At 39.7% G+C, this 102,946-nt stretch overlaps 6 protein-coding genes across 8 annotated transcripts; 2 read left to right on the top strand and 4 right to left on the bottom strand.

Annotated features, from left to right (window-relative positions):
- Positions 1 to 7,279: 7,279 nt before the first annotated feature.
- Positions 7,280 to 13,748, bottom strand: fnta (farnesyltransferase, CAAX box, alpha). Its single transcript, XM_044041046.1, has 9 exons — positions 13,565 to 13,748; positions 12,248 to 12,333; positions 10,931 to 11,045; positions 10,549 to 10,653; positions 10,333 to 10,459; positions 9,949 to 10,097; positions 9,664 to 9,726; positions 7,833 to 8,013; positions 7,280 to 7,733 (listed from the first exon to the last, which is right to left on the bottom strand). The coding sequence occupies exons 1-9, from the start codon at positions 13,690 to 13,692 to the stop codon at positions 7,566 to 7,568; spliced, it is 1,122 nt and encodes a 373-aa protein (XP_043896981.1). The 5' UTR covers positions 13,693 to 13,748; the 3' UTR covers positions 7,280 to 7,565.
- A 545-nt stretch (positions 13,749 to 14,293) lies between these two features.
- Positions 14,294 to 22,890, bottom strand: aup1 (AUP1 lipid droplet regulating VLDL assembly factor). The gene is made up of 12 exons (XM_044041057.1): positions 22,601 to 22,890; positions 21,420 to 21,557; positions 20,741 to 20,891; positions 20,199 to 20,386; positions 19,872 to 19,944; positions 19,260 to 19,333; positions 19,083 to 19,149; positions 17,907 to 18,009; positions 17,664 to 17,798; positions 17,280 to 17,422; positions 17,093 to 17,181; positions 14,294 to 14,663 (listed from the first exon to the last, which is right to left on the bottom strand). Exons 1-12 carry the CDS (start codon positions 22,639 to 22,641, stop codon positions 14,612 to 14,614), a joined length of 1,254 nt encoding a protein of 417 aa, XP_043896992.1. The 5' UTR covers positions 22,642 to 22,890; the 3' UTR covers positions 14,294 to 14,611.
- A 4,487-nt stretch (positions 22,891 to 27,377) lies between these two features.
- Positions 27,378 to 34,610, top strand: ctsf (cathepsin F). Its single transcript, XM_044040449.1, has 14 exons — positions 27,378 to 27,794; positions 28,324 to 28,434; positions 28,908 to 28,989; positions 29,453 to 29,514; positions 29,671 to 29,743; positions 30,389 to 30,502; positions 30,652 to 30,800; positions 30,904 to 31,000; positions 31,517 to 31,597; positions 31,793 to 31,912; positions 32,559 to 32,623; positions 32,891 to 32,981; positions 33,124 to 33,182; positions 33,658 to 34,610. The coding sequence occupies exons 1-14, from the start codon at positions 27,552 to 27,554 to the stop codon at positions 33,730 to 33,732; spliced, it is 1,422 nt and encodes a 473-aa protein (XP_043896384.1). The 5' UTR covers positions 27,378 to 27,551; the 3' UTR covers positions 33,733 to 34,610.
- Positions 34,611 to 35,228: 618 nt separating this feature from the next.
- Positions 35,229 to 38,670, top strand: eif1ad (eukaryotic translation initiation factor 1A domain containing). Its single transcript, XM_044040451.1, has 5 exons — positions 35,229 to 35,408; positions 35,763 to 35,881; positions 35,973 to 36,081; positions 36,914 to 37,022; positions 37,571 to 38,670. The coding sequence occupies exons 2-5, from the start codon at positions 35,795 to 35,797 to the stop codon at positions 37,767 to 37,769; spliced, it is 504 nt and encodes a 167-aa protein (XP_043896386.1). The 5' UTR covers positions 35,229 to 35,408; positions 35,763 to 35,794; the 3' UTR covers positions 37,770 to 38,670.
- Positions 38,671 to 42,087: 3,417 nt separating this feature from the next.
- Positions 42,088 to 52,019, bottom strand: si:dkey-160o24.3 (N-acetyllactosaminide beta-1,3-N-acetylglucosaminyltransferase 2). Of its 2 annotated transcripts, XM_044039751.1 has the most exons (4): positions 51,362 to 52,019; positions 51,152 to 51,263; positions 50,086 to 50,482; positions 42,088 to 43,600 (listed from the first exon to the last, which is right to left on the bottom strand). In XM_044039751.1, the coding sequence occupies exons 3-4, from the start codon at positions 50,476 to 50,478 to the stop codon at positions 42,659 to 42,661; spliced, it is 1,335 nt and encodes a 444-aa protein (XP_043895686.1). In that variant the 5' UTR covers positions 50,479 to 50,482; positions 51,152 to 51,263; positions 51,362 to 52,019; the 3' UTR covers positions 42,088 to 42,658. The 2 variants fall into 2 exon arrangements, with proteins under 2 accessions (XP_043895686.1, XP_043895688.1); XM_044039753.1 differs by lacking the exons at positions 42,088 to 43,600; positions 51,362 to 52,019 and having other exon boundaries at positions 48,886 to 50,482; positions 51,152 to 51,355.
- A 1,670-nt stretch (positions 52,020 to 53,689) lies between these two features.
- Positions 53,690 to 100,823, bottom strand: nrg2b (neuregulin 2b). 2 transcript variants are annotated; one of them, XM_044040456.1, is made up of 12 exons: positions 100,020 to 100,823; positions 79,000 to 79,162; positions 77,518 to 77,636; positions 76,634 to 76,757; positions 69,528 to 69,586; positions 66,720 to 66,743; positions 64,134 to 64,236; positions 63,222 to 63,351; positions 61,385 to 61,512; positions 59,711 to 59,926; positions 57,681 to 57,864; positions 53,690 to 55,744 (listed from the first exon to the last, which is right to left on the bottom strand). In XM_044040456.1, exons 1-12 carry the CDS (start codon positions 100,429 to 100,431, stop codon positions 55,271 to 55,273), a joined length of 2,136 nt encoding a protein of 711 aa, XP_043896391.1. In that variant the 5' UTR covers positions 100,432 to 100,823; the 3' UTR covers positions 53,690 to 55,270. The 2 variants fall into 2 exon arrangements, with proteins under 2 accessions (XP_043896391.1, XP_043896392.1); XM_044040457.1 differs by lacking the exon at positions 66,720 to 66,743.
- Positions 100,824 to 102,946: the final 2,123 nt, after the last annotated feature.

Below are 102,946 nucleotides of genomic sequence, written 5' to 3' on the forward strand. Positions count from 1 at the left end.
TTTTGTCACATTTTGGACTACATACTAAACTATGACATTTTTGTCACATTTTGGACTAAATACTGACCTATGGAGGGTCACACAGTGGTGTAGTGGTTAGCACTCTAGCCTTGCAGTGAAATGACCCGGGTTCGAGCCCCGGTTGGAACAAGGGCCTTTCTGCATGGACTGACTAAACTATGACTTTTTTGTCACATTTTGGACGACATACTAAACTTTGACATTTTTGTCACATTTTGGATGGCATAATAAAGTATTACATGTTTGTCACATTTTGTACAACATACTAAACTATGAATTTTTTGTCAAATTTTCGACGACATACTAAGCTATAAATTTTTTGTCACATTTTCGACGACATACTAATCTATGACATTTTTGTCCAATTTTGGATGACATACTAAACTATGACATTTCTGTCAAGTTTTGGACGAAATACTAAACTATGATATTTTTGTCAAATTATAGACGACATACTAAACTGTGGTGAAATGTTATTATATAATTAACAATATACATATATCCTGTCTACTGTAACTGTAACGCTAAGTGTAGGCTCATTAAAATCTTTAAAACACAATCTTTCTATCATCTCATGCCTGGATGTTTTATGTACAAGCTGAATACACAATAGACATATCATCCTCCCATAATCTTGTCATGAGGGTTACAGTTTAGTTGGATCTTTGTGGAAATGCTGAACTAAGTCATTAATAATAGAGCAGCGCTTCGGCACTGCTCAGGCTGGACACAGGCTGTGAGCTGTCCGTGGTGCTGAAATGGCCAGTCCAGGCTCAGTTTGAAGCTGACTGGTTTGCTCAACATCTTAAAAACTCCACTGTTGTTCATACTCACTTTAATTTAGCACATATTTAATACCTGTTGTGTTGATGCCTCCACACAATAACTACTGATTTGTTTTACAATAATGCCCAAACTAAATTGCTTTGAGATTTGAGTGGTGAAAACAGAATCAGCAGAGTATTACAAGATTATATTCTTAATGAGGAATTCTATGTAAGTTAATGGAGCTTCATTTACTTCTGGGTTCCGATCTAATAAGGTCCCTATAAAAGCAGAGGTGGGTTTGAAATGTGCCTGAGAGACATTGCAGAGATTTTATCTCGACAGAAAAAGTGAATTGATCACCAAAGTTGTTAAAATTCTGCCTGAGGGGAAGCATGAAGGGGCATCCAAAATACATGACGAGTTGTCAAGTAAGTCAGAACCTCCAAAGGGTGATTAGGGTTACTCCTCTGGGAACCTTTATTATTAAAGTGGAACCAAATCCTCTGCTCATGTGTCTGATAGATGTTGTCATTATGGAGTAGGTGTATGTTTTTACCTGATGACAATGAAGAGGAAGAAAATCAAATCAGAGCATCATCAAAGTTAATCCTCTGGGAGTCCTGTACAAAAAGTTGTACCAGTCCATTAACATGGTGCTGCTGTGGAGACACTGTACTTGAAGGTCCATTTTGTAACATTTAGGAGCAGAAATTGAAATTGATATATAATACTGCTTTCAGCTTTAACATAAAAAGCATTTGGCTTTTGTAGCCTTTTGTAAGGCCTTTTATATATACTTTAGGCAAAGGCCTTGCTTTATGGAAGCCACCATTATGCTTCCATTAGATGTCACCAATTCTCTCACACAGGACCATTAAATACAGATCACAGAACTAGATATTTCTAATGAAAATATTAGAGAAAAGGATTAAATTGTTTCCCAACTTCAGAGACGATCATCTGAAAGAAATTATTCCATGCTGTGACCTGCTGGCAAATTGTTGTAGGTTCTTTGATGTGATTTGTTTCCATTTCATTAACTCGGGATGTAAAAACTTTCAGAGGACAAGCACAAGTTTTTGACTTAATGAACCAATTGTCTGATGGGAGCAGGTGAGAGAAATACACCAGAGAAAATCCCTGGTTCATTCATTTATCACACTGAGCCACCTCATTGACTGTACCACTGCAGCTGCCAGTAAGTTTTTGTGTGTGTGTACACTTGATTTGTTACCTCCTTAGGATATTTTCTGGCAGAAACACCGACTTTGCCAGGACCAGTAGTCCTCATGGAGACCAAAACCTGGTCCTAATTAGCATCTTTTCTGGCAGAAACACAGACCTTGCTGGTCCTGGTCCTAATGAGGCAGAACCTAATTTCTGAGGAACTGTTTAGGTTTTGGGTGTAGATCTGAATTGTGGCTAAGTTGATCAAAGTGCTGCACAGTCATAAATCAAAAATGAAACAAAAACACAAACAGAGCAAAACACACATAACAGGTGAGAGGCAAAGCAAATAGATGAGTCCCTTAAAGACACTTAAAAACAGTGATGAGGCTGAACTTCAGCGTTGTTTTGGGGACGATCAAGAGCAACTGATCAACTGATCTTAGGCACTGTGAAGGAGTGTAAAGCTGAAGTAGATCAGCGAGGTAACGTGGAGCAAGTCCATTAAGACACTTGAACACAAACAATAGCAACTTAAAATCGACCCTGTGCGGCTAAAAGGATAGCTGCACCAAGCTGTTTGTGTGTGTGTGTGTGTGTGTGTGTGTGTGTGCGAGAGAGAGAGTCTAATTTGGTCTTTATTACTTTGCATTGGTTTACAGATAAGAGCAAAGTGCTTTGAATGATGGCTTGATGATATGCTGATTGGTTGATTGATTAGCAATTCTGCTGGCAGTGGGTTTCCCTGTGGATCCACTAACAGTGCTGAGGATGACAACAACAGCAGCAGCAGCAACAGTGAGCGAGACTAAATCCATCAGTCCCTATACTCTGAGCCGCACAGACCAGGCTCCAGCAGGAAATAGCACCACTGACTCAGTTAGAGTACAGTATAATGTCCGTGACTGATTGATCAGCTCAGTGAAAAAGGATTTTTGAGACTGTAACTATAACTTTGATAAAAAAAAAAAAGAGGTCAGCTCAGGCTTCAGTTAATGCAGTTGAAGCAGTCACAGGTTCACAGAAACTCATGTCAGTTTTGTTCAAGCTATTGAACTCAGTTAAAATTAGATGGAGCAGAGGTTAACCGCATACATCTTTCATCAGGGCACATCACTGCTCACTTCCATAACACCGACAGTTTCACTGTCATGTTCACATGCTAATGAAAAGGAAAGTAATTCCCAAAAGAATACACCATGGATATAAAATACAAGGCAGGACAAAGTGAAAGGCTGTAGACTCCTGCAAATGCATTTAATTTCATCATGGAGGACATTCCCTGCAGTATGTAGGAAAAAAATTATATACCCATGCAATAAACCCAAGTCACTGTGTGTCTGTGTGTGTGTGTGTGTGTGTGTGTTGCCTCAGCTGTACCAGAGTCAGGAACTGCTTCAGCATCTCAGTTGCAGTTTTACAGCATCAGTTACAGCAGCAGTTGGCAGGTCAGCCTGTAAAAAATCCTGTGTTGGCCTATAAATATTAATGGATCTAAAGCAGTTTGCACTGTCGTTGCCTGGAACTTTTATTCCAAAGAGGAATTGACTCAGAACTGTATGGAATCAATACAGAGGCGGGAGACCTGTCTGGTCAGTGCAAGAGCAGAGAGGAGAGAGAGCAGAGCCAGTCAAATGAGGAGGACAGGAAAATGAGGAAAGAAGCGATGTGGTCAAGGGGGTGCACTGGGAGGAGTATATAGGGCTATTTAAAGCTGCACTTGTCAATATTTTTACATCAACAATGGATCAAATGGCTGTGTAATGTGAAAAGTGTTGCTTGCACTGAGCAACAATCAGGTAATCTAGCACCACCCAATCCACTCAGCAGCGCTTCAAAGCAGAGCTAAAAGGGGAGGGCATTGGACAGATATTCATGTGTTAGTCAGAAATGCAACTTCAAATGACTATGTTTCTTTGTGTCTGCAGATATTAAAATGATTTTAAGAAAATGCAGCAAAGTAACATTAAATGAATATTTTCGAGCAGTTACCTACTTTATGAACATGACACAATAACAAAAGAGTCACGTGAACAAAACAGCAACAAAAGCATTCAAATGATAGTCCTTCATTTTTTTAATTTAAACAAATGACATTACACACACTGATTACACTTGTCGGCTTCATACGACTCTCTCTGTATTTCACAGCATAGCAGTGTTTGGATCTCATGTGGCCCTGTGACATGGTCACGCTGCACACAGGAAGTGATTTGTTTTACATCAAGACAGATGGAGGCAGCAGCAACATTGCGCTAGTAAAGTGAGATAACTGATGACAGGTAAACAGAAAGAATTCTAATGCTTACATTTTTGCTTCCACTCGCCCGTGTCCTAGTGCTGTATACACATAAACGCTCCCTCATTTAACTCTTTAAAGCTCTTATGACCATCATGATAATCAGGCTGTCTGGATTTATTTTGATTTTATGGCTGTAGAATTGTCAAAAAATACCTTTTTCCAAGATAACTTTGACTTTCGATATCTGGCAGTTGTTTAGGAATTACGGTATTGAGAAGCTGATGTCACAAATGTGTGACACGCTGGTGAATCTTGTCTGTGATTGGACAGTTGTTCAGTGGAAGTCCTGAGGGCTACCGTAATGACACGTATATGGTGCAAAGCAATATTTCTCTACTTCCCCGGTATCCATCCATCTTCTACCACTTTATCCTCCACATGAGGGTCACACAGGGTGCTGTGCCAATCTCAGCTGACATAGGGCGAAAGGCGGGGAGCTTCATCTTAGAGAACAATAGAAACACTGGCTTTTCATTGAGCATTCATTTCAAGCAAACTTCCACTGTCTCCACTCTCTCATACAAAGCAGATTAATTACATTTCCTGTTGTCAGTTTTACTTTAAATTCTCTCCCTGTTTCATTTGCACTTCTTAATACTGATATTGTTGACTTCATTGTTCAGCTATAAATACTTACAATTGTCTTAATAGTTTTAATCAAATAACTTCTGGAGTTAAAATAAAACCACATAAGGGTGAAAACTGACATGAAATAGAGGAGGTTATCATAGACTGAGAACAGTTTGCACTGGAGAAGTCATTTAATAATAGATTTGACATTGTTATGTTATAAAAAGTCAGTTTGAGGTCATCCTTGAGGCACTGGCTGGTTGATCCAGAAACAGATGATGCAGAAACTTGATTAACACCATAGGTAAATTCCCTGCACCTTCAGAACCATCACTGTGAATCCTCTTCAACAGTAGCACACAGTACAGCCTTCAAAATGTCAGTTGACTCAGCACCTCTTTGGAACAGTTTCAATAAAACTGAACTTTATAACATTCATGGAACGGGTATTCACACCATCACTGCTACATTACACTGCAGTCGTTTTAACTTGGTATTCCTGATAAACAGTCTGCACAGTTTCCTGACACAGCTATAGATTAGAATAATTCTAACTCAAACATTAATATAAGTGCATTTGACATGCTGTCAGATAACATCACTGTTACGTTTTTTTCTGTTTCTTTTGGTATTCAAACGTGATTCTGACCAAACCACTGTCTCCAAAATATTCAGTATTCAACTAATATGCCTTCAGTTTAATTGCATAGCAGGAGATGTAACCTTGATCCAGGAGGCAGACACTCTCCCTACAAGTTCATCTTAAAACTTTCCTCTTTAAAAAAGCTTATAGTAAGGGCGGGTTCAAGTGACCTCTGAACCAACAGGCAACCTTAGTTCTTATTTTTAGGTAACCCTGATTCCAGAGCTTCAACACCACAGCTCAAATACTACAACTATTATTATATATTAAATAACTACTCATTACTGTTAACATTAATATTATCCTCATCAGCCTTTCATCAACAGCTTGACCTTTCCTGACGGGCAGTCCATGTCCAAAAGGAAAGGAACTGGAATCACACCCTAGACAAGATGAAGAAGATAATAGTGACGATGATAATTGTCATTAATGTTAATCATTTTTTTTAAATACTCCTGGTCTTGTTTCTGTACATGTGACACCTACTGCACGTGTGTCCGTTCCGGGAAAGCTGATCCCATCTCTGGGGCTCTTCCTGAGGATTCTCCCATTTTTCCCCTGTACAAAGAGTCATTAACTGTTTAAACTGTATTCTGGGTTTTGTTTTTCTGTATATATTCACAGGTCAAAGTAAGAACCCTTCTGATGTGTGCTGTGTGATTCTGGTATCAATTTATTTTATATGATAATCCTGTGCATGATTTTCTGCCTTTTCCAATTTACAAGAAAGCGATCCCTCAGAACCTATTTGGATGTCGTCCAGGACTCTGCACTGACACACTGGTCTCCTGTTGTCTCCATACTGTGTGTACATGCATCCTAAAAAGTAGCCCACAGCTTCAAATGCATTCATGAAAACATTTCTGGCCTCCATCTTGGTTTTGTCACCTGTATTTAATAACTTCCATAGCCTGCAGACTCCTGAGTGGTTTACTTGGACTTTACTTGGACATAGAAATTAGTAATTTAATTACACACTTTCTAGAAATCTTTCTGTTCAACCACTAGAGAGCAGTGTCCTCCAAAACAACACCTGAGGTGATGGTGCAGGCTGTCTGTTAGTTGAATCAGTGTAGTAGCCAGAGTAATCACTTAGCAGTGTGGGAGGTGTCATGTGGGCCTGACTTTTTTTATAAAAGTGATACATATTTTGTCGCTGAATAGTGAATTAGACTACGTTTGCATGATTTGTCATTTGGCCCTCATGCTCAGTGATATAATTTCTGCTCATGACGTGGAAGATGCTGATCACTGTGTCCTCCACACTAACGAGGAAAAGCAGAGAAAAGCAAGCATTGCTACACTAATACCAAGCACCCAGACAAGCAGTAATTATAAACTGCTGGCAGTTCAAAACTGGAGGGGCCAGATTGCGCTCTACTTGTATGTCTGCAGAAGTAGAAACAGCTGCATCTAGTGGAGTAAATCCTTTTCCTAGCTCCAAGGGAGTCCAGGACATGAGTCTGAGAGCATCAGTACATATGCTGTGTGAACGGGGGCTGGTAAGATCAGTTTTCCCCTGGCAGCACAGCTCAAAGGACTAAATTAACTGACAGAAAGAAAGCAGATCGTCTAGATCAAATTATACTGATTTGGAAAGAAAAAAGCCAAGATGTTTTTGAGTCATCAATCAAAATGTATAAGCAAACCACTACATTTTATCAGTCATCTGCTTTATTAGCAATGGTTTGTTAGTTTTCACAAACCACTCTCAGTCTCTGGTTCATTAAGTTTTTTTTCCTCCAATTAAAAACACATGCATGAATTCTCTCACTAAAATCTCGACACAACCCAAAAACTTCCAGGTGTTATGAAGCTGCCTGATGAGTCATAATTTATTCAGTTCTTACTGAGGTTCAGACAAAATAATAATAAAAAAACAAACAAACACAAATGTTTAGTTCAAGCCATCTATGTATTTAAATTTCAATAAGCAGGAGCTTAAAGGCTTCAGACCTCTAAGTGTTAATGTCAGTCTCAATGCCCCCTAAAATTCTAACACAGCGATATCAAACTGTATGGACTGGTTCAGATCTCCTAACAGCACTGACAAAGCGGGATATAATGCGGAAAAGGTGCAAGTCCTCTGGAGATCTAACTCGTCTCCTGCTGCGCAGATGCCGGCGCTGAAGATTCAGGGTCATCTGCTCTGGTCTCTTCTGAGTCATCACTGCTTCCATATTTGTTGTTTAACGAACGTCCCAAAAACATCCAGTACTCTTTACGGATGGTGTCCTTCTCCTGCGCAAGAAGTTGACAAATCTTCCAGGGAAGTCAAAACATAGGGAGGGTTACAAAAACAATATTAAATATTGTTAATATTATAATTTTGAGACTCCTTTTATTTGCCTTGGCACCTACTTCTAGGGCTTTTCTTAAAGTTTCTTTTCGTTCTTCTTCCTCCACATTACTGCTCTCCAAGACATCCTCATAGCAATCAAAGAGAAAGGCTAGAAGGTAAGGTGAACAGTGTGTCTCTTTCAGCTCCTGGACTCTCGCCAGCAGGCCTGGCTGAGATGACAGACCTCTGTCTTGCAGCATCCTTGAAGAAAAAAAATGGAGATATTGTCAGTGAGCTTCTCCATTTTTAATGAGCAAGTCTCAACTCAGTTTTCCCCCTGTCGTCTCAATAAGAAATCAACATTATAATGTCAGTGGTTGGGTCAGTGGTGTCAGTACTGGGGAAAAAAAAAGACAGAATTTTGCCTGAACATATATACACGTATGTGTACACACACGCAGGCACGCACGCACACACACACACACGTCCGCAATAAGATTGTGGAGAAGTATAAAGCTGGTTTGGGCTATAAGAAGATTTCCAAAGCTTTGAACATCTCATTGAACAGTACTCTTAAATACACTATCCAGAAATGGAACGAGTATGTCATCACTGCAAACCTACCAAGACAGGGCCGTCCTCCTAAACTTACTGGCCGAACAAGGAGACGATTGATCAGAGCTGTAACCAAGAAGCCCATGAAGAACTTGGATGAACTGCAGAGAGCCACAGCTCAGGTGGGGGAACCTGTCCACAGGTCAACTATTAGTCGTACACTGCACAAATCTGGCATTTATGGAAGAGTGGCTAGAAGAAAGCCATTCTTAAAAGAAACGCATAAGAAGTTCCGTTTGAAGTTTGCCAGAAGCCACATGGGTGATACAGCAAACATGTGGTCAGATGAGACCAAAATTTTACTTTTTGGCCAAAATGCAAAACGCTATGTTTGGCGTAAAAGTAACACTGCACATCACCCTGAAAACACTATCTCCACTGTCAAACATGGTGGTGGTAGCATCATGCTTCTCTTCAGCAGGGACAGGGAAGCTGGTTAGAGTTGATGGGAAGATGGATGGAACCAAATACAGGGCAATCTTGGATGAAGACTTGTTGGAGTCTGCAAAAGACTTGAGACTGGGGCAGAGGTTCACCTTCCAGCAAGACAATGACCCTAAACATAAAGCCAGGGCAACAATGGAATGGTTGAAAACAAAAAATATCCATGTGTAAAAATGGCCAAGTCAAAGCCCAGACCTAAATCCAATTGAGAATCTGTGGAAAGATCTGAAAACTGCAGTTCACAAGCACTCACCATCTAATCTAACTGAGCTTGAGCTGTTTTGCAAAGAAGAAAACTATGGGCAAAACTATCAGTCTCAATATGTGCAAGGCTGGTAGAGACATACCCCAACCGACTTGCGCTGTAATTGCAGCAAAAGGCGGTTCCACAAAGTATTGACTCAGGGGGTAGATACTTTTGCACACCCCACTTTTCGGTTTTGTATTTATGAAAAAAGTTCAAAAGCATGAATAAATTTCATTTCACTTCACGATTGTGTGTCCCTTAGTGGGTGTCTTTCACATAAAATTTCAATTGAATACATTTATGTTTCTGGTCCTAGAATGGCAAAATTTTGAAAAGTTAAAGGGGTGCGGATATTTATGCAACCCACTGTACATATATACACACACACACACACATATATATATATATATATATACACACACACACATACATGCATACATACATACATATATACACACACATACATATATATATATATACACACACACACACACTATATGTGTATATATACAGTATATGTAATAACTCTATTTTTATGGTATTATTATGGATTTTCTAGGATTAATATATATATATAAAAATGTATTGTGCATTTTCCACCTTACCCTTTTAAATAATTCCATGCACTTTCATTGTGGGGAGCCTTCTTGATCTGATTCAGACAATACCTTACATCAATAAAAGAAAAACACAGCATTAGTCATATGTAAGAAGAGATGATTGTCACTCAAAAAAAGTAGTATTGTCCTCCGAGCATTTGAAAAAAAGTTTTGTAAAGAGTCAGATCCTATAATTAAACTCACCAAACTATCTTTTTTCAAAAATCTTAAATCTCAACTTCCAAATCCTGCAAATTATTGTGTCTAAATTTATATTTTTAAAATACTCACTGAATTTCTCTCTCCACGATGATGGGGTCAGAGAAACCTGTGGTGTGAGAAATTACAAAATGCCTCTGGTTCCAGGCAGAGTTATTCCTCACATCTTCCTCCAAAAGATTCTCCACAAATTCCAGCTCATTATCCCACAGTTTGTACTCCTGAAAATGTATTAAAACAAGGGTTGGCAACAAACTTGTTTATGAAATCATGTTGTGATTTTAATGGTGGCCCTGGAATTATTAAGAAAAACACTTTCTACAAAAGGCCTTGAACAAAACTACAAAATGAATAAGTAAGAGGGCTCAGTCTGGCAGAGTGGCTCACTGTGGGCAGAAACCTAGATCACTATCCTCAATTCCTGGAGCCAAAATGTACAGAGGGCCTCAACACTACCTGGATGACCCACTGTCGGTGCTGCCAGGCATGGTAGTTCTTTGCATCTTGGCTGAGAATATCTGCAATGAACTCCAGCTCTTCTGTGGGGTCATTCAACCACTCCACCACCATACGTCTGTGATGCCTGGAAGATGAGTAGGGAAAATAGGTTTCGTAAAGTACAGTTCATAGATAAACAGCAGATTGATAAGCATGTGACCTGCCAGCACTCACCAGACTTGATAGTTTTTGGGTTGCTCTTCAATGATGGCAGTGATGTACCTCATCTCCTCCCTCAGGTCCTTTGATAAGGCTTGCAGTAGAACTCGGCGGTAGTGCCTGCACAAACACTTCAGTTTCACATTACTCATTTTTAAAAATATACAAATTTACTGTTATTCAGAAGGTACATAATATGTAAATGTGGTGCGTAAATTGCAAATTGTGAAATTGACAATACATTTATTACATGCAAGCTCAATTATTAAATTAAGACCCAAGGATAAAAATGGCTACTTCCTAACTAAAATTATGTTCAAGCATCATTTGGAAAGTAATATTCTAAACTATGTACATTTGTTTTTCATATGTTATTAAACACATGCACCATGCTCACCATACTGTGTAATTTGCAGCATTTAGGTCGATGGCATCTGCCGTCAAGGCGAACGCCCGATCACTTTTTTCATCATTCTTCAGGAGGGCACGGAAATAGTCGTAAACATCTGAGACTGTTAGAAGAAATGTATGTGAATCAATTACAAAAGTCTGAAATTCACCATAAAAGTTGTGACTGCTGCTGTGCATGTGTGAACTAAACTTGCTCACTGTAATTATTTCTGTATGAAGTTAAAAAAAAAGAAAGAAACTATGCTAGCAAAGTATAATCGATGTGCAGGCGTTTGTTGTTCAACTGCACCATCATTGATAAGTACCATGTGATGTGAAAGTGATGCCTCCACACTTAGAAATTGCGATCACCACCACTAATATTTCATACAATTATTAATATGGAGGAGCTACTAATGATTTTCAATAACAAATGGGAGCACAAGACCCAGACTATCTTGATTGTTTTGAGTAATAGATTATTGCAGCAAATCATCAAAAACCCTTTCCTTGTTCTACATAAAAGTTAATAATGTAGTTGTACATCTGCAGTGCAGAAAAGTGACCATGGTGAGGAGAGCAGAGAAATAGGTTTGCACTAACTTGTCACTATGGCAGTAAATGTACAGTACAGCTTCATGAGATCAAGAAAAGTCATATGTTGTTTCTTGTGCTGGTAAACATTGCTCCATGAAAGGCTCAAGTTCACAGTATGTTTTCTGCTACATTTATATTAGCTACACTAATAGGAAGTCGCACGAATAAGCTGCTTGTTCAGAGTACATAACAATATATGATGACATCAAGTGTAGTGGCAAATGTTAATCTCAAAGTCATTTAAAGTTATTATCTGAAGGCAGGTTTCAACGGGCTTGACTCATATGTAATGTTTCTATTGGTCAATCTTTTGGTTGCTAGCCAGGACTGCGTGATCGCTAAATATTTTCAAGCATATATCACCTATCCATCCATCATAGCTATCAAAGGTATCAAAGATCCATGGTGCCCTTTATCTAATAATCAAAAGGTCCACGATACCACATACCTTTTCCTTTAAATCAATTAAACTCCTACATCAAGGTAATACAGTATGGTGTCACACAACATTGTGATGCCACAGTATAGAAAGCTCTGACACTGTAGTACATAATGCTAATGATTCTAAGACCATTTTAGTAGTAGTTTGATGCTACTGTGGCTTGAATGAATATGGACCAGTGTCACATACTTGTGGGTACAACGGCCCTTATGGAAAACATTCCAAGGTAAACACTGAGGACTCTACATGACTCCTGTCTCTTACTAACAAGCCCAACAGTCTTACACTTTTCAGAGTAGGCAATCTTCACGACAGGATTTGGTCCATCATCCTGGGGAACAGGCTCCAGGTCAGCCCACTCCTTTCTGTCTCTGAAACACAAAAAGACAAGAGATGATTTCTTGGCCACTATCATATGTTGACAACTCCAGTATGAAGCTACAAATGCACAAAAGACCAAGGTTCATTGCCCCATGTCAGCTGGGACCCTCTGCAACTGAGAGTGTTGATCTGTCAAATAAAGCCAAGCCAATGTTATATACACTTACTGGTCACTTTAATGGATACACCTAGCTAGTACTCGGTTGGACACTCTTTTTCCTTGAAAACTGCCTTAATTCTTTGAGGTTTAGATTCAACAATGTATCTGAATTAAACATAATTCTGATTTGTGATCATATTCAGACATGAGAGTATTACACAGTTGCAAATTTATCAGCCAGTCTGAACCATCAAAACAGGGTATTGTTTATGAATTAACTACCCAGATGTTGTAGTAGAACTTGAGGCTCATCAGACAAAACCAAAATGTTCAACCTTGTTTTGTCAAAATGATGTGAGTTTGCATGAACTGTAACCTCAGTTTCCTGTTCTTGGCTGACAGAGTGAAACCTGATCTCTTCCTCTGCTGCTGTAGCCCATCTACGTCAAAGAATGACTGGTTGTGTATTCAGAGATGGTCTTCTGCAGACCTTGCTTGTAACAAGTGCTTATCATGTTGTACCAGTCTAGTGATTCTCCTCTGACCTCTGGCATTAAGAGGTCAGATAAGGTTCTAACCCTAACCCAGTGAACTACTGCTCACTGGATATGGCCTCTTTTATAGACAGTTCTCTGTAAACTATACAAATGTTTGAGCATGAAAATTGATAGTTGATCAGTAGTTACTGTATTATTCAGACCAGCCCATTTGTCATTAACAAACATGCTACGTTCAAAGTTACTTAAAACACCTTTCTTCACCAATCTAATGCTCAGTTGGAAATTCAGCAGGTCATCTTGATCATGTCTACATTCATATTAGCACTGAATTGCTGCCATGTGATTGGCTGATCAAATATTTGACTTAAAGGTAACTGAATAGGTGCGCCCAGTAAAGCAGCCGGTGCCACAACGGAGTTAATGCACTTGTGGCAGGAGCGCAGACAAAATTGCAGAAGCAAACCATATCAGTTAGCAGGATATTATTTACATTACACGTTTGTTTATCCGTCACTGTTTAGTCCAGTAATGTACGTACTTCATTTGCTGACTTAGTTACCGCGAAAGTAGCCACAATGCTAACCACCCAAACATTCAATGGAAATGACAGACAGGCACTACCTGTAAAACTTATATCGAGTCGGGTCAAGGATATAATCATCCTCAAGTTGGTCTTCAGCCTCAGCATCAAACTCATTTTCTTCTTTCACCTCCACAGATTCATTTGAACTTACTTCGACACCGGACATGGCTAACCTGCTAGCTTAATCGTGCCCGTATTTCAAGAGAAGCAGAACAATGACGTCATATCCGGTGAGACGAAACATACACAGTTGTGATGTTCCTGTAGCAGGTTCTCTTGACTCGTGGACTCATTTACAAACATGGTTTCTCCCTACAGATTATTTTTGGAACAACTCGTAATAAATACAAAAGTGATTATTTCACAAAAACAATGGCATTAAATGTACAAAACCACTAGTACAAACGTTCTTAATGTTTCAGTTATTTTCAGCTGTCAAATGACACTCGACATTTCTGAGCTATTTTAATATCACATCGAATTCCTAAGAGATGAAATAAATAATAATTGTGTTAGCTTCATATTAACTAAAACTAACTAAACATAACTAAAGATGCTCAAAAGTGCATACATGACTTTTACGTGTGTCAATGGTGACACTGGGGTTAGACTGTTAATGATCTGTATTTTCTGGCTCCATCATGTAATGAAATTATTTGTTAAACTGTCTTAAAGATGATGTTAACCTCATGACAACTGAATCAAATTCCAGTCTAAATTAAGCAACAGTGACTTCAAAATTCTATTACAAAAAAAATGTTTGAAGGCAAGGTCAAGCTGAGCTTTATTTTCATCAATGACTCTGGACATTATAAAAATAAATACATGATTCAGTCAGTGAATCATAATACAAATTGTTATCAAAATTATGTATCAGCCAGAATGAAGAATTAAAGACATGCATAATAACCATTGCATCAACTCATACATGATCTGAATACTTTCCATTACTTGTACTTAACAAAATCTGTTTTGTAACAGAACCTGTTAATCAAATATAAAACCACCATTTAAATTAGACAGCTATTTATGTTGTATACGCTTCTTCTGACAGGTTGTCAATGATGGCTTGACCCAAAGAGTGTTCAGTGATCTGTGGTGTGTTCTTGATCCAATCCATGTTTTTCAATGTAGCGTCTAAGGAGAAAAAAATAAAAAACATTGACCACTGTTTATTTCACTTCATAAAAGATAGAAGCTATGAACAATGTTACACTGGTAAACTGTTGAATGTGAACTGTGGCATTATCTATGAGCTAAAGTCTTTTTAATTGCTTCTGGACTCATTGAGCTTTCAAAAATGATAGGGGCCTTCTGGACCAAATTAAAATTAAGTACCATATGGTCAATCCAATTTCAACTGTAAAACGAATATGTGCAACATTTAAAAGGGGGTTCTCAGTACAGTTTAATCTCCGCAAAGGGAAAAATATTATTTTTCAAAAACCCAGAACACAGGTGAAATATGTAAGCCAACAGTTTTCTGTCAAAAAACATGTAGCAGATGTGTTAAACAGCCTATTAAGACAAAGCGACAAAAAAGCTCCTGCATTCTCTACAGTTGTACATTTAATGGGCCATTAATTTCTTTTTAAATTGACTACTTCATAAATCTTCTACATAATTATGCCTGCCCTGCCCTAATAAACAAATGTATTGTTAACTTTGAGGGATCACTGTGTTTGCACAATATGAAGAGCCATAGAATAAACTCAGTAACATAGAATGGCTTAACTAGCCAAATGTCTTACTTTAACAAATTTGGTTTACATAATGATTTGTAAAACTTTCAGAAGGGTATGCTTCTCAGAAGACTATCACTGACAATAAACTTAGCATTTCGTAATTAGAAGTGTAGCAGAGCAGAAGTTCATGCAGTACCACAAGCTTAATGCAAAGATTGTTTACTGCTAGATAAACAGCTGTTTATCGAGCAGTTCTGGTTATACATAATAAAAGTTAAAGTTAGTTTTTATTAATCCCCTTAGGGAAAGTATTCCTCTGCATTTTGACCCATCCTAGAATTAGGAGCAGTGGGCTGCCACACTGAGTGGCGCCCGGGGAGCATTGGGGGTTGGGTACCTTGCTCAGGGGTAACCCAGCCCTTTTTGGCCGGGTGGGGATTTGAACTGGCGACCCTCTGGTTACAAGTCAAGTTCCCTTTCCAATGTTTTTTACATTTTCTAATATAGTGTGAATTATAAAATAATGATCTAGAGAAACTATAATTCTGACCTACATTATGTTCAGCAGTTAATTGCAAACATCGTCTCTCAGCTGTTTAGTGATTGGCAGATAATGTAATGTACAGTGACTCAACCTCCTTTTAGCTAAGTAACTCCAGAGATTTTCCAAAGATCGTCCGGAGGGCCAACATGTACAAACGTTCGAAAACAAATGTCTACAGTAGTGGGCTCCTGTGAACACAGTAAATGAAAGCCCAGAGAATCCACAGTAAGTGGATTTTGTCCTGCCTACTGCATGCCCATGACCACACCACCTGGTTCCCATGAAGAGTCTTCTGCTTCGGTGAATGTGTCCGACCCAAACAGTTGTTCAAATATGTGAACAACTTTGAAGAATGACTCATAGCTCCAGGTATTAACTAGATCTTATATCTGAAAATGGATTTACTTTTTTATTTTATAATAAACAGTTTCTTGCTGTGTCTAAAAATATCACTTAGGAGTGAACCAAACTGGCAAAGTTGAGGGCTGGATAAACAAGCTAAAAGATTGCTCCATAAAGCTAAGGGAAACCACAAAGTTTGATGTCTGACCCATCGAGAGTGGAAATAAAATAAACAGCTCCTAACGCCTTACTAAGTATTTTCAACCTCTAGACTAAAAGAGAAGTTAAGGCTATAGTGCATAACATTTAAATATAATGTCTATTTAAGCGAATCAGCCACACAAGATCTTACTATACTATAGCAATTGTTTTGTTTTCTATGACAACATTCCTGCACTGCACACAGAGTGACGCATTCTACATAACAACTGAGTAAGCGAGGCAGAAGAAGCACACGGCGAGATAGCTTCATATAGCAGCACCATAGCTGAAAACACCAAGAAGTACCCACATTCATTTTCAGAAGTAGATTCTACTGCTAGATATTACACTTGCATGTTCAATAACACCTCACAATCATAGGCAGGGAGGAGAAAACTAGAGATGCAGATTTTACTCAGATATATACAGTGGGGCAATAGAAGTCCCACAAAGCGCCAATCACCTACAAGGTTTGAATTAGGAACTTTTTTTAAAGCTTTAACACCATGTAGTATTAGTTCTAATTGACAGACACAACCATAGCAGTAAATCCAAAGTAAATCTCAAACCATATGAATATTGCATAACTGTTCATTCCTGCACAACTGCAAGATGTTGTGCATAATGAATCACCTTTTGCTGTTCTCTGAGGTGTCTCATTAACATGAGCTTGACAGAAATGGTGCATTTTCAATGAGTCCAGAATTATTTGATTAACGCAAATGCAAAGAGACTAATCAAAAATGTAATTATACTATGGACGGCAGCTCCATATATATTTTTTTAAAACTCACCTTCTTGCAAAATTATACAGTGCTTCTTTCCTCTCTTGGAGAGACAAATGTCTATCACCTGGTGATCTCCCAAAGGATTTGGCAGCGGTCTGCAGAAGAAACAAACCCCCACATGCCTTTATATAATAATTATTTTATTTACCGTAATTATTTTCATTATTAAAGATAACAGCATATAGAATCAAACCTTTATGGTGGGTGCAGAACCAGAGGAGTAAGAGCTACTATTAGACGGTCCAAATGTAGACGATGTTGCAGTTGCTTCCACTGGAGTTTCCTCCTTATTCTCCAGCAAATTTGTGATGGTTGTGTCAACACAATTGGTTTTCACTGTACATAAAACAAGAGACAATTATAAGAAACTGTAAAATTGTAAATGAAAAATTTGAGAATGGGCAGCAGGAATGCAGGTACAATAGCTGAATGGCAGTAGTGTAAAAGTACATGTAATTGTTCTGTTAAGTTGAAGGTGAACATGAATAGCACATAACTTGCTGTATCAAAGGAAATTGCACAGATATGTTTACCTTTATACCAATTAAATGAGCACATGAGTGAATCTGTATCTTACCCAAGTCCTTTGTGATGACATTCAGAGGGACATGAGGAAGCACATCCTTTACTTGTTGGGCCATCTTAGTAATCCTATCATCTGTGCCCAAACTCTGGGCCATGAAACCAAGCCCAACAGAGCCAGGTCTGACACCTTAAATAAGAGAAAAGAATAGCTGACTTATCTCAAAGATAAACACAAATAGGCTGAATGCTTAAATGTACAATATATAGTGTATAAGTATAGTGTTTTTACACTTACCTGTAGATGTTTGCGGTACAGTATGTCTTTTTCTTTTGACGTGCTCCACTTTATCAGCCTTTGTGATTTTGGTGGATACCAAACCAAGCTCACCTGCTAGTAGCTGAAAACGAAGAGAAGGGAACCAGTGCATAGCTTAGGTACAGGTGCTATGGTCAGGGAAAAACATTAACTGAATCTATCCCTCCGTCCATTTTCTCCCACTATATCCTCCACATGAGGGTCCTGGAGGGTGCTGTGCCAATCTCAGCTGACATAAGGCAATAGGCGGGATACACCCTGGACAGGTCGCCAGTCCATCACAGGGCCACACAGGGACAAACAACCATTCATTCTCTACAGTCAATTTAGAGTGTCCAATTTACCTAATCCCCATATTGCATGTTTTTGGACTGTGGGAGGAAGCCGGAGAACCCGGAGAAAACCCACGCACACACAAGGAGAACATGCAAACTCCATGCAGAAAGGCAGAAAGGCCCTTGTTCCGACCGGGTTACGAACCCGGGTCTTCTTGCTGCAAAGGTAAGAGTGCTAACCACTTTACCAATTACGCCCTGAATTACTGCATGACATGTTTTATTTTTCTACACATTTGTTTCACCTTTTTAAACCTAAGTCTCTACTCAAATAAACAGTTAAGTGCACTTTGGTGTGGTTTGGAACAGTTCACCCTGAACAGACTTGTGTCTCCACTGCAGGGTTTGAGGATCAGATACATATATTGCATAGCTATTTATGCATCTGTGTCAGCTACATAAATAGCATATTATACCAGTGAGACACAGTGTAGTTCACAAATAAATTCCACAAAAAAAAGAACACAACACTGTAAACAAACTATTATAGAGGCATTCAATGTTTTTTTTTTTATTCTTGGCAGGTCTTTTTATCACTAGAAGGCACACTTGAGGTAAGGCTGCAGGCCACCACTGTTTTTCTCTTCTGTAGCATGTAAGCGGTGATTCTTAGTTGACTAGTCATCAGACTGCAGTGTTCATGGCTCCACCCAGTAGGAGCCTGACCTCCGTGCTTCGTATCCCAACAGAAGTGTGCCAAAAACTGACTAAATTAATTGACTGTTTGGATTCCCTCCTCAAAGGAAATAAAAATAACAGTGTGACATACTGAACTGAACCAAACTGAACTGGTAAAAATGGGACTTAACATTGGTTTTACCTCCTGGACTTTGTTGGCAAACTCCTGTGCGGACTCTCCATCTTGTCTGGAAACTGGTGGGAGCCAACTGGAACAAAAATGACAAACAAAAAAAATGCAATGTATGAAGTCATTTTGATATAAATGATAGAGTGGAAATTCATGCAGTATATTAATTAGATACAAATTATTTAGTACCTTACATGATACACTGTACATGGAGCAAAAAACGTCCACAAGAGCTCCATCAGCCAACTGGACTCTGGTGTACTCTGTGGACAGACAAAAGACAATAATGTCAATTTGTGTTTTATTACAGTGTAACATAGCTGACATACTCTGAAACCAACTAAGGCAAACTGAAAAAGTGAAAAATAATGAAGACAATAACAGCTGTGGTACAGTGTCAGGGTGACCCAAACTATCCTGCACCTATTTAAAAATGTTAATTCATATTCAGCCTCTGCTGCACCAAGCAACATGAGACAGATTTACTCATGGTGCTGAGATGGCTGGGTTAGGGCCACACTAATAAACTTTGCAAACAATTTCAGTTGTTTTGTAATGACCTTCTACAACTTAGGAATGAAGCATAAATGCATTATTCTCCCCAATTGATTTCCTCATCTCCTTTGTAAATTGCCATTTTGCATCTCAAAATGGTTACACTATGTTAATTCTATGAGTCCGTACCAAACACACTAACAGAGCTTCAGAGAGTTCTTGCTATTAACACAATATATTATTGATAATATGGTAATATGTTCCATCTATCACCAGGTTCTATCAGAGTCAATAAAATTACATTACCAAAGCAATCAATGGGCGAGATACTCGTAAGGCCACAGGCTGAATGGAATCAGTCAGCGAGAAAGGCCAAGAACTGAGAGGAAAAAAAAGTATGTTAGTTACATAAAACATTCAGAGATGGACAGATAAATGAAGCAAACAACCAGTGACCTGGCGGTGTGTTTTCTACAGAAAGGTAGTGTACAGATACTATTAAAGTGCAGTAAAAAAGGGTACTCAAAGGGTACCGTTCTGCTTCACTAATAGGCAATGGGAAACCTGACACAGGAGCTGAATCAAATATGAGTTGTTTCAGTGAGTAATTCACCCTGCTACATAAATGCTAACCTGAACTTGAGGAGGCCAGCACGGCCATTTGTGGTGTCCTCTTCAGGAAACAGAAGCAAAGGTGTGGTGCCTTCAGTGGAACAGTATCTCTGAAGAGACTCTCCTATTGCTCCTTGGCCAGATGTTGAATGGATTTCCATGAAGCCTCTAGCCCAACACACAAAGCCTATGGAGCCCTCTAGTTGTGGCTAGTTATAAGACAGAGACAGAGACAGAGCAAGCTGACCAAACACTGCATTTACCATATATAACAATGTGCAGGAACGTGCTGCACACAACAAAATATCATGGCATGATGCCCCAGACAGTGAGCAGGTAAGAGTTCAACAGGTATGTGATATGATGGTTGGACTAGGTCTACCAGTAAGTAACATACAAAGCTTTGAATTGAACATTTTGCACATTTCAACATATAGGTTGAACAAGACATGCGAGTTGGTGTGTGTGAAGCTTGCTGGTGCAGAAAGTATTAGTTGTCTTGATGGATAAAAGATTAAAATCATACTGTACAACAATTAAGCAAATAAAAATTAAACACTCACAGTATTGCAGGGAATCAGGAGGTTGATTATGTTGTGGTCAAAGTCTGTCACGTGATTGCAAATGTACAGTTTGGTGTTTTTGTCTCTGGAGCGAGGGTTTCTCTGTCTTACATGCATTCCCAGGACTGAGCACATAACTCTCACAATAAATCTAAAAGCACACAAAGAAAATTGAATGTAAACAGGATATACTTGTTGACTACATGAAAGTCACTTCAAGCCCCATAGAACCCAACATAATTAGATGCATAATTTATCCAAATATGTAATACCCACTCTTCGTCTACAGGGATAAATTTAAACGGTTTAACATGTATGTGGTCTATAATTATGCATTAATGGTCTTCCACTGTTAAGTTGTCATGTTTATTTTAACAAAAAATTACTGAAAGCAAGCTCTTATGCACAGGAACACATTGTGTAAAGGATACATGGTAAATCAAAAGCATTTAGCAGCCATGAGCCTGAATCGTATGTTATGGTCTCTCTGTATTACATGCAGTCATATCTGGGACATTACCTAGACATTTCCTTTCAACTAGCACATAAACGTCTATTACTAACACAGAGCGCACACTTTATTACCATAGATGACACATGAATGACATAAATTGATATTTTTTACTGCTGTTAAGTGTAAAGTTTGCAGAAAAAACACACAATATTTTTAACTACTTGCCTTCTAACAAAACTTTCTGGAAGTGCACAGCTGACCAAGAAAACGTGTATGCCGATAAAAGTCCGTATTAACATCAAACATATGCCAACTGGAAAGTAAATCAGCAACAGCAGGAGAACAACTGCATCTTTGGGGAGTCTGTACAAAAAAATATAGAAACATTTAATTTAGTAGGTAAGACATAGACACTGTGGGGAACAAAAACACTTTAGCTAGACCTTAACAGGTTACACTAATCTAACCAACACATTGAGAATGAGTTCAAACAAACAAAAATCTCAGCACATGCAATGCATGGACTATGTTCCGTTCATTACTTTAGGTACCTGAATTTAATTACCGAACAAATGCAACATTATCTTCAAAATAGGACTAGTTACGTAGCCACGAAAAAAATTATATTCATTAAAACAATCTGTGTCATATATAAGAGACACAAATGCTTGCTGATTAACTAGATTAAATTTAGACACTTAAATTTGAGTGTAAACATTTCACACAAGTTTTGGGTGAGATGTTTCATTTCCTGTAGAGTCAGGTGTGAGTTTCAGTGTACAACTTTGCTTTTCTCTATTATGTTTTAATGTGGTTGGTTTAGCAATACGGTTGTGGTTGGTTCGCCATGGCCATTTCTACTGCAAACTTAACAGGCGTTACGTAATACCTATTTGTGAAAATGGGCTAAATATATTTTTGATTGAATGGGTATTATACTTTATTTTCCAAATGTAAGGAAATAAATCAATTCAACAATCCACATACAGATAGGTACAAACAAGTAATCCCAGTTGTTTAAAAGTTGAGTCTTTTTTGAGCTGTTTGGAAACAATGTTGTACGCATGGTTTTAACTAAAATAGCTAAGGCTAAGCTAAGGTGGGCTAACTGAAGTACGTTTCAGTTAATGACAGTACGATCTGAAAAATCTAACAGGCATTGCACAACGTTGCAAACGCTTTCATATACATGTACGTGAACGTCTCCAGTACATTGTTAGATAAGATGGCTAGCTGTGTAATTTCATATCTACCTTAGCAATTCGCCTGGAAGCCTTCAATAGTTAGCTACCAGACGATAAATGTCATTGACAATATCATATGCTTATTATACCTTGTATATCGTTCGCATTGGCCCGAGGCTATCGATGAAGCTTAAATAAGATAACTTCTGTTCGCTGACTTACCGACGAAAGTCAAACATGTCTTCAATCCCCCGAGTCTCCATGTCTGCCAGTCAGACCTTTGCTCAAAGGCTAATGCTAAGAATACAACCTGATACCTAAAGACAAGTTAGGCATAACGCTCACGACGACACCGTTGTCAATCGGTGGGTAAACTGAAAGCTAACGTTAATGTTCCTCCGACCCAAATGTGTTATTTGACAGCTTTACCAACAGGTTTATGTTGTTAGCTTAGCAAATGTTAGGACGCAGTGCTAACAGCGCTAGCACCTCTGATTCATCAGTAACAACAATAACACTTCCGGCCAAATCCTTTAGAATAAAAGCACCACAGAAATAAGTCCACGAAAGCAACCATAAATGTAACACATGTGTACTTTCAAAATAAAAGCCCCTAGAAGGCAATTTGACGAAAAAGAGCGGTATTTGTTGCCACCTAGTGGTTTTATCCGTTTCTTCATCCATAAATAGTTTATAAATAAGAAATATGTGAGAAAAAATTTTGTGTTAGTGGTTTTGTGCTTGATAACATATATGTCATCATAATTTATGGGTATACACAAAAATAACTTAAATTTAATGTAATCTAGTATGTGTTAACAAGAAAACATGCTCATGAGACATCAAAAGGTTTTTTAAACTCACTGTGAACCTTGGCCTATGATCTATTCAGTTCCTCCTTGAGTTCAAATAAAAAATTGAAGCAGCTCATCTGAATGTTTGAGCTAAAGTGCAAAGGATTCCTTGGAGTTCAATCAGCAAATTCAAACCACTTAGTGTTCAGGTGATTGTTTATGACAACGTATGTTTTACATTCAGTCAGGACATTCCTCATACTGGCAGTATACCAACAAAACATCTTTCATGATAAATGTTATTGATACTAACCTGGGTTTGAATTACATGGGAGCCAATGGGAGCTGAGCTCCCATAAAAAGGGGTTGGGCTTCCATGAAGGTAGTCAAATTTTACATCTATGGTGGTCATTAAAATATAACCAAAAACATTATTTTAATTATAATTATTTTAATTAGAAACAATGTAGTTTTCAATGTTAAGGGTATAATTGACATAAATAAGACAAACAGGGTGATAGAAACATGTTTTACAACAAAACTACAACATTGCCCATGAGTGACTGCAAGGAGAGCACACGGCATTGTGAGGAGAAAAATCACTTTTACCTTTGCACTTAATGATGTGACTTATGTGATTTATTTTCCTGTAGTCATGTTTGAGGTGTGGTGGCAGTTTGTTTTTGCTATGTACCTGATACAATGGGCTACTTATTAGAGACCCCAACAAAGATCAGATTATAATTTGACCCCTGATACTAATCAATATGGAACAATACAGGCATTGGCCACTTTACTGGGTACTTCTGTTGAGCTGCCTGTTAATGCAGCTCATGTGTAGCAGCAAGGCAATGCATTCAGACATGTAGACATGGTCAAGATGATCTGCTGAATTACAAAATGAGCATCATAATGGTGATTTAAGTGACTTTGAACATGGCATGGTTGTTGATGCCAGACAGGTCTGAGTATTTCAGAACATACTTGTTTCATGCATAATCATTTCTAGGGTTTACAGAGAATTGTTTGGAAAAAGAGAACATTTATTGTTTTGTTCTCTGGGCAAAAATACCTTGTTAATGCCAAAGTTGAGAGGTGAATAAACAGACTGGTTCAAGACGATAGAAGGGCAGCAGTTCCTCAAATGTCGACTCCTTACACCCAAAAAATATGCAGAAGACACCTCTGAATGCACAACATGTCAAACTTTGAATGAAGACTTCAACCCACATGTTTGGCAGCTGTGACCAGACCAAGGTACACATAATACTTAAAGAGGAGGCCACTGACTCCAGCCTTGGTGTTACCATTAATAATAAGTTTATATGTCACTTCATTCATACACTCATCTTAATTGCGTGTCCTTTACCTTTTTTTAAGTTGATGTAAACAGTTATTGCCGCTAGAGTGCGCTGTGGTGCTACCAAGAGGAGAGATGAGCGAGAGTGACTTTGGGACCTTATGAAAACAAGTGCCACGCTGCTTCATCTTACCCTAACCCTTACCCTCATCAGGGCCAAGTGAGTTTTCGGTTTTACAATTTCCTCCACTTACAACTTAATGTAAGCCAAAGTAACCACAGGTACACAGTATAAAGTTGGTTAGCATGAGTGGGTAGGTTGGTAACGGCCGCCTGTGTTCGATGATGACGTGAAATTAATCAGCCAACGAGAGACGTCCGTGCATCAAAGGCACTCAATGCGTAATAAAGGCACTCCATTGGAACGTTGGGAGACTATATCAATTACAGTTTAGCTGGCTCGTCCTCGGTCTTCGCTCATACAATAAAGAGAGCAGAGCCAACAGTAGAAAGTGAAGGCAGTATCATATAGACAAGAGATAAAGAGTCAATTATGGACTTCATTGCCGAACTACAGCAGCTGGAGAAAGCCATGCATAAAGGAGCAGACCCCCTCCAGCTGATGATGGATATGCTGCTGTTTGAGACAGAAGACCCTGTCGCTGGCCCTGTTGTGGAGCGCAACACCACCACCCCACACCCTCTCAAGTTGACGGAGGAGGCACAGCATAAAGAGACAGTCCACTGGATACATGACAGCGACGAGGAGTGTGATCTTCATGGCCCAGACTCGCTCCAGATGATGTTGGAGGAGCTTCTGGTGGAGACAGGCATCCAGTTACCTGTCAGTGAGAATCAACGTGTTCTCAACAGGCCTTTGCAGCAGATTGTTAAGCCTCTGCTACAAGAGGGATCTGACCCCCTTCTTGTCTGTAAAGAGTCACAATGTGACCCCCAGACTCTACAGTATCCTCCACATCCTCCAACTGTCCTTGCAGACCCATCAGGTCGCCAGTGCAGCCAGACTCATCAGAGACATGCCCCAATGATGTTCCATATGATGGAAAAGAACTTGGTTCCGATTGGAGTCGTTAATAATGAGGTAATTTACGCTCTTCCACCGGAGGCCTTCAATCCTGGATTCTTTCCTGCTACTCCTCTTCTGAACCCCACCACATTGGGGAAAAGAAAATTATTGAGGCAGCAGGATGACACCAGGCAACCGTACATAAAGAAGCCGCCCAATGCATTTATGCTGTTCAGACAGGAGCAACGGTCAAAAGTTGGAGCTGAGCTTAACATCAGGGACAGTGCAGTAATTAATACTGAGCTTGGGAAGAGATGGACGTGTCTATCTGAGCAGGAAAAACTTCATTACTTCAATGAAGCTGACAAACTAAGTCGTCACCATGAGCATTTGTATCCTGGCTGGTCCACCAGGGACAACTATGGAAAAAGAAGAAAAAGGACGAGGAGAAAGTGTCCCAATTTGACAATCTGAGTGCCCCCCTAATGCCTAGCATTGCCGCCTTAACCTACTGTACATGTCTGTTTTTGTTTCATATTTCTATGAAATAAATCTAATTCTATTTTTGAAAAAAAAAAATTGAGATTTGTCTGAATAATGTTGCTACACAACACTTTTATATTCAGCTTCAAAGTAAAATCGGTTGTGGCTCAATTAAATATACACTTGGATTCAGAGATCATATTTGGGTGGTCAAAGGTCATAGTGACCTTGCACCAGCCTCTTGAACATTAAATACCTTCGAGTGAACAAGTGAATATTATGATATGAGTCTGGAAAAAAAAGTATCAGACTGAATTGGTCTTCAGAAACATAGGCTACCAACACTGAGTGCATCTGTAACACTATGACAATCTATCGTAATATCCTTATTTATTGGACCTTATTGATTAATATAAGAGTTAATAATTAAGTGGTTCAATTTTGATTGAGGGCATCAACTAGTATTAAATTAGGAAAAAATATTGTAAAAAGCTGATATAATCTAAACACATTTTTGTACAGTTAATTAGATAATGTTGGATGTGTTCACCTTTAAGACTCAGATATGTAAGCATGGGAAGAGTTGAAAATTGTAATAGGAAATATGATTGTAAAAATATGATTTAAACTCCTAAAATTGCATTAAAACACACTGATATGACTTTACATTTTGGTCTGAAACAAATAGCTTTATTGGTTTAGGGGACATTTAAAATTCTGTTGTTCAATAAAAGATCGAAGACATTTTTTTCCAAATCATTTTAAATAGATTTTACTCACTGGACCTTGTGAGGTTATATTTTGGCTGGGCTTCACAAATAAAGAAATAATTAATCTTTGCGCACATCAGTACCACATTATTATTTGCCTCAGGACTTTGAAAAGACTGTGAAAGAAACAGTCTGTTATGAATCATGCAGACTTCAATCATCAGAGGAAATCATCTCTTTTGTGGAGGAGGAAATGGCTGGTAGTTGCCCACTGGTCTGGTTGCATATGCCTTCTGTTGCTATTCATAAAAACAATAATTTTTATTATTATTATTATTACTGTTCTCATTATTATTATTATATTTATTATTATTATCATTAGCACGTTTTTGCTTTTTTAATAATACGAATTTATTCTCAAAAGATCTTTCAGTTTAGTCCGAATCCTCCGTCGTACTTCTGTGTTTTTTTACCGCACCATGCAATAGAATCGTAAACTATTCTGGCATTTTAGTGTTATGTAGTTACTGTTGCAACTTTAGTTCTAAGTTATTTAGGATGATAACCGGTTATTACGGATTTATAAGAGATAGTATTTGCGCACGCGCGTGTGGTCAGTCGAGCAAAAATGTTTGGGTATGTTTCTTGAACACGCCTCATTCATCAATAATAATAAGCTCAGTGGTCTGGCTCCTCCCTCAAAGCCTAGTCCAATTCTTGTTTGACAACAACACCGTGATCAACCGCTGCTGTTGACTCATCATCGATTGTTCTTCTCGGAAAAAAACATAGCTGTTTTAACTGATCACAGGCTGGATATCGGTCCCCGTTCTCTTCAAAAAAACACGTCGCGGCCAACATGGTGGTCGGTGGTTGTCCGGTAATCCTGTGGCTGGCCCTGGCCGCCCTGCTGGGCTCGGTGATCGGACTTGGTGAAGATCTGGACCGGCCTCTGTTCGGGCCACCTGGATCTGCTATCCGCCTGCATGAATCCGACCAGGGCCTGAAGAAGGCTCTAGAGTTCGCTGAAGATCGTTACAACCGGGGCTCAAACGCCATGCACCTCCGCAAAGTCAGCCGGTTCATATCTGCAACTAAACAGGTAAATATGAAGGGTTTCTCATTTAGTGACTTTATTCACATTGCAGTTATCTATTCGTATCATATTATATGTTTGTGACAGAATAAAGGTTATATCATGATTTATTTCGTTATATACCCAGCATTGTTATTTAATAACAACATTGCGGTTACGTTTGATTAACAGACCGGAAACTATGCGGATGACCTTCAAAATAAAGGCACAAATTGGTCACTGCGTTCTCTGCACGCAGAGAAATTCTTGTGTTTAATTATTTCGGCACTTATTAATCTTACAAATAAAGGTACATAAACACACTCCTCTCAACATGACCATCTTCCAATTCTGAATTATGGGACAGATATTGACATGCAGGAAAAGCACAGATAAGAGGCAAGTATTCATTCCAAGCAGTCAGGACAGTGAACCAGCATGCATGTTAAAACTGAGAAAACAAAATGGAACTCAAGCATCATTCACTTGCATATTTACGCCTGTGATAATGGCACAGTAATTATATTAATTTATGTGTCATTGATCTATTTTCCAGCTGGTTAAGGGCATCCGCTACACAATAACAGTGGAAGTGAGCAACACTCAGTGTAAGAAATCCTCCATGCTCAAGACATGTGACTTTTATCGTGAGTCACAGAAACTCAAGGTAGGTTTTGTGTGTGTCTTCGTGTGTGTGAGAGGGCATCAAAGAAATGATGAAGTCACACAGATTAAGTACTGTACATGATTGTTGTTTTAATTAATTAAATATTCTCTGAGTTTCCTAAATGCCACAGAGGAGAATGTGTACTCTAGCTGTGTACTCATTTGTTATTGCAGCAGTGTTGTTCCGTTTTTAGGTGATCTTGTGACTTGGGCTTGACTTGAAGTAACCCCAAGCGTTGTGTCTCATGCCACATAAATGCACACACTCAGCTGACACATAATGAGTTTATCGTTGAAACATTCTCAATTGAAAGAATACCTAATAAAGAAATAAGTAGAAATGTTTAAATCTGATGAATTTAAATACACACAAATGTTATAAATAACTCCACCCTGATTCATGTTTTCAGTTTGGTTAGCAGTGTGTAAAAGGTATTATCCCACATTCAATCAATTTTTTTTTGTCTATGTCAGACAGAACTGTGTGTGTTTGAAGTATGGGACATTCCCTGGCAGGACACTTCGACTCTGCTGAAACAGAAGTGCCAGCCTATAGGTCAGTTAACAGTCAGTCAGCTGCCAAATGCACTAAATACCTTCAACACTAATGATGATTCATGACTTTTGTGTTACAGATGTACTGCAGTCAAAATATATCGAACAACATAGTTATGATACAGATTGTATCTTGTAATTTTAACATAGTGTTTTTTAACCTGTTCTAATCAATGCTGAACCATGATGCTTCGCTTCCTCTGTGATAGCAACAGAATCCTCAGAATATGTATGACATTGGTCCAATCAAACTTGTTAATGCAATGTAGATATTGAGTGGCAGTGATCAAAATTAAAATAATGAATAAAAGGTTGAACTGAGGGAGTAAAATGAACAAAATTTGCTTTATTTCAAGCTGCTCTCTTTTTTTTAACACCACTGTTTCTCTCCAAATTGCAACTTTATTGTATTTCACTGTCATATACTTTGACTTCATACATGTTTGTCCTGCCTGTCTCTTCAGTTGAACCTCAAATAGAAGAGACCAATAAGGTGGAGGATCAATCCAACAGTCAGCCTCTGGAGGTAAAAGTTATGTCATTGTGACGTCAATAACAGACATGACAACAACATGTTTCTGTCTGACTTTGTAACTGTTGTCAAGTGCAATAATATCTATTTGAACTTGAAATTGATGTTTTTGTATTGACTGCATGTGTTTGTCTGCACTTTATCTTCCAGGAGTCTGTGGCGCTATTGGGGCAGTTTAAAGAGTTTTTGGTTAAATACAACAAGGTTTACAGTAGCCAGGAAGGTAAGTGACATACACATAGACACACCCTGAAGTCTTGATGCACTCACAGCCTATTTTGTCAATCCTGTTTGAAAACCTGAACTTCTAAAAGCTTTTAATGAGCAGACATACATTAAGTTGGTTATAAGCATCTAAATAACTTGGACTGACAAAAATGAAAATAAACAGTGACTAAATGTCACATATAAACTTGTAAAGAATCCTAAATGAGCAATCCAATACAACACAAATAAGACTACAAACTACACAAATAGTGTACAATTGAACACAAACTAGAAAAATTAGTAAGTCTGTATGCTTTACATATTTACATATTTGTAAATATATATATTTTATCATTGGGGAATACTAAAGAGGTCAACATGGAAAATTAAAGGTTGTGTGTTGGTTTACACTCTGTACATTCATTGTATGCAGTTAATTGTATTATTTGGGGTCAATTGTTTATATCGTTAATGATGTTCCAGAAAATGAAAATGTCTCTTGTAACTTAGCAAAATTGGTTTGGAAACTGAAATGTCTGAAAATGAATCAATATCCAATTGATTTGAATATGGAATCGGATCAGACAGGAACTTGTCAGTGGGAATTAATGATTCAGGAAGTCTTTTTAAATGTGTCTATTTGACCTTTAAACCTAAACAGAGGCAGAACGTCGCTTGCGCATTTTCCATGAAAACCTGAAGACTGCTGAGAAGCTCCAGTCTTTGGATCAAGGCTCGGCTGAGTATGGAGTCACCAAGTTCAGCGACTTAACTGGTACATTTTTGTGTGTGCACATGCTCGTATTGCAAACGTTTCCAGTTAGGAAATTAATCTTCTGCTTTTTGTGTGTTTTCATTATTTTGTCTGAAATGTCTGTTCTTTTTAAAACAGACCTTTCACTGTTCTCCTTCTGCTTTTTCCAGAGGAAGAGTTTCGCTCTACATACCTGAACCCACTACTGAGCCAATGGACTCTCCATCGGCCAATGAAACCAGCCGCTCCTGCCCGAAGTCCTGCTCCTGCCAGTTGGGATTGGCGTGATCATGGAGCTGTCAGTCCTGTTAAGAACCAGGTATCAGCATACAGTGTTAATTCTAGGGCAGTCACTCTAAATAGCTTGCTAATAGCATTGATCCTTCTTACTGCATATTGAGGTGTATGTGTGTTTACTGCAGGGTATGTGTGGATCCTGCTGGGCATTTTCTGTCACAGGCAACATTGAAGGCCAGTGGTTCTTAAAAAATGGATCACTACTGTCACTGTCTGAACAAGGTAATATAGACGTTTGCAAACTAACAGCAATGATAAATTTATTCAGTAAGGTTTGTTGATACGCAGGTTTGTGATGCAGCTCGCCGGTCGCAATCGCTGGCTTTCAGCAGTGCTGTCGCTAAATACATCAGACTCCTCTGTTAAATATTGAGGTTTTAGACATTTCCGTCTTTTTAATTGATCTACAGTTCAGCATTGTTCGGTTTGATTCTTGTGTCCGACGTCACGCTCATGCCTTTTACATTGACGACACTCTGACCCATCAGTGGCCGGCAGTCTAACGATGTCACATATAGTATTGGCTCAGCCCGCTTGGAGGCTCACCAGAGCAGTTTCTAAAAAAAAAGTAGGTAATATCATTAATGGAAAAACGTCCCGTGCCGAGGCGAGTTGAGTCGTGCTGGGACCATGCAGTGGAAAAGCAGTATAAAAAGCACATGTGAACCGCCTCTACAACAGGTTACTTTTACAAATGAAAGCCATGATTAGATGGATGTATTGATCTTTGTCTTGCAGAGCTGGTTGACTGTGATGGTTTGGACCAGGCGTGCAGAGGAGGGCTGCCATCAAATGCTTATGAAGCCATTGAGAAGCTGGGTATGAATGAAATGTGTGGCTAACACGAGACATTTTGCTTCCAATTTATAAGATAATTGTACCTCCTTTTTGACTCATAGCAAACATCAAAAGAGCTATTCTTGTTGATAGATTGTAGATATTTTTTTATGTTAAATGTGTAGTTGTGTGCCAGCTTTTAATCCTTTGTTTAACTTTATCTTGCATGTTTTTAAGGTGGTCTGGAGCAAGAGACAGACTACTCCTACACTGGGCACAAGCAGAACTGCAACTTTGCTACAAAGAAAGTGGCTGCTTATATCAACAGTTCTGTAGAGCTGTCCAAAGATGAGAAGGGTAAGTGGACTGTAAAATGCAGAGGGAATGACAATTCAGCAGTATTAATTAATTAAATGCTCTGCAGCATAAAAGTAAGACATAACATAAGACAAGATGTCAAATACTGCCATCTACTGGAAACCTGTCAACACAATAACATTATTATTAGATTAAATAAAAACACATTTACAACAACAGGAGACCAAATCAGATGGAATATAAAGCAATACTCAAAAGGTGAGACTACCATTGGAATTCAGCATGATCAGTGATGTGGGATGGGAGACTGTTCCAGAGCTTAGGGGCAGCAACAATGAAAGCTCTGTCTGCTTTTGTTTTCAAGCTAGAAAATGGAAACGACAGGAGTTTTTGTGAGGACCTCAGTGACCAGGGGACAGAATATGGCAGTATCAGAGGTGTACTGAAGAGCAAGACCACTGACCTTTTAAATGATTCTCTATTTATTGCCATTTTTGTACGCTTTAAAAGAAAAAAGAGATGGCACTGTGAACACTCATAGATAAACGCCATTTAAGACACCTAAAATATTGTTTAATAACTAGAAAAATTGATCATTGTTGATTTTCAGGTTTTCATTAGGTTGCCATGTGTTAGTGTCAGTTTGATGTTAAATGGTCTGGTCTTTGTTTTTTGTTTGACATAGAAATCACAGCTTGGCTCGCTGAGAATGGACCAATCTCTGTTGCACTGAATGCTTTTGCAATGCAGGTAAGCAGCTGAGTCATTACTATCTCTTATTAATTCAAGGAACATTTGTCTGGGTCACGTGACAGGCATTGGAGTCATCAAAGGCAAGAACAAAATGATCTTGGAGACATTATATATAGGTGGAAATCCTACATTGTGTCAATTTAATGGACAGGGGGACAAATAAGACATCCTAACAATGACGAATTATGTCACAATTCATCATATTTATTCAAGCATTTCAACACCAGCATATAACCATGTTTTAACTGTCTCTTCAATGTCTAGTTCTACAGGAAGGGTGTGTCTCACCCCTTGAGAATCTTCTGCAACCCCTGGATGATTGACCACGCTGTGCTGTTGGTGGGATATGGAGAACGTGAGTTTCCTTTTCTGCACCCTTTCTTTTTTATCATTTCTTCATTTACACACACCTTACTCATACGATTCAAGAGACCAACACATTTGATCATTGTGTGAATAAAGTAATGTGCATTGTTTGGATGTATCTGTGTTTTCAGGTAAAGGCACCCCGTTCTGGGCCATCAAAAACAGCTGGGGGGAGGATTATGGAGAGCAGGTAACAAAAGGGGCTTTACCGAATGCTGCCATTGCCGATGCTGAGTGTGTGTGGGGGCAGACTTTATTGTCCTCATTGGGAAATTAGTCTCGAGCTTGTGGTACAAATCAAGTGCAATAGAGGGTAAATAAATACATACATTAAAAGAGGAGTCAATTGAAATGCACTTTTCATGTAATTATCACTGATTATTTTAGGCTACTGTTAAGGTCTGTGATAGACAATGGACAATTAGTTCTTAAACCAATTTTTAACTAGGTGTCTTACTGACAATGCCCAACATGGGAAGGGTCATAGAGGATTCTCTGGGCATGTTTAACTACACACTGTCCAGGGTGTGACCCCGCCTATTGCCCTATGTCAGCTGAGATTGGCACAGCACCCACTGCTTGTACTATGTCACTTTATTGCTGCCCACATAAAGTTGTGTGTGTGACTAAAATTATCTCTCTCTCTCTCTCTCTCCCTCTCTCAGGGTTACTACTACCTGTACAGAGGGTCCAATGCATGTGGGATCAACAGGATGTGCTCCTCTGCTGTAGTCAATTAAACCACTAACCACATATTATTACAACATTCATACAAACATACAGTACATGTAGGCTAGATTCACATTAGCAATCACATTGTGAACGAACCTGTCCTGTGAAACGACCCACATGTGCACCCGGACACTGCTTAATTTCCAATGGTTCCCTTCAGTGTGGCGTGGATTACTCCATTGTCCCAAATGTTAGCTAAAACTCAGGTTTATACCTCTATCCACTGACTGCTGTCACAACTTTCCTCTATTGTTGTGTTGCCAGTGCTGTTTAATAGCAACATAACACTGGAAGCAAAAAGCTGCACTGATTCCAACATGACCATTTGTGTCCCTTGGCCACATATCAGATTGTATATATCTGATCTAGGAACACGTATTAATGTGACACAAATCTAACTGAAGAATCTGAATCGATGACTGGATTTCTGTGTCACATCAGTGAAGTAAGTCGATTATGAGTCACTTTAGCTTGGTAAAGTGAATTTGGTCATAAAGATCTGCTGTAACTAGTTTTCCGTTAAACCAGACTTGTGTTCCAACTTCACACCTTCCACTAAAAACATACCACCTCAATTAAAGCTAGCTTGGCTGAGAAACATGAATTGTGATTTTAAGTACAATAGGGTTTTGTGCATTTAATTCCGTTAGACCTGCTGGTCATTGTGATTGCTGTGTTTCAGACATGTTCATTTTTTAATCTCATCTCTCCTTACAGTAAAGGAGCCCATGTTCAATAAGGTGTGTGGCTTGCACTAGTTATTGCTTGACTACTGTGTTGTTAGTCTGCTTGGATGTTGTGTTGCCATTGTTTCTGCTGATATTGTGAAGTACTGGAGAGGTGTTTTAAAAGTTTTGGTGAGAAATGAATGAAGATTGAATAAAAATAAAGAGTTCTATTCAAGTGTGTTTTCTTTTTTGATTTGCTCGGTACAAACAACATTTATTTAATGTCTGTTTGCATATCAAGTGCAAGGGCCACCATCTTGGCAGGAAATGAATTAACAAAATAATGATCTACCTTTATGGTAAGTTCTTAGCCAAACAAAACTAGCACCAATATGCATTTATGGCAATGACCATTTCTGAGCTATGCACATACCGTACTCTTTTTAGATATGTACTGTCTATTGTGCATGTCGATATTGTGAGGATAATCAACTATGAAAACATTGTGTAGCCAAAGTTTCTATTTAATTCATAAACATAATTTATTTTTCAGGAACTTCTCCTGAAACATCTTGAACGTTCCTCAAACGAAAACAAAACTGTATTACCCACAATGCAAAGCCACTGCCACGGAACTAATAGACGTGCTTCAAGCAACTTTGGGTAAAACTAGTTCTGTCTTACTGGTATATAGACTGACAATAAGCAGCAAGTGACAACGTTCAGTTGTAATACACGTTTGGAGTGTGTTCCAAAAGTATCAATCGTTTCTTACCACTAGGGAACAGATAATTAAAAACACACGTCGGCACTCATTTTGAAAGGATGGTCTTGCTGATACCGGAAGTGTAACACTTAATGTTGTCAGAAAACACAGACGCATGGGACATACACGGAGTTAGTGATATAACATTTCACCGTGTCAAGTGTTTATACTAATTCACCCAGCGGCTGTCAAGCGTCTAAGACTCAAGTGCTTTGAAGACTCGTATCATCGCTTCTTTCATTCGTTCAAGGTACTTACGTAGCCTCTTAACGTGGAGGATGCGTGTTCAGATAGCTGCTGTTAGCTTGTTCAGCTAACTCTCGTCACTTCAAGTTCCAGTGTGTCCGTTGCTTTAGAATTAGTACTTTATATGAACTTTACCCAACTACTGATTATGTATTGTCGCAGTGCATGTTCTCTGTATCTGGTCATACTAGAATGGTTTTCTTCTCTAAAACGTGTCATATGATTTGTCACAATCCGCAATCTCACATTAGATTTCACTATTTCTTAGCCACTGGACCTTGAAAACTGAAAAAGTGTTATACAAGTTTAAATAGTAATCATCTAATGTGTGCATAATCTGTGCATTTTGTCTAAACAGCTGGCAAAAGAGCCTGAAGTTCGCTGTTTATAATGTCACAGGCCACCAAACGCAAACACGTTGTTAAGGAGGTTCTGGGAGACTTTGTCACACCCACAGAAAACCAGCAGATTGTGAAGGTGATTTTAATGACTGATACTCCTCAATTTTACATCACCAGACAAACAGCTAATGCTGTATTAACCACATCTCCTGCCTTTGCTCTTGTAGGTTACTGGTAGCCGTGGCAACAACCTCCATGAAGCTGTAACAGCTCAAGGTGAGACCTTCCTGTTGAGCATGCCCACCAAGTTCCGCAAGAACATCTGGATTAAGAGAGGTAAGTGGTGGAGCAGGATGTATGGTTGATTTATTGTGCTCACTGTGGTTTTAAAGTTCTCATGACTGCATATTTACATAATGTGGTTAATACAAGCTGCAAGGGTCAGGTTGCCATATTGATTGCTATTTACAGTAGCTAACAGCACCACTGCAGCTACAAACAGCATGAATACAGCTAAATATGAATACTCTCCTGAGTCCAAGATGATTCATCATCATCATCATTGTTGTACCTAAATATGCAGTAGCTACTAGTTTTACTAAAGTCATGTTATGACAACTCCGTCCTATGATTAAAGTCATTATAGTATATAACTCATTAACCTGACTGACACCGCAGTTGCAGTTATTATTTTTTACCTCAAAGATGGAAAAGGCAATTGAGTATAATGATTCTCTGTATATGTGCAATTGTCCATTTTCTCAGGTTGGTTATCATAGCTGTGTGGCATAAATGTGAGAGCTGCCTTGATATAGTGAAAAAAAATATCAACAAACTCGAGGCTTCAAATAGGGAAACAAATGTCAGCATTTAACAGGAATACAATGAAAATGAACAATAATAGCTTTCATACGAGCTCAAAAGTGCCCCTGCAAAAATACCATCAGTGGTATATTTTAACATTTATTTCATTGCTATACTGTGACCAAAGTACTAGCTCACCAATAAATGTGTATTTTTATTTAATACACATATTATCTAATATGCATTTCTAATACTATTATTCACTCATACTGTGTCATACTTTTGTTAACTTTTATTTAGTTACTTAAGATAGTTATTGTTATTTGATTCACAATTAAATGGCGTCTTCTTTCCAATCCTCAAGGTGACTATGTGATTGTGGATCCCATTGAGGAAGGAGGAAAGGTGAAGGCAGAGATCAGTTTCATTCTCTACAAAGATCACATTCAGTACCTGCAAGAACAACAGCTCTGGTAAGTGACAACACACCCAAAATCCTTGTTTCCACCGAGTGGTACAGTACAGCTCAGCTTGCAACAGTGCAGTTTGGAACAGTACACCCTGATCTGGCTTGTTTTTCCACCAGGTTGTGAGTGATAACTGCATCAGCTACATAAAAAGTGTGATGTCATACCAGTATGACACAGTGTAGCTTGGCTAAATGTTTCACAAAGAGGGAGAACATGACACGGTAAACAAACATCCAGCATTTTGTGTTTGCTTGAATTGGCATGTGGCTGTTTGCAGAGAAGGTTTACAGACTGCAAGTGGCATATAATGTAAGTAATGATTCTCTTTCCACCAGTCAGTGGACTGTAGTGTAGTGTAGTGACCACTGTGCTTGGTCCCCTATTGGAACATGGAAGGGTACTAAAAAGAGTTGTTTTTTTCAACATTTGTAAATGGAAATGCAAACTGAACTGAACTTCATCGAATGGGTGTAGACACAGGAAGCATCATATTTTGTTGTGTTACTATGAGTGTGTATGTGCGTTTGTAATGTTCTGCGTGTTTTCTCCAGGCCAGAGGGGTTTATTGAGGAGTCATCGGGGCAGAACAAGACAAACAAACAGCTGGAGACAGAAGAGAAAGACGACGAAGATGAGGTCAGCAACTCAGAGGATGATGAGAGTGACCTTTTTGTGAACACCAACCGTTGTAACTACCAGTACAGTGAGAGTGAGGAGGAGGACAGTGAGGAAGAGGAGGAAGACAAATAGGGAAGGACAGAAAAAAAAATGGTTAGATGCGGTTGGTGACACGGGACAATTGAGAGCTGTGAAAATGCTGTGACAGTGACCTCTGCTGAGCTACTGCATTCACTGACCGATGCTGCTGATGAATGGAAGCAGTGGTCCTCATGCAGCAGCTCCCTCTGCAGTTGTTTGACAGCCTGAGACGCTCAGTGGCTGTATTCATTAATTCAGCTGTAACCTATGGACAGAATGTCTTGCAAGTACAATTGTTATCCAAACAATAATAATCCATCAGATGTACACATAGATTGATAGAAATTCTTAATAATTACTTTCAACTGCCATCCCTTTCATTTCTTAAATAACCTCCAGTGGAGAAAAGGCACAAAGTGGGGCTTTCCCCCTCCCTCCTGACCTTGAAGAAAAGTGGCTGTATTCAGTATTCAGTTTGGAACTCAAACAGCCATCGACATGTTTATCCATTCCATATCCATTCATTATCTTTTCAAGGGTTGCATTGCAGTGGGACTGGAACCAACCTGTTGACTCTGGGCGAAAGGTGTGGTACACCCTCGACAGGTCACCAGTCAAACAGATCGAACAGATCTTACCCCCTAACAGCTAACCACTGTAAAAAACCCAGACTGCAGCTACAGTAATATTACATGCTGAAAAACACCTAGCTCTGTTTAGACTGGTGTACTGGTGAGTGTTGTGAAAACACTTCCACCAATACTTCAAATAGAGATACTGGCAAATATTCTCACTTGCTTTTCAGGTATTTACTTGAAGAAATTGCAATAAGAATGTCAGTACCTTTACGTCCTGTATTGCCCAATCTTTGTCTTGATTGTACTTTTGCTGCTTTTTTCACAAAGATCCAATCCATGTCCTTTGTATAAAGAATTAAACATTTTGTCTAAAATGTCTTTGTCTTTATCTCATTGAATGAAGTCTTCTCAGGAAATGTGTACCTTTGCAGTAATACAAGCATTGGCACCATGAATCTCTATATATTAATTTGCTATGATGCCTATGAGGAGGCTGCAGCCAAACCCAGCTGACTGGGCTGGAGGTCGGGGACAAGGGTTTAGTTTGGGATTTTTCATTAGTTTTAGTTTTAATTTTGTTTTTGTATTTTGTAAATGCTTAGTTTTATTTTTTGTAATATATATACATACACATATACACATGTATATGTATATATATATATACATATATATATACATATATATATATATACATATATATATATACATATATATATACATATATATATATATATATATATATACACATATACATGTATACATGTGTATATGTATATATATTACAAAACATATATATATGTACAGTGCTGTGCAAAACTTTTAGCCCACCAACTTTTAGCCCACCATTAGATTTGTTGTTTTAGCAATGCTAGAACGAAAATAGAGGATCATTATTTCTATTTCACTTTACTGGAACACATCCAGAATATATTTATGCAGTTTTTTGTTGTTTTTCTAAAACAAAAAAAAAGAAAACTTAAGAAAAAAAACATCCTCTCCAGGTGTCAAGTATTTAGTGTGATCTACCCTTACACTTGAACAATAACACAGCTCTGTTAATACTGGAGTGGAACCCTAATTAATGTTACTGGTAAATCATGTGTTTGTCCTACTATTTCATTTCAAGAAATATCTGCTGTAAAAAACGCCTATTACGCCAAGTTATTCAAGGCATGCTTGAGCATTACTTACACATGTTGCATGAGCTAAACTAACTGACAGCTTGTTAATATATAAGACCAGCTTTAAGTTGCATCACTTCATTCCAAATTCCAATGATCACAGAATTTGACAGACAGAAAAACTGGTGCACAGTACAGTACTGTATATATACATATACTGTATGTATATATGTATATATACATATATATATATATATATACATACATATATATACATATATATATATATATATATATATACATATATATATATACACATATATATATATACATATACATATATATACATATACATATATATATATACACACATATATATATATATATATATATATATATATATATATATATATATATATATATATATATACACGGTTTACCCACTTTAATACCTTTGACGATGGCAAAGATTAAGTAAACACGTACAAATTTAAAACATGCTTAAGTTTCTGTACAACTGCTCCACTGGTCGCAGGAAGAAAATTAATTGCTTCATGTCAAATGCTGCAAGTTTAACTTTTGGAAATGTATGCAAATGCATTGCCTTATGTTGATTACCTGTCTGGGCTGCCAACCAAGGTTATTATAGTTAACGAAATAAGGAATACCAAAATATATTTTCATACCTATTTCATCGTACTGTTACTGTTTCCGCGATTATTTATTTTCTCGGCAATGATATATATACATATATATATATATATATACACACACATACCCATATATACATATACACATATACATATATATAGATAGATAGATATACATACATATAAATATCATTGCCGAGAAAATAAATAATTGCGAGGATGTAAACAAATGGACCATAACATCAATAACATTCCCCGCAACAAGATACATTCTCATAAAATTCATAAAACTGGAGACCATTATAACATGTGTTATTTTTCCTTTTCCCTAATAGCAGTGTCAGAGCCACTCAATACACAGTAATACAGTGCATAATGTAATGAAACGTCAAACGGATGAAGTACCCAGCACTTTTCAAACCACACTTAAAATCCCAAGTCTCCACCTCACCTGCCTCATCACTGCCACACCTAACCCGGCCCTTCAGCCCTTTGACCCCCCTCTTTTCCCTCCAAACAATCCACGAGAACAAAGGGACACTGGCTCTTCCTGAGTTTAATCTTTTGCTAAAGAGAGAAAAGTAAGAGTGGATGCATTGTTGATACAAAATCATCCACCATTGCCCCCCATCACCCACTACCGTTCACTTGGAAATAAAATATTGGAACTTGGAAAGCTGCCTGGATCCTGTGTTTAAATGTGCACCCAACATATGATGTTCAGTGAATCACCGATATTATAGTGTACCGTTTTTTCACTATGGTTATAAACAAAGTGACGCCCTTGATGTGGCTTACAACATTACATTACAACATAGGCCTACCTTACATGAAAACGAAATCCAAAATGTGAAGTAGGCGATGGCAGCGTAGTAAAGTTTGTCCTTGGTGAAGTGATACAGCTGCAGCATGCTCTCAGTCAGCTCAGTCTCAGTCAAGTGTCAGAAAGTGCAGCAGGTCTGATGGGCTCCTAGCCTCAAAGTTTGTACATCACTGTCAGTTCAGTGTTGAGCCTGTGGAAGTCAAAGTGGAGCCCGTAGTTTTCACTGTGCGCACGTCTCCAACTAATGTTCAGTCTTGAAATGCCTTTCCACTTTAATAACCTTTTCTTTTAATTCGAGTTCTGGAGTTGGACTGCCATTTTCTGTGAAAGTCCGCCTTGACAAATGCGATGCTATCAAGCTAGCCACAACGTCGCTCTCTCAACCTCTCTCCGCACTCTGGGGGGCGTGTCTGTGATCTGCAGTTCACTTTGACCTGCGCCGTTAGGACTTCACCAAGGCATCGGATCTTTAGTTAACCGGGACCGAGACGGACGATTCTGATTGGATAACATGTTTCAGAACAGTGACCCTTTTATTGCTGATGGGAACTTGATAGTAAATTAACTTTAGAACATAGATGAGAGAACATTTATTAAATGTATTGTATTACATTTATATATACATATATATATATATATAACCCTTAGTGCTCCCTTGGTAAATTGCTGTGGTAATAATACACAACTCCTTATATTATAAAAAAAATAAATACACTTCATATGAACCCAAAAACGACGCACATTTTTACTACAATTTTAGTAAACACAGTTCGGTTTCAGTTATTTTTTGAAAAACTTTTTATTTTTATTTCAGTTAACGAAAATGTTTTTTTCCGATTTTAGTTTTCGTTATTTCGTTAACTATAATAACCTGTTGCAGACTTGTTGGTTCAATAAGTGCATCATTGTATTTATGTAATTTGTCAAATCTGGCAACCTACTTGAACTATAATAATTTCAAAATCCTAATTTTTCAGTACCAATTTTAAACGCTAAAGATCATCGGTGAGAATATTTTAAATATATCACATTTAGGATTTGGTGGCATCTAGTGGTGAACCCCCCTCATCTTCGCCAAGTGGACAGAAAAACCTCCAAGGAGCCCAAAATTGTGAAAGCCTCTCATGAAAGAGGACCTTTCTTCATTTTCATTCAAAAACTAATGACACAACAAAAGACTTGTCAAAAGACCTTTTTGGAAAAAGACTTTAATGTTTTTAGAAGTAAAAACAAAACACACACACACACTAAGCAGAAGTTATTTCAGGATAATTTGCTGTCTACTACTTGCATGTGCTCATCTGGTTCAGTATGCATTTGGATATGGATAATAAATAAAATCACATTGTTTCTTGGATTTACTAAGCAGGACAGACTGTGACTAAATAAGAATGAATTAAATAATAAACTCTACAAAAAGCAATTTACATCATCTGGGATCATTTGACACATTACAGTATAGAACCAGCCCTTTAGCAACCATCAGTTACAGCGTATGTGGTCTGGACTGGTTATGTGGATCATCTGGCTGAAGCCAGTAAGTCAAAGTTTAACACTGAAAAATGACCATTAAAATTCACATTCATCATATCCAGACCCTTCCAAAGCTAATCAGCCCACTAATTGGCCAACAATCAAACATAACCCCCCCGAACATAAACAACATAGTGTATGTGAACAAACGATAAATACAGACATCACAGGTTACAACATCCCCTCCATGTTTCTCTCTGGTTAATGAAAAACAACATCTGGCACCAAAATCATTTCACAAATGTTGTGCAATATACACGTTCCTCAGGGGAGCATCCCAACATTCCTCCTCTGTCTTCCTTAAGTGAGCCCAAAGATCAGGCATCTCACTGGGACTTCGTTTGTGGATCATCAGCATTGTGTGGTATGAACACTGCGCTTCTTCATCCTTTCCAGGAAAGCCATATATGAGGAAGGCAGGGTGGTGTATTGGGAAGATGTTCAGCCGAATCATACACATACCTATGTACGCATCATCAATAGGGAAGAGGTGAACCCTTTTAGATACTTGGTACAGACGTTTTGCCAACACGCCTGAGTAAAGAAACCCTCCCCCACATGGATATGCAGGATAGACTCCTGTGTAGAAATTGTCAGGGATGAAGTATTTGGATGAATCATCTCTTATGGGTGATGTTCCTCCTATCACATATCCAACCATGAAGGTTTTCATTCTCTTTTCTGCTTGTGGCCTCTGAAGTTGGTCGCGGAGATAAGTTATCATTTTCACTGTGTTGACAAAGACATCATCGTCTCCTTTGAAGACAAAACGGGTCCTGCTGCAGTAACGTGAGAACCACTTCCAGAGGAGCACATCCTTCAAAGAGAGGTTGAAAAACGTGTCCTTAAAGTCCCACTGCAGAATGTCTCCATAAAGTGTACTCTCTGCCAATAACTCTGAAGAGGGTGGCTGACCGTTGCTGGCCATCAGGAAGATCCTGCGGACGTATCCTCCACTGCCTTTTCTTTTGCTATTCTGCCCTGACACCCACCCTGCCTGGCCCCACGTCTCTCTAATGGCTTGTCTGTTCTCAAAGTTAAGGTCTGTTGACTTGATGGCCAGAAGAAGCAAAGGGGCCTCCTTCTCATCTGTTGCCCCAGCTCCACATAGTCCATTTGGCTGTATGAGGGTTGAGTAGTCCCTCCTGTGCATGGAGCTCACAAAGTCTTGCAGCATCTCTGGCAGCTGCATTGTACCAACAAAACCAGAAACTTCAGAGAAACTTTGCGGCAGTAAGGATTCATAAAAAGGGCTGTCAAGTTCTATGTTTCCGTCGTGGTGGCTCAGTAAGGGGTTAAAATGGTAGTCGATGACCGCTTGGTGTTTGTTCCAAAAGGCATCTCCAGTCAGGTGGCTCTGCCAAAACGTCTTGGGTAGTCTGGCAAATTTTTTTTTTTTCCAAAGTTCAAATTGAATCACAGGCACACTCTGTGTCCCACTTATCTCTTCACTGTCTACGGTGAAAGATGGTTCTTCGTCACTTTCGCTCTGACACCACATTCTAGCAAGACCGAGGAGGAACAGGGCCAGGACGGCACAAACTGTGCACGCCCCCACGAGCACCTTTGTCCACTGATAGTTATACTTAGCCATTCAACTGCAAACACAGAAGCAGCATGTAAGTTTGGACAAATCTTAAATCTGTATGAAAAGATTTTCAAACTATATTAAATGTATTTTTTTGAAGACCAGACTTACAGAGTCATAAAGGCGTAGTTATAGAATAAAACAGTGGGAAGACGAAGACAGGAGAAAAGACATGATAAACATTATTATAGTTCAGTTTTTCTGGACCGTACATGCTGAAATGTTGCATGGGATATATTTTATATTATATTATTTTATTTATATATATGTGCCCTGATGCAGCGACACCAGATAAGATCACAGCATTGGTAGGGAAGGATGGTTTTTTGTGATATTGAGCAATAATTTCACAATAACCTCAGTGATTAGATGTAAAACAACAATAATAACAATAATAATAATAATAATAACAGTGCATAATAATCTTTCATCATAAAGTTAATTAAGTCACTCAGCATGTCCGTAGTAGTCATCTACAGCGAGAAGAGTGAAATAGATATCTGACCCTCCTCAAAGCTCTGCTAACAAGAACATGTGACTAATCACAGGGCAGTTCTACTAAGCAGATTTGCATACACATCCGCTTGGTGGAAAGGTCATTATTGCAACGTCATAACAATTCCCTATACTGCATCTGTAGCTCATGCAGTGAGTGATCCCACTTTGATGATATTTAACAAATGGGGGAACAATCTACATATTGTTTATAGATCCTACCTATAGTAGCTTTAACTTCAATGTTTTTCCAGTTTACGAAATGCAAACAGAAGAAAATACTTAATCAAATCAATACTTCGTTTGACCGTCCTTCCCAAAAAAGGCATCAGTTCTTATTGGGACAAATGGACAAAGTCAGGGATTTTGTACTCATTATATGAACCCACTTATTATCAATTACAAACATAAAAAACCCACTGTACAATCCATAAACCCTCCATCAACCGTGACTCTCATCAGATCGTCTCACAAAGACCGATCAAGTTAATCCTGTCATTTCCGATCTTACGTTGAGGCCACTCACAGAACTTCAAGACGGACGAGAGCAAGGAAATCAGTTGTCTGCCAGAGACACTAGTACTGTGAGGCTCAGAGAGAGAGAGAGTAATACTGTTTCCATCCCATTCACCAAAGGTTTTGAATAATCTGATGGGCAGATGACAGAAAAAGTCAAAAGTCCTTTATAATCTTAACATACCTGCTTTGAGTCTGTCCCAAAAAAAACCCAACAATCCTCCCAAAATAAAAAGACCAGTGATTGTGACGTGAGCACACAATGCCAGACACTGGTGCTGCAGTCTGAAGGAACAGTGTATTTCAGTGAGGGGGAAGAACACAGACGAGACGAGGGGAGAAGCAGAAAATCCCTGCTCTGCATCCTCAGGCTGTGTTCAGCTGAAGAATGTGCTATGGCCCAGAGTAAGTTCTTTGTGTTTTCCTCTGGTCATTTTTCTAAACACCATATACTTTATTAGTGTGTAAACAACGTTACAGTATGTAATAGTTGTCATTTTTTCCTTTTGACTATAAATGTATTCCTCTTCAGCCAGGAGAGTGAAATACTTAGAACAATGATTTTCTTTTTGTTATTTTTTTTTTACTTGCCTGTCAGGTTTTCTTTAGAAGAGCATTTGGTGAGAATTTCAGTACCTGTATTTCCTGTGTGACCTGATGTGTGTGTCTCTCTACCTCTCACATAGATGCAATTGCATAGATACCTAGAATTCATCTCTTTTTTCTTTCTTTCATATTTATATTCATACTGTGTTGTATCGTATCTTGTTTTCAGTAAATCATAGCATTTAACACAGTTTCCTCCTGTGGAACCAACAACAACTTAATACCTTAAATAATTATGATTTTAAAGAATTATTATTATTATTTTTATTATTATTATTATTTATTATTAGGCCTGATTGGGCAGGAGGTCATTTTGTGATATGGACTGTTTAGGAGAGGCAGTTATAAGGCTTGGACTTGAGTGACAGGAGCACATTGTGTGAAATGAATCTGTGTCGATTTGTGTGATGGTTTCTTTTTTCTGTCACTTTGTCACACTTTGTAATTAATAAAAAACAAAAACAATAATCATATCAAATGGAAAATAATGAATTACATTTACTCACATTACTGTAATTGAGTCGTTTACATTCACTTCACTGCATTTTAAATCACATCCGTTACTGAGTAAAAAAGAATTGTCAGCCTGAATTTGAAAACATAAATAAATTTACACACCGGAAACTATGGCAGTGAATGACGAGGACGTTAATTAAGGTCCCTGAGTGAGTGAGAAAGTTAAAATATTTGTCATCTTTGACCATTTTGACTGATACATTATATGTTTACATATTTTATTTTATCAGCAATTTGTAAAGGTTTGTCTTTAAAACAATTCAAGTGAGATTTGTGTCCCCTTGGACTTTTTGTACGACACAAGAAAGAAACTTGTTAAAAAAAGTAACTAAGAAACTTAAATTTTAAACGAACAAATTTTTTACTTTAACTTTAGTACACTTTTAGACCAGAACTTTCACTTATATTAAATATAAGTAAAGTAATAATTCTAAGTAATTAAATATTAAATATTATCAAAATAGTGGTACTATGTAATAGTGGTGGATATTTAAATTCTCTTTCCACCTCTGATATCCCCCCGCCACACACACACACATTTATGTAAGTCATTATTATCATTATCATGATAATAATAATAATAATAATAATAATAATAATAATAATAATAATAATAATAATAATAATAATAATGACAAGAAAACAATGACAATAATAATAATAATAAGAAGAAGAAGAATACCAGTAATGATAATAATAATAATTATTATTATTAGATGAATGGATGGATAGAAAAGTGCATGTCCTGTGTTGTGGTCTGCTCCCTGAGACATTTTCACCAGATACTCAAACAGTGTGCAAGAAAATTATGAAAGAGTTCTCTTTAGTTTGTCTCTTAATGATGAATGTGCCTCTGAAAGCAGGCAGGTTTTCATTGGTGGAAAATAAAAGCACAGTGTAAAACACAGGATACTAATCTCCTCACTTGCCTGTCAGGTGTTCTTTAGAGGAGTATAGGTGGTGAATTTCAATACCTGTATTTCCAGTTTTACGTTACATTACAAACCGTTCACAGAAACTCACTCCATGTGCTTTACATGAAGAATTCAGCTAAGGAAATGTCTTTGGATAATACCAATAATAACAGCAATAATAATAATAATAATGATGACAATAATAAGCGTTATTTGTATAGTTTCATACAAGGATTACGGCTCAAATTTTGTTGTTGGTGTAGTGGTTAGCACTCTTGCCTTTGCAGCAAGAAGACCCAGGTTCGAGCCTTTCTGCGTGCAGTGAACATGTTCTCCCCTTCCTCCCACGGTCCAAAAACATGCAATGTGGGGATTAGGTAAATTGGACACTCTAAATTGAGCATAGGTGTGAGTGTGTGAGTGAATGGTTGTTTGTCTCTATGTGTGTGTGGCCCTGCGATGGACTGGCGAACTGTCCAGGGTGTAGCCCGCCTATCGCCCTATGTCAGCTGAGATTGGCACAGCAGCCCCCGTGACCCTCTGGTGGAATATAAAGCGGTAGATGATGGATGGATGGATGAATAATACAACAATAAAACACAACACATGGTGGACTGAGAAGGAAAACAATCTAAAGTCAAAAATTAAAAGAAGTAAAAACCATGTTTTAACTTTGAAATAAAACAAAAGGTGCAATTAAAACACTAAAGTAGGAAAAGGCTCGAATCAAGAGGTTAAAACCGTGTTTTAACTGTAAAAGAACCTAAAAATGCAAATAAAACACTACACAGGGTGGAATAAAAATGCCTTTGGATGTGAAAATAATTCTCTTTATTTTCTGAGAAGATCTCAGCTGACTGGACAGGAGGTCAGGGTCAGCCTGGACACGTCATCAGTACATGACAGCGCGTACATGTATGTTCTTTAAACATAAGAACTTAGAACTGTCATTTCGTCATATTTCTTTCTTTTACCTGTTTCACATTAGGGATATTATGGGATGTGGATTGTAAAGGATAAGCAAACACTGTGACGTCTATTGTATGAAATGGATCTGTGTAAAAAAGGATAAGGATATTTGCACAAATTGTTATTCTTTATAACGTATAACTAAAAATAAATTAATATCACATAGATCTGCCTTGTGTGTGTGTGTGTGTATTTGTGTGTGTGGGGGGAGGGCATTCTCCAGGTTCTCCAGTTTCCTCCCACAGTCCAAAAACATGCTGATTGGGGGATTGGGTAAATTGGACACTCTATAATTGACTGTAGGTTTGAATGTGAGAGTGGATGATTGTCGCCCCCCATGATCCTCATGTGGAGGATAATGATAATTATATATCATATAATTAAACCACAGAATTTAACGTGAAATTCAGTTCCTGTGATAATGCAGTGGAACCAGTTCTACATGAACTTAGTATCTTGTCTGACCCAAGACACAATGGTTCTCTGTGTGTTGAATGCAAAACAATATGGTCAAAAAAGAAATGCTTGGCAACACCACAACATTTTCTCAATAGACTGCAGACCAAACGTTTGATGCACTGAACAAAAGCCGGCCATTGTAGCACCACTGCTTTCTGCTGACTCTTAAAGTTAAAAGATCAGTTAAAGGACGAAAGGATTCAGTATCTCATGGTGAACATCCCTCACCTTCTCTCTCCAAACGAAGAGAAAACCCATCAGTAACCTTCAGGGAGACCCACAATGTGAAAGGTTCCTTGTTTCCATTTTACACTGAAGAGCTTATTCTTAAATTACAAACTCAAAATGGCTCCTGATTTCAAATGATGAGGAAAAACAAAAATAAAAACATGCATATGATTATTATATAATCCCACTGGATTTTATTTTATGTTTTGCACAACTAAAGACTCTACAATACATACATGTCGGTCAAACAATATACATTACACATTAAATGTACTCACAAAGCTGAAACCAGTTAAGTATAAAGTTTGTATAAGATCAATATCAAAATTCATATTCACCCACATTCAGACCCTTCCACAATCTAAGGAGCTTTCGATGAGGAACGATTTGGAAACTGAAGAACATTCACCAGTGTCTCGGTATCTCTTCTGGCCTCGTGTGCTACCTGAGAGGAGCGTCCCAACACTGAGTCCGCGTCTTTAACTGAGCCCACGTTTCAATGATCTCACTGGGACTTCGCTTGTGGACCACCAGGATTTTGTGGTATGAACAGTCCTCGTCCTCCTGATTTCCAGCAAAGTCAAATATGAGGAAGGCAGAGTGGTGGACTGGGAAGGTGTTCAGCCGAATCATACACATACCTACGTAAGTGTCATCGATGGGGAAGAGGTGAACCCTTTCAGATATTTTGTGCAGACGTTTGGTCAGCTGACCTGAGTAAATCACCCCTCCCCCACTTGCATATGCAGGATAGAGGCCTCTGTAGAAACTCTCAGGGATGAAGTACTTGGACCTGTTATTTCGTTTGGGCGATGCTCCACCGATCACATATCCAACCATGAAGTTTTTCATCTCTTTGTCTGCTTGTGGCTCGTTCAGTTGGTCCTGCAGATAAGTTATCATTTTCACTGTGTTGACAAAGACATCATCGTCTCCTTTAAAGACAAAACGGGTCCTGCTGCAGTAACGTGAGAACCACTTCCAGAGGAGCACATCCTTCAAAGTGAGGTTGAAAAACGTGTCCAAAAAGTCCCACTGCAGAATGTCTCCATAAAGTTCACTCTCTCTCTGCAATAGCTCTAACGGATTTCCACCCAAGTCGTCATAGTTTTCTCTGCCGAGCAGGAAGATCCTGCGGACGTATCCTCCTCCTTCTTCTCCTTTGCTGCTCTGCCCTGACACCCACCCTGCCTGACCCCACGTCTTTCGAATGGCTTGTCTGTTCTTAAAGTTAAGCTCTGTTGACTTGATGGCCAGAAGAAGCAGAGGGGCCTCCTTCTCATCTGTTGCCCCAGCTCCACATACTCCATTTGGTTGTATGAGGGTTGAGTAGTCCCTCCTGTGCATGGAGCTCACAAAGTCTTTCAGCATCTCTGGCAGCTCATCTGAGTTTAACATACCCTTAACTTTAGAAAAGCTTTGCCTCCGTACTGACTCATAGAATGTTCTTTTGTTACATGACCTGCTGCTGTTGTGGAGGCTCATTATGGGGTTAAAACGGTAGTCAACCACCAGCTGGAGATTGTTCCAGAAGGCGTTCCCATGCTGGTTGTTCTGCCAGAAAGTTTGAGAGCATGGGGCATAGCCGTTGTTTCTCGAAGCACCCGGTGCAATAAAATGATCCCTATCCGTACCAGATGTTGTCGTGTCCACCATGCCCATAGTCACCAAGATGCCAACATAGAGGAAGAGCAGGACCAGACTGGTGAACAGCGTGCACACGCACAATACCACCCTCCGCCAGCGACAGTACAACCTCGCCATTCAACTGCAAATACAGAAGCAGCATGTGAGTTTGGACAAATCTTCAATCTGCGTAAAATGGTCAACACATATCAAAGCTAACATATCAAACTGTCCAGAGAGAAGACAGGATAAAAGGGACAAGAAACATTATTATTAGATTTTCTATATTCAAATGCTGAAAAGTTGTATGACACTTATCTGTACAAAACATACCTGCTGCAGAGACACGATTAGATTTACTGTGCTTTAAAGTCATTTTACAAACAGTTCACATCTGTATACAAGTGGGACTTTTACATCATTTATGTTTAAGTCAGGGATTAGGTACATTGGACACTCTAAATTGACCGTAGGAGTGAGTGTGAGAGTGAATGGTTGTTTGTCTCTAGTTGTGTGTGGCCCTGCGATGGACTGGCGAACTGTCCAGGGTGTACCCCGCCTATCACCCGATGTAGCTGAGATTGGCACAGCACCCCCCGCCACCCTCTGGTGGAGGATAAAGCGGTTAGATGATGACTGACTGACTGATGTTTAAGTCAGTTACAAATCAATTATTACCCAAATCAAGTCATTCTTCATGTACTGTACATCGGAGGATTAGTAAACCGATAAATATCAACAGACTGACCACAGTCCAAAGAATCAGCATTATTTCAGATTTAAATGATCAGTCCCCCGTTGTCTTTGTTACCTGTTTTGAGTGAGGGCTCACTTCTCATCTGTTTCAATAACCAACAATGATGGTCCGTGTTAATAATCCAGTGGCTCCATCATCACCTTGCAAGAAGATTCTCTGTCTTCCCCTGCAGGAAAATGATAAAGGACAAAAAGTAAGCTTAAAATCTGAGTGACTGTTGACACTGACAAAGCACCACATAAAATACAGACGATAGATACTTACACAGGAGATACACCCTCTGAGAGAAAGAGAACAAACAGGAATTGCATGTTGTTACTTCACAACATATGAATGACAGTGGAAGGTGCCTTGAATGAGGAAAAGAGCCAACTGTGTGAGAGGGGCGGAGACCAATAGTAAGTCATTGTCTGTTGTCATGATGGTGATGCCACAGCATTCCACTTCCATCACTATTGCATGTGTAACTACTGTGTGTGAAAATAAACAGGGGCCACGGTCGTGATTTGTGTGTGAAATACAACAGCACAATCTTGACGACTGCTTTGATGCGACTTCATCACGAAACGAAAGTGGAAAGGTTGATAAGTCACAGTCGTTGTGACACAGGAAGTATCACAGTAACATGAGCCTTAATAATATGGCAATTAATAATGTTGATAACCAAACACTTTAATGTGAAGGTATTACTTTGATGGTAGCCTATAAAATGATCATTGCCAAGCTATGACGCAGATATTATAGATATACAGGCATAGGGGGAAACTTAGAATGACTGTAGAACTGTATGACTGTTTTTTGTTTTTTTTATCAACCGAAAGTCATCATTTCAAAAGCTCATAATCCCAAAGTCTTTCATCCACCCAGTCAAACAAGAAATACAAAGAGGAGTTTGTGTATAAAATGGGTGTGGAATCCTGACTCACGATTAAGTTTGTCAGGTGCAAATCTCGACCAACACGAAACAACACATGTTGCTGCTTTGTGTAGCTGACAACTCAATGTTGCGTCTCAGCAGTGCAGCCAATAAAAGTGACGGCAAAATCTAAAAAAGATGACAGGAGTGTGTCACAGTTGTAGGAATAAAGTTTTATTTTTCATATGAAGGGGTGGTTTTTGATTTTTCTTCTTTTACAAGTAGTATGTTTTTGATAAAACTTGCAAAAAATCTTCTAGCATATTCCAAGAATGATGGACATGAAGAAAAGGGGGGTTTATTGCTGAATGTTAAAATGAAGACACATTTTTATTTTATTTTTTCACCGAGTGGAAAAAAACGATTTGCTTGCTGCTTTTTCCATGCACCCAACTACCAGTACCACTAGGACATGCAGGGGGTGAGAGGAGAGGAGAGGAGAGGAGAGGAGAGGAGAGGAGAGGAGAGGAGAGGAGAGGAGAGGAGAGGAGAGGAGGAGGAGGAGGAGAGGAGAGGGAGAGGAGGAGAGGGAGAGGACAGGGAGAGGAGAGGAGAGGAGAGGAGAGGGAGAGAGGAGAGGACAGGAGAGGACAGGGAGGAGAGGAGAGGACAGGACAGGATCTGTAGGTAAAAAGACAAAGGCAAACGGCTTGACAAACACAAACATGAAGGGAGTGTGTGTGTGTGTGTGTGTGTGTGTGTGCAGGTGTGTCAGCAAGTGCTGTATATTATGTATATAATGTATGTGTGTGTGTATGAAAAGAGAAAGGGGGAGTGCAGGTTGAGGAGAGAGAGGGTGGGGGGTGTTAACATTTCAACTAGCTCTAGAAGCACACTACCCTCACTTGCAGTATTTCCACATTGCAAATCCCAGATTGATTACAGTGATAGTAAGACAAAACTAGCCAGACCTTTGGGTCAGGAACCCAAATAATGTTTTTATATACTTCTAGTATGATTCCCCTGAATCGGCGGGGCTCTGACATTTTTAAGATACTTTCTATATCTGTGATCCATGCATCATCTGTGTGAAAACAGAAAACAAACAAAAGCAAACCAACCAAAAGGACTCTATTGGAAATGAACAGGGACACAAATTGTATCTGACACAGTATTATTTTCCTCAGCGAGCTTGAAAAGGGTCTCTAAACCTGATGTACGTTTGAGGTGGAAGAGTTTCTGACATGCCTGCTGTTCGTGTGCTGTTCAGTGTACTCGTCTGGAGATGAGGCCTAAATCCATCTGCTAGTTGCTTCTGAAGACTGATATCAAAGTGAGAAAGACATAAAGGTGGGGGTGGGAGGGGGTCAAGTGATGTGAGGTGGAGGGGGCGGACGAAGAAAGACAAATAACAGATTATTCAGTCAATATGACCAAGCAAAAAAAAAAAGTTCAATCAATAAAGGTATAGGAATGCAAATCAAGGATGCAATAATCAGTATTATTATACGCCACCATTTGGCTGTGAGTGAAAGAAAAATTAGAATCAAACTCGCCCTCTAGTGGTGTGAACCTGCACGAAGCCACTCAAGAGATTTTCCCTATCCGAGCAGTGGCATCGCCAGTGGGGTGAAAAATTGTGGCAATTCAAGGGCCCCACAGCTGAAGACGGCCCAGAAAGTTTCCAGTAGAAAAATTATCTAGTTTAAAAAAAAAAGAAGGAAAGGGAGAAAAAAAAAAAAAAAGCAAGGGGGAACCCAGAGCGTTATTCTCCTCCTCAGGGGCCCCAGAATTCCTAGCTATGCCCCAGAATCAGAGCGAACAGATGTGGTCTTCAAGGTTTTCATTCATTATCATGGTGACCTACACACAGGTGCACACATGCCCACTTTAACACATGCACACAAACTATTAAAGTAAAAACTTGTTGTTTTTTTTTTGTTTTGTTTTGTTTTTTAATAAAGCAACTAAATTTCCCTTCTGATTCCAAGAGTTTTAACCCATGCTTCCTTCATCATGGCCACGAGTGAAAGCAACAAACCTGACGGACAGACAGGGGGGAGGAGTGAGGGGATGTGGATCTGGCCTGCGGACTGAACTGCAACTGAGATGACGTGCTCTCTCTGTTTTCAGTCTTTTGGCTGTGATGTGATGGGGAAGTCCTGAGACACAGTGCGGCTCTAAGCTGCTGGCATAGGAAACGGGCGGGCTGGGCAGTCCACAGGAGGCCAGAGTCAGGCTGGATTACAACTGGGTTGGTTAAGTTCGGTTTGGATTGGCAGCTCCCTGGCCAATGAAGGAGGTTCTTACAGTGCAATGGAGCTTCTGGCAGCGTGAGGTTTGGTGGGAGGAGCATGTCAGTCAAACAAGCGACCACACTCTCCAAGGTGAACCGTCACGCCAACTAAACAAGCCTTCATGAGTTGCACACACACGCACACACACACACACACACACGCACACACGCACACACAAAGACACACACACACGCACACACACAAAGCAAACACTACAATGTCATGGCAGCACCCTGAACACCTACAGAGGAATCTGGTGTCACTTTCCCTCACCAGCTTCCTAACACTCTTGTTTTCACAGAACAGAACAACAAATGACTGACAGGCAGCGAACAAGGACATAAATGACCGATGCATGTTCATCTGGAAAGATTCATCCAATAATCATCCGCGAAAAACTACCCTACACATCCGGTTGTGTCAGTGACTAGATGTCCCTGTGAAACGAGCGCGTCGCATGGATCATACTCATGTAAACAGACACCTTTTACACAGGAGGAATCAATATTGCATGATGACATAATCAGATTAAAGTTCAAAAGGAGGAAGATCCCAAATCAGAGAAAAAAACAAAGCAAAAGGAAGAAAGACTGTTGTTCTCTATATAAAAACGAGGAGTCTTTATAAGAAAGGCTACAAAAACTCAATGGGACCTCCGACTTCAGCATACAGCAAAAGGCACCACAATATTATTCTATTTATCTAACTTGTGAAAAAATTGGCACGTAATTCTCTTATTTTTTCATCTCTCATAATGCTGTAAATCAAAAAACTTTACATATAAATATTCCCCCCGTTATAAAAAAAGTCTTTGCTGTTAGCTAGTAGACAATTTTTGCTGAAATGAAAATAAATATTTCATTTGTTTAGAATATCTGTCTGTTATACAAAATAAAAATATTTCTCCTAGGTGCAGGTCTCTAGTCCAATGGTTGTGTGTACGAGGGAGGAGGGCGTGTGAGGTGGAAGGGTGGTGGGTGGCAGGGGTGTATGAGTGGGTGTCCGGGGGGGGGTTAAGTCTTAAAGGGGCATGTGGTCGGCCTTGAAGCGCTGCGACTGAGAGCTGCGGCTCTGCCCGTTGCTGCGTGTCCCTGGCCGACTCAGCCCGCGGTGAGTCCGTGTGTCCGTACCAGATGACGAACGGAAACCCGGCACCGTTAAAGGTGGGTCCACATTCATGTTCTGCATACTAAGGAAAGGTGTGCTCTCTCCTTGAGCGTCATCTTCCTCCTCCTCCTCTTCCTCTTCTGACTGGCTGAAGCTCTGCGAGCTGTAGTCCCGTAGGCCCACTGAACGCTGCGAGACGTGTCCGTTGAGGCGGTTGCGTCGTGGGCGCCGCCTACTCCGTATGGGTTCCCTTGATGAGGCGTACTCCTGTGTGGTCTCGTAGGCTTCTTCATCAGGGAGACGGTAGGGGCTGGACGGTAGGCTTCCTGTGCTCTCTGTCAGGTAGGGTCGTCGTGGACGACGAGGCTGTCTATATAAACTTCCATCCTGAAACAGGAAACAGAGCAGAGGGTTTGTTTCAAGTACAAGTAACAAGTAGCGATGAGCCAACCTGGTACTCGGTATCAGTATCAGTATCAATATGTCGTAAAAACAGATATGATGCGTACGCCGTAAGACCTGGGTCATACTTCAAACTTCTGTTTGTCTGCAGTGGTCAAACTCAAACACACTTCCAATATAAATCCACACGGACTGCACATGCTAGACCAGTTGGTGGCGCACTCTTGTTTCAGTCAAAAGAGACAACACAGAAGATGGTAACCATGTTTGAATGAATGTTTCACATGTCTCTGCCGATAAATGCATCGACACAAGATTGTATCAGATATAATACTCTATTAGGGTTGTCAAAGTTAACACGCTAATCTTTGCGATTAATACAGCCGAGGTTAACGAAAGTTTCTTTGCTGACCTCCAACATGAAAGCCCAGAATGATGCGCGTGAAACAGTCACTTGCCTGCAGTCAGTCAGATACTGTAGGAGAGACTGACATAGTAGCTGAAGATGGAGAGAAGCTTTTGTTCTCTCTCTCTCTCTCTCATGACAAATGTGAATGTCTTGAGTTTCTAAGGACATTCTCAGGTGGATTTTTTGTTGATGTGATGTTTACATGTTCTTGTTGCATGCAGGATGGCAGTCACCCATGTTGATGACCTGGTTGGCACGTGAGAGACCCAAGTCTCTTTGAAATCTATATATATATGTATATAATCTATATAGTTCTATATGTCGTTCTGTGTTTAAAAAGAAAGATACAATATAACAATGGTGTCTGAAATGCACACGGTCTGATTACTCATTCATTTAGTAATGAGAAGAAAAGAAATTAGTTAGTTAAATATATCTATTGACGGGTCTATAATCTAAAGATACAAATGCTGCGGTAACAATATTGGATATTAGTCATCCCTAATAACAGGTACTGTCTGTCTAAAGTCTGATATGTAGTAGCCAATTCCTCTATGTCACATAGCTTTGTTTTTTAAAGCAATTGAAAAATACATCAAAGTCACTGTACTGCTACTATAAATCCTCACTACAGCAGCAGAAAGTAGTCCTCAACAAAGACATACCCATGTTTGAATGACAGTAAAAAAAAAACATGACTGTGAAAAACAAATCTGCAGATCATCAGAAGTAATAGACAGCCTTGTTAGCAAAGACAAAAACATGTACAATAATCAGGTAGAAGCCGGTGTGTAAGCGGTTAATATAATGAGACGCAGCTGAGCGACAGGTACACGCTGAGAATCAAAGAGAAGTGATCCGTCTCATCCATCGCACTCGCAGTTTGACCTACTTTCAACAAGAAGGTGTTAGAGACTTTCACAATCCACAAAAAAGTACAATACAATACATTTTTAGTACCAGGTGCAATTAAATTGTTTTTATGAATTACTTAACTGTATTTTAAGGTAAAGGACATAACTTTTTGTCCGCCAACGTAAAGAATTCACAGTAATGACCAAATTACTTTAACCAATCAAATTGCAATAGGATTCACTCTTGAAACTTTTGGAGGACACTTCATTTTATGTCTTCAGCCAAACCTACAGGAACTGTCTTGCGTTACTAGCTGTATTTCCTCCTTGGCGCCGTCAGCCTTGAGGCAAAATGATCACATCCTGTGTGCAGTGCAGGAATGTTGTCAGACAACAACGCTTCCAAATACCACCATGCTCAGAAATACAGACAGAAGAGATAACGCACTGCATTATTATTAATTCTTATTATGAATTGCTTTGTATGTCTTCTTCTTATGTGGAACCAAAGTGATTACATGTGTGATAACTCCAAGTGCAAAAATTACAATTAAATAAATGTATATTGCGATATACATTGTTATTGAATTATTAACTCTCTAACGTGATCAGCCTTGGCTTTACCTGACAGCATGGAGTATATTTTTTGCCAAAATACCTCAGGGCATTGTAGCAGTGGCTGGTCGTCATCTCTGTGGTAGGCAGCAGCAGCAGGAGGGAGGGAGAGGGCGTGGCTTGTGTTGGGCGAGGTGATCTGGAAAGTGGGCACCTGGGGCGGCAACAGGGGGTAGTGAAATTCCACTGGAGACAGACGTGCAGGCGTGGTCAGCGCTGACACATACCTGGACAGAAGGAGTGACAACAGATCATTACAGCATCACGACAGAGTACCACAAAGATGGCACAGACTCATTTATACATCTATACAACACACACACACACACACACACACACACTGTAAATAAAAATGGATGTGTTCTCCATTGACCACTCAAAGCTGCTTTCGGCTAAAGTTTTGCCATTCAATCATTCACACACATTCACTCACACTTTAATACAGCGCATCTATGTGCAGCGCATTTTCACTCATCTTTCATACCCATTCACACGCTCAGGAGCAGCATGGGGGCTAAGTGTCCTGCACAAGGACACATCGGCATGTAGACTAGTGCAGCCAGGAACCAAACCCACAACTTTCGAGTTTAAATTAATCGTGCAATCGTGCAATTGAATTCTTGCCTTACTATAAATCTGTTTTAAGATTGTATTGCTGTTTTTTATACTTAATTCAAATGTTTAGTCTAAGTTTATATTTAAACATAGGTTTATATTTTAGTCTGTACATTTAGCTTAAATTTTATTCTAGTTTTTTTTTATTACATTTTTCTGATACTGTTTTTTTTAATCGTTTATACAAGTATATATTTTTCTTCTTTTTCTTGTCATCCTGTGCCTACAGTCTTACATTTCCTGTGTGTTTGCCAGTGATCATCGCGTCAATAGAAATTTTTTGTATATGAATATAATGAAATCAGGGGGATATAAAGACAGGGGATAGAAACCACTTCTTTGATTTGATTGACACTGTTTCTGACACTGAGTCCCATCCATCTGTTCTTAAAACCCAGCATGCTCTGGACAAGAGGAGGCATACACCCTCCAGGCAAAGCACTGAGATGCAATGAGGAAACATCCACACTTCAGGTGAGTTTAGTGTTTCCAGTTCACCACACTTGCAGGTCTTCAGAAAGCATGCAAATACCTGAAAGACAATGCAGCCAACTGGCCAAATGGTCACTTGCAGAAGCTCTACACTTAATAATTACAAACTCTTTCAAAAGTTATTAAATGTCGAAAAATGAACAGTGGACAATGGACATTGTACTCAGATCGTTCAAGAGCTCAGATTTTTGATTCCTCACCTGTTAGGTCCACTGATTTATTTGTACTGAACTACTATTTTCAAATGCAACCAATAACATGAGTAGTCAACAATAGATAACAACTACTACCCCGTAAATGTCTTGACTTGACCACTCCCTCACCTGCATGAGAGACTGCAGAGAGTGGGTATTAATTAATGCACCTAAAATTGTATATACACAGATCAAATATACTACATACCCTGTGTGTTTTGCTCAAATTAGAATATAAATAAAAAAGATTCCACAGCTAATACATTAATATTGTATAAACAATTATTTTCCAATACAGCTGACCATTACTGTTCCTGCTCTCGACTCGTTCTGGTCCCTAAAAGACTTGGTTATGGTTTGTGTGGTCTTGACTACAACAGTAGTAAAGCCTGTTTCCATGAGAGAGTTGTAGGAAAAGACTGAAGGACTACATCAGGAAGAGAAAGAGAAGTGTGAACACCACAGTTATTTACAGCTGTGAAAAATAAATAAATGACTCTTGAACAACTGAATCCAGAATGAAACACAGAGAGTGGATTTTTACTTTTACAGACAAAATTCTAAATATCAATAAAAATATTGAAGGGCTGTATTTCATTATCTCCTCACATTCAGGTTAGTAGAGTTGGATTTATATCTAGACAGTGAATTACTTTGTTGAAAACGTCATAAGGACTTGCTGCCACTTGGGGTCGCCAAAGAGCATGTGAGCACAAAATGTTGAAAAAGGCAATGGTTTCTCATGACACACATACCATCACCCCTCACCTACCTGTCGCTGTGAGGTGAGTCTCTTAAAGAATCATAAGAATCCCCGTACTGCATCCCTGGCCCAGACGTGTCCGTACAGCCCCAGTGGGCCGCCCTCCGTGCCATGCATGCTGGGCTGCTACACTTACTGGTTCCCACAGAGCTGGACAGCCCACCTGACTGGCAGTCTGAGTTCATGCTCTCTGTTCGCTCCATGCTCCATGTCTGCTCCTCGTGTCTGCAGATGTGCGCGTTTAGACAAGAATTTCAAAAGGTTACAAAAGCAGTGAAGATGGAGGAGGATACTGCGGAACATTAAGACCAGGCACAGAAACAAACAAAAACAACAAAAACAATGACATGACATTGATATCAAACAGACATAAACACATAGTATGTAATTTCAGTCAATCAATATAATAACAAAAAACCTTGTTTGCAGACATGGGGAATTATCTGTTTCTGAAAGCTCTCATGTTTTACAGGAAGAGCTTTGACGGCAGAACACGCAGCAAAAGGGCAATGAATAGTCATGACCCATTAGTGATCAATATACACAATAAAATGAAAACAAAAGACAACACATTTTCCTTCCTCACTCTCCCAAAAAGTTATAGCAGGGACAGTAAAGCAAGCAAGGACATTAAAAGGTGACAAAATGGTGTTCCCTTAAATAGAAATAAGTTTTTTCTATGGATTTAAAGAGTGTTGGAAAATGTTTTTAACAGTAGTCTTGTTGTCTTTAGACATTGTAATTAGGGATGCACGATATTATCAGAACAACCATAAGACGATTGACTGCAACATAAGGCTAAATAGGCTGCAACCTCCTTGACTTCTATGCTGGTGTCCTCTGCAACTATTTTGAGTAAGCAAAATATTATGTTAATTTCACTACAGGAGAGACTAAATGACCTCTGCAGTTGGCGCAGGGAAAATCACGCATATATCGGTTATCGGCCCAAACACTCCCGATATAACGGCATATCGGACATCGGCAAAAAGTCCTATATCATGCATCCAGAAATGTTACATATTTAATGTGATAAAGAAACACAGGGTCATATGATTCATGAAACATAACAACCAGCTGGGCAGCTCTACTCAAACTGACACTAAAGCAGTCAAAGTAAAGTTAAAGCTGATTTGTACAGCACATTTACACTGAACCATATTGACTTTTTGATTTGATTTGTGAATTTTTTTGTGAAGTGTACCACAACAGCATCATCAATGTCAGTTAATTCAACTTCTGTGGGCAGAAAGGTGGAATCCCCCCACCCCCACTATGATCAGGGTTTATAGCAACAGCAGTGGGAGTGCCTGTCGCTTCAGGAGCTCATCTTTCCATGTTTTGTAAAGTTACTGTTATGCCCTCTTGTGGCAAAGTTGTGTACGCCTCCTTAAAAGTCTTACCTGTCTTGCAGAGGTGAATTCCCACTGATTTCAGACATTGTCCCACCATGACCATATTAATAATAAAACTTGTGGAATTACGAGTCATTCTATATCAATTCAAAACAACTACAACAAGACAAAGGACCAGTATTTCAAAACTCACATCTCATTCTGCCCCTTAGCCCTTTTTTCCCACCACCAAAATACTAGGGATATTAAATCAAAATGGCGCTTGTAAGATAAATATGGATTACAGTACATGTACACATGCTTGTTTTGATGTGCATGTCGGTTTTACCTCGATGCGTGTGAGGCAGTGGTAGAGTGGTGGGAGCGGGTCGACATTCGGCTGCCTGCGTAGTTGCCGGCGCCCTCAGCCCCGTGGCTGACCACACACTCTGTCGTGGGGACTCTCTCAGAGACGTACTGCAATCAGCACATAGAAAAAAACACAAGTGACATCTGCCCTTTAAAAGATTCCTATGTGTTTAAAGGAGTAGTTACTGTACTGTACTGAAACATTATCAACACTGACTTTGTGGCGTGGTGCTAAATGCCACCCAATCATGCAAACCAATGTAATTGTTGCACCAAATTTAGGAAGACCACTTTTGGGCAATCAGCATCCAAGCAACTGGAAAATGGAAATCAATCCCACTCCATATTAGAGACTGTGCAACCTTTAACAGTTTTAATAATTTTTTAAAAATTGTTTTCATTATTTATTATTATAAATTTAATATGAATACACATATATATCTGTAATGTTGTTGTTGCTGTTGTTGTCTTGTTGCTGATATTGTCTGTAATGTTTAGTATGTGTTTTACTGTCTTTTAACTCCCTGCCCAGGGACCACAGATGCACATTTGCTATTCAGCTAACTCTGGTATAGACCTGGTTCTGTAAATGGTCCCTGTCAACTAAACATGTCATGGGAACACAGGAGCTGCTGGTCTACTGCTGCCTCATTTAGTGAGTTTCACAAACTGAGGTAAAACTGAACAAAGAATATCACACAGCAAAATCACAGGATAATATATTTAAACTTCTGCAATGGGTGAACACTTCCTGTGTGCTGTGATGTAATATCATTCTCAAAGAACTTCATGAGGGGAGAAAAAGCAGTTGTATATTATATTCTTAAGATATTATAGACTGTAGGATTAGATTTTTACCAGGTGAGCCTTCTGTTACGCGGCTAGAATCTGCAGCCATGTTATCAGAGAAGAGCGAGTGTCTGCCGTTCTGTGGTGCACACGTTGGCATGTGCTGATAATGTAGCCTATCAATAGCAATTATTTCATCATGTCTGTCTCCTAACTGTGGACATTATGCTGACTCATGGCTATTATGTCTCACACAGGATGGTAGGTTTTTTCTGCCTTCTCTGTAACATCTGTCAGCGTAGTACCGCCATAGTTCCAACTCTTTTATTTACACAAAACTGCTCTTAGGGCTAATAGAGCTTTCTTGGTGGAGTTAAATCAAAGTGACAAAGCTGAAGACAGCCCATCAGTATCCCTACCTAAGGACACATGAACCAGCTGAGTCTTCCTGTCGTTTGTTTGGATTAAATTTACATCTAGTTTTGCTGTCTTCTACTTCTGTCTCTGCCTCAGCATTCATGAAAGTACAGTGCACAGTAAATTCATTTTAGATTTGTAATTTTAAATATAGTAGTGCATTATTTCATAATCAAACAGTGTACATGTTAAACTATTTCATGATGGGGTCCCTAGAGTATTTTTTATTTTGTAGGTGGTCTTTGGCTCAGAAGACATTAAGAATAGTTTGAGCTGGCTAAAAGATAATAGTAAATTATTTGCTACTGTTTTATTGTTAATGGTCGTTACCAGAGGCTAAAACTAAATTCTCACACAGTCTCTAAAATCTCTATGATACAGCTTAGAAACTGCCCCAAATCTGGCACCAACTTAATATAAAATAGGTTGATAATTGATAACATTATTCCTGTTCCTTGATAGTATAAACAAATAACAAGAGCATTTATGCCTCTGTGTATGTTTCCCCTAACCATGAAGTTACAATGTGATAAATTCAACAAGACTTTCCTTCCATTTAATCACTTCAGACAATCAGACAAAACCTACAGATTATCTTTGTTTGGACTTACGTCATGCATGGGGATCTCCTCAGGACCAGGCCCGGGATGGTTGGGCCCATTGGGCAGCATACGGTTGGGTTGCTCCACATACTGATTCTGGTTCTGGTGTAGGTGACTCTGCATCTTCTTCCTCTGCTTTCTGTATGGATGATAGTGATGAAGGAACAATAAGTGACCTGAAAATGATCAATCTACAGAATGACATTGCTTTTCTTTTTTCTCTCCTTACTGCTCACCTTTCATCTTTCATTACAGACACTTCCACTACAGAGTACACACAATCAGCACACTAAGTGAATATCTTTATAAAACCATGTATGTGGCATTTGTATTAGTATTTTTGGATGCAGGTCAAACAAAAACAATCATACTTCATACAACCGAATAATTAACTTTGAAATAAGAGTTCTAAATAACACTCAAGTACAATTTTTAGGTACTTTGAGTGTTTTCAACAAATGCTACTTGTACTCCAAACATTTGCAGGAGGAAAATATTGTATTTATCTCCACCGTTTTTTCTTCTAATCTTTCTAAGCTTCTCAGCATTTCAGTTACCTTAAAAAAACAAAGGCAATGATTTAAATAGAACAGAACTCTGTTTCTTCTTTCTTCCAACAAAAAGCATATAACACCGCTCCAGGTTTTTCTTGGAAACCAATACAGTAAATTATGAGTATTTCAAATATTGGTTGAACATGTTTCACAAAACTATTGTAGTAAAAAGGAGGGAACTAATAATAATTACTTAGAGCAAGGACTTTTCCTTTGGAAAAATTTGGATTACTGTAATGGCACCTTTACTTAAAGATGCGGACAGGTCTTCTCTCACCACTTTAATACATGAGAATGTATCTTATATTAGATTATTCTGAAGATTTTGAGCCTTTTTATGACTTACGTTTACTTTAAAGACACATACTTGGTTTTGCAGTAGGCCACCACACAAACGATGCCAACCACCAACAACGCCACACAGATGCCTGTGATCGTCAGCACCCGCCGCTGGTAGAGCTCCTCAGCCTCTGTGGATGGAGACACATACACACACACGTGCAAACACACATCCACGTCCACACACGCAATCACGTAAAGCAGACACACAGACAAAATAAATAAACACATACATAAAAACAGCATGAGTGTTTCTCCATTGACAGTGACTACAGAAACAGTTATCTCACTATCATCTGCTGCCATCCCATTCCCTGTGCTGCCTCTAACTGTTCTTGCTCTGTTATGTCACATTTCTGTCAGATTTAACTATACTACAGTCATACAGTGCTACTATGTCACAGGTGCAATTCTACAAACTCATATAAGTATATTATGATGAGTAGAGATGTAAACCTACATCCTGACATAGACTTCCTGCTGTCCCTATACCAGTGATTTTACAATGGGCATGGGGATGTGATGCTACAGATGGCTGTGGCTGGGATCTGAATGCATCATGCCAATATGGATGAAAACAAAGACAGGTCACTCACATGAAAAAACGAAAAGGAAGGTTTTTGTTGTTTTAAGTATTACCGCCACAGTGGCCTGGGGCTGAGGTAAAAGTTTGATATTCACAGAACTTGAAGAGAAATGCAGGAAAGTCTGGATTTATTTCGTCATTAGTCAAAATGAAATGTAGATATCTATATTTTTGATATAAATATGATCGTGCAGATCCTGGTTTTGGCAAGTTATCAAGTTCAAATTTTCACAAAAATCAATACGGGTGATATTGTGCACCCTATGGCACCATTTGTTTTCAATGAAATAACAACATAACACTAGTCTGTTTTGCTGTGTTCTCTGGTTAAACATGTTCAGGTTAAGCATCACCTCTAATCACAACAAGCATTTCTGACATCGTACATCCACTCGGCTAAAGTTAGAATCACACCCCATAGTGATGTCACTGTGTCCTGGAGTGCACCTATACGTGCCTAGGAGTAGCATCACCAGCTATCAGCCAGCTATTCAATTTTTATTTATTAATTTAGTTGTTTTAGCCCTTTAACCAAAATCTGAGTTGTTTATGTGCAAAAACGTAACCATCATCAAAGACGATGTATGTTCTTCCATGTACAGTTATTGAACTAAACTACTGTATATTCACACCATGAAATTATTTTTTGCTAATGTCATCTTTTATGCAGTGAGGACTGGGTTTAAATTCAAACACATTAACTGCAGTAAACTAAGTTCTAATGGAGTTGTGGTTAACTCAGATTTTGGGGCCCACTGTGGCGTAACACTGTGTCGGAATGGCAAGCCCATGACACAATGACAGAGGAAGCAACAGACAGAACGAAACACGAGGGGAAGAGGGGAGAATAAAAGGAAGAAAAGCAAAATGGTGAGGAAGGAGGAGCAGAAAAAGGAAAAGAGGGAGCGGAGGGGGAAAAGGTGTAGAGAAAAAGGGAGCAGGGGCGTGTCCAGAAGGAAAGTCCAGGGAGAAGGGGACCCTTACCAATCAAAGCCTGACTTTGTCCCTTTATAAACAAAAACTGGAATACCTCGTTTTTTGTACCTTCACTTCCAGTATTCCTTTTAGTTTGGACAAACATTGAAGCTACCCACTAGTGAACAAATGGAAACTTAACTTATCATCAATCTGTGGATCCTATAAGGTTTAAAACAATGAAAAGAGAAAAATATATTTATCTGTTTGTTTTGTTAACAGATTGACAGTTTGGCTAAATCAAACACTGTCCCCTTTACCTAATTCATCACCTCACCTTTCCCCCTTTACTCTCCCTAAATATGCTCTAGACACGCCACTGAAAGAGCGGAAGGGGGCTGATGGGGGGTGTATAAATAAAGGGCCTCTTTCGGGATTGACAAGCCTACGAGAGCTTTGGCCCGGCATTGTGTGTGTGTCACAGGCTACTGATACAGAAAGGCAAAGGGAAATGGGAAGGAGAGCTCGCTGGCACAGAGGAGCCACCAGTAATCATGATATAGGACAGACAAGCTCTCCACTCTGACACTGAGTCAATCATGGACAGAGTAATATGGACAGACTACTGAATGTGGTCAGGCCTTTTGCTGACTTTTGGCAAAGCGTTGCAAAAATACTCGCAGCTTGCATGTTTGTATTCGACAGGCTGCTGAAGCCAATGTGCACGTTGCCAAAGCTCGGAGCCAGAAACCTGTTTTCATTAATGATGTGAAATATTCTTTGACTTAAAGACAAAGGAAGGTAACTTGCTCTGTGTTCAAATGAACACAACTTTTAATTGTATGAATTCACCTCTGCAATTTGTTCCAATGATGGTTATTTGTCACTTTTCAGTGTGTGTTTTTCAGAATTTGACAGACTATAAGAAGAGTGCATAAAGAGAGGGGAGGTTACATGTCTTAACACCAGGTTAGTGGGCAGGAGAAAAAGAGGGACAGGTTGAAAGAGACCTCGTTGTTGGTTTTAGAAAGGAGATGGCACAATAATGTGTGACTGTGAGAGGATCTTGGCAAACCCTTTAAGCACAGCAAAATGAATAATAATGTTGCATACCCTTAAATTCAATTCTGAGAATCTCTGCCAGCACAGAAAGTAGTCATGGTAAAAGGAAAGAGACAGATAGGGTCAGGTGTAATGTCCACTTTGGAGCAGTTACTTTCATGTCCTGCATACGGCTGAACCAGGATATAAGTTAATCAGTGCTGTCAGTCATAGTGATTGACATGTGTACTGTCCAGTAACAGACAGACAATTCAGACAGCCTCAGCTCTGTGACCCCCAGAAATGACAGGAAACAAAAACTTAAATCAAACAAAATCAAAAGCGAAGGGAGAAAATGAACCAAAGACAGAAGGAAAGAGAAGCGAGCAGGCAGGAAAAGCATGCAGAGACAGAGACAGACGGACAAAGACAGCAAGACAAAAAGCCACATCACTTACTGCTATATTTACTAGACCTCATTTCTGTAGTAAACAACATTGGACAGAAATACAAAAATAAAAAATCAAGACAAAAGGAAGGAAAAAAAAAACAAGACAACAAAAGATAAAAAGCAGTGAGTTACTTTCCAACATAAAAACACAGTATAGTCGATGAGGCTGGCACAGCAAATGGGGGTGGGTGCTGTAACTCGTTTGACTAATGGCAGTTGTGTGCCTTTATATTGATTACAGCATACCTCTTCTATAGCACTTTTCCCACTACTGCTGCATAGAGCTATTATAACCTTTCATATGATTTACAGAGAAATCATCTCAGCATTCCCAATTTCCATGTCTTTGCATGCATTACTGGCTGTAACGAGCGGGAAAGTCAGCCAATCTCCTGTCCACGCTAAACCTCCCATGCTCTACGGCTCTGACAGCGCTTTGTGTCTGTATCACGAGAAAAGCAAGCAGTGACAAATCGATACAGATTCAGAGCGAAAGAAGATGTCCCTCCGACTGACTAAAAGAGCATCATAATGCAAAATAAAAGCACAACGTCAAACAGACAGATTTCAGCATGTAGACAAGGCAGGATGGTGGGGTCAAAAATAAAGTATACATACAAGTGTGTGATCTAAAGACATAAAACATGTCATTGGTTTTCATTTGACATTGATCAGTGTGGAATCTTCCACAGGAGACAAACAGCAAAACAAGAAACATGGCATAAAGCAGTAATGTTTAAGTCATGAACACATTTTAGGTCATCACAGCATCATTTCCTGTCCTCTGTTTCATCTGCATGTGATCACGTGGACAACGACCTGAATGTGTTCTTCTCAACAGACAGTGCTTCACATTACAGCCGATGTTTCAGTGTCACTGCCCATGTGATCACAGCAGAAATACAAAATACGCTCCCTCTGTATCACTATGATTTAAAGGAATAGTCTGACATTTTGAGAATTCTTCATAGGAGTTAGTTTGTCTAGCTTAGCATAAAGGAAGGCAACATGGCTCTGAGAGATAGATAGCGTGATAGATAGATAGATAGACAGACAGATAGAGAGAGAGAGAGAGAGAGCGAAGCATCAACATACCAGCACTACTTGTTGCCTGGCAACCTGACGACGATAACAAGAAATCCAGGAAATGGTTCAGCCCATAACCCACAGTAAAATCACAACTTGAAGTTTTTACATGAAACTAAAGGTAGGTCATGTTACGCTGCAATTTCTTTTTTTAGAAGTGCTGGTACGTTGCTTCGTTTGTACAGAGCCAGACTGTTTGTTTTCTCGTTTTTTCTCATCACTACACTATCAAAACTGGATTTTGTGATGTGTATTCCATATAAAATGTTGAACTAGTCCTTTAATTCAATCACACAGTGATAAGGAGCATAATGTGTGACATGTCATTTTTGAACATATTAGCGGTCAATCCTGAATAATTTCAAGCAGCATTTAGCTACATGCCACAGTGAGAGGAGTTGTCAGATGATCCATGGATGCTCAGAGTGAAAATCATTTTTGTGTGGGTTTTACTGCGATCTCTGGATTCAGCACAGATTACACTGATAGGATATCAATAAATACAACATCTGGTTCTCAGATGCATAACCATGAATACTGCTTTCATACGTCATCCTAAAGACTTGAAATGTACTGTAAATCTTAAGCTTATTCACTTGCAACAGTATTTGGATTTTGGAAACAGTGTGGTTTAGTGATGACTGGCATATGTTCAAAGTTACATTTAAAGCCTTCACTTGTCACTCCTGCTCTGACTCCAAAAAGTAAAATCAATACAATATTTTGTTTCTCTTTGTTTACGAAGGGTGCACAATAAAGATTTACAACCTCAGACTACAGTTTCTATCCACATCGTTTTTACTGTTGGAAAAGGAAGCAACACCAATGGACCATCTACAAATAAAAGCAAATAACTTAAACCTCCTGTAATGTGTATTGTGTGACTACTCTGTCTCCCCCGTTTCCTTTTGTGTAGTTCTCTGGGTCAAGCAAGAAGTATTTTTGCATGTCATTTAAATCCTAAAAATACTGAACAGAAAATAACCGTACTTATTGATGACTTGTCATTTTGGGGGCTCCTTTAACAACTTTCTTTGTTGTGAGACTTAACATGGACAAACTCTTTGTGTAAAACCTCATGTGTAAATGGCAAAATACCTTGTTCTATTTACCAGAGGAGAACCACAGAGGAACCAGGGGAGACAGGGAGAGGAGGGGGTGGACACAGAGGCATGCAAACTCACTCACACACACACACACACACATTAACTGATCCAATGAACATAACAGGATTGCAAACAAGCATACATACAAACACACACATTGCACTCTCCATCCAACCCCTCCAATGTAGCATGCCATACGTCAGTGGGAAGGAGACAGACAAGAGCAAATGGACATACTGTAGAAACTGGCCATGACGGAGTTTTGACAGCGGTCCCCCGTATAGTCATTGGGACACCTGATGGAGGGAAAACAAGACACATAGGGGGAGGGGGGGGTGTTAAAGATACAGAGGGAAAAGAGAGAGGATAAAACAAGAGGAAAGAGAGGAGGAGAAGTGCACAAGACAGAGGAGAGGGGGAGAGAGAGGAGGGGGAGGAGGAGGGAGACATAAGAGAGCAGAGAGGTGAAGGATTAGAAACAGCACAATCCACCAACTACAGAGAGAGAGAGGAGAGAGAGGGAGAGAGGGAGAGAGAGAGAGAGAGAGAGAGAAAGAGAGATGACCTGCATACCGTGACGTCACTGCCATCAATATGACATCACTGCTACAACTGAGACATCATCACACTCATGAGAGTCACGAGATGGTGATGCAGGAAATAGGAGGGGTCAATCATACAGTCGCTAATCTCTATCCCTCTCTCTCCTCCTCTCTCTCTCTCACACACACACACACACTCGAAACACACAATAGCCCTAAAGTAGATTATAAACATTAATTTTGTCCATTTCTTAATCCAACAAATATATCAATATGGTTACAAAATCCTTACTCCATACATATATATTTGCAGATTAACCTACAGGTCATGAGGACTTCAAAGTGGAAACTTGCTACACAAACAAAAAACAACATCCTCTGCACTATGTGAAGACCACTGTAGTTTCCTGACACCCTTGAAAAACGTTGGGGCGACCTATGTTTATTGCAATCTGAAGTCTTACCATTAGATGTCACTAATTCTTACACCCCGCACCTTTAAACAGTTGTCTGGTTTCTCTTCAGAATTAGGTGGATGATATCTGTGAGAATGTCACATGATACATCGCTGTGGGTTTGGTCCACTGCTAATATAAAGATATCGATTAGAGAAGCTTTAACATGCCTTTAAAATACTTGACATAAATAAATGAATCATCTTATTATCATAGAAATTGTGCTACTGTTATGTTAACAAGCGTACAAATGATTTGCCTATGAGTTCACAATGATACAGCGAGGAGTTATCTGTAGTCAGGATGGTTTTAAATGTGGCTTGAGGTTCAATAAAATTTCAGGAACAATCAAGCAAAATCAAAACAGCATACATTGTTTGCTCACGCACCTGGATCGATGTAGGCTACACTGAAAACAACATCATTACATTTTTGCGTTTGTTGTGGAAGCATCGGGACAATCACATCACAAACCTTCATCTAAAAAAAAACTCCCAAACCAACCTTCTGTTGTTTTGTTGTTGGACACACGTAGCCGAGTTTCACAAATTAAGAGAATGCAAAAGAAAACGCACACATGCACACACACACAGGGGTTCACACAGCTATCCTTTTATGGACACTCCATTCACCTCCATTCATTTGGACAGTCTACTGTATACAAAGTGTTATTCCAAACCTTAACCAGAACCAGTTATTACCTAACCCAAACTTAACCAGTTCCTCAGAAATTAGGTACTGCCTCCTCAGGACCAGGTTTTGGTCTCCATGAGGGCTATTGGTCCTGGAAAGGTCAGTTTTTGACAGAAAAGGTCCTAGATTACATGATTCCAGATTATGTGCAACAGCAGTGTGTGTGCATGTGTGTGTGTGTGTTTTGTTTTCTGGTGCCAAGCATAGGACATATATAAACATGGATTAGTTAGAGTGGTTTCCTCCTGAAGATAACCAGGAAATACAAATATGAATAGCCACTAGCTGGTATCATCAAATAGGCTTCAAAATGGGAATTCAGATTATGAGTGAAGTCACGATCGGTTGCCTCTTGGTGGTAAGCCATCAGTGATACCACGGTGTAAATATAATTTATATTCTGGCCTCAGCCATCAAAGTCACAACATTGGAACTTACTAACAGTTACAACAGTATTTGTGTGTTCCGCTATCTAGTGGAGCCACCGTAACTGCAATGGCAGGTTGCAGTAACTCACTACCTGTCGTTGACAGTGACTTGGAGATTATTGATTAGGTAGTGGCCTCCATTACTGATACAGACACACTTTGAATAGTAAGTATAACACAATTCAAATTTTAAATAACCCTGCCATGTTTCATTAAGTGAAGCACTGTATAATAACATACTGATGTTAATGTAACGTGCTTGCAAAGAGCATCTACTAAGTGTGAAAAACTGATATTATGGAGAAGAAAGACTCAAATAAGGTGAACATGTTGGTCCTCTGCTCGCCCAGCACAGTCGTAGAGAGACACTCTTTCAGAAGTACTTATTTCACTGTCAGTTTGTTTGTTTACAAAGTATATTACTAACTACTGGAGCAGCTGAACAGAAACAGACGCTAAACTGTGCTAAACACAAAGGCAGGTTAAAGAAGACAACTGCACATTCTCAGGGGAAGCTTGATCTCAAACTGCGGGGAGGAACCACCACAGTAATGTTGCCCATCTTCAAATGACGTCCTTAAATATAAAATAAATGTTTCTATAGAGTATGAAATGTCGTGAATTGTGTCTTATAATAATTATATGAATGTCGTGTTTTTTTCCCCAGCCAGGGATAATTGGTTTATTCACTTATCTGCTGTAACTGATGGTAGAGCAGCTTTTACTTCAGTCAAATGAAGAACTGGTATGTACAGATAACTCAACTGCAGTGCACATTATACTATAGATGAATGAATTATACTATAGATGAATCCCAACAACTGATTAACCAAAGTGTAATGGCATTATAGTGTGTGTGCCGCTGCCCTCATTAGTTATTATAGGAAAACACAAGCTCTCTGGCAATTCTCACCCATTCTTTCAGTTTAAAGGACCTTCAGTATACTGTCCATACAGCGAGCTGGGTATCCTTTCCTCCTCTTTCACACCACTAAAGAGACAACTTGCATTTTGAATCAATTACAGCAAAAACCCTCAGAAGAGCCCACTCAGCAATTTCCCATAGAGTTATAAATAGAGCAGAGAGAGGGAGGGAAGGAGGGAGGGAGGGAGAGAGAGAGAGAGCAGAAGCAGCCCTATGCTGATATAGCTTTTACTGTATATCATTCCTTTTCTCTTTTGCCTCTTCTCTCTCTTTCTCTCCCTCCCTCCCTCTCTCTGTCTCTCTCTGTTCTTCTCGTTTCCCGTCGTCTCTCCGTTTCTGTATCTGCCTGTGATGCTTTTGCTTTCCCTTTCTCAAACTACGCTGCTCTGTCTCTGACTCAAACATGAGAAGAAGAAGAAAAAAAAAGCCAGCACACGTTTTGCTCCAGCCAGGTGAATGTAGGCAAAGCCTGTGATTCATTTTGTTACCTTCATTATCCAAAGACTCATCAAATTTAAGAGGAAAAAACACTGATGTCAATGGACATTACGAGCCTGAACTCATGGCATTTTGTAGATTAGATTAGATTAAATGAACTTTATTGATCCAAGAGACTTTGGCATTTCAACCTAGAGCTGATGCTTTCTCTGAGCTGCCAGACGAGAGTTTACAGAGGAGCTTTCTGCAATGCCACATAGAAACTTTAACACAGGTTGAGTTGAATAGTGAATAAGCAAGACATGCCAAGCTTGCAGCTAACCAGTAAGAATGTTTATGTGTTGCTCTCCACTTTAACTTCCACATTCAGTTTTAATCAATGTGCCTGTCTGTATGTGCTGTCCCCCACTTTCACCTACACACTCCATTTTGCAGTGTAGCGGGGTTCCACCTCAAATTTCAGGGATACTAACAATTATTCCCGCCTGCCAGTTATGTGCAGTGCACTGATTTGCAGCTGCTGCACAGATTTGTGAGTTGTCCTCATGTGTGAGTGTGAGAGGGACATCTACATATTTCAGAAGTGAACAAGCAGCACAGGCAGTCTACAGACAGCAGTCTTATTTACATGCTGTTATCCACCGGCCTCAACAGACAGGTCAACAAAGGATGACAGAGCTGAGAAGCTGCAGTAACTCTACAGAAACGGCTGACTGGTCTGCTGCTACCCCCAACTAGCCTGACATTAAATGTGTTAAATATGTCGTGCACAGAAGCCGGTGTACAATCCTGGACATTTTGTGCCCCCTAAATTTCCCTGTACACAGCTCACAGTGCTTGTATGCACCCTCTCGAACAAAGTTTTCTGCTTGTCAGCACCATGAACAAAATCCAGATTTATCCTTCAGCAATGACCAGAAGGTACATCAGATGAGTGATAGAGAGAAATTAGGAGAATAAGAGAGAGAGGGAGAGAGAGAGGGGGAGAGAGAGAGAGAGAGAGGGGGGGAATGCAGAGTGCTCATCTCCAGATACATTTCTAGCAGATATACTGTATACAGTTGTACAGAAACGTAACAGCAAAGCTCTTGATCGTACACGAATATACGCACCATCTGCTATCCACACTGTCAGAGGAAATGTTTGCGACACATCTACAAAATGACCCAGTGTGTATGTCAAACTGGAAGTGAAAGATTACAACCTCTAATCTAAAATACACACACTTCACTGAGTGGAAAACAAAAAGGACTTAAGCTCACAGTGTTGGTTAAACTAACGCTTTAGAGGCAGAATCGGTTTGCATGTTACAACAACGCACTGAGCTAAAAGCTATACTGTACAATTTAATGTGTGCCTAGGCAATGTAACCAAGTAATTATTAATACGATGCCATATTCCTACATTCATTCCTGTTTTTGCACTCACCCACCTGTAAATCTTTCTAGAGGAAGTGAGGGAAGTGAGGTACTCTTCAGTTTTTGTCAGTTACTTCTGTGCACCTGGACACACAGGGTAGCAGTGGCTAGCATGTTTGCCTCACAGCAAGAATGTCATCGATTTGAATCCTGGTTTTGACCAAGGGCATTGCTATGTAGAGTTTGCATGTTCTCCCTGTGTGCCCAAGAGTTCTCTCCGGATACACCGTTTTCCTCCCACGGTCCAAAAACATGCATAAATTGTTCATTAGGTTAAATGGAGACAATAAATTGACTGAATTTGAGAGTGAATGGTAGTTTGTCTTTGTATGGACTGGTGAACTGTCCAGGGTGAACCTCCTGCCTTTCGCCCTATGTCAGCTGGGATTAGCTCCAGTCTCCCTGCAAACCTCATGTGGAGGATAAAGCAGTAGACAATGAGGCTTAAATGCACTTCTCAGAACAGATTTGAAAACTCTCAGAAATAATTGTTCAAACTCCACAATCATAATAATCATCATGATCAAAATGTATTCTCTGTTGAATAGTCTGAACCCCAAAACATCCAGGCATTGATTCAGGGTGTAAGTCATTACATATTTAATTGTTTGTCATATTCTGTCAGGTATATTTTTCTATACTATACTATACTGTACTGTACTGTACTGTACTGTACAATACTATACTATAATGTACTATACTATATAATAGTATACTATACAATACTATATTATAGTATACTATATAATACTATACTGTGCTGTGCAATACTATATAATACTATACTGTATGATACTGTACTATACTATATTATAGTAGAAGTATTCATATGTTTATGTGAGCTTGTGTGACATATGTTGTCAGTCAAATCTGAAAAACATAAAGAAGATGGACAGTCTGAATGATGAGGATTTAGTGGAGTCTTTCTTTTAGAACAACAGTCAGTTCTTTTACAGCAAAAGCACTAAGAACATTTCATAAACTGCAAACTGCAAAACTGAGCATGTCACAAAAACATGATCACACGCATGTGTGTGTCGACTATGGCTAAGGGAAAAGACACCAAAATGAAAACAAACTTCGTATTAAATATGAGTCCAGGAAGAGAAGGGTAACTTTGCAGGGTCACCTTCATCTGGACACTTTGAACTACTTCCTGCCACTGCTGAGCAGCTCTTTGTTACTCTCCATGTCTAAAGCTGCATTCAAATGTCAACTCAAAATTGAGGGAAGTTGTGTTCAAGATATCCACAACTCTGAACTTAATAGGTTGTGAATATGACGGGGGAGTGTCGAGACAGGAACATGGCACGACACAGAGTATACTCAAAATGACCACATCACATCACCATCACTTTCATTAGCAACTCTTGCTACAACGTCTCATAGCTACCTCCAGCTCCAAGCATCACGCCAACCCACAACCAAACAGTGAAGAAGATAGATGTTAGTTAAACGTTTACCAGAAAAGAGAGAATGGTATGAAGTGAAAAGACACAACAAAATCAAAAATTATTTGAAAAACATCAGGTATATGGTTTCGTGACAACTCAGTGTCCATGCTTCAGTGCTCTGAACCATTTCTCAAAATCAAATTAAAATAATCAGATTTTATCTGATGTTAAAATTATCAGACCATTTAGTAAATGCTACAGAAAATAAAGGGTTAATTCACACAGGTGGCAATGATTTGATGTGATATTCAATTCAATTTCAATTTAATCTTTATTGCAGACTCACAGGAGGTCCATAGAATAAAAAATAAAATAAAATAATAGACAAAAAAACATTGACAAAAAACTATGATACTGAGCAATTTGAGTGAAGACAAGCCAAGTAATTTTTTTACTAATAACTGAATGAGATGAATAATAAAAATTGTGCTCTACTAACTTTGCTTCACTATGTGTCCTCAGCATTCCGAGCAGTTTGTGATCACATACCAACCGAGTGACCAACAACACAGACGACACCTTGTATACAATTTCCACTTTTCACACCAGTGTCAGCAACGTGACAGAATTTCCTCACTTTTTGATGACTTTTGCTCACCACAAGCATTTTCTGAGGCGCCGTGACAACTTCGCAAACCTCACTCACTGTAAACTACAGCAATCCTTTTGGAGAAGGACTCCACATACTTTAAATGCATGCAGACACAATGTCTGGGTCAATACTTGAGTCTGTGACAATTGGTAAAAACTATTAGATATGACACAATGTCCAGGTGGACAGAAGGTGTACACTGATCAGCCACAACATCCAAAGCAGGTATCTGTTTTGATGTTGTGGCTGGTCAGGGAACAGAACAGAAGACAAGGTAGTGCAGTGACCAGTGACAGAGTGTCTGAGAAAGATAGAGGAAGAGAGGGAGGGAGGAGAGACAGGGGGAGCAACTACACAGTGATGACTGAGGGGGGGGACTCAGTGAACAACACACTTACTTGCAGGACAGCTGGTTAATACCATGTATGAAGTAACAGTCTCCACCGTTGACGCAGTAGGTCTTCTCCGTCTCGTTGCAGCGCCTCGCATGACTCACACCTGGAGACGGGGTGGTGGTGGTCACTAGAAGAGGACAAACAACAACAGAATGTCACACTGTGGTGTTCAGAAATGATGGCCCTTTTACTGTAGTACTGGCTCAGACATTCCAAATGTAGTGAATATCAAATTAGGACAAATCTCTCGAGTCTCCACTTCTGGGTTTAATGAGTGGAAAGAGCCGGGTACAGTTGGCTACACTTCCTACCCACACATCGAGTACACACCTGTAATAACAACTCTCAAGTCTTTGTTAAAATATAGAGTGATCAAATTTTACTGACCAGAACAAGAGTAGACACACCCACTGGATGTTAGGATAAGGACCGAGAATCTCTCACGAAAAGACTCTAAATATGTAAAAAAGTGAGGCTTAAGAATAAAGTATTAAAGGTCCAGTGTGGAACATTTAGGACAGTTTATTGGCAGAAATTAAAAATAGTACCCATAAGTATGTTTGTGTAGGTAGATAATTGCTATAGAATAGACTTATGTGTACTTTAGGCAAGGTCTTGTCATCTTACACAACAACGTTCCCAACAAACAAACCAGTCAGTGTGTATTTTGTGTTCTTAAACGAATGCTTACGATGCAAATGAGGCAGAATGTTTGTGATACGCTATGGCCACCGTAGTTTAGAATCAGATGTCACTAATTCTTAGACACTGGACCTTTTAAAAAAGAGGGGGGGTTGATATTGATGCACAATAATAAAGTAGATTAGCTTAATGGTAAACTTGTTTAACACAGACGGACAGACAGACAGACACATAGATGTTCTCACGGATCTGCACGCTGATTATACTCGTGGTGTTTTCTTGTCCTAGTGAGTTTTGAGCCACACAGGTGTAGTTGCCAGAGTCTTCCACACGGACACGAGTGATTTGCACCTTTGAGTTTTTTCTTTAGTGAAACAGAGAGAGAGAGAAACAGAGAGAGAGAGAGCAAGAGAGAGAGGGTGACACAGAGCAGATAAAAAGACACTGTCATGTATTATTGTGTTAAGAAAGCAGCATAGTCTCTCTCTGACTGGGAAAAGAAATTGAATTTTCATTTCCAGCCCAGAGAAGCAAGAAAGTGATGGTTATGTACAAATGTTTATTGTGATTGGCCAGCAAAGTTAATATAGTGGACAAGTATTAAGAGGCAGAGACACTGCTTTTACCCTGTAGTGTAGGAACAAAGAAAACACAACCCACACCTAAAGGTGGGACAGAATCCCTCCAGACTCTGCTTCAGGAGAAAATGACAGTTAATCAGAAAATAAGATTAAAGATTTGAATATGTGTTTTGTTCATTTTGTAGCCATGGATTAATACAGAATATATTGCAACTTAAAATGTGCATTTCAGTCAATTAAACAGTTGCAAATATTAAACAAGGGTGGACTTCAATTTATAGCAGGTAGGTTTATACACTGCATGTCAGCTATAGCTTTGTTTCTGCACATTTAGTCTATATTAATATCATTATGCAAAAATCATACAACTGCACATCGACAAACACACTCTTATTTATTTTGTCTGATTATCTTTCGCTTTCCTTTTTAAATTTTTTCAGCACAGAGGAGGGACAGAAGTCTGTCTCTCTCTCAGATAACTTGATTTACATTATATAATATTATTATTATTATGGAATTATTGATAAACAATGCCAAAAGATGCCAAATATCTTCTTCTTTTTTTTTTAAACACCCACTTGATTGGGCTTTAATGTACTTCTACACAGAGGAGTTTGGCTCACATCTCTTGCAGTGAGGCTGTTCCAGGAAGGTATCACTTCATGGCCAAAGTGGAGCAGAAGAGATTATAGCAACCAATGACTTTCCCAGTGTACCTTTGATCATGTGGGTGTTGTACTGAAAAAAAAAATGTGCACAAGCTGTAGCTAAAAACAACACAACAAAGCTGTGAAATTGCAGGCCATAAAACCAAAACAGTGCACTAAAAGTCACTCAAATATCATTCCCTCCAAGGTACAAATGAGGATGTGATTTGTGTCAATATTACTGTAATTATCAAATACAGACAATGCAGATCTGCCTTGTTTACTCATTGCAGATGTATAAACGTTTATGGAAGGCAAACAGCAGGTACACATTGTTTCTTTCTAAAGGGTTTAGTAAAAAAAAGTTGAATCCTAGTAGGACCTAAAGCATCTAATTTGAAGAACCAGTCATCTGACGACTTTTGAATATCTGAAATTCATTGTTGACCTAAGTGTGGAGACTGACTATTAACGATGCTATCCCGCGTGATAGACTCACTTGTTGGTCTTTATTTTGAGGTCTCTTCCTCTCTGAAGCTCGTGTCCATCTTTGTACCAGCGGAAGGAAGGACTGGGATTCCCCGACGCCTCGCACTTCAAGTACAGCTTGTCCCCTTCTACCAGAGACTGGCCTCGCATCAGCCGGAGCTTAGGAGCAGAAGCTGGACGGAGAGAGACAGAGACACAGAGAGAGAAAGAGAGAGACAGAGAGAGACAGAGAGAGAAAATCAAAGCTTGCATTATTGCAATTAACTTAAGACATTCAACTAATCCATTAAAGTGACTCAATGTGTGTGTGTATCTCTTGCAGGCTGTCAGGTTGAGGCACCAGGTCACACACACACACATGCACACACACACACACACACACACACACACACACACACACACACACACACACACACACACACACACAGTAGAAGGTACAGAAATATTTAAGCTTTAACCAATTCCAGGTTTTGCCAAAAAAAAAAATCTGCATTATAATGTCTGCTTTCAATGGATTGTATTTTGACAGGAAACATTCAGTAAAAAAACAGACACGAGGATGACATGGCCTGAACATGAAGCGAAGACATGGCATTTGTACGTCTTAGTCCACAGACCTGACTGATTATAGATCTCTGAACTACTGCACACATGCCAGGTCTATTCAGCCATTCACAACTATCAGGTGATGTGCTGGCTATACACAACAACCAAACCAATCAAACTTTGACAGGCAGGATTTCCTGCACTGACGCCAAAAGAGACAACAGAAATTGCAAAAATGGATGTAGCCGTCCATGATATGTCAAAGTAACTGCTCTTAATGTCAAGTGACATGTGCTTTTGACGAGCATGGAAAAAGTGATAATGGATGCTAACAGCCACCACCACTTACAGACAAGATAGCTAGAAAGTGGACATAAATGGTGATTTTAAATCTATCTAAATATACTGTATTTATATACACAGTAGACACAAGTAGAACCTAAATGAAGCACCCTCCAAACAGCTGACACTTATGTAAGTAGAATTTGGGTATTATTTTAATAAACAGCACATCCTTAAAGCCCGTTTCCACATTCTGGGTCATGTCACAGACTTAACATACAGACACACCAAAGTGAATCATCTTGACATCACCAATCTTGATCTCTCTGTGTCTCTTGAATTTTCTTGAATAAGATGCCTGACACGTCAGAACGGGGCCCTCACCTTGATGTACTTCCTGTATCTCAAACCCTAAAAGCCGCATCAGTCAGTCAACCACTGACAGCTATCACACAACGTTAAATTGCCATAAATCTACCATTTTAGTCAAATCTTTTCAGAGAAAAACGCATGGTTAAACCCACTGCACACTACCTTCCCTGCACCAACCAGCAGATGGACAACGTTGGTGACTCTAGTTTCTGAGCATAGTGGAGGGAGCAGTGAGAGAAAGAAAGAGCTAGAAGAGTAGAGGATACAGAAACAAGACTTGAAATAGATGCTAATGTCACTCCATGTCTGCTGAATCTGTATTTAAGCAACTGTTTGTGTTCTCTCACAGGAAACATTCTGTGTGCAAATCACATTTAACACATGGATCACTTACGTGATCCTTTAATACTATGGCAAAGAACTCAGTCTTTACTCCCTTTAATCTGGCATAACAAACTATATTCTTTGGGACAATGAGCAGCCAGCTCGCTTTCTGCAGAAGACACTAAGGAAATCATGGAAACTGTAATCTAATAACAATGCACCATATGTGGAAAAAAAGATTTTCAATGTGGAAGGGGCAACTCTAGTACAGTACAGTACATTTATACATAAAATGACAAATTATCTTTGGAACAATAAGATTTGTTTGTGTAGCATGTTTCAAAAGCAAGTGCCTCACAGTCTGTAAATAAACTAGATTAAATAATCAACAATAAAATGCGACCAAACAAAATAAAGCATGCAAACAATGTGAAAATCTTTCAATGTTACTGATTTTGTCTCCTCAGATTGATTGTTGATAAAACAGCTTTCATGTCAAAGTCCACATGAGTTATGATGTCTGAATACAGAATAGTCAGTCAGTCATTATCTACCGCTTTATCCTCCAACAGGGGGTCGCGGGGGGTGTTGTGCCAATCTCAGCTACCTATCGGGTGATAGGTGGGGTACACCCTGGACAGTTCGCCAGTCCATCGCAGGGCCACACACAGCTAGAGACAAACAACCATTCACTCTCACACTCACTCCTAGTGTCCAATTCACCTAATCCCCACATTGCATGTTTTTGGACTGTGGGAGGAAGCCGGCACGCAGCCACGCACACACGGGGAGAACATGCTCTTGTTCCCACCGGGGCTCGAACCCGGGTCTTCTCGCTGCAAGGCGAGAGTGCTAACCACTATACCACCGTGTGGCCCGAATACAGAATAGTATTGCTAATAAAATCCACTTGTTGGCATATTTGTATCATTTCACTGTGACAAAGCAGCACAAGACAAACAAGAACAGACAACATAGTATCTGTCACTTTTCTGAAACCAGGGGTTCATTTACATTTTTGTGAAAGTGGGAGTGATGTATTCAAATAAAATTTAAGTCTCTGCAAATTGGAATGTATGCAAACACACACATACACACACACACACACACATACACATGTAGGAGGTTAAGACACACAGGAGTGGGAGGAGAGGACAGACGAATCATCCATACATCCAACTTCCATCATCTATTCATCATTTCCTCAAAACTACCTCTTTATCTTGTCCTTCTCAAGGTTCTGTGCAAAATTATAGCCGCTATACCCCATTCCCACGATTCAAAACAAACAAACAACACAAACACATCACAACAGTCTCCGAGCACAAACACGACACAACACTTCCACAACTGTCAAATTATTAGCGTAATACAGATGATAATTACATTTCCTAAAGAAATGCAAGTCAAAAAATTTTACAAGGTTGGAGCAGGAGAGCTACTGATTTTTCAATTATTTTATTTTTTGTTTTTCTTAATAAAATAAAATGTTTCTTCTTTTGTGGTTGAGCGCATTTCAAACCTCATGACATTTGTATATTTGAGCTATAGCTGAAATATTTCCATTTACCTACAATCAATAATTGCAAATTGGGGAAATTTGCCATTACTGTACATTAATTTCTGCTGTATTCACTTTCACATCTCAGCATGTCATCCACATTTAACCTTGATACTAATTACGCCAACCAAAGTGGGCTTTTGGGTGAAACTTTCCTTTAAAAAAACGGATTGGTTCTTGCTGTAAGCTTCAGAAATCCAACCAGGTGGATGTAGAAATGGTCCCATTAGCTTCTAATGCAAATTCACTGTCTAAAAACAAATTAGACAGCAAGTTATTTATTCAGGGCGGAAATAAGACACATATTTTTTCTTGCTTTGAGAACATGAAGACTTACACAAGACAAGTCATTCAAGAACAGGTTAGACTTGTCACCTGGTGAGTCATGAGTGAGACTGTCAAGCCTTTGTAGAAATAAGTGTGGAAAGGCATGAACCTGGTTAGCGATGAGCTCATTCCTCTCTGAGATACTCTCCTCAGGCAACATGGAGGTTTTTCTCAGCTTGGGAATGTTAGCTGAAAACCAGAAGGAAATTACCCTTCATGGATGTGACAGCCACATTTCATGGGTGCGACAGTGTCGAATTGATTGAATCACTGCAAATTCCCACTCTGATTTTAACCCATTTTAAGCATATGATATAATTCCTCTGGTCACTTTGGGTATTCAATCGTCCTTTTGAGTTTGTCCTTTGAAAGTGTTTGAGTCTACGCTGTAGTTACAAATCAGACGACAAACTTCTGATGGTCATGATCAAAGAGCTTCCTTATACTCAGTACAGTATGGATTGATCAGTGCAGATCTTCACCAGTCTTAGATGTGATGATTTAAACATAAATTATAAATAAATTCTGCTCAGGCTATAAAACACACAGGCAACCTTTCTACTCTCCCCACTGTTGCTGCTTTATGTTCCAACACCAAATCACAAATGCTGAGGAGGAGGAATTCACCGTGAAGGATTCTCCAAACTACTCTCTCTGTCTCTCTATGCCAGAAACACATCAGCACATATAAAGTACATTAGGGTGTTGGACAAACGACTCACTTTTACTGCATTAATTACCAAATGACCAAATACATGTTAATAGCAGAAATGTGCATTAACATCTGAGAGTCCCTTCATTTCATAAAATCATTTTATTATTGTAATTCAAAATAAATGCGTCACCTTAAAGTTACATTACCAAACAAAATTGTTTTATTATACCCATGCTGACATACATTTTGACAGCCAAGTCCAGGTTGAAAAGGGAACTTGGCTTGTAACTGGTGGGTTGCCCGGTTCGAGTCCACACCAGGGCTGGGGTTCCCCTGAGCAAGGTACCCAGCCCCCATTACTCCCCGGGCACAGTGGCTCCCCACTGCTCCTAATTCTAGGAAGGTTCCTAGTAAAGGACGAGTTAAATGCAGAGAAAGAATTTCCCTAAGGGATTAATTTAAGTGGGGCCACACGGTTGGTGTAGTGGTTAGCAGTCTAACCCCCCGCGACCCTCATGCGGGGAATAAAATGGTAGAAGATGGACGGATGGATTAAAAAAGTATAATAAAAAAATAAGCACTTTTGGCATTTTGAGGACATGAGGGTGATTCATAACCATTTCCTGTTTATGAATATGGTTCCGTTTAAGCCTAACCACAGTATACACTGTGGTAACATAGGTATAATTAGAAAAAAAAAGATTTCCCTCATAGCATCAACATCTTCTCTAACAAAACCAAAATGACAAGGTGATGGGTTAAAACAGTGGATGTTCTGTACTGTAATATTCATTGAAACTCATTGTGTTGCAGTGTAATAACACACAGGACATATCTATATATATATATATATATATATATAAACAAATATATATATATATGTATATATATATATATATATATATATATATATATATATATATATATATGTATACATGTATATATGAAAAGTTTTTATCAAAGCGAACACCTCTTATTTAGAGATCAAGGCAATAAATAAAAGTGTTTTAATATAGTGTGCGTCACATCCAATGTCTACGTCAAACGCAATATTAAAAAGCCTGGACAAACTTGTGTTTGATATTATGTGAAGCCATTCCACATCACTTAAATGCACTAATGTGTACATGAAGAAGTACATTTGGAGTCCTGTCCATCTTTGGATCCACATATTTACTGTTTATGCCAGGCAGGTTTTCTCAAGCATGAACTACATACAACCCAAATATAACTTTACTTATTTCAAAGTGGGTTGATTTTAATTTCATCAATTTGCCACAAACAATAAAAGGACTGGGTCTACACAATTCTGTGTTTTATTTTTGTCTCCAGAGGTTGGGTATAAACGGCAATGTAATGTCAACAGGTTTCTTTTTGTAGTTCTTAAATTTCATAAATGCAACAAACTACTGTTCTTTTATATGTATGTATGTATGTGTATGTATATATATATGTATATAAATGCAACAAACTACTGTTCTTTTATATGTATGTATATATATATATATGTATATATACACACACATATATACATATACATATATGTGGTGTATATGTTATTGTCTTCAATTTTCTTTCTTACAAAACATAACTCAAGAATGCCATTTGGCTGTGTGGGAAAGTGATGTTTGTGAGAATACATGGAGCATGTTCACTTTCTATTTGCAGGATAAACATGTATTATATCAAATATAGTATCAGTGCAACCTTTTACAAAAGTATAGTCCATTTGACACTGCAGTAGCAAGTAATGTGGGCAACAAAATTACATTTTAGTATGTGAGGTCTACCCAGAACAGAGTAAATGGGGAGGTTTTTTTTACTTGTGAGCTTTTACCTATAAAACTATTAGTACACAGACTGGAGAACATCCAAGTGAGCTAATAAATCCTACGGGCCCCATCAAAACCTCTTCTATGATCTCGCCTATTTATGGCAGCGCTGCTTGCCAACAGGTACACAAAAAAATACTGTAATGAAAATAAGATAAATATAAACTGACTCCATTTGAAAATGTTGTGTTTGTGACTGCGATTTGGTCTGATGAATCGCTGGACAGCAAACATTTGAAAAAAGAATCCTACCCAAGCTTTGGTTATGTATAAAAGGAGGAGAGTGTGTGTGTGTGTGTGTGTGTGTGAGAGAGAGAGAGAGAGAGAAAGAGCCTCACGAAGACAATTAGGGTAGATTCACACATCCCACACAGCACAGGCACCAAGCAAAACAGAACAAGTCTAATTCTGCAGCTACACATAGATACAGATTTTCCACAGCACAGAGCATATGCATGACAACGTGTGACGCACACATGTGCACACGTGTATTTCACTGTATGCACTGAAGGATATGTGAGGTTCTCGCTCTATCTCTCTCTCCATCCTCTTTTCTTTCTGTGTGTGTGTAGTGCAAGTTGCTGATCCAGGCCTTCTGTATATCACTGAGTGATGGGAGGATTCCTCAGTGAAAGCACAACAGGGTGGGGGTGGGTGTGCAAGGAGCCACAAATGGACAGCAGTATTTGGCCAATAGCCTGTGACCAGCCTGCTCCACGGACCAATCACACATGACCAGTGCTCCCATTAGCCGTCCATCAAGAGGTCCTTCTTCCAAGGTCAGCTGATGCTCCCTCTCTCTCCTCCCACTCTTCGCCTTCTCTCTGACCAGAAAAGCAGGCATCAACTAAACTAATCTAATTTCTTGCAAATCATGATCCAATAACAGGAGGTGACATGGAAGCCAAACCATTTAGCTGTGTTCACAGACAGGTGAGGGAGTCTGGGAAGGCATGGCCCCAGCAACATGCCTGCACACATGGCCTCAGCGTGCGTGTGTGTGTCAGCTGACAGACCATTGAGACAGTGTGCAAGTACATTCATAAAATGTACAAAGACATGTGGAGAAGAAATTGTGTGTGCGAGAGAGAGAGAGAGAGAGAGAGGGAGAGATAGCATGCCTGCATGTGTGTCCATGTATAAAAGAGAGTAGCTCCTTCCATCTCATTCTCCGATCAGTGTGATTTCTGCAGCGCACAGCTGTCACCATGGAAACCAGGGAGGGAGCAGGAGATAGAGATAGAAAGAGAGAAAGAGAGAAAGAGAGATAGAAAGAAAGAGGATACAAGACAGAAAGAAATGGGAAAATAAGATTGAAAAAAGGAGAAAGAGAGTGTGTGTGTGTGTGTGTGGGAGAGAGAGAGTGAGAGAGAAGGGAGACAAAGAAAGAGAGGGAAGAGAGAGAGAGGGATGAGCATTGGTTGTTGTATGATAGCAGCCACAACAGGCCTTCATGCAGTATCACCCAGCTAACCTCTGCACAGCAGCAACACCAAGCCCAGGGCAACCCTGCATTTGTGTGTGTGTGTGAGTGAGAGAGCGAGAGAGAGAGAGAGAGAGAGAGAGGAAGAGAGAGAGAGAGAGAGAGAGAGATTTATTGAGATACCCTGTTGTGGACACACAGAAACACACACACACACCCTGACTTGACCTTGTCTCTGATCGCTGGTGTTGTGCATCGGTCTATTGGCTGCAGTACGATCTATTTAGGTATAAATACAGTGTTCAGATTCAACAAAAATTTGTTTTACACACACACACACACACACAGAGTATCCTGCTCTAAACGTACAGTCAAGCCTTTTGTAAGATACAGAGGGAAGGGAGTGGGTGTGAGAAAGTCAGAGAGATGGTTTGACAGAGAGAGAGGTGAAGAAAAGGAGGAAGGACAAAAACTGAGAGAAACTATGTATGGAGAGATGCGTTTAAAATGGATAGATAGATAGATAGATAGATAGATAGATAGATAGATAGATAGATAGATAGATAGATAGATAGATAGATAGATAGATAGATAGATAGATAGATAGATAGATAGATAGATAGATAGATAGATAGATGATGTGCAGAGTTGGTAATGAATAGTTAATGAAGGGCTTGCGGGCAGAGCGGTGGCAAAAAGCTATTCTCTCAGTCTCTTCTTTCTCCTCCTCCTCTGTTTTTTTTTCTCAGGGCTGGGAGTCGTGTGCAAGTCATTCTGCTCCCCACCTGTCCTCCATTTATCTTTTGCCTTCTATCTCTCTTCCTGCCCCTCTTTCTCTCCACTTTCAAGTGTCCCTCCTTCTCCTCCATCCATTTTCTCACATCTCTGTCTTTCTCTCGCTCACCTCTGCCTCCTGTCCTGTATTTATACATCACGATCTGTCGCCTGTCCTGCCTGTGTCTTATCTTCCACCCCTCACCCCACCATTTCTCACCTCTCATCACTCCCATCAACCTAACCCCTTACACATGCACACTTTCACCATTAACTGCAGGCTTGTACAGCAGACGAACACATCAGCTCTCCTGATAAGAGGATTGGGGTATTGATCACATCCATCCTCCATGAGGACAGCATCTTTGTCTGGCCTCTCAAAGGTAGGCTGTTATAGAAAGATGACCCACACTGCAGCTTTAAAAGACAAACAAATGATGGTGACGTTTGGGTTGTGTGGTGTACACCAGGGTTTTAGACCAATGCATGTCTCTTTTTGTCCATACAAGCTGACATTCCACTGTTACGCAGAGCTTCGCATGCTTTACTGACGACTTGAATAGTAATCTAGCATTGCTTACAAACGCAAAACCCAGGACTTACTGAGGCCATACAGTCCGCTAGACTCTGTACGATTGGGGACAACTGGGGGTTGCAACCTTCAGCCAGGCTGAGTTTGCTTTCACACTGCACTTTAGTGAAACTAAACCTTTTGAATAACATATTCCCCTCCTCACCTGAGGCGGCACTGCATCATGAATTACTGAAGGCGAAGACAAGCAACAACAAGAAACAATCTTGACAACAATGAAGAAGAAAACTCGCTCATCTTTGGTTAATGCAGGGCAACATCTGTTTCTGCCACATGAGAGTAAAACATGGAGCTGTATCAAATCCTAACGGTTTTGGTTTTTTTAATTTTGTTTCATGCAAACATACTACACATATACGCTGCAACAATGGCCTCAATGACCTTAGTTGTAGTCTGCTTCCTGCATCTGGTTCACTTAAACCGGGGTTCGGATGTGCATTCACACCCACCCAAACGAACCAGACTTTCCGAGTAAACAAACTAGGGTTCGATTAAGAAGGGCTGGTGTGAGTGTACGCTGTTGTCCTGTAATACAATTATCCTTTAGATGTTCTCTGCCTGCAGCCTATTACAGCCCAGTCAACTTCCTGTGATTACAGTAACTGACGAGAGTGAAGGAGGAAGTCAGGTGACATAATTAGTCTGTAAGGATGGGTCTTCAAAACACATAATCTAGTCCATGTTGCTTCCTTTGACCATGACCATTATAAACATTTATCTGTGTCTGTAGGGAGTCATCCAGGTCATAGTATCTCCATGAGTGTAGCTGGTAGACAACTGAACTTACTGCTGCTTTCTGGAACGTAGGTGTTACACAACTAGACATGTTGGAACAACTCAATAAATCCATTTGTCTAAAATCTACACTCATGAATATATAACGTGTGTTTAATGTTGCACAAACAATCGTAGAGACCTCTGACCTTACATACATGATTGAGGTTGGATGTAGTATGAGTATATTAAATGAAACCGCTATTATTTACTGAAACTGAGATATCTTGATGGGTAAGGGTTACAGTAAGATCTCAGCAGGGCTAAATACAGTGTTGTTAACACACAGAACAAAGTGCTTCTTTGAAATAAAAGCCAAGTTGTAATAACCCATGCAGTGTTTCTGCAACAGGCTTCACAGATCAGAGCTCGAGTTAAGTGCATACAAACCCCTGTAGAAATGCAGTATGTGCTTTTTCTTACAACACTAAAGGACTGATTAGTGTTTCTTTTTCTTTCACAAGTCCCAGCGACTGAAACCTTTTCTTGCTTTTACTGACTACCTCTAATGTGGCCTGTTAGACTGAATCTAAAAGAGCACGCATCTTTCTTTTTGTTTTTCTTCGAGATCATTTGGGAGAATTTTGTGCCTTCACAACGCAGTCCTCAATACACGTAAAAATAAGTGACGGGTCACAAGTCAGATGTTACAGTGAAGCTCTGTGCTGTTAACTCCTAATCTATCAGCCCAATTTCAGTTTACTTGATACAATGTGTTCCAGCTTTGCACAAATCACTTAGATTCTTTGTCTGTTTGGCTTGCTTTGTCTCACTACATGGGCATAGTAAACAGTGAGACAACTACTGTTTACAGTGAGGGGGGGCTCAATTTAAAAGGGCTATATATAAGTTACATAACACTGCAGCCATAGTGTTTGGGGAGTGTTGCCCTTGTTGTTTTCTGAAAGATGGAAACAAAGAGCCGTACTGATGCACATACACATGTATAAATGTATAGCCGTGTGTTTTACTTTTTTATCAAACCCTATTTGGTAAATTTGTATGCGTTAGCAACAGGCGGAGATTATCACATCACGAGAGAAAAGCGACAAGGCGACAATAACGGAGTGTATAATTTACATAACATACTTTAAATAGCCAAAGACAATTATGAGAGACAGAGACATTTTTTAGGGGGTATCGAGGCCAAAAATTACAGTGGAACATGTGAACAAACTGGCCGTACTACTGTCATCACAGAAGCCAGTATTTCAGTATTTCATGTTTCCTTAATCCCTGATGACATACTGTGATCATTGTATGACTTCATACAATATATTTCTTGCAGACTTTACCTTTTAAATTTCACATACAGCGGGTGCATTTGAGTTTGACCTATTTCTAGTTTACATGTTCACTGGAGCAGAAATGTCTCCGATAAAAACAGTGTCACAATCCTCTTGGACTTTTTCCTTGATTGGCACTACTGTGCACTGAAGTCCCACTGGCTTTCCCATATCCACTCGAACCCACAGAGTGCACTGACAAAGGTTTATTGAGGATTAAATCTGCACTTGGCAACTTTGCATGTTGGCAGCACCAAACAGTGGTGACAGGACCCAGTTTGTGATGTTTAAAGCTGTAATGTAACCGCGGTAAGCTGATCCCTGCATCCTGCCAGTCAGAAATGCAACCAAAGATTTATTATGATTGAACCAAACATTTAATGGGACAGAGTGCTCAGAGTGCTTTGTATGTCACTCTTATTAACTTTGTTTTGTCATTTTCTCTTGCTGAGTAGAGACCATACTTTTTTCTCTTCTAGACTGATAAGGTATTGCTGGTTTATGGTAAAAGGAGTAATTTGACTTCTGACGTCCTCTTGAACCTGCTCAGAGGAAACCGGGGTGCTACAATTGCTAGCTACTGTTAAATTAATTAAAATTATCAGCTTTCAGTAATCATTTATATAACTCTGAGTGATACGGGGAACAAGAGTAGAGATAACTGCACTCTGTCTCAACCTCCCTATTGCAGTCAAATGCAGCCTATCTTGGACAGCTACGGCTGATTTTACAACATGATTATAATAAAAGATAATATAACTAGTGAAGAGCAGTGGAGCACAAATCCATACCCACAGCTGAAATATACAGTGTTATACTGGTTTCCAGGTGACACATGGCAGATAAATGGTTGACACTATAATAAAGACAGACAGTAGACCTTAGCAAACGGGGTTTATAAAGGCATTGAGACAAGGACTACAACCCTGAACACATTGTAGTAAAATACCACAATAAGCTTCTGTTATTTTACATCTGTGGAGATAATTTATATACTCAACAAACCAGTTTTTTATGGTATAGATTTGTTTCTGTTGACTGAGTTGGTTTTCCCTAGAAAATGTCAGTGTCCGAAGGTTTTTGTACCTAAATTACTGAGTCGTTTTCCAAAAACAAATCTATGTTTTTGTGAAGTGTGTTGAATGATTCTCATCCTCGGTAGGAACCAACAGGCTTGCCATGTACACAGAGACAATCCAAAGAACCAGCAGATGGACATCTTTTCATGTGCGAAATACAAACATATAGACAAAATCTGCCACGTTATTAGAGGAATCATGTTTTCTCTGCCTAATTGTTATTAGCTAAAAAGGAGCATGTCATATCATTTTACAAACTCATAGTTTTAGAAGTTCTGATGCATTTCCCATGTACACCACCAGAGATATGCACTATTTTACTTTGGTGTGGAGAGAAATGAGTCCATATGAATCACAAGAGTTGCTAGAAAACAAATAATATAACTCAAAATCTTGAAGTTGAAGCAAAAATTTTTTTTTTTTTTATCACTTAGAATTAGTGAAAATGTTGCAGCATCTTTCCAATTAAAGAGCATGAGGATTATTCAAAAGAATCATTTCCTTACTGAGAAATACGGCCCAACGTAGCCTCACACAAAACGAACACACCGTTTTATACTGTATATACAATACTATCAGCCGCAAACCTATAATAGTTCCATGATAACATCTAAGGAGGCGGAAGAGGACATCTGGAAGACAGATGAAGATACTCTACTTGTCACCATCAAAGATCGCCACAACAAAGGGAGATAAAGATAGCCCACCTTTGTGAGCCAAAGATAGCTTGGTGTAACCAAAGGGATGTTTTAACCTTATTCTTTCCCAAGAAAGGTTTGCAGAGGATTTATTTCTGCTTCTCTCTTTCAGTTATACTACTCCACATGTTTGCATGGAAGGTAACTCAGGAAGCCACAGTGTTGTACTGACCATCATGTGAAATAGATTTCATGATGTAAATGCATTTTAAAAAATCTCCTTGGAGGTGTGTGTGTGAGAGAGAGCGAGAGAGAGAAGGGGAGGGAGAGAGTGCAATTCTTCTTCATAAACTGTTTCCCAGAGTGACAGTTGAAAATGTCATTTTACAACTTTTGAATATCAGGTGGTCACTGACTGCATGCCAAGCCCTTACATTCTGGCACACCCGGGCTACTTATAGAGACGTATGCCAAGGACCAAAATGGCTTTCCAAGAAAAGAGTGGGACGCCTCAGATTTATCAAAACTGTGTACTAGCAAACTCATAATTTTCCAATGTTTTATCTGGAATACAAACTGACAAATTATTGGCGCAAACATCTCTAATTATTGAAGGCAGAATTTGACGTCTAATCTAATCCTGTGGAAATAAAATTGAGAAACAGAGGGAGCGTCGGTGAAATCCATCCTGTCTGAATCAGGCAATTTGCTGATGCAGTGAGGTGGGTGTGTGCAGCAGCAGCCGCATAAGTGTGTGGGCGCGCGCACGTGTGTGAGAGAGAGAGAGAGAGAGAGAGAGTGAGAGAGTGGTGGGGGGTGGGAGGGGTACATACAATAAGACCTCCCTCATTCACAAACTGAGCCATGTGCCATGACCTCGTCCCTTTAAGAGGCATGTGTCTGAGTTTTCTACTAAGGCTGACTGCTTGAAAAGATAAGTGTTGATACATTATTCACAAGCAAAAACACACGCACACACAAACACACACGCATGCACGCACACACACACACACACGTATACAGCCACTTTCACACACGCAACATAACTGAAGGACATGCACTTGAGTCAGGCAGTCATGAGAAAGCTTGGCACAGAAAAGTACAGTAAAGTAAAGTTGATCAGTGTAATGTTGAAATAACATAAATGAGCAAAGACCTGTACATATATACATGCACACACACACACACACATGTATGTACAGTATATGCAGGCAGCAGTGGGGAGAAATCCTCAGCCCTCTGTTTTTCAGTGTGCATAATTTATAGCAGCTCCAGATCTCCCTGCTAATGACAGTACACTAGGGCATCTGCAGCACAGCAGCAACAGCTAACTGGCATGTGTGTGTTACCTCTTTAGGACCTTTTCTGACATAAAAACTGACCTTGTCAGGACCAGCAGTCCTCAAGGAGAACAAAAGGTTAAGGTCAGGGTTAGGTATGAACTGGTTAAGGTTAAGGTTAGGGGTGAGGCTTTGTTTAGATGGTCCACATGAATGTAAGTGAATGTAGTGTCCTAAAAAGAATAGCTAAACAAACCTGTGTGTGTGTGTACAGGTATAACACTTTGTTGAGACAAGGACAATGAGAGAGACACACAGAAATAGACACAGATAACAGCACAAAGGAAGGAAAAGGATGAGACAGACAGGTGAGAGACCTCTTGCACACACACAGGTTCGTGCAGCCATGGTTTGAACAAGCTTGGCTCCCCTGAATAGGACACAAGCTCACCTGAAAGTCTACTTTAAGACATTGAGGGGGAGCTCAGACTGAAACATCGTCCATTTTTGTGTCTAACCCTAACCCTAATAATAATAAAATATAACGAATATGTGTTTATTCGCTCATTGCATACTGATTCCCGAACATTTTTTAAAAAGGTCCTAAAGAGTACACACACACACACAATCAGACAGGCTTGTCAAGTAACTGTCTCTGGATGAATGCTATAGTTTCATTGGTTTGAGTTGTACCTTTGCTCTGTTTGCTCTTGTATCGTGCATCACAGAAAGCAATCACAATAGTTGATTGTGGTGAATTATATTATCGAGATAATCGTGAACGGGGAGAATCATTAACATTTCACCTGAGTGACTTTGAAATGTTGTCTACCTCATGAGCATGCAGTCCTGCATCTTTCCAGGTCATTCCAAGACGTCGTGATTCCAGGACCTTGTGTTTTAAGATTCTTGTTTTTCACTCTCAAATAAAAAAATATGACGTATCCTCGGTCACATTTTTGTAACATTTTTGTAAAAGTAAGTAATGTTTTTTTGTGATACCAGATGATCCACTGTGGCGACCGCTAAAGGAAGAGACCCAGCGTAGGAGTGACATCAGTTTACTTGTTTCCTCTGTATATTCAAGCTGCACAAAAAATATTATTACTGGTATACATGTCTTCACAATGATCACAATCATTTTGTGAACTGCAATTATTTCGTTCAAGTATGATTTATATGTTATCCTATGTGTGAGAATGTGATTCACATGTGCTTAAAACATGACACATGTGCCAGAACATCTACAAACACTGTCTGATAGAGAAAGTTGTTCACTGTAGACCTGGATGTGCTGACACCACAGAAAGGCACAGTGAAAGACTAAGGTCCTGTTCATACGAGGACGCTGGCGGGTAAAAACAACAAAATATTTTATTGGAAGTGCCTTTTGTTTAGACGGTGCTCTGCTGAAGCGTCTCCGTCTACACTGCCAAGATGCAAAACTCACGTCGTGTATGCATTTACGTCACATACATGCGCCAGTACAGGGAAATAAACTAACATGTCGGATTATTTCCATGGGACAGACCTTCAAGCTGCTCTGGCAGCTCTAATAAACGTACAGGAGTCTTTCCACAAAATGTACAGATAATATTACTGAACAGAGAAGGATCGGTAATTACCGATCTCAAATTTTGGATGCACCAATCCAAAAGGCGAGCCAGACAGCTTTGGACGAGACCTGCGAGCATACCCAATCGAATTCCACACACTTCTGCGTCACCGTATGCACGCAGATTTCCTCCCGAAAACGCTTGTCTAAACGCGGAATAAAAAGTGGAGACGCAACGTCACTTTTGCATCTTCTGTTCAGACTGTCATCATGTAAACGTAGCCTAAATGTGCTAGGATTGGATTCATGACTTGTTTGAGATTGTGGAATGTGATATGTTTCCCGTTGATTTGATGGTCTCTCCGAGGGCCAAAATCTACTAATTCTGAGATTTGGAAATCAATGCCACAGTCACTCTGCCCTCCAGCTTCTGTATACACTGATGTGAGACTGAGCTGAGCTGAGAGAGAGCATACAAGCTCAAAGATCTTATAATGCTGCTGACAAGGACATAGTAGGTACTTCATATAGTCTCACATGTATGTGTGTATGTACCCACAGTTAAGCCCAGTTTCCACCAAGTGTTTGATACATGATTTAATTATTTGTGTTTTAATTTGTATTGATTTCTATTCATTTGGACAGTGTAACCAACGCCTTATCTCTAACCTTAACCATCACCATTCAATGCCTAAACTTAACCTTGAATCCGAATTCACATACTGTATTACTACTGAAAAGGTCAGTGTTTATACTGCAAAAGGTCACACTCACACACACACACACACACACACACACACACACACACACACACACACACAGGTGCAAATACTGTACATTCTAATATAATGCAGAAACTGAGTTTATGTTTATATATATATAGTATAGTTCCATATTTTGGAAAGAATGCTTATCTTCTAGAGTAAGAGAGCGATGACATGGTGGTTGTTAGATCAGTCTCGTGTGAGGACCAGAGCTGAACACATGATTAGCCAAGCTTAGCATAAAAACACAGACACACAGCACATATACGTTGCATTGGTCCTTGAATCGTACGTCGACGTTGCTGCGACACTTGTCCCGAAAAGACTAGAACAAAATCAAATAGAAGTAAACGAGAAAATGACTTTGTTTCTGGATAAAAAGCAAGATAACATTTACATTTATTTGTCAGTGAGTCACTAAAATATTTGAGGGGTTTGTGATCTACATGTATGTGAAGTAGGTCTGCAAACAAGTTACCTATAGATTTCATGGACACTCTGGTATCACAGCTAGAAATTTAAATGCTGATGTCGTATGTTCAATAGTATTTTTACTGTAGCTTAATATATTTCTACCATGTCATGCAAATATGGTAAACTCTTTTACTGTTATTTTCCATAGTTCGAGATAATTCTATAGAATCCAGAGATAGTATAGAATAGCGATCAGTAACTGCTGACATTTATACACACCTAATCCACCTAGAACATAAAAATTACTCACCGAAATTGTTTCAGAAATGTAAACGTTGTGTTTTCTTATCCAAGAAAATGTGATTCTACATCTATTTAGAAACTATGTACACATATATATACAGTATATTGATATATAAATGCAAAGAACGTCAGTCTGTTAATCACATAACTGTCCAAATGCATTCAATCTTTATGCTGAACTAGGCTAGCCACCTCATGCATTTAGCCTCAGCCACGTCCAATCTGATATAGACTAAAAGCAGTCTTCAGGGATACAATCCTTAACTGTTGACCTACTGTATTCTTGAACTGCTATTAAGGACACCTGCACTATAAGCTAGATAATTTAAGATGGAAGGGGGCTAACACTAGATTGTTTTACAGAAAAGCAGTAAACCATTTTTAGACATTCAAGGTACAATAAAACTATCCTGGAACTCAGTGAGGTGAAAAAAAGGCCCATGCAGGCGATTACTGTAAGTTTTACAGCGTGCATTATTGCAGCATCTACTTGTAACCTTAACGCCAAAGACCTCAGCCTCCCCTACTACCCCTCTGCCTGTGTCTCTCTCATCCGCGGTGTGGGTGACTGAAAAGGCCAACAGGCATCGGCTGAACCACACCTTCAAGCTACAGTCACCTACAGCAGGGAGAGAGAACGAGTCTGAGAGAGTCTCTGTCACCTACAGCAAGACAGAGAGACAGAGAGCCTGAGAGTTGATGCGTGCAGCACAACATACAGTACAGTATCAGTGACAGGAGCATGTTTTACCGCCAGATAAAGCTATTTTAGGAAGAGACCCTCAATGTATCTCAAAAGACATGTCGTAATGAGTTGACATGTCTGCACTTCAGACTGTCTGAGATGTAAGATAGGATCAGTTTTGTAGTTTTTAAGAGGAGAGAACGAAGAATCATTCTAGCAGTGCTCACTCTAAACTTTCACACAGCAGAAGAGAGAGGGAGGAGAGAGGGAATGCAGCAAAGGCCACTGTATACATATGTGGTAGTTGTTTAGACTAGTCTAGTCGTTTGAGGAAGAACAGCTGATTAAAACACTTTTTTGTGTGATTTCTGATTTATATATGCTGTGATTTGGCACTATCCAAATGAAACTGCTTTGATTGGATTTTTGCGTCACAGTAACGGTCACGTAAATGCCTTCACGAGAGCTGTGTGTTGTGTCTTGGTCAGGAGGTGTGGGGTTGGGGGATACAGTTATTGGAGCAGCTGTGTCTGACTCAATAACATAAACAGTGAGAGGGAACCTGGCCACCCTTACCATTTAATCAACATTGGCTCTGCTTTTGGAAAGATGGATACTGGCTCTGCTATCTTTTATAGTGAAAAAAGATTTACTGTCTCATAATTTCACTCACAGCCAAGAGTCCGTTTTCCTAACAAAACTGCACAATCGTAGCTTGCTGTAAATGTCAACATTCACTGAACAAAAAATGTTTTTATCAAACGTTTGAGATAGTAACTCAATAACCAGTTGTCTTAAACAGATATTAAGGTAACATTTACATTGTACTGCATTAATAGACATCAGTGTGTTCACGGTCGTAGTGGAATAAAGTAAAATCAGATAAGGAAGTGTGACAGCTGGGTCTTTTATCTTTCCCCATCCATTTCTCAGCATAGAGAAAGAAACTTTTTTGGCAGGTTTTTAGAGTTGTATGGTGCCCTCATCCTGTTTGGGAGGCCATACTTTAACCGCTGCTCTCACAAAAAATATAGAAGTGAAGTGTTCTGCTGAGTACAACACAAACACAGCTTTTTACAGTATAATATTAATAATGCAGATCAGCTTTTGACAAATAGATCCAAAAGATGCTGCTAGATTTTGATACAGTCAACAACACAAATGGTGTAGTAGGGTGAGTACAGATGTGGGACTTTACAACAGCTTGGCTGTGATTGGCCGTATGTGTTCAGACTTGGATTTTGATTGGTTAGACTCGGGGTGTGTGTCTGCTAAGCAAGTCCACTGTCCAATGTGTGAGCTGCAGTTCCCTCCGTCACAAATTGAACTTTAATGCTTTGTCCTTTCATGCGAGACTGACCACTGGTCAGGAAACTCATTGGACTATTGCTCCTTCACTGGTGACTCTGACTTTACTGCATCAAGCCCACAGAAGAGCCAGTGAGTGAGTTACAACTCAGTGGACGTTACGGTCAATTAACAGCCATTTTACAGAGGTGGATTAGTTCCTTATACTTGACTGAGCTGTACGTACATATGTATCTACATATGTAACCAATTACCAACTACTGCTATAAATATCCAGTAGGAGGATTTATTGACAAAGATTGAATATATTGCCCATAACTATGTTTGTTTAAGTTTATAATCACTTTCAAGTTTGGTTTTCGTAACTTTAGAAGGAGCCTTTTATGTACACTTTAGGCAAGGGCCTTGTTGTACAGAGGCCACCCTCTTGTGCCTCCATGTTTCTAGATTAGATTAATTCGAAGACAAACACCATCCTTTCTGGAATGTGAAGAACACTGAATTTCTCTGATGCATTTGGGTAAGGGAAGAGTGAGTGAAGGATTCTTCTGTTTATTGCCATTTGTATGTTTTTTAATGTTCAATGTCACAAAAGCCTCTCTCATACTAAACTAAGAGAGTTTACGTGGGATTTCTGAACCCAGGTGATCAGTGGGAATGGGGTATAAGTCTTACACACCTTTAACCCAGGGGACCTGCTCGATTCACCGTAGCACGTGTGCCTGAATGAACTGACAACAAACATTTTCAAAAACATTTTATAATTTGACAAATAATTTGTTTTCTTAAAAAGTTAAACGTGTTCCTTTGACATCAGGACTATTTCTGAATGTTAATATTCAGAACAGACACGGGTGGTTTTATGACGCTGCATGTGGACACGGCTATGCAGTTTCAACATGAACTATCCAATTAGGTTACATTTCTGGTTGAATCTCCGTGTGTGTTCATGTCTGTAGGCTGTGAGGTCAAATTTAATTTCAAACAGGTCTGATCTTACTTTCTAATTTGATTTGAGCTTCTCTTGACATCATTGACTTGCATGCAGGAATTATATTTCCCTTGAAAAGCTCTAAAGAGGCACATGAGCTTTGGTGTTTCTTTATTTCAAGGATTTTTCAACCTTCACATCAGGTTTTACTGTGCTGGCCTTGAAGTTTCTATATGATAACTGTGTTGCAACCCATAGTTAAGACCTCATTACTTTCTAATTTCTGCAGCAGGGGAAACTTTCACTTGCACATTCTGTCTGTCGCTGTAACGCCAAGGTAGATAATGCACATTGTAGATACATTGTCTTGTAAGCAGTGAAGCACTTCAAATGCTGAGAATACAGGTGGAGTGGATTACAGAGATGGTTTGCCAAAAAAATAGAAGTTGTTTTTTGGCGGAATATAGTTGGAGGTAAAAGTTCCATTTCAATTAGCACATTAAATAATGTAAAATAGGCATAAATGACAATGTCTAAAAGCTTGGTGGGGATCTGACTCAGATTCTGAGGGACCTTTGACAAGGCAAGTGGTAAACGTGTTTATGTTGTGTACTGCAAGAAGTTGCAAGACAAGTTGGGAGATTTGAGCCATTACTTCTGTACCACCCACAGACTGTCACTGCAGTCAACACTGACACTGTCAGGATTCTGCATGAGAATCAAAAATCTGATATAAGCGGCATCTGCTTATCGGACATCTAATACTGCCTGCATGTGGACAACAATATAAAGTTTGGAAAGGAGGTTATGTCAAGACAAGGTTGCTGTCCCTGATTCCTATCTCACCAAATCTCTCTCTGACTCACACACACACACACACACACACACACACACAAGCACACGATGTGATGATGCAGATCTTGCTGGAAACCAGCAGGCACCACTGAAGTTTCAGGATCCACTGATTCCCACAGCTTCACGTCTTCAGGAGGCTTCTGCTGTTTGAGGCTGAATTTATCTCAGATCTGACATCTGACATGTTCACCTGTCTCCCCCTTCTGTCTTACGCACGCTGACTCACGCCACGCGCATACACACATTTTTCTGCCACGCTTCTTGTTTCATTATGGGTGACCGGGTTATGGAGGAAGTGTCATTTTCCACGCGTGCATGCATATGCTGTCACTCTGTATAGACTACACGCGTGCACGCGCAGACAGAGAGCAGTGACTGTCTTCTTACATCACCATGGCAGCTCCAGTGGCCTGTATGGTGCGGAGTGAGTGTATGGCAGGTATAACGGGGGGGGGAAGCCTTCAACTTACCGCAGTCCTCGCACAATACTCTCTCCACATCCTTCTTGGACTCCGGCTCGCTAGCGTCCACGGGGGCGTAGGATACCTTGAATACCAAGGGCTCGGTGGTCGGGTCCATGAAAAAGATATATCTGTGGTCCTTCTCCACCGTGGTGCACGGGGCCTCGGAACCGAAGTCACCGACGGTCACGAGCTGCTCCCTCTCGAGGCCGCCGCTGTTGACGGGCCACACGTCCAGCACTTTGACATTCACACTGTAGGGCTCCCGGGAGGAGATGTTCTCCGGGGAGGAGCGCACCTCGCCCTCGATGACCACGGCTGATCGGTACGCCTGGTCCTGGAGGGAGTTGAGACTCGGGGCGTAACAGGCGAAGGAGACCCCGATGACCAGCATGGAGAAATGCACTGGATCAAGCCTCATGCCGTCAGCCTGTGCTGTGCTGCAGTGCTGCTGGGCGGCGGAGCGAGCTGGAAGAGAGAGACAGCGGTGAACGGGCTCCGGCAGAGCAGGCAGGGCAGAGCGGCAGACCGTGTGGAAGTGTCCATGCCATCTGTGTCTGCCGCTGCTTTCCCCATACGGCTGCTGGCCTCGGATGGGGGGGACACACCAGCCTAGGAACCGGAAACGGCCCACTTCTGCATGCTTAAAAATGTGATTGCTGCATTCTCCTTCACCAACCACCCTCCCCCTCTTATCTCCCTTTTTCCTGAAAGGCAAAACAAGACTCGTAAATTAGCCTCCTCTCGAATCCAAGGCTGAAACCTCTTTCTCTCTCTCTCTCTCTCTTTCTTTCTCTCTCTCTCGCTCTCTCTCGCTCTCCCTCTCTCTCGCTCTCTCTCTCTCTCTCTCTCTCTCTCTCGAGCTAATAGGCTAGCATCGCATGGGTGGGCGCATTGCCTCTCTGGAAAGAAAAATGCATCCTGCGCGTACAGGGAAATCACAAGAAACGATACGCTCTCCACGCACACGCACAGGCAAGGTCGGGTCCTTTATCCACTTTTTTTCTCTCGAGGTTCCAAAGAGTCCCGCTCCTGCAAATCCGTTAGTCGGTAAGCAGCATAAAAGGAGAGCGATAAACCTGGGCGGAACAGAGTAACAGGCTGAGATAGCAGCGGTTATTATCCGGTGAGGCGATGCAACAGTAGCGCGCAGCCTCCAGCAGTCGCGTCCCCAGCTGCGCCCCTCATCAAACGCGAGCGACTTACGTGAGCAAACATCACCTGCCCGGTCAATGGCGTCTGCTCGTCGCGTCCTGCGCAAACACCCTAATGACCCGGGCACTCACCGGCACACCACCACCGCCTCAACCGGCGTGTGACCATGCCGGCCAACTGTGTCAAACCTCTCCGTGTGTGGGTGCAGGAGGAATCACGCACGCAGAGCACAGACACGCAGCAAGAGAGTGCGTCTGCAGCCAAGCCCCGCACAGGCGCCAACTGTGGATCTCCAGTACAAGAGGTGCAACTCAGAGAGGCTATAGGCGACTAGTACACACACTGCGGATAGTTGTTGCGATGACTAACGCTGCGAAATTCTCTCAATGGATTCCTCAGCATGGCGAGTTTTTCCAAGACTTCACCTCAAACCCTCTCAGACACTGCGTGTTTGAGGAGAGCACACCCCGAACCTGACATTTTATACACTGTTATGCAAGTTATTACAGTTCACCAATATTATCTGCAGTTAAACGACTGCATGTGTCACGGTGGAAAAAAACAGTCTTCCCCTCAATATTTTTGCCAACCTTGCAGCTACAGGTACAAAACCACTTTTTCATTAAATACACCTCCACCAATGAAACGAGAGCTTTGCACAATATGCTCAGGCTTTTATGGTGACCACAAGTATCCCCCTCCTCCCATCAGCAAACCAGTCCCTGCCTCCACCCCTGAATCCATCAATCAAGTCATTCATAAGATTCGACTTTACCTCTCTGTGACGAACTGTGCGCCCTTCCTAGAGGTCGAAAGCCCCCCCATTGTCCATCCTGAGAAAGTGATATAAAATATAATGTCATATAGGGGATACATGACAGGTCTATTCACTGTAGATGACAGGGATGATAAAGAAAATGTATAGGAGGCAATTTTATCTCAGAAGGCCGTGTGTGTGTGTGTGTGTGTGTGTGTGTGTGTTGTGCACCCATCATGGCCTCATTCCCTGGTTTCACCATCAGGGGCAAGTCTCTGTCCATGGTGCTGAAAGCCTTGACAGGTCTAGTGCTGAGCCCCAACAGACCAATCATATGATGCCTCATATGGACTGCATGAGGGCAGCTACCGAAGGTCTGTCTCCTCATCTCCTCTCCTCTCCTCACATGTCCTCCTTCACTGTCATATATTGACCTTGGAGTCAAGGAGTCAACCTCTTTTTAAGGTTTACTCCGCCTTTTTTCCCTTTCTCCACCCACTGCCCAACCACTCAGCGATACTTCTCTCCCTTCAATCACTCCATCAGTCATGTATTAATTGGAGGCCTCCATTCAGGTACCTTGCACACAATTAAGGAATTTCCAAATTAGTCCTGAAAGCAAATCATTTGTTGACAAAGTGAGGGGGAGTGGAAACCAATTTCCTGCTGGCTAACCTGGATAGAAGTGTCACCAAATGCCTCCATGACTCTGGTGCTCACAATTAACCTGCAGCTGTTTTGGATGATAGGTTATATATACATAGACACACACACATACATGTGTGTACATATATATATATCTATATATATATATATATATACATACATACATACATACATACACACACACATATATATATATATATATATATATATATATATATATATACTGTATATATATATATATATTCCAGGAGAACCTCTATACTGTTGGTAAGGACACACCAGGCCTCACCTGTTGAGCATTACATGTAAGGGTTTCATTAGTGAAATGATTCATTCAGAGTGCTCACGTCTTTATCCC

This window comes from Solea senegalensis, linkage group LG12 (assembly GCF_019176455.1).
Source record: "Solea senegalensis isolate Sse05_10M linkage group LG12, IFAPA_SoseM_1, whole genome shotgun sequence".
In the NCBI taxonomy this organism is placed as follows: domain Eukaryota; kingdom Metazoa; phylum Chordata; class Actinopteri; order Pleuronectiformes; family Soleidae; genus Solea; species Solea senegalensis.

What these genes read in the sequence shown, in the direction of transcription:
- ctsf (XM_044040449.1), top strand. Translation starts at nt 27,552, where the DNA reads ATGGTGGTCGGTGGTTGTCCGGTAATCCTGTGGCTGGCCCTGGCCGCC. An exon ending in TCATATCTGCAACTAAACAG is followed by an intron (nt 27,795 to 28,323) that starts GTAAATATGAAG and finishes TCTATTTTCCAG; the next exon opens with CTGGTTAAGGGCATCCGCTA. An exon ending in TGAATGCTTTTGCAATGCAG is followed by an intron (nt 32,624 to 32,890) that starts GTAAGCAGCTGA and finishes TTCAATGTCTAG; the next exon opens with TTCTACAGGAAGGGTGTGTC.
- nrg2b (XM_044040456.1), bottom strand. Translation starts at nt 100,431, where the DNA reads ATGAGGCTTGATCCAGTGCATTTCTCCATGCTGGTCATCGGGGTCTCC. An exon ending in CGTCATGGCCAGTTTCTACA is followed by an intron (nt 66,744 to 69,527) that starts GTATGTCCATTT and finishes CTGTGCTGGCAG; the next exon opens with AGATTCTCAGAATTGAATTT. An exon ending in ACTGCCTCACACGCATCGAG is followed by an intron (nt 59,927 to 61,384) that starts GTAAAACCGACA and finishes GCACATCTGCAG; the next exon opens with ACACGAGGAGCAGACATGGA.
- eif1ad (XM_044040451.1), top strand. Translation starts at nt 35,795, where the DNA reads ATGTCACAGGCCACCAAACGCAAACACGTTGTTAAGGAGGTTCTGGGA. An exon ending in AAAACCAGCAGATTGTGAAG is followed by an intron (nt 35,882 to 35,972) that starts GTGATTTTAATG and finishes TTGCTCTTGTAG; the next exon opens with GTTACTGGTAGCCGTGGCAA. An exon ending in CTGCAAGAACAACAGCTCTG is followed by an intron (nt 37,023 to 37,570) that starts GTAAGTGACAAC and finishes TGTTTTCTCCAG; the next exon opens with GCCAGAGGGGTTTATTGAGG.
- aup1 (XM_044041057.1), bottom strand. Translation starts at nt 22,641, where the DNA reads ATGGAGACTCGGGGGATTGAAGACATGTTTGACTTTCGTCG. An exon ending in TCCTGATTCCCTGCAATACT is followed by an intron (nt 20,387 to 20,740) that starts GTGAGTGTTTAA and finishes TCTTATAACTAG; the next exon opens with CCACAACTAGAGGGCTCCAT. An exon ending in GCTGGCCTCCTCAAGTTCAG is followed by an intron (nt 19,945 to 20,198) that starts GTTAGCATTTAT and finishes TTTTCCTCTCAG; the next exon opens with TTCTTGGCCTTTCTCGCTGA.
- fnta (XM_044041046.1), bottom strand. Translation starts at nt 13,692, where the DNA reads ATGTCCGGTGTCGAAGTAAGTTCAAATGAATCTGTGGAGGTGAAAGAA. An exon ending in ACTCGATATAAGTTTTACAG is followed by an intron (nt 12,334 to 13,564) that starts GTAGTGCCTGTC and finishes TTTGTGTTTCAG; the next exon opens with AGACAGAAAGGAGTGGGCTG. An exon ending in ATCGTGGAGAGAGAAATTCA is followed by an intron (nt 9,727 to 9,948) that starts GTGAGTATTTTA and finishes TATTGATGTAAG; the next exon opens with GTATTGTCTGAATCAGATCA.
- si:dkey-160o24.3 (XM_044039751.1), bottom strand. Translation starts at nt 50,478, where the DNA reads ATGGCGAGGTTGTACTGTCGCTGGCGGAGGGTGGTATTGTGCGTGTGC. An exon ending in ACTCAGATGAGCTGCCAGAG is followed by an intron (nt 43,601 to 50,085) that starts ATGCTGAAAGAC and finishes CAGCTGCCAGAG; the next exon opens with ATGCTGCAAGACTTTGTGAG.